General features: G+C 32.2%; 1 protein-coding gene across 1 annotated transcript; it reads right to left on the bottom strand.

The window, feature by feature from the left end:
• Positions 1 to 37,769: 37,769 nt before the first annotated feature.
• Positions 37,770 to 81,617, bottom strand: LOC130892887 (homeobox protein caupolican). The gene is made up of 5 exons (XM_057798571.1): positions 80,739 to 81,617; positions 61,089 to 61,406; positions 56,564 to 56,673; positions 41,039 to 41,343; positions 37,770 to 40,067 (listed from the first exon to the last, which is right to left on the bottom strand). Exons 1-5 carry the CDS (start codon positions 80,775 to 80,777, stop codon positions 39,367 to 39,369), a joined length of 1,473 nt encoding a protein of 490 aa, XP_057654554.1. The 5' UTR covers positions 80,778 to 81,617; the 3' UTR covers positions 37,770 to 39,366.
• Between the last annotated feature and the right edge of the window lie 27,738 nt (positions 81,618 to 109,355).

Here is a 109,355-nt window from a genome sequence, read left to right as displayed (position 1 = left end):
TTCTAGCTCCTCCATTTATTCTTTTGATGATTTTTCTCTCAAATATTCTTAATCTATTTTAGTCTCTTGGTGTCATTACCCAGCAATCACTGCCATAAATTTAGATTGGTCTTATTAAACCCTGTAAATTTTCAACTTAATTTTTCTTGTTAGTTTGTTTTTTGGGAAGCTTCAAGTTCGCGAATTGCTTAGTTTAGTTTCCTTCCTATAATCCTCTGATGAATTAATAATAAGGCAAGTTACTAATAGATATGCTTAGACGGCAGTATCATAGCATTTACCTGGGAGGTTCAAAAAGGCTACTTGATAGTTTCCTCTATTAACATAAGAAATTAAAAGCTTTTTATATGAAATCACTTAATATTTCACGAACATACGGGAGTTGTATCGCTAATCTCGACAAATTGTTTCGTTTGATCCAGTAACATGATTTTACAAGATCTTATTTCCTTCCACCGAGTTGGAACCAACGGAGATGTTGCCTAGCAGTTGATAGTCCGACTCAAGATTTCATAAAATATGAAATACTTTGTAGTAGATTAACGGAAAAGTTATTTTCCCCAAAAAAATTTAAAGAACTTGAGCTTAACTGAAATTGTTGTTATATAGCACGCAAGAAATGTTCAAAAATGGATGAAAAAGGGTCTGTCAGTCAATTTGTTTGCACAAGAAATAACAAAAGCACATCTGCAGATCCGAAATCCGTAGTAAATCACACGTACGACAAACATCCGAAAATATCATTTAGTGAAAATAAAGTACGTTGCGGTCGATTCGTTTAGTGTTTATTTAAGAATTTACTCGCATTAGTTTTATTGTTCTTAACCCCCAGAAAGAGCCGAACACATTATTAATGTTTCGTACTCATGTTTGCTTTAGAACTGGCATTTGCACCTTTTTAAATTTAACGCATAGTTTGAAGTTCACACTGTTTGAATTAGACATGTACCTTTTGTCGGATAGGTAAATGGGGTTGGTCTATAACAAGGGATATAATGTTTGAGTAGGTGCTTTTAAATTGTTTTTTTTGCTACAAGATATTTGAAACTTGTTAAAATGAACATCTACCCATGTTGTACAAAGGTACTGGGAATGATAATGAAAAAAGGAATGATGAATTGTAATCTATATATCTTGATTTTAGTCTCATCTAGAAAAGCTTATTGTTATAAAAAGTTGGGAAAAAAAATTCGATATACAGTTGAACCTCTCTGATTCGGCACTCCGTGCTACAATACACGACATACAGAAAAACAGGGAAACAATTAAATAATTTTGTAAAAACATTGATAATTAAAACACCTTAAGAAAAACATTGAAAACTGAAGAGTTTCCTCGCATTTAAGACGCCTTTATACCTGGTTCCTCCAAGAGAAAGCAGGTCTACTCAGGAGAAGTTCTCAAAGAAAAATCCAGATCCTTCTACGGTAAAATACTGGGGAAAGATGATTTTCAAGCCAGTGAAGGATAGCATGCTAAGTATGACGGACCAAAAACTCTCCGCAGCGGTCGACCCATATAAAGATAAGTTTGAGAAGATAGTTAAAGAACTAGACCTAACTCCTAACCAAATGCAAATAAGAGCGATTTATTTTGACGGCTTATGCCTAAAAAAACATTTATACATCATGCTAAAACAAATCCTCTTGACCGAAAACGTTTATAACATAACATAAATTGAAACTTTTGGTGATTGGAAATTCGAAAAACCCCGGGCCATTCAAAAATGTTAATCTACCTTTTGATTATAGATGGACGATGCAAGCTGTTTTTAAGGACTGGTTTTATGGAATATTCGTGCCATCAGTAAAAAAAATTGGCCCCGCTTATTTTGGATAACTGCTCTGTTCACCCAGAAGAATACGAGTTGAAATGAAATGAAAATGCAATACAAAAAAGCTTTGCTGTACAAGGTTTTGTCAAAGGAAGATAAAGCGCTGAATTTTTAAAAGAAAAGCGAACTTGAAAGATGTGGTTTTTTCATTTGCGAACGTTTGGGAAAATCTACCCGAAAAAGTCCTTGTTTGTACTTGGAGCAACTTATGACACTGTTAGAGCAATAAAAAAAAAGAAATGATGGTCAAGATGTCTCTTGCTACTAAAGAACCTAAGGAAAATGTTAATCGTGAATTGATAGAGCTAAGAAAAACGATCGCCGGAAAACTTGTTAATGAAAGCGAAAGTTTACCTTCAGATGAATTGAACCCGTGGCTAGCCGACGAGAAAGAAGAAAACGGCCATTTTATGACAGACGGCGAAATAATCGAAGATGTGTTGAATAAGGGAGAAGAAGAAGAAGATGGTGGTAATCGACATGAAACGTCTGCTGTTCATTTAGTTACAGAATATTTATATGTTTATCTTAATTTTATGAGATTCGGTAGAGTAGAGAAACTGATATCAATGAAAATATTTTGTATATGAATAAATTCGTGATTAATGTTATGATTGGTGATTGACGGGTAAATTTTTAATTCCCTTTACTATTATTGCCTATAAATGCTCTATTTATTTCTATTATTGGACGATTAGGTTATAACTATTGATATAAATTCAAGTCAGGAATCGTTACCAAGGCAATTATTCCACTGGATAATCTACAAACAGCGCAAGAACCATTTACTCGAATTTATAGTGCGATAAAACTCTCATAAATCACACTAATTGTATTGTTCTTGATATAATTTTTAACGGCCCCTCCTTTTTGCAATTTGGCCCTAGTAGAGTTTTTCCTCTTGGAAAGCAGCGTGTTTATCTCAGAAAGGGTTAATTGTCCAACCCATAATTCTCATTTCAGCCACTTACCGGCGTACAGTTAAAATCATCTCAATATTTTTCTCGTTTTATAGTACAGTTAATCACTTTCTTTTATCACTACATAATTAAGAAATAAAAATGAATGTCATATAGTGGAAAATACATGTGATTGATAAGAACCAAATAGGGCTGTATAAAAATGGAAATTATTAATGAAATATTGAAAAAATATGTAGCTTATTACGTTTACTAAATATAACTTGATCCATAAATTAAATTTATATAATAATTCTTATTTTGGTTTAGTTCATCTTCGTTAATTTTCAGGTGATACGATTATAAACTGATTTTCATTTGTAGCTAATCGATAATTAGTATAGATTTGACTGTACTATAATATATATTAATGTTAATAAATGCTCTTAGTTAATCGACATAATTCATTGTAAATTCCTGTCCTGGTCAGTTCTCTCGACGACGATCAACGTGTTCGCTGTGTTGTCAGAAGCAGCTATCATTTTTCAATGTTAGATTCTGAACAAGACCTTGCTGCTGCTTGTAGTCTACGACGCCCACCCTATTTGGTAATTTATTATTTGAATAACTTTTTATTTTATTGATAATATTTCCATTTAGTAAAGAATAGATATTCCATTCTGGATGAATCTCATTATAAAAGCTTAAAAAAGTAGAATAATTTGAGAGAGGTGCAAAAAAATTTATATTAACTGTACACATTGATACTTTGATGGATTATTTATATACTGTTTAAGCAAATGAATTGAATTTCAACATATGTAATGTATCCAACTCTTTGCAGCTCACCATATAAGAACACTCAAAGAAAAAATGAAAAAAATTGGCTGAAGGTGAAGAATTACGATTTAACCACATAAAAAATGAATTAATGGAATACCAGATCAAACGTATCAAACCTTTTTAACTTGTATGAAAAGTATTAGTTAAAACTAAACGTAAAAGTCAATTTCTTAAGTGGATTTAGGATAGTAAAATACTTGGTAGATTAATCAGTGAATAAAAATTAAAAAAATAAATAAAAAAACGTGATCCAAAATGCCTCAAAGGGTGTCAAAATTTTTTTGGACACAAGGTGTCGGTAACCCTTACGAGGGCACTGCTTATGGATCTCATAATACGGCTACTTAATCTTCAAAACATAAGGCTTTGAGCAGTCCAAACCTTTTTTAATGTTCTGTACAGTTTATGCTTATAAAAGACCAATTCTGTTATAAAATGAAAAATTTTACATAATACAAAACTATAGAAACGGGAAAATACCAAATTTAACAAAAGTTATATCTTAGAAATTCAACCAGATGTTAATGACCACCAGACTACAAAAGAATTTATTACGCAGTATCATTTTTTACACACGACTTCAGAAAGAATACAGAGTAAGCAACTGCTCTAGTACCGGCATGTGCTGAAGATGGAGCACGACAGATGGCTGAAGAAAGCGTTGATGTATCAACCGCAGAATAGAAGGAGACGACGAAGACCTTCAAGGTCCTGGGAAGGAAGGAATTGAACACAATATGAAAGACAGAGACATCCAGGAAAACTAGTGGATAGATAGAAAAGTGTGGCGCACGAAATTCGGGACCCCCGGGACTTTATACATATATAAACCTATATGAAACATAAATTTTATATATTCCTCTTATCGAGAAACCTTTGTGACTAAAGCCTATAAAAAGCAAATTTAAATTCCGCGTTAACAAAAACAAAACGTGTGCGAATTGATTGTGTGAATTCTTCTCACCTAAACTCATGACTAAAAATCTAGAGGCCATAAAGCACGTCCCGCGAAAGTTGTCTCCGACTAAAATTAACGAGCGATTGTTCTCGCTAATTTGATAACAAAATTAATTGCTTGTCAATCCCAGTATTTACAACGATGCTTGCTCAGAACTGGTTCCTTTTCCATAGATTTTCGTATCTTTTTATTTATTTATAAATTTAACTCGGAACATCAATGGAAAAAGTGTCTGTTTGGAATTTTGTCTTTTGTTTCTAAATTTGCATTTAAAGGTGGTACGAAACGGCTCGTTCCTGTTCGCCGAGATGAACGAAGTGATTTATCTATACTGAATCACCAATAACTAGCTTGATAGAAATATTTATACGAAGTGTGAATAGAAAATACCGTGACTAGAAGCATTTCTATAAAGTTTCTTTTGAAATAGACGTCATATCATTTGTATGAATAGTTTCAAAATGTTTCCTCATAAGTACATCTACTTTTTTCGTGTTTTTGATCACACCTGGTATATCTCATTGTCGATAAACTTTTTTGCACATGTATAAATTGTGAACTTTCCTCGCAGTCCAGTTCCTCACAGTCAAACTTTCTCTGCGGTTTTTGAGTTTGGTTGAACTGTTTCGGATCCTTGAAACATTACCTTAAACTTGGTTTATTTGTTCATTATTTCATGATTTTGTTGTTGTACCCTTCACAATCTCTTCTCACCTTGTAGCTTCGACTTTATTTCTTCACAAGGCAATGGTTTTTTTTTCTTTTGGCGTCTCTCGATAAGCAACAGACGTAGTTTCTTTCGTCAATTACTTCTTTGCTACACTGATCTGAGATTCAGTAATTGCTATATTCTTTTTTGTTTCTTCTATTTCTATACTGAATAACAGCTCAATAGCAACTTTCCTATACCATTTCAACGTTTTTCTCAAAGAAGTGTTTAAGCAAATGAATTTGATCAGACAGATCTATAGAAAATTTGCCTTTGTTATAATTGATCACGGCTTAAGGCTTTACACCATGGTCGTCTGTCAATGCTTACTGTCTCATCAGCTTGGTAGAAAGCATCAACACGTCACGCTTATCATTCCATTTTAGTATTGTTATTTCTTTCTCGTTTTCCTTGCTAGTAATTTCAGCTTCTTTTGCACAATGTCTATAAGTAGTTCTTTCCTATTTTTTCGTAGTTTTCCCAATAAATGGGCTTGGTTTCCTTGCAGATTCTGTGCTACCTCTAAACTATAATAATTGTCTGTTACAATTGTTCTTCCTCGACCAAGAATATTTTCCATCAGACCATTTGTGGGTACAAACACTCCCTCTTCTCTCTCTCCCAGCATATTCCATGTGTATCCAGGCTCCACGGCAAAGTTTGAAGACTTTTATGTCGTATTTGTTTATTTTGTTTGAAACTCATACTATTTCTCCGGAGACACACATTTATTGAGCATTTTCATCGACACATCTATTTTGAAAAGTATATCCCCTTCTAGGCATTCCCAATTGTATGAAAAAAATTTTTTAATCTTATATAATATTTTTTAAAATACATTACAATGTACAATTTACATAAAAGCATAAATCATTGTTCAAAGGATGAGAAAACAAACAAAATTTTATTGTTTTTTCATACTGCGAGTAAGGTGTAACTTTAGACAAATAAAAAGTGCAAAAAATGATGATGATAGGACCGCACTGACCACTGGTTTTGACGATAAACTTTCTCTCGAGCCAAGAGCGTGCTTATGGACCAAACACAAAAAACCAAACACAAAAAACAATCATTTATTGCACGTTTCATTATTTTATTTTGGATTCACACCCCTAAGAATCCAAAAAAATTTTCGGGCCTTGGAGAAAATTTATCAAATTTGGTTGGGGCTCAACGTGTTCGAAAATTTGGTAAATACTAGTATTTATGATACATAAAAATCAATTTCTACTACAAATTTCAAAGGACTGTTAGTTTTTTGTATACATACGTAGAACAGGAAAAATACTATTAGGACTTCATTAAAATATGATTAAAATAATATAGGCAAAAAATTTTCATGGACATTTTACCAAAAACAATCCTATCAACTAATTTAAAAAATGTTAATGTATCTAACAATACCTCATACAAATGCAATACAAAATATTTATTTTTTGTAACTAACATTATTTGTAAGTAACTGCTTTAATTGACATTTGTATGCAAATTGACGTTTATACTTAATTGTCATGAAACTTTGTATCTACAAACTTATCGAGGTAATTAGTGAGTTGAACATGCTAAGTCTGCTTGTTAGTATAAGTAGATTATCATGTTTCAGTTAGTCTGTAACAAAAAATTCATTTTCAAGACCAATTATTTTTAGGTAATGAGATAATGAATCCAAAAAAAATTGTTACTATTTCCTTATTCTTCGAGTCGTACCACAAACCTACTTAATGAACTGAAAGCGATCGTCGAAGGGAAAAACTTTATATAACGATATTACTATTTCAAATTAACTTTAAAAAAATATCAACACCTATGAGGGAGACTACCCAAATAACAAACTTCATTTAGTCGTGATTAACTTTATGCTTCCGTTTATTTGAAATTCTCTTACTTTGAACGAATAGCAGCAGTTTTTGAAACGGAATTCAGCTGGTAGAATTCTTATATTGATTTCAAACATTATTTTGGGATACATCCTTCAGAGAAACTAACAAACGTAAAGATCCATCATATCAGAAAGTAGAGAAAAAACCGGCAAAAGCAAAGACGGATACTCAGAAGGCAATGGATTGATTATTTGGAAAAGATAGAAAGAAATAATAAGAAAACTATGGTAACTAAGATAAATTCCAAAATCGCCACACGAGTCAAAGGTAAGACAAGAAAAAGAATATCAATTACTTCATACATATTTGAATTGGGGTCTTTACCTTTTTCACATATTTTCATTTCACACCCTAAGCCTAGTATCCTTTTAATTTCATGAAAGTGTTTCAAAAACCTTACTCCTTGCAAACTATACTTAGAAATAGTGTTGTTGGATACTTCTTTTCAATTGCTACTGTTTTTCTTTAACAGTTAATTTTCTCAGATGTATATTTTAAAGGAGGAAATTGAGATAAACTGCATTCCTCTTCAAGTTTCTTTGTTATATAGAAATATCGTGATTGAGTATGTTCTATTTTAACCACGTCGTATGCAATCATAGAAACCCACACCAAGTAAACTTATTTTTTTCTTCTCTAAGTGAAGAGCTTTCAGTATCGGTATTTCGTAACCATTTCGTAAAACAAACGACATTGTTGTCTATTGTTGTTGAAAGATTAATTTCCGTGAACTTCCTCAGGCTTCACCTTGTTATGTATATGATTAAACCTCATTTATATTGAATGTAAGCAAAATGTGAGATAAATGATTCATAATTAATTATTAAGCAAGTACTTGAGTGCTAATCTTACGTACAGAGTGCGACTAAAAATCTTTATTAGTTTGGGACGGTTTTTCCGGTGAATACGCTTCAAATAAAATCAAGGAGATATTAAGGGATTACAGAAACTGTGATTTTAATAAAAACTACTTTGTTTGTGACATCTGACAGGTACGCAAACGCACAAGACGCTCTTAATAATTCCCGGTGTTTGCTGTATCGTTTTTTTCACTATCATGATGTTTTTAATAAAAAACTAACTAATCATTATAATTGGAAGTAATCCCACGTATCTATTTCTACACAAAAACCCTACGTACAGCTCTGACTTAATTTTAATGGCCAAGGAAACATTCTGATTCCAGCGTGACGTTATGCGCGAGGCGTGTTTATAAATATGAGAGATATACAAATATATTTTAATATAAAACAAAAATGAATGTTATTCATTTACAGCAAAATATTTTCTAAATGAATATGTAATAGAAAACATAAGATATTGTGAAACAAAACCACGTAGATTCAAGTACGTGGGAGGAATGATGGAAAAGGCTATGTTAGGCTATTTGAAGAAAGGGAGGGGTACAAAAAGGTCTATAATATGACTACGTCTATTATGGACGTTCCCTAGCGTCTATTTAATGATGGCATTCATCTGAGGTATGAAGGCTTTTCTAAACAGGATGTTTTTCCGATTTCGACTTTATATTACGTCATATTAAAAACTTCAAATGGTGGTTTTACTAAATGACACTAGCTAAAATATTTTAGCGATTCACCGAGTATTTAATATTAACCAACCAACTGGAACCGTATCACATGCATTCTGGTACAAAGAAGTATGTTTTCTATATATATAATAAATTGCAGAGTTGCACATGTAATATTGAATAGAGGTAGCTATTCATTTTAAATAAAACGTATTACAACGTTGTTTGATATCAATGTTAGAGATTAAACCGGTAAATTTGATTATACAAGCAAAATAATTTGATAAATTGAAATTGAATGAATGTTGGATTATCGCAAAAATATTCATGCGAAAACTGAGAGATAATTATTATTTATTTATATTTAACAACGATTGAATATACTTAATCTTACTGGGCATGCATATTCTACGAGGATGATCCTAGAAGTATCTTGCCTAACAAATATATTTATTTTATTTTACGTAATCTAGCTCGATACACTTTTCCCAGTGATATTCAATACCCTTTATAATAAGAATCGTCAAGTTTCTCAAAAAAGACATTTACTGTCGACATCACCGCAAATTTTTTCGAGTCTGGGTACGGAAAAAAATGTTTTGTTTCCATTAAATACATCATTGATAGCATTGATATAATTTTCTTCAGTATATTGCTAAGATTTGATCATTTTTTTAAATATAATTTCTCACAATCGTATTTCTGAAAAAAAAATTACGAAAGCTTCAAAAATACGTTCACTATTTACCTCACATCATGTTTACAATTGACCCGTCTTCTATTTTACCGGTGAATTTGTAAACATTCGTATTTCTGTTCTCGTGAAACCTGACCTTATATTGCAAATACCATATCGAACACAACGCCTATATAAATGAACTTACCACATTAAAAATTTCAAATGTAATTTGTTTTATTTTTTTAAGCGAAGAAAAGAAGAGTGAATATATCAAGATCCGTGGCCAAATTCAAAAGATATGCAAGTTGTTTACAATTTTTCTTGTTAAAGATCATCCCAACTGATCCTATATTAAATACTTTGTTGCATATTATTAAATTAGGTCCAAAGGACAATTTGTGAAAGCTCCTTGACAAGATTTTCTCAAATTTCCTTCCTAAATTATCAGAAATTGAAGTGGAAAGTGACATTTTCGTCGGTCCAAAAGTAAAACTAATAATGGTGCTTATTCTCGAAACAATGGGGGTTTGGGCACTCTCGGCATTCGAGATCTAATCCCTTCGCTGTGTAGAGAATGAATTTCTCTTCGATTCCAAACGCCTCGCCTGGGTTCGTGTAAGTATGAACCAACAAGCAAGGTTTTTTTCCAAAAAATGTATATCCGAGAAGATTGGTTCAATTGTATGCTATTAGGACATTCAAAAAGTTACTTGGAATATCCTGGGCTCGTATCTTTTCAAGTATTTTTAAGTTTACGCCTCAGTTGTAGTTAGAAATGTACTAGTTCTGATATCAACTAGCTACATAAAGTTCACTGATGTTTCAGATTCATATTCCGAAGAGGAAACCAAAAGTTTTTATCAAGTTGTGAATCGAAACTTACACAAAAAGAATTTGAAGCAATTTTCATCAGTATGTTCATTTAAATTAGCAACTAAAACTGTATACAGAGGTTTCTTTGAAATTCTAAACATTGTAGTAGCAGCATTAGTTTTTGTTCTTCATTTAGATTAAACAGATTAACAAACTCCATGTCGTATAGTCTTATTATCATCAATCAACGTATGAAATGAATATATGAATCTTTATGTCACAGACGCTCGTTTCTAAGCCGTTTTCTTACTGTATTTACTTAAAAATGATGATCATTTTGTTTCTTTTTTATTTTTTTTTCTTCTACTTTAATTTCTTCATAAAAATTTTAATCTGTATCTGAACGCTTGATATGGTTTAGTTATTAAATGAAATTTTCTTTTCGTTTGTACGCCACTGTTTTAAGATATCAATAATTCTCACACCGCATTCCCAGTAAGCTTCAATGAATTCGAAATCTGCAATGTATGCACTCGAAGTAACAGTGAATAACATCGAGAGCATTGTTTTAGCAATGTGTAAACTACACTACCCACTCTACTCTGCAAGTCACTAGACACTTTCTGTTTGTGATCTTCGGCCGGATGTGAGTGTGACACTCTGCACTTCGCCTACGCTTTGCATCTTTAACTACCTTGTACTTTGAGTCTTATCTGTTGTATGAAACTCACCAAGTTTTTACTTCTTCGTTGTATGTTTCTTGCTTACACAAACAGAGATTTATTGTTTTTAAAATGTTTCGGACGACTTGTACAGCCATAATTTACTACCAGCGCTAGATTTATAAACATAATAATGTGGAAAATACGGTTACTATTATTTTTCTAATAATTATATACTTATCACATTCTTTTTACACGAATACAAACTTTGTTGGATTGAAATTAAGTCTTTGATTCTTGTATCATAGAATTAATTTCAATTTTTGGCGAAGGTAATTTATTTAGCAACGGTACGGAATGCACATGTTTAAATTTTTTTTGCAATAGAGACTTTTTTTTGAATTATGTAACTTTCATAATTATTCAAGTTGTTTGCATAGATATATCTTAGTACTAAGAGATCTTGAGTGATGATAATCCCTTTTTGTAAAGTTCAATTGCACGCAATCATCTTTAAGTAGTAAAAAATATAAATGCAACATTATAATGAATTTTTTTTTTATTATAAACGTATTTTCTGCTCTTTTCTATAAATAGATCGAAATTAGTCTGGGAAAAAGACGGCGGACTGGCTCCTGAAAAATATTTTACTCCAATTTCCATTTAGGTAAAAAAAGAGATCAATTCCTTATCTACAAAAGTTGTACCAACATCGATACTTTTTGCACAAACGTGAGTTAGAAAGGAAATTTGATTGTTTTATTTTTATGAAATTTAAGACCGAGGGGTGTGAGATCATGTTTTGGACCGTAAAGACGCTGCAAGTTCTCTTTTTTGCTATGAATAAGAAACCTTCAGCATAATTGATATCTTAACAATTATTGGTGTTACGAAGCTGATTTTTCACCTGGAGATAAGTGTTTGGAGTACCTCAATTAATTTAGCATATTTGATGAGGGGATAGTGCTAAAAAATTGATCGTCAACTTGCGAAAATCACTTTTTATTTGTCAACAACAGCTTTAAGTTCTTGGGATTTTAACTAAAGGAAATTATAATGTTTTAGGACGTCGCTACATCCCCCAGTCATTGTCAATTTGTTTTGCGAAAAAATAATTGGAATTGGGACAATACTGGCACGAACCACACAGAATATTTGAGCTCCGCTTTCTTACATTTTTTGCTACAGTCCACCTCAGATTGGAAAAAATAATTTTGATTTCCGGATACTTCGTCTTCTTTGTAGTCTTGGCTAACATGAATACATTTTCTGCACGTTTCCAATCTCCATTTTTCAGGTTAGACGTCGTTTGTGAGCTGGACTTGTAAATATGCTTTGCAGCTTCAGCGCTATGTCGAAAATTAGTTAATTTGATCGCGTTTTGCTTTGGAATCTGAGAGCTTTGTGATTTTCCACATAGTTGGCCATTTAAATAGATAGAAGAACAGTTTGGCGTTCCTGAAAGTTATCAATATTTTCTCATTTCATTTTATATTAGAAAAATAAATGTTTCTATACACGTCATCTGGAAAACTATGGAATTTTCTAGAATAATTCTTGTAGAAAATGACGGTAATTATACACTTTCACGGTCTCCTGGTTTTTTTGGCTCTAGAAAATCGAAAAATGGATGGATTTTAATGATCTTGGTCTCAAAATGTTCCATTTTACGGCGGATTTCTAAAAAAATTAGTAGAAATAGCTGCAATGAAAATTTCTCAAAGTTTTACTGTTTTAAATCGTAAAAAAAACGGTTTTGCAAAATAATCCTTTACAAAAAATTATGTCATTATCAGATAAAGATCTTATATTTTTTTCTGTATTCTACATAAATTAATAAACAATTTAAAAAAAAATCCAAAAAGAATGATTTTTTCAGTTTTTATAGCTTAAAATGAAATCGATGAAAAACAATCAATTTTCGTGAATAGTTTCGTACTATATTCTTCAATGTTAATAGTTTTTGGACCATTAAAAATCGAAAAATAGATAAATTTTATAATTTTGGTCTCAAAATGTTCCATTTTACGACGAATTTATGAAAAACACGGGGGTAGTGGCTGCGGTTTTTAATAGCTTTAAACCTTGAATAGTAGAAAAACTTTTTTTTTCAAAATATTCATTTTTTTATGTAAATTGCGAAAAAAAATATACGAACTTGATTACACGACGTCAGAAACAGTTACGAAAGATTATATGTAGAAAGTCATTTTTTTTGCATTTAAAGTCATGAAACTGTAAAAAATATTTATTTTTTTTAATTTTCGTATTTTTTTTATAAATCCGCCGTAAAATGGAACATTTTGAGACCAAGATTATTAAAATCCATCCATTTTTCGATTTTCTAGAGCCAAAAAACCAGGTGACCGTGAAAGTGTATACAGTCGAACTCCGATAATTCGAACACCGATAATTCGAATTCCTCGTTAATTCGAACTTTTGCGTCGGTCCCTTGACATTCCTATTACTAACACATGTAAAAAAACCTCGATAATTCGAACTTTTGAAGTTCGAATTATCAAAAAATTCGTATTTTCTGTGTTAATTACCGAAAAATTCGAATTTTTGGCGTTTAAATAATTGAAAAGTTCGAATTTTTGATGTTCGAATAATTGAAAAATTCGAATTTTTCTTGTATAAATTATGTATGTACAAAGGTATTAAAAAATTCGAACTGTTAGTGTTGAAAAAAATTGAAAAATTCGAATCTTCAGATTCTAGGTAAGACGACGATATTTTGTCGAATCACTCGATTTGCTTCAAAGGAAAAAATCGTCAGCATGAAGCAATCTAGCATAGCTGATTTCTTTACAAAAAAATAAATATATGTATTTTTTTTTATTTTAAGATAAATACATAATCGGTCCTTTTCAGGACCAAAAATTCTTCAAACGTATACAAATTATTATTTTAAATAAATAAATAAATAAATAAACATGTTACATACCCATAACATATTTATTTATTTATAAAATGGAAAGATGCATCGAAATGCATACATATATGTATGTAAATGTGCACAACTCTGATAATTCGAACACCTCGATAATTCGAACTTTTGCTATGGTCCCTTGCAGTTCGAATTATTGGAGTTCGACTGTAATTACCAAAATGACTTGGTTATTATTTATTTTTGGGGATATTGGTGAAAAATTCTAATTCTATTTTCTAAATTCACCCTCACCGCTCTCTTTCTCAAAATATTTTCAAATTTCAAAGTACTGGTCAAAATCTATAACTGTATACAGATTGTACCAATTTAGATTCTATAGCTGTATACTAACAGATATCGTTATAACAATATAATCAGTGCGACATAGTTGTTTCATTTTTGATGACGATGTAATTTCGTTGTTCATATATGAAACTAAATATTTCATGAAAGGTGAATTCAATGACAAAATTACAATTGATACTACACCTGTTGCAGAAATGAAATATTTAAATATGTCATTCATTGATATGGTTTCTTAATATCGTTGAGATCAGTGGTATTACTAGATGTCATACCAATTATTTTTTATCAATATCTGTTTCATTCACAAGATTTTAGTTAATTTTAATTGATAAAATCTTCAAGAAAACTACAAAGAGAATCAAAAAACATTTGGAACCAAGCAGATAATCTTTCCTTTATGCCAACACTACTTCGATGTTGATTATTTCAAAAATTTCTTGATTGAGTTCTTAGTTACGTTGTTATATCAGGAATTTTTATTCAGATTTGAATTTTATCCACAAAGAGAGGGTTTTTATTACCAGAAACTTGTAACACTCTGTGAACTATTGAAGCTATAGTATCTTTTATCAATTGGAATCACATTGAACCCTGTTGTTTTCTGATGCTAAAATACCAGTGTGAATAACTCATGTTTCTTTATTTATTCATTATAGATTAAAAAAATAATTCGCATGAACAATTCTCGATACCAATACCGATACCAAAATTTTCGGCTCAATGTCTTTAACGCCGTTTTCGCATTAACTGTTTTAGTAAAATTCAACAAAAAGGGTATCATTAGAAAGACAATTTTGTCTCTAAAACAAACTCGACATGTCCCAGCATTTTTGAATTCAATTACAAAAAAAGAGGAAAGCTAGGTGCAAACTTTTCGTTGGACCACCCTGTATACAAAGTATATGAAGATTATATGTTAAAATAATGATGCAGAAAAGGGTGAAAGTGAAAGAGTTAAGACAAATGGAAACAAATGATTTTGAAATTATAACTACTCGTAATGTAATTTTTTGTAATATAACCATTCTATTTCTTGACCTGCACGAACTATATAACATTAACTAAATGACGGTTTCTCATCAATATACATTAAAATTTCAATAATAAGAAACTGGAGAATTGTGGAAAGAACGAAAATTGATCACCTAGTAAAAATGACTACACATAAACTGGTATAAGTTTTAATAGAGAAACATAAAAGTTGAATAAAGACCTCGAAGGTTATGAAACAACCTTTTCTACTACTCCACAGACCTTCTAGACCCTTAAAATCAATCTTTATCATTATTCCTTGGGTGTTTTACAACTTCTCGCCTTCCTACTTCATTTATATCCCGATTGACTTCATGTAACCATTTTCCTTTGGGCGTTGTCTTTTTCAGTTTCTTCCTTTTCCTTTCCAAGCGAAAACTTGGAAGTGAAATCATAACTAATGACACAAATAGCTTCAATTATCATTAATGTATAAACTGTGGTTAGATGTATGGTTCAATTTTATTTTTTTATTTTATTTTTTCAAGTCTCATGATTTCAATCCCTGTTGTAACCATCGTTTTAGGGGTCTTGTATCTTTTCCACTATTCCTCTTAAGTTTCTCCTTTCTTGTCATCAGTTTCTGTATTAAGTCAATAAATTTCATGAATTTTCTTTATGATGATATGTCTCTTTACTATGAAAATGAAAAGAAACCTAAAATTAAAACAAATTATCCCGAAAAACATATACATATATCTGGATCTATATCTTCGTAGGAGAATCCCGTTTGGAAACAATTAAAAAGGGAAGAAATATTCCGAGATGAGACTTTTCTCAATTTGGATTCATTCGTTTGGAACGATTTATAAATTTTCATACTTTCAAAACGACCCTTGTAATAATCATTCTGTTTTAATTGTTCTCCAACCTATCATTATAAAATATACTGTTTGTTGATCTCGAAGATAACGAACTCCTTTATTTAGACATTAGCATTGAATACGAGATATACTGATCTTGTTTTTGACACGCAGATTAACACTGTTGCGGAATTAGAAAAAAAAGTAGAGCACATGGATATAAAACATTATTATCCTTTTATAGTTATGAGAAAACGAACGTTTCCGTTATTTGTTATGAAACCTAACGCGATCTAATTAGATGTAAGAAAACGAAGAAGAGAATTATAGTTTTAGAATTAATTATGTTTTTTCTTTATTTCTGTATAATATTTCATAGTGGAATTAATAATGTTATAGCGGAAATAGAAAGGGTATTTTGATCTTTGTAGTGAAAGTTATATGCATCTTTTCCATGATAATTCTTTAAAAAATAAGAACGAATTTATTCAAATATACGTTTCTATCAATAATATTTTGAGTTGAGTTTGAGTACTAGGTTATGGATTCCAACAATTTTGAGCGATATGTATCATATGATTTGGTGTGTGTTTGATCATTCCCACTTACTCAATTTTATCTGCTTGTCCCTCTATGTTTCTATTTATGTTCTTCTCCTATTCCTATAATTTTCACTCTTAATACAAATAGAACAAACGTAACAGAAAAATTTAAAAAAAGAAAACGTTTTGTGAGGCACATTCGAGATTATTTAGATTTTGAATTGATTCAAAATTCTAGTTATCTCAGTTTGATCTTCATTTAAAAAAAAAAACGTGAGTAGTTACGTAAATGCGATTCTTAACATATTTTTTCAATTGTGGGTTCTCACGAATTTTCATCGTTCTCATCATCATCATCATCATCATCAAAAATACCTTCAATATCCCCGGCATTTTTAGTAGTCAGTAGCGGAATCTCGGTACACCACTTTTAACTTATCTCGAGTGGTCATTAAGAATGATCTTGCTTGGAACCTTGTTAAAAGAGTGTTTCGATATCGTAAAATCGTTAGAGACCGGATTTTTCGTTAATGGATCAGGTGGGATGTTTTCGAATGAAATAACGCGTATTTCCAAGAATACCGCATGTCCAGAATTACTTCGAAACAGATTTATGTTTCCTCCGTTGTTTCTACAAACCTTAACCAGTGACTAGGGGATATCGAGTTGTTACCTATACGTCAATAAAGTATCCATCCCTCCGACGCGCGTTAATCAAGTCAAACTCGTTTTTAAAACTAACCAAGTATGCAAAATATTGGAATTGGTGGTATCAGCTATGTAAAAACAACTGGTTAAAAAAATCGAAACAAAATATTGACATATTTCTAAAGGAATTCTAACGACCGCCTTCGCAGAAGTGAAATAATACAAATAAATTAGAATATACAAGGTATGAACTATATGTTTTTATATTTTAATTATTTCTACTATTTCCGTCCAATATTCAGAATACCATCAAAAAGAAAATTTACCAAAGTAATCGAAGAAGATCGAAATACGTCGAATCCCCAATTGTTTGCATGTTTTAAAACCATATTTTTAATCAGAAGAGACTTGAAATCAAGACAGTTTAGCGACAAAAATATGAAATGATATAAGAAATGAGAAACTGAAGAAACATAAAAAAAAGATACACTAGGAAATATTAACGTTTTATTAAGAAATTTCACGAATTCAAAAGGGCGTATAGCTTATACCGATTCAGAATAAAATTTCGTGGGAGATTGCCCAAAGTAAGCATCTCTGTCTTTTTGAATTCATACTGGGTCTGCCCCACAGACCACTTCGGCGATATCAGATTAAGGTCCTCTAAGTTTTAAGCCCCAAGAAAGGTAACTACTTCTCTAATCGTCAAAATCTCAGTTGGAAATATCACGACTTCCGCAAATATAAAAAAATTTGGAGCCAAATTTGAAAATTTATGATCAAATCCATAGTGAAAAATTCCACATCGGTTGACAGTCAAAAGGAAAATATGAATGAAGTTAACAGCAAACTTCTTGAACAAAGTTACACATCATGAAGACAATCAGCCAGGCGCAACAATAGCTCAATTTCAAAAACACCAACTAACAAATCACTCCTCAAAACAACCTTTCAACGGACTGAACAACAAAAAATTAATATCCGAGTAATTCACAAAATACTGTATGAATAACATAATTCGTTAACAGTTAATGAGATGTGGCTCTAACCTTCTAAGGGGAAGCAACTTTGCTCTTACAAGCAACATAATTCTGCAACAAGTTATGCTTGCGTCCTGTAGGCCAAGACTTAACCTCAAAAGAAAATAAAACAAAGATTCGATTTGTTTGTGTAAAAATAGTTCAACAAAAGGACAAATTAAACTGTGCTAAATAACTTAAATTCCAGGAACCCAGTATGTCACCAACAAGTACATACAAAACTACAAAAGTGGTATGAAATATAATATGTAACTATTTCCACTCAAAGATAATATGACAAAATATCTTATCTTATATCGTGTATTGTTTATAACAAGAAAAGTATCACAAACTGTGAGCAGTGAAAACGTTACACTGTTCATATCATTCTTCTATTGTAGACCTTCATTTTCCTTTGCACCTCAATATCTCTATGTCCCAGTATAGTTTTATTCAGTGCGTTGTACAGTTTTGTTTTCTCTATTAGTTATTTCTGCCTTGTCTATCAATATAATTCCTAGATATTCCTATGTCTTTGCTCATTCCAATATCTGGTCTTTGCATTTTATTCCATTTGTACTTTAATTCTGTTGTTTAGAATTTATGATCATTCATTTGTCTTCAAGTGTATTATTTTCAGTTTCATGCTCTGTGTTTCTTTAGTGTATATTTCCCTTATTTCTAATATTATTTTATCCGTTTCTCCACGTTGGTTATGATTAATATGAATGAAAATTTTAATAATTTAGAAATTGCAAAATTTTGAAGATGTTCCGTTCAACTTGAAGGAATCTAATGTAACCGAATAAACTAATAATAAAATTTAAGTCTATTCAAATCAAATATATTTCGGAAGTGCATCGATAATAATTATAAATATCTACTTAAAATTCCCCAATCAATGAGATAAAGGTCTAAACGTTAGATCTAAGGAGCCATCCGACCATAAATAAGATAAGACTGGTGATTTGACTGAATGTGTCGAGATGGAAACGATTAGAAGCGCCACAATCAAGTGGCGGTGTTTTTATTTTTATTTTGATTAGACCAACCAACTTGACAACTTTTCGGAATATTCCCAGCCTCTATCTTGATATGTTTCGCTTATTAATTTATCAAAGGCACTAATGTTAATTCGAGATGATTATATGGCTTGTTGAAAACTAACTAAAAATTTAAATTAACTTCTTGATATAGATGAATAACAATCTAATAATATTTTTAATTTATGAATGAACTTATACATATTACTTCCATCTGTTTAACACAAACAACTACTTTTCTTCTTTCACTCATTTATGTGTGTTGATTATATGATACATTTGACATTACAATCTAGATTTTATTTTTTATAAGTTAATTTTAGTCTTTTAGCTAGTTCATAAGTTTCTTTGGATCTTCTTGAAGTAGCTTCTCTACTGAATGCTGTAGTTGACTCATTTTCCGTTCCTCCTTGTCATATTTTAAACAGTTTATTAATAGATGTTTCACAGTTAACTCACCATTGCATATTCCACGTTAAAAACTTCGATATCTTCATTACAGTCAATTACTTTTCAATTATTACATCCAGAGATTTTTGAATGTCTTCCCATGTGGAAACCTTTTTCATATTTACCCAATAAGAAAGACAAATATTCACTGCTTGTTTTATAAAATTCTGTAGCCGATCTTTCCACAAACTTTTAATCGATATCAGTATCAATATCTTTCAATTTCAACATCAATAAACGGACAATAAATGGAATGAAACTGATTGGTCTTTTTCTAAGTTGAATTGTCTTTTAATTTATTAATTTCATTTGCAGCTTCAATTGCCGATTGCCTTCAAGTTTCAAGACAGCTTGAAGAAAACTTGCTGACTGAGCATGTGAAAAATAAAGCCCTATCATAAAGCAAAACTATGGCAATTCAAATTTTCCCGCGGTTGCTGAAAGCGAGACAATTTTGCGTCTCAGAGTTCATTTCTTAGACACTGAGCCACTGGATGTCTGATCACGTTACTTGGCTCTAATTTCCCTAATTCTATTAATACTGATTTTAAATATTGCAGCTTACGAATTGAATTTACCTTTTTGCATATAGTTTCTAAAAGAAGAAAGAAATGTTATAGTCAAAGACAGTTGTTCAAATTGTCACTCATGTCCTGAAAGCCAAAGACTATGTATTTGTATGAAAATTTCGCTGTGGTACTAAAAATGAGACGTAATGTATTCTCCTTTCATTGTATTGCTATTTATTGTAAACTACTGGTCTATATTGCACATCAATATGTCTGCATCATCAAAAATAATTAAGGTAGCATTTGTCAGGCGTTTCCTGTGCATCATTTTCATCGATAACATTTTTAGGACAAGCTGAGATGTCGTCCTCTTTGATGACGCCATTTGTGATGATAAACGACGACGCGTTTGTCAATGCTGCGCGACATCCGGTTACGGGCGTCGCTACGTGCCCATCATCCAAACTTTACCAGTAGCGTATCCTTGAAAACTAGAAAAATAATTTCTCCAATTTCGCTTTTATTGAAGGAGAGAGAAATTTTTGGTTTCTTCTAATAAAAAATTAGATTTAAAAACAGAAGAGACCTAAAATCAAGTCAATTCAGCAACAAAAAGTTATAAAAGAGTGGAGCAGTCACAAAACCCTTTGTTTTTAATCTAAATTCTAATTCGAACCTATTTCAAGATAGAATTGATAATAATGAACCTGAACATTCACTAAAAACTCCCGATAGATGAAACTGGCAGTAAATTAACAAAATGATATAAAATTCAGCTTGGAAAACAACTCCAACAGTACAAACAGCATGTGGAGATGACGAAAATCTTGTAGTAATCAAAAACTAGATGAAAAAGATTGCGGGAAACCTAACAACAGACAAAATCGACAAGCTACAAACGAAAACTGAACAAAGTTAGCAGGGATTTAAAAAAATTATGATTAGGATACAAAAATGAAATAGTCCAGCAATTTCTTAAAAATCTAACACCGGCAGAAGCAAATTAATATTCACTGTGACGGGCAACAAGAGAACAAAACAAACCCCAATAACCTATGGAAAATAACTGATTCTTCAATTATTTGGCGACATTTGAGCTTCTCCAGGGTCCATGTCGTTTCAATTTGATCAAAATGGCGTCTGAAGAATAGCAGATGTTCGCCTGAAGCAGTGACCAGTGTTTAGTTCATAGTTTGTTAACTTCGGAAGAAATGAAAATGTAATTTTGAAATAGAATAATTTGAGTAAGTTTCGGTAACGGAAAAATTATTCGGACCCCACCAGAATGGGGATCGAACTCAGATCAATTGGTCACGAGCTAGAGAAGCTTCCACCGATAAACGCTACAGTCTATCTTACTGTAAAATGCCTTTTCTAGCTTAATAAGGAAATTTTCACTTGTCGAAAAAATCATTTGGACAATCCCTGGACTGGGAATCAGAGCATATAAAGCACCCCACGCTTTCTTAACAGTGATATTAATTTTATCATCAGTAATTCTATTTTTTATACCAAGAGTTGTTTTTCAATATTTAGTTTAATGATTACTGAAAGAGTTTTTTTCAGTTTTTCCTACTACAATTCATTAGACCGGATGTAGAGAATTTGCAAGTGAAATTTATGACTAAAATCCTACAAATCTCGTTACTAAGAATATTGTCAAGCATTGTTTATGTATCAGTTACGTCTATTTATATTAAATATGCATACTTGCAAAACCAACACTTTGTATAACACAGCCGCCTTCTTTGACTGTTTCAATACTCAGCGCTGTAGTACAAAGAACTATTTTTATTCAAATATCTACTCAGATTATTTTGACAAAAAACGAAGGTGTCAGCTAAATTGAACCCGATTTTCTACGCAGATGAATGATGAATGGCGTGCGGACACTTTGATACGCTGCACTGAACAAAACTTTTCCGCTAATAAAACCGCAGTTCAAGCAGATAAATATTTAGATTTTACAATTTATACATAGGAAAATATTTAAAATCAACACAGGTTCTGCTCTTAGAAATTTATTGATGTCACCATGAGCGTATCTTTAGATTTTTAAATCATAATAAAGAGATTAAATTTTCAAACTCTTAGCGTTTCTCTTAGTACAATTTGGTTGAAAATAAAGAGGGTTGATACTAGAGAGATTAGATATTCTATATTTACAACTTTACAACATTCGAGCTTGATGTGTGGGAGGCTTGAACACTTATACATACCTCCTAAATAACATTTATATTATAGTAAAGATAGAAAGGCTGCTTTGGTTTTTGATAATCATGTTTGTCCATGAAGCATTCACTTTTGCAGAAATAACGGCTTCTGTCTATATCTCCACACACAAGACGCTTTTATAGTTCAAAACCGAGGCTCAATCATAACTTTGGAAGATATTACAAAGCAATCTACCGTGAAATTCTAATTGCTTTTACACCTTTAAATATTACAAAGAAATTGCAAATTTTCTTTTAACGTCCATCTATTTTCTGACCAGGATAAAAAATACCCAGAATAGTGTAAACCTCAAGGCCACCACCAAGCAAACATCCATTGACGTTCCGACTTCACACCGACCCCAGAAGAAACGAAATTTTTACCACAGGCGCCTTCTAGGAAGAAACAAAATTCAGGGAAAATGTCTGCCAAAATTAAGTGAACATGGCTTTATGAAGGAGAAAAGGAACACAAAGAATGAAAGAAGAAAGAAATATACTATAGATTGAGTTGAACAAAAACAGAATGGATGAAATAAATGATGATAAGAAACTTAAGATAATTATGATGATGGCCTAACAAAAATTGAAGAGCAAATTGAAAATTAACGTGCGTAATAATCTATGTGATAGTCAAGTTTACCACCAAAATATCTCCTTATGTCGGAAAACTGATAGACATTTTTCTTCAAGAATAGTTGTCACTTTTAGTTGCAAACAACCTGCTTTTCGCTTTCTTTCACTTGAAGTAGGTGTCCAGTCAATGGTTCTAGCTGAAGATGTTAAATTAGACTACCTTCATCCAGCTTTGTGGATGGAGCTAGCAAAAAATTTGATTTTAGTAAGTATCTAAATGTGAATGAGGGCATTTCTAGTGTATTTTAAAATGTTAAATTCTTGTGACCTTAGTAGATCAATCCCCAATAAAAAGTAAAAGTTTACTATAGAATGTTATATCAAAGAATGACCAATCGTGTTCTTGAGACTTTTCTTTCGAATAGTACCATTATTTTTTGATTAGCAGTTTCCAAAAACGAGCGTACAGTAATTACAGTTTCAGTGATTCTATTTTTAATAAAAATGGTTGGAAGAATAGGTGGTACACTTCCAACCCTTTAAGACATAACAGAAATAAAATTTAGTTGTTTCTTCGTTGTCCTTTTCAGCTTGTTGTAAATGATTTGATAAACAAAAAACTTTCAATGGTTTAAAATTTATAGTATTCTAAAACAAAATTTTTCAAATAGAAAAAAAATTACAACGCACGTGTTAACTCTATCTTTATTACGTATGTTTGAAATGATGACTGGAGATTAAAGAATTGGGATGTTGATTGTTATTCCAACGGAAATTTACTGATGTTTTCTTTTAACTTCTGCCTAAATGTTTATACGTGGATGACACATTTATAATTGGATATGATCTTATTTATTTACGACTATATTTAGATAGTAAATTTTCAAACGACGAATGATATTTAAAAAGCGAGTATCTAATTTAACGATTACTGAAAATTGAATAAATAAATATTTGAATGCGATCTAAAACAGTCCTGCAGAATAATAAAAGCATACCATATTTTTTTTATTTCTATGCAGATACTCTAACTGTTAATGTTATAAGATGCTGCTAAAGATACGAACGTAAAGAAAATGCGAAACATTGAAGATCTGCAAGTATTTCTTGATCGAATGAGATATGAGACATTTACTAAAAACACTGCTGTTAAATTGTCATACCTTCTTCCAACAGTTGATGTATTGAAAAGATGCTACTATAAATTCAAAAAACTCCTACGCCACAAGAATTCTTTCAAATGATATTCCGAATTTCCAAAATAGGATGTGGCTTCCGGAAATTTGACTTTTTTGTGGTGACTGTTGACTGCTGTGGTGATGTTCTGGTGAAAATTCTCTGAACAGTCTTCCGATAACTGATGAAGAGGATAACGAAAATACAGATAGTGATAATGATGATTGTTAATTTATTAATTTTTTTTTAAATGATATGTAACACAAAATATATTACATTGATGATTTTTAAGGATTGAAATACATTGATTGGGGGTTGAAAAACATAAATCATCATGCGGTTTTTATTTTAATCCTACAAATGTTTTATTTTATTGTATTTCGACAAAAAAAGACTATTTTTCACCCCTTATAATAATGTAAACATATCGGCATAGGGTAGATTTTGAAGTGGAGGATATATATTCCAAAATTTCACGCAAATCTATGCGTATTGATGGAATTTTGAGTTGATAACAATTATTTACCGTTGTACCACTGGACTAATGCTGGAAAATTGTACCAATGCTACTTACAGTCAACTTAACTGTGACCTTAGCAAAAAAACCTTTACCTGAACTGGTTTGTACTAATTGGGATCGCAGTGCATTAATTTTGGGGGAAAACATTCAATGAATCATAGTAAAAGGGCTAAAGCAGCATTTTTAAGTGAATGTACAATAAATATTCTCACTATTTAATAAATAGCCCGTCGATAGGCTCCATATGTTTCCAAAATAGTAGCAAAATTAACTATTCTTCAAGTATCTCTCGATTTGAACTTTAAGAAATATTTTTGCTTGTGCCTTCAGAGATTCTCACTAAAATTGAAGCCATCATATACGACCGTAAAGTTATGGACATCTGACCTACGACAAGTGTTAGGGACATCCAAAAAGTAGAACAACCAGCGAAAAAATTTATCAAATGGTAATAAAGAATCGAGAGATTGGGGCTAGAGATATTAACGAGGCTTATCAAAAGAACGCATTTACGATATACTGGGTAAAGCGTTTGATTACTTTGGACCAAAAGCATATTCGAATGAACATTAATCGAGATATTCATACGCTTGTATTCATCCATTATATTCAAAAAATAACAGGAAAGTATTACGCATCATTGCTTGATAATGTAAAGGGATAAATTAAAAAAAAAATCGATCGCATTTTAATAAGAAGAAAGTGCTTCGACCACCCACCATATTCTCCAGATCTGATCCCAGCGACTTTTTCCTATTTCTTATCCTTAAAGTTTCACTTGCAGGGTAGCGCCCATTTTGGAAAACTTGATATCAAATTCAAATATAAGGAGTAGCTTTCCCACTCTGTATAAACCATGTATTATTGCTCATTGCTCATGAAAGTAATAGTACAACTATTTTATTTGAAATGGGATTTTTAACTATAAAATCTCATAACTGGCATTTCCCTTTCTTGCCTCTTCGATATTTTTTTAGAAAAATAAACTCGTCAACTCTTCAAGTTAAAATGTAATAATTAAAACCGATTGCGTCAATTCTCTTTTGATTAATTACGAACACGGTTGCTTCGAGGGGCCTGTAACACCATAGCCATGTTTATCTCCTGCGACCAGTCGTGGCAATTTCCATCTCAATCGTTACTTTTAATAGCACACGGAATTGTTTCCTTGATTGCAGTGACACGTTCAATCACTTTTCATTTAGTAAGATGAGTCGTTAATTGAGTTTTAGGAAAATCACTGTTCGTTTTGTCTCTGCCAAGTCGGTACCACTGCTATATTAGAGATAAGAGAGCTAGTTTTCATTTCATCGAATAGCTGCGCGGTTCGTTTCGTTCATTCTGACTCTCATTTGATTTCCCTATTGTTTGTGCTCGATTTTCCAATTTTCTTTTAAAGAAATTTTTCATTTGAAGCTGTATCTGTAGATACAAAACGGATGAAAGGGGATTTTATATAATAAATTGAGTGTATTGTGTCGTTTTGTGAGAAATCTATAAATAACCACGTTCAGAACGGAGCTATTAGAATGTATAAACTCATTTTTTTCAAATATTTTGTGAATTCGTTTTTATGCGGATTGTCGCCCGTTGAAAATAGTACCTGATCGGTTTAACGACATATTATTGGAAAAGTAGTATTCAAATAGTTACGTTAAGTTAGGTTAGGTTAGGTTAAATTAGGTTAGGTTAGGTTAAGTAAGGTCCCCGGCCAGTCACTTTAGTAGGCAACCATTTTCGAATTTGTTATATTTTGAACAGTTGCTTGGTTTATTATTCAAAGTATGATTTTAGAATCAAATGAAAGCTTGAGCTTTCTAGTTTAAAAAAAAAATGGTTGCCTAACCTCTGATCGCTAGAAATTTTTGAAGCTCATTTTAAAGACGAATAACCCGAGTGAATATTTGAATACTACTATTCCTAAATTAACCAAAATGAAAGGTAGTGGAACCAGAAATAGGGAACTACCAAAAAGGTTTTGGACAAGACGCCATACATACATACATAAGATTAGTATGCAAATGCTATTCATCGATTTTAAACAAGCATTTGACAGTCTGAAAAGGAGGACAATTATAGAGTATATGAGAAATTCCAAGTACCCCAAAAGTTGATGCGATTGGTGAAAATGACTATGCTAAATTCTAGGGCAGGACCATCTGAGGAATTTGAACTAAATACTGGGGTAAGACAAGGTGATGGACTCTCAGATGTATCGTTTAATATTGTAGTTGAAGGCATAATAAGGAAATCTAATATCAATGGAAGTATCATTAATAAATCAAAAGCAAATAATAGTATATGTTGATGATTTAATTCTAATAGCCAGGACCGAAAAAGTCTTGAAAACATAATAGAAAAAATGATAAGAGAGGCGAGGTAACAGAGGATTAGAATCCTTATCATATAAAGACAAAATATTTCAAAATTGGAAGAAAGTCCATAAACAAGACACACAGTAAATGTAAATGACTTCATCTTCGAAATAGTCAACAGATTAGTTGTAGTAAGGAACAATGATAAGCTGCAAAAATGACATGACAAAGAATGAGACAAAACATAGAATTCATGCAGAATATAGAGCACAAAATTATAAAGCACTACAAGGGGATAAACCGAGCAGCCAGTCAACAAGACTACGATAAAACCGCGGAAACTATGAGACTAACAAATATGGATTAAGAGCTACTGGGGATATATGAGAGAAAATTATTGATCTTATTGATAGTGAAAATTGCAAATAATGAGTATATAAACTCATGAGCTTCGAAGTTAAGAATATATTAGAAGATCTGGATATAGTAAACACAATAAAAGCCAAAAGAATACAATGCTGCGACCACATTAGAAGAATGGAAAAACGGCAGGAAACAAGAAAAATTACAGGTGAATATCAAATGAGAAAAGAATACCAAGAAGACCAAAAAATAGATGGGAAGATCAGATTGTACAAGATGTCTTCAACGACAGCGATTTAATACAAATGTTGCTCTTGTATAAATACTTTTAGTAGGCTTTGATTCTAGCATGATTCTTTGTCTTTTGAAACAAGGAATCATCATGAAAAACGTGCAAGGATAACAATGATTTATATTGATATATTTGTGGTGTTTATCGCTTTGCCAATGAACGTTTAGGGTTGCTATAGAAATTCTGGAATTACATACCGCAATTCCAATGACCTTGATAGGGCCATTTGGTATTAAAATAAACGAACCCGAACAACAATATTTATGGACAGAGAAGTTAGAATAATGTAATGTTTACACAATAATGGACGCTATTTTCGTAAATTTACGTTAATATAAACTTAATTCATATAATGAATGCTGAACTTTTTGAATTTAAAAACGATCACCCGGTATTTTCTTTGTCGGTATTTCCTGTATATATAGCAAAATCTTCCGGCAACAAAAACCATCCATGATCAAATCAAGAAGAAGAAATCCGTTGAGTTTTAGATGTAGTAATAAATGAAACTTTTTATGTTTGGAAATAAAAAGATGTTGACTTCAATAGCCACATAATTTACGTCTTCAGAATCTTGTGTGTACTTTCATAACAATAGAAAACATATGATTGATGACAATGTATTTTTCATAATGAAGTCATAATTCTTAGAACGATCTGCTTTTCTGTCGTATATTTCAAGTCATTGAGACGTTTACGGAATACTAAATCAAACAGTCAAGAGATAATTCCCCTTTGATATTTTTAATGAACAAATTATTATAAATAAATCTTATTGTATACCCACCAACATTAGAAATTCTTAATCATGATTTAAAGTGGGCTAACAATGTTTCTTTTTTTTTGGATAAATCAGTTAACCAAAGCTGAATGGTACAAAAAATTGGCGATAATGATACAATATTTCTTTGAACGTTTAAAAATCGAGTAGGAATACCGAACACAATATTTACACTACCAACAACACTGTCTGACGTTTCGATAACCAAGTTATCATCTTCAGATACTGAAGGTAAACATTTCCACTTGGTACGCGTCTGACAGTCTAATCGTGAGTGTTGATGTGTTCAGTATGAAGATAACCAACGGTTCCAGGAATTTCAACTCAATCGAATAGGAAAATGACAGTTTTGAGTCTTTTCTAATCAATCTTATCTAGATTTGTCGTAACCCACGTTGTATTCTCACTAAATACATCATCATCTAAAAGTGTTATTACGGATTTCAACAGCTACATCCACAGTCTGAGTAGTAACAATAGCGACGTACTTCACTTTAATTAGAATTCTCTCTCATATGGTAATGGTCCAATGAAAGTTAATTTCACGTCGTTTGCGGCCACGTAATTAGAAAGTCGCTGCAAACAGTGGGATATCAATGGCACGCCGTCGTCGTCCTGGCTCTTTGTGCCAGGATTCCAGTCCTTGCTAATTACCCCACGTGAGTGTTGAACATAAACGACAAGATTAAGTCTATTAGACGTTCTTACTCTTGCAATTTGCATGCGCTGTTATGAGTACAAAGTCGATGAATTTGTCATGTAATTCATTATAATATTATTTAAGAAACATTTCTAATTACGATACTAATATATAAAAAAAATATTTTTGATGAATTAGATAGAAAAATATATTTTGTTATTATATAATTCTATCGTTTATCATTTATTATATTGCCACAATTTCTATTTTAACTATAACTGAAGCTTTTGGAAACGATAAAAAATAAAAGAAAATAATAGGTTAATCATTGGAAAAGGAAGAGAATATTACAAAAATCAAAAGAGAACTAATTTACGGACGATATGAGGTCGAGAAGTGAACGGAAACGGTTTATCTCTATTTGCCCCAAAACTACATGCCCCATGAAAAATTTTTTGCTTTTCTTTAGAAAGCTTACTGTAGTAATTTTTATTTTTCACACTATCAGAACAAAAAACCCACCGATTTATTGAAAGAATGTCTATATTTTGACTTTTTAACAGATAAGAATAAAAAAAATAAATACTTGGCAATTGGAATTTTTCACATAAATTTTGTGTTTTAAATGGGATACAAAAATTGTATTTTACGTTTAAAAACTTGACTGATTGATTATTTTGAAATATTGATAGTGAATTTTGACATTATATGCAGAAAACTAAAAAACTACTTAAGCTCTAGCATGTATCTAAAAAAATATTACAGCGTGAAAAATGTCTGAATAATTCTGAACTAGTTTTAAAGATTCATTGCCTTTCTATTCTAAATGGTTGTCCTTTGGCGGTGGTCCTCATGGGAGACTTGTACACCGAACTTACATACCTACCCATTGTCATGGCATTCTCAATGTTGACGGTCGAGACCGCACTGGCGAAAAAGTCCTTGTGGTATATTTTAGTTGGCGGCGAAATTAAAGAAAACGACGACGATCAGAGGCAAAGCAGAATACCAAGCGACCACTCAATTTTACATTCAACAAGAAGTATTCGATTATGGTGAGCCGGTAGATATTAAAAAGTAATTGGTAGCTATATCAATGAAAATTTGGAATTCGATATTTTTTACCAGGATTGTTAATCAGAATGTATTTTATTAATTTAACATCGTGCAAGGAATATTTAATGTCAACACTTCGTTATTGTTAACATTTATACTGGTTTGAGCATTAGAAACAGAAAATACGTGATTTAGTCAGAAAAAAACGGTAAGTATTAAAAACAAATATATCTTCAACTTCAAGTACAATGAATATGCTTCGCTCGTAGATTTTCTGGACCTGATTCACATTTTTTTTTTAATTTTCATAAAAATGTGGAATTGAATGACGCTTTACTAGTATTGCCATACCGCTTCCAGTTTTTCTCTTCGTGTTAACCAGTTATCCACAAGCTATTCACTCAGAGGCCGGAGGCTCATTGTTTTCTCCTTCATTTTCCACAATTTTGAAAATTAGTTAACTAACTATCCATGCTCTCATCTTTATCTCTTCGTTTATTTACTTTAAAGCATTTCTAACCAAAAATAAAGTTTTTTACAATTTTCATCTATACTGTTCCATCTCCCAGTGTAGTCTTTTGCTAGCTATACATTTATCTTTTTGTTTCTTCTCATTGATCTAACCAAATCGTTCTGGATATCGTTCAATCACTTCACTTTTCATTTTTTTCTCTAATTCTGGCCTCAATAGCATCTTTTAACAATTCTATCAGTAGTAGCTCTGTAACTGTCTCTTCAACATCCTCTCCTCTCGTCCCATCTGCATTTTCACTTCATATTTTCCAGGTACTCAGCAGAGGCTTATTTTAGTGTCACGAATCTAGAGACTGATTTGCGACAGCTTATTACTTACCGAGCCATCCGTAAAGATCAAGATTTATTACTCATTAATGATGATGATTTATCAACCGATTCTTCTCTTGTAGGAATGATGCTTCCAAAAAGTTGCTCCTTCTAAACCGGAGAATATTTCTTGAGATTTTGTAAGCACTATTTAAATGAAGCAATAAAGTTAAGTGGAAGAATAGTAAAGGAAAACATTGGAAATGGTTAAAATAATTTGACGAAATCGACATCTCAAAATGTAACGTGAAAACACTAACCGAATTAACCAAAGAAATATTGAAAATGCAGCTACGTCACTATCAATTTACCACAAATCTTCACGTATTGAGTTCCTTGCAACTTCTAGAAAGTTTGATAACAAATTAACGAATTAAGCACTCATTCGAGGATTCCTAAATTGTTTTTGCCTCATTTTCTAAAACGAATACCAACCATTGTCTAATTCTAAAGTATTAACTTGAACCATTTGAAAAACAAACATTTTTTTTCATACTATAACATCCCGACTCAAAAACAAACAATTCCATAAATCATCACCGACATGTGAAGCATCCATCTTTCATCTGTTCCTTTTGTGGCTCCCTCAAATGATACGTATCTAATCAGATCTCAAAGAAAAGCCTTATTATGATCAGCGTTTGATAAATGATTCCAACATCAAACGCATTTCAGTAACAACAATTATAAAAAGTGACAAAACGTTTAAAATATTCTACTAATTACATGCATGTGCAACAACTTCGAAGTACCTAAGAACAGATGTTATTTTCATCGCTGGAAATCTTGAAGGATTTTATTTTGGGGCTACGGCAAATGACTCGTATAATTATGCGTGCCGAGATGTCATAAAAAAAACTGCACCGAATTTATTACTACAAGTGTTCGTGGGATCGCAATATGCGTTACGAATTTTTGTCGATTTATATAGATACTTGAAGATAGATATACTTGAGCGAATCAAGTAAATAGGACCGCTCGATAGAAAGGGGGAACTTCGCATTCCGAAGTTATGTTTTTGACGTTAATTAGTCAGCGGTGGCGCGTGCAAAGGAAGAATTATATTCAGAAATTGCACTCTAATCTCCTTCAATTCATGAAAATTCCCGTTTAGATAACGATTATCACATTCGCGAACTACCAGTGCACTAATTTCATGTGCACTGGAAATAGTATAAATTTTGAACGTCGCTGTAAACTGCGGTAATGAGGGAGCTCGGTATTGACAAATCAGATTTAATATTCTAAGATGCAATAAACGAAAATATCAGCTAGATTTCTCACGTTACACATAATCCTAGTCTTAGGAATTGAACTTTTGCATACGAACTAATTTATCGTTCTTCGATTAAAAAGTAAAGGAAGCATTGAATTATGAAGTGCACAAATACATGTGCACTTATTGAAGTGATGGTTTCTAATCGTCATTTTCGTATGATGTTGGTTTATTGTTCATTGTTCATCTAAAAACAGAAAACAATTCACCTCAGAAACCAAAAATAATGAATTTATGATAATTAAACTACCATTCGAACAGTAATAAGTTTATAAATCAACAATTATAAGAGGAAATGGCAACAGTAGCATGTTTTTCGTTCAAAGGCAAGCGCATTCGAAAGTACATTTCCTCCAAAATCGGTACCCAACTCAAGTTGTTTCGTTGATGTCAACACAAACGTTGTCGACCTTAGTTCACATTAAAATTGCCGTCCTCCTTTTGTTAAATATCCTTCAACAACTAGATTATTTTGAAAACTCTAGTGTAAACTGCATAAAAGTGGATATTTATACTGCCGATTCCTTGTGTGATATTTTTTTGTGATCTAAAATAGTCGTTGAAATAAAATAAGTGGCGTGGCGGTCGTTGTTTGACAGTCAGTCTGCCATGAAAACGATCTTCAATTAGGCCCGTGAGATATGCGCTCGGGAGATACTGCTTCATCTACTAAAAGAATTTGATGCACGTGTTTATCACACTTTTCTCGCTTATCTGGATTATAAGTGTTCCTTTCATTCTAATGAAAATATAAACATATAAATCATATATGTCGAGGTGAATTACGATGTTTTTTAATATTATGTGTTTAAGAACGTGATTAAGGATTTTAATATTCATCTGCTAGCTTAAACTACTACAGTGTGTCGCATTTAAGACGAAAAAGCTTCATTATCAGAGATTATTCAAATTTTAATAATCAATTTAAAACTAATCGATTGAAATTCAGAACGTTTTTCCAATGAGTTTGTATTCTGCTCAGCTAGGCCTCAGGGACGATGATATCTTAACATACTTATCTTTTTCTGGTCTTATTTTATAAATTCCAATTTTTACCACGCACCGAAACTAAGACACGAGTGGTGCAAGGCCTGGGAATTTCGAAGATTACTACAACAACAATAAATGAAAGTAAATCCATAGTAAGAGATGCCAAATCTAATGAAATCTAAGAAATTATCTAGTAATGGTAAAAGCAAAACTATACAAATCTGTAATAACACGCGTTACATAACATATAAGAAACAACAAAACACATAGGTACTTAGAAATGGATAGAATAAGACGTAGAAACGGGGAATAATAGCAAAAATAAATTATGAGGCAGGAAACGAAAAGAAAACAAAAACAGCTTCTCACGAAAAGAAAACATTTTGTCAAAATCAACCGAAATAAGGTACCAGCAGACTAAAGCAAGGAAGGAAATTGAATGATGACTTATAAGATACATCACACTTGAAAAAACTGTCTGATGGTGTACGAAAAACTAAATAGACTAGCTGACCTCTGGCTAGCCAGTCAGGACATATTTATAACATGTAGAAGGACGTTTGGGAAAACTCTTTGCCACAAAAAGGCCTTCACTACATGAAAATCTAGTGTAGGTAGGTGAGACCCAGTTAGTGAGATCCAGCATTAACTGGATTATACAGTAGATGAACCTAGAACACTAGGGGATCATCTAATTCCATCCGGATCCCATCCCGTGTGGATTAGGTTGCATCTAGTTCAATGAGAAATGTATAAAGCAGAAATTTTAACAATGCGGGAAAGCCAAGCAGCCATCACAAAGCTAAGCTGTTCTGTTTCCAGTTCCAAAATGGTTCAAAACAGTTACCCTGTTGTGGGTATTAGAACGTGAGAGGTGAGAAGATAACCTTAGAATCAGAATTTTCTATGGAATATTAGAAGTAAGAAAATAAAAAGAAACAAGAAACTACTGCAGATACTGTGAGCTAGCAAAATAAATATCCGTTTATATAGCTTCAAACTTCATGCAATGATCCTAGAGCTTAAATCTTATGGGCATATCGGATAGAGTAGAAAGATTTAACCAAATAGAAGCCAGTGGGTGTACTGAAATTTTTCAAAGGAGCAGGAATTAAAGTACAATCTTTCCTGATTGTTCTCAGAAATTTTTGGTGGCTGCAATAGCAGCAATGTTATTATTTGCGTGCTCTATTGTTTTTTTTTACTTCTTATCATTCTGATGTCTCCTTATTTTTCCTTCTTTACATTTCATTTATAATGACGGTTGTATATTATCGCAAAATTGTATAATAGAAACAGTATTCACATAAGTATTAGGTCTCTTAAGGAATTAAAAGTTGTAACTGAGCAGGTATTAATGATCAATTAATTTTATATTTTTGGATATTGTTTGTGGGAAACAGATAAGTGCAGGTATGCCTTAACAACACTTTATCGCGTAAAAATTATTAATTTCTCGTTTACGACAAATATTAAATTGAGATTTTATCATAAAGCAGGGTTAATTTCAACAATTTTTATAGTCGTAATAAAAAACGGAGTGGGTAATGTAGAAATAAGGTATTGACTGTTTAACCTTGGAAGATGCACACTTAGTCAATTAGCCGTGATCCGTAAGCGGGGGCGCTCGTAATAGACCTGCCGCAAAAACTGACTCCATAAATTGCTGCATATTGATCGATTTATAAGAAAGTTGGTATCTTCATTATGCTGTGGGTCGAATACCATATAGGGCTAAATTGGCCGAGTCTGACAACCGATGACGACATCATCAGCAGACTCCCCATTTGAGATATAGTTTTTAGGTGCATAAAAATGCATGAAACATGAAACATCCCAACCGATCGCATTGTGATGTATCATAATTATTATTCTCCAATAACAAATGCGATTCGCGGCATATTAAAGTTCGATGGTCTTTGTTTCAAATGTCACCAACAATAGACCACCTGTATTCGGTGACACAGAAAAAATAAAGCGCTGTTTCAGTTTTACTGGGAGTTTACATTAAGAAATTAATCGACGAAGAAATTAAACGAAGGTTGATAAACTCGTACAGACACTATCTAGAATATATGGACGTTGTTTTGCAGCATTCTTCTCACAAACAATTTATTTAAAAAAAAAAACATGTTAATGAACAGCTGTAACAACTACAGAATCATACAAGGCTGACTCAATATGTGCGCAGGAGGATGAAATAATAGGAAAGCTTACATTTGATTATCACAAAACTGTGTGGAGTCGCATATTACGAGGATATATTGAAAAATTCTTAGCCTACTATAGAACCAAACAAAATTTCAATGTCAAAATATTTTATTACTCAACATATTCTCCTCTTAATTGGATACATTCATTACAGCCAACTTGCAACGTTTCTAGACCTTCCAAAAAAAATGTTTTTTCTTGCTTTGCGAACCAGACCTCCAAAGCTTTTATTACCTCCTCGCTGGAAAAAAATTTACGACCTTTTAAACTTTTTTTCAGTTGAGGGAAGAGTGTTGTAGTAATTCAAACGCTAAATCACGAATTTTTTGCATGGCAACATGAGATTTGTGTGCAGGGGCGTTGTCCTGCAAAGACAAAACACCTTTGGGTAGCTCTCCGCGTCTTTTCTCTTTAATTTTTTCCCGTAGAGTGGTCAGTAATGTCGAATAGTAATCTCCATTTATTGTTCTACCCATATCCAATAATGATTACTCCATGGTAATCCCAAAAAACTGAAGCAAGATATTTTCCAGCAGATTTTTGGACATGAAACTTCTTAGGTATTGGAGAACCAGAGTGTCGCCATTCCATCGATTGTTACTTTGTTTATGGATCGTAGAAATGTACCCAACTCTCATCCATAGTAACAATTCGGCTTAAGAAGTCTACATCGTTTTTTCAAATCGAGCACAGATCGAACGCGATGCTTCTACCCTTGCACGCTTTTGGTCAACATTCAAACATTTGTGGATCCATTTTGCAGCAATTTTTCTCATGTCCAAATTGACGTGAACTATATGATGAACGCGTTCGTATGAAATAATGAGTGCTTCAGATATCCGGTTTAGCCCAATTCGATAAAATCATGTCTTGAACTGCATCGATATTTTCAGGGAATGACACAGAAACTGACCGTCCCGATAGGTCATCAACAATGGAAAATTCACCTCTTTTGAAGCTTACAGTCCAATTTTTCACCGTCGCATACGAAGGACATTGATCACCAAGGATATTAAGCATATCTTGAACAGGAGGCTGGTAAGAAAACCCAGGAAATTAAATCATTTTTATGTAAATATATTGGGGACAAAAACTAATTTTATAATTAACATACTTCAAAATCATTCTTCTCTTGAATCAATAAAATTTTTGCTCTCTGGGCATAACTTCCTATCTAATGACTCGCACACAAAAATCTGTAACAAATCGCAAAGCTCTACAATTTTCTACAGGGAGTATGGTTTTGCTATCTTTAGATTGTGCAGGTTGTCCCTATAACCATTGTGCATGAGCCGCCCCTGGGCTTCAGATAGTAGTGTAGAATAATTTATTCCGTCAAATACACTACATGGACAGACGTATCCATCCATAAAAACATAAAAATATACGCTCTGATTTCACAACTATATGAGAAAATTTTTTATGTCACAACTAAATATTGGGAAAGTAAGAAAAGAGAAAAAACTTGTTTTAAAACATTTCAACTTGTCTCTCTTATGACCAAATGGTAAGTTTCTTGTGTTGGGTGTTTGTTTTGCAATATTACGTTCTAAAAACAACACATGGCTTCATTTGTTCTATCTACTTGTCCTCTTACCTCATATTCTACGTCTCTATAACTGATTATGTTAATCCCAAATTTCATTTTTTGTTAGGGGGTCAAGCGAGCAGCCTACCCCCATAAAACAAATAACTAACGATAAATAAAAATCTATAAAATTCAACTAAACATTATTCGATCGTAGTTGAAAGAGCTGGGCTACAAGATGAAGATAATGTAGCAGTCATATGAATAGATCTGGACAATGGGAAGTACGGGAACGACTACGACTTGAAATTATGAAAACACGGACATATTTTCAATGTTAGATGAAACATCTTCCAGTTACACTATTTGACACTTAGTGTTAAAAGTAGACTCTTGAGCACTGGTGGTCAATATTTATTTGAAGTAGGAATTGACAAAATTTGTACTTTCTGTGAAAATGATAAAATGATGGGATTTTTGTCCACAATAATTTTCTTTCTTGTTCTGTTTTATCAAGATGAAATATCCATTTATTTGAATATTTGTTGCTAATTGAAGTAGGTTGTAGTTTTACTATCACCCATCATAATCTGTAGGATTTTTGGACGTGATATCTACATCTACCTCAATACTTACCTAGACGTAATGAACTCGTCGGTGTTAGAGATTTTCTGCCGTTTCTTTATAAACTCGTGGACTCGTTCTTCAGATAAATAGCCGACGATAGGGATTAATTTAGCAAAATCCGCTTCTCTTTTTTCGCTTAATTTTATACTGGAAATATCTGCAGACGAAACGAATACCATATCAGCGCAATCCATTTAAAAACCATTAACTAGTAAATTACTTTTATGAGTAATAATGGAGAAGGATATTGAAATGAAATAAAAGAACGTATTCAAATAATGAACGAATCACTTTATTGCAATGTCAATACACGATTCAATAGATGTTACTATTTCGAAGATATGTTTGACAGTATCACGTGTATCTGACGAAATTTAGTACAATCAATGCTAAACCTTCAAATATAGGATCCATCGATGCAATATGTATATTATTCTTATTAATTACATATCATAATAACAAATATTTAAATTACAATTCTATACTAAGTAAGGTACATACATAGATACAAGATTTATACTGCTGCGTAAACGCAGTCTGAGACTATTTACATATTTCCGAAACTAAGGCAAAAATTTTAGATGAAAGATGTTAAAAGAAACGTCGAATTTTTCGTTCATATATTTCATATAATAAAAAATTGTTACTACGGGAACCCAATAATAAACGAAATAGCAATACTATCGATGGAAATTTTGTAGTAAGCAAAACTTTGGATAGCACAACTCATTACCACTTCAGTACCGTTTGTGATATCGTCTACAGTGATTTTTTCGGTAGCGCTACTTTGTTATCATTTCGTATTTTATGATGCCAAGTTTATGTGCATAACTTATAGCGAAGAAATTTTGTAAAATTACTACCGGAATTATATTGACGCTATGAATGACAATAGATCATCTATCAATGAGTGGTAAGTCGCCCTGGAGCTCTGTTCAGAAAACTTCAATTTGGTATTAAAAAGTTTGCTGCGAACTTTGTTCCCCCGACTGAAAATCAGAAAGAAGATCTAGTTAATGGTTTGAAAGAACAGCTGATTTCCATGAAACATGATAAGTGATGGTGTCTCAGAATCAAAGCAACAGACAATTCAATTGAAGACGCAATCGTCACCTCATCCAATAAAATGTCGTCAACCAAAATCGTCAAAACAATGTCGCTTTTTAAATTTCAAGAAGGTAGGTCATAAAGAGTTTTTTCCCAAAGTCAAAATGTCATACAAACTTTTTTTAAGAAGTGTTCGTTTAAAAAGGCTTACGACAGACAGGAAAATGGTTTTTCTACCATTATAATTCTCCATCACACACAGCCATCTCCGTTCAAAAGTTTTTGGATAAAAATGGAACGGTTACGCTGTCCAACGTCCTAACTGGCCTCATGTGACATTTTTTATTATTGCAGTTATTTTTGAGTCCCCACTCGTAAAAAAGCGTAATATCTAATAAAAAATTCTAATTACCACTGCAGCTGCTAGCTCATCTCATTATATAAATAAACTTAATTAAGAATTGTCGAAAAATTCATTTCTCATTTTTAAATTTTTAAAGATTTAATTGATGTTAAGTCTGATTTGCTTATTTCGTATTTAAATTTGTATATTTCTGATTCAGTTGTTTTTGAATCGGCTCACACACTTTTTTCACAATAGCAAAAATTCAGTGAATGAAATATGTAGCAAAAAAAAAATAGAATTTGATTCTCGTAACATCTTTCATTAAGAGAAGTGCCGTTAACTAAGGAACCATAAGGTATATATCACATTTACTGTACAGCACACTACGGGTACGGGTGTCCGTTATTGTCCGCTCGGTTTTCGTACACTCGACGAGGTAGATCAAGGCCACAGACCGGCCGTAACTAAAGAAGGTCAAGCTTTATTCAACGCTACTGGTTTAATGGGGGTTTCCGATCCTGAAGATAAAGATGACGTGGACGACGGTGATAATCTTGATGAAGTCGTTAGACCGAGAGGAAGGCTGCTAGAACTAGAAGTAGCCGTGGCTACGCCTGCTTTGGTAAATATGGAAGGAGTCGATTGGGCAACAGCAGCGTTCGAAGCATTCTGCGCCGCTATTAAGTTAGCTCCTAAAGTTCTTTGGTACGTTTCCAAGAGTGAAGCATCGGGCGAACCTCCACTAGCAGCTGCTAGATGATGCGCGGCTGCCGGTGAATAAAGACTTCTATAGAAATCGTGAGGTCTGGGATAGGGTGACGTATGTAATCCCGGAGGAGGTAATCTTCCACCTAACGGTGGAACTAATCTTCCCGCTGCTGTCGAATATAGTGTAGAAGCCGCAGAATTAGGAGATCCATCACTTTCTTTACTTGCCATATCCGCCAAAGACCAAATTCTTGGTTTTGATGAGACTGTTGCTGAGAGTTGGGGTGGAGAACCGGATGATTGCGGCGTTAAAAAGGCAGGGTGAGGTGGTCGTTCGTAAATTTCGGGACTATCGGGCCCGCTATCGGGCCTCGACTCGCTCCATTCGCTTGCCGTATCTGCAACTAAACGGGAATGGGGAGGTCGATCGCCATCTTCGCTTGAAGCAGTACCCGAGTCTTTGGAATCTGGAACAAAGAAACCACTCGTTAATACATTACTTGATTATAGTATTAAACATGTTAATATGATACCGAAACTTTTTGGAAAATATTGAATATTTTGTTAAATTAGTTACATCTTTCCTTCTTAATTTAATCAGTGAAAATATGGGGCATGCTTTTTATGACGATCGTAAAACTCAAAACGGCTTCTCTTTGCCTTTAGGTGAGAAGTAGTGTTTACACCTAACGAATCTACATATAATGAAGGTGATAAAATGTTTTATTTTATATAAAAAAGCCAAGAAAAAAAAAAAGCCGAGCTAAGAATTTATATTAGAATTCTAATGGTACTTCATAAGAATGTAATGTAATGGACTGATTATGGTAATAAAATACGTAATAAAATCATAATTGTATATTATTTTTTTAATGTAAGATGGAGCATTGAGAACTTAATTTGTTACAGTGTTGTAGGAAATTATTCGAATTTCATCAGCATACAAATTAACACATCATATTAAATTAAAAAAACATCGTCTAATTAATATAATTTTATTCATTAATTTGGAAACTGTGACCTTGGCTTATTTTGAAAATGCAGCTTCCACTCAAATTTTGTGTAACTATTATTAGAATAAAAATTAACTAGAAATTTAACTTGCAATGGCATGATTGGATATTAAAAAAGTATTTAGCTGAATAAACTCACTAAAGTTGCAATATGAGTAGACAGAAAAAATAATAAGCGGAAAATTAAGTGCTAATTAAATGCTGAATAAAATTTCTCGCTCTACAAGCTTTTGAGAAATTGGCTGTTCTGCTAACTTTAGAGAAAAAGTTAGCAAAGCAATGCAAGTTGAATGTGCAAAATCGATAGATAATAAAAGTAATTGCTTACATAAACATGTTCCGTTGTTCAATGATAGAGAAAAATGTTTTGTAATCTATCTAATAGCCAAAATCAACACGTGCAGAATTACTAATAAACAACTCACCAATGATATCCTTTCCATCAGTACTTTTGTGGTCTTGGTCATCATCGTCGTTATTATTATCGTCATCTTCGACTCTGTTTCGAGGTTCCCACGTCATTTTGTTTTCTTTTTTCAGTCTTCTCCTCGCGTTAGCGAACCACGTCGATACTTGCGTTAAAGTCATTTTGGTGATAATAGCTAACATTATCTTTTCACCTTTAGTCGGATAAGGATTTTTTTTGTGATCGTTTAACCAGGCTTTAAGAGTACTGGTTGTTTCTCGAGTAGCGTTTTTTCGCCTAGCACCATTGAGATCCATACCATATCTGAAACAAAGAAAAATGTCTTTGTAGTATTACGAACAAATCCACCACATAGATTATAAAGCTGATCTTCTCCGGTTATAATGGAAGTGTAAAATTTGGCGAAGTCGCGACCCGTTTTATATACAGCAGAATTCGTTTGATATTTGTTTTTATATATGATTTTATCATAGCCGGCGATTTGTTTATATTGTCTATTTGTTTTTGTTTGTTTATTTTCTACAATTCTAGAAATCTTTGTTACTAGCTTCAAGATTTATGCCTCGGTACTTTGCGGGTATCTTTTTGTCTCCTTTTTTAAACAGTAAAATTGTGGTACTTGAGTGCCATTCATCCGGAACCTTTTGATATAATAGGAATTTGCGAGTTATAGCTGTAAGCTGGTGCTTCTCCCGCCGTATTCAAGAAGTTTATTTGGAATGCCGTCTGGACCTGGACTGTTTCTGTTCTTAAGTTTCATTAATGCGTTTTCTATATCTCTTTCTTTTATTTCAGCTACTTCGTTAATTGTGATATCTGGAGTGTTTTCTGTATCTTCTTTTTTATACAATATATTGGACCTAAGTTTCCTTTTTTATATGGTTTGATCTAATATATTCACTTGCATCTTTTCTCTGAGTTCTGATGAATCTCCACATCTGTTTTTGAAGGCCATAAAAGTCATTTTCAATTTTTTTTTAAATGCTTCCCAATACCACAAATTTCTTCTATATAAATTTTCTAATAACTCATTTTGTTTAACTATTAATTATTTAAATAAAAGCTACCAATGCTAGCTACTTGTTTATGCATTGATTCCAATGCGTTCATATCGTTCAAGCTTATGAAATTGATAAGGATCGAAAAATCAAATCTCGCTGTTAGACGTCAAAATCTCACTTCTGCGGAAACAGATGTGCCACAACGATATATATACACCCGAACACTTCGGGGATGGATGTATCCAACAGCCGGAATTAAAATGTGCTGTCAAGACATGTCAGTGGAAGAGAACAAAACGTTTGATTATTTTTTGAATGGAGATACATCAGTAGTCAAGGTCCATTCTATTTATTTACTATCTCGTATTACAATTAGTCGTGTCTTATTTGATTCATCAGGTTTTTATATAGATTTGGATTTAGGATTAGGAAATAAGTAACACGTACATTTGAAATGTGATCAGATCTAAAAAAAGAAACAAGAAATTTTTGTCATAATCGTCATATTTTTATTATTCTCTTTTTAAGTTTATACTCTTTCAGATTGTGAAATCAAGGAAAAGTCACTAAGGATCAGATCTGTTGAATACGGAGGGTAATTCCTAAAAAAAACGTCGCTATCATTTTTCCGGCCGGTAAAACTGTCATTATTTTTTGGGGGCAGATTCTCTCTCTCTCAATATATAGCAAATTCGACGTTTTGACATGCAGATTGCCTCTTTATCCATCTAACCTTCGTTGATTGTCGTAGTTTTTGGAGATCCCGAACGCTTGTTTTCGGTGGATCTGTTGGTCGTTCAAAAACGAATATTTAATTAAACAATTTTTCCATTTCCACGAAATTATTCACTACGACTCATGCGATTGTCACACAGAAACTAACAGTCCAAAATAGCTGAAATTTCAGTAATAATGTCTCAGCACATGCGCAAAAATATTATCTCAATGGATGAGTCCTGACATCTTCAGGTTGTAGTAGAACACTTTCCATACAATTCCCTCGGATGCTTGAATAATTAGACGTTTCGTACATTGTGGATATTGAAATAGAATGGGGAAAACTATTAAGGAGGATGTGCAGGACTATGTGATATATTTTGATGCATAAAAAGTCGTTGTGTTGGGATACGGTTCTATTAAACATTTTTATAACGTATCAGCATCAGCTACGATTGCTTCCAGTGAACATTAAGAATGAACGTGACTTGTAAACACATGTTTCAGCATGACTACCAAGTTTTCTGCGAAATTCGTAGAGGTTTTTTACGACGAGCGTTGCATTAACTACATTCCACTTGAAACCTAAAACACCATTATCAGCCATCGCTGAAATTTCTATTCCACCAACGTAAAATGTTCATGGGTGTTAAAACCGTACTGAAAATCACATTTTTTAAGCATCTTAGGTATATTGACGGTTTAGTGAGTAAATGAAGTTTGAAATAAATATTTGCCAAGCATTTCCACTACAACAATAGTTTCGGGATTGCAAAAAATGTTGACTTGTTTCGACGCTATTTGGAGTGCCAACATGTTTCGAGTAAAACCTGCTTTGATCCATCAATATTTTAGACACGGACTAGGCTTCTATGACTTCGAGAGTAAGTTTGCGGCTCAGATGTGGGACGATACAAGGGTGATGAAATTATTGTTGGCGTTACACGCATTGTAAATCTAAACAGACAACCGCAAGATTTTGAAATACAAAGTGGAAAAATAATCTAAAAGTCAATCAATTATTCAGGATGTACTGAGATAACTGGTGTCACAAATCTAACAATTTGGATGTAATTTCTGACAAGTCAAAAATTAAACAGAAATAAATCTCTAACAAACAAAACAAATTTTCAGAATTAGAATCTGATTGACCTAATATTTGAAAATACTTTCGTATCTACCCGTATCATAATTGAAATACGGTCATTTTCAAGGTCGTAGAATCCTTTTATCAAGGACCTAAATGTCGAAGATTGGTTCAACTTATTGAACTGGATTTTTGAATTACACAAAATGGCAGTTCGGTTTGATTATAGAAATATATGATATTTGATAGAAAAATATATTTTTTTCGAATTATAGACTAATTAAGATAACCTAACTTGTACTAAAATAAACCTAACCTAACCAGAAAAAGGTTCCTCTGTCTGTTCAATAATGCCAAGATACAGTCCTCAATCTAATGTAAATTTTGTAAGCCCCAATCTTTGGATGTTTGTTTCAAATAAATTTATTTTAAAAAGCCGTATTGGAGTAAACCAATTTTAGTAAAATCTGAAGTACTAATTTACGATAACTGGAACTTCGAGAAATGGATTCTAGGACTTGGAAAACGCCAACATTAGCTTAGTTTTATTACTACGTACTACGTTACGTACCAGATACTGCTCAATCAGATGATTTAAATTATTTATATTTTAGGAATTGCACCCCATATCTCAAGTCTTATTAATTTCAAAATCAGAAACATAATTTTTTGGTTGCACTCAATTCTGTATATAGTTGAACTTTTGTAAATGAAAGTTGTGTTATCATTTTGTGTGAATTTTTGTTTTTTATAGTATAATATCTAAACAAAAAACAAATTTTTTCACAAAAAAAATTCAATCCAATGTATTATGTTATATATCTAGCAAATATGGATTAAAATGAAGAAGAAAAACCATATTGTAGGTTTATAAAAAAAGGTTTAATTTGGTATTAATTTGGATAAATCGTTGAATCGTGTGTTGAATGCCCAAAGTGACCAATTTAAAAAAATTGTGTCCCAAATTTAGTGCACAAATTGTTGCAGAGGATCTTGATCTATATTATGCAAGGATACCTATAGTGCAGTCAAAGCAATTACGCGTTCCGTGTATCTGAGCTTCCAGAAGATAAGAAAAATATTAGCATTAAAACGGACTTTAAACAGATGCTTTATATTTATCTCTTATGAATTTAGCTACATATAACGGATTTGAAAAACATTGAACATAGAAAATTGATTCATTTTTGAAAGAAAAAGTATTTGATCGTAATCAAAAACTATTAAAGTGCCAATTTTTCCAGTGGATAAACATCGTCGTTATCGTGGTTATATAACTATCTATATTGTTTTTGAAAATGTTCATATCAGAATAAGTAATAGGTTTATTCTATACTGATTTTTTTGACGTGGGAAACAAGCGGCAAACACTACTGGATTGGTTAAACGAGAAAGGGAAAAGTTTATAGATGGGAAATTAATAAAGCTGACAGTTATCAGCGAAGCGACGCATCCGTGCAGAAACATTTCAATCTGATGAACCGCCGACGACCGTGGCGCGGTGATGGTTGCAGACGCAAATGGCGTTTCACTTTATAGTACAGTTAATTTATGAAAAAATATATTATTTCCGTCTCTAGTTTAAGAACATATATTCATAAAATAAATGGTTTGTGTTTCAAATATTTCTAACAGAATGAATTTATTGATCAATTTGCAATAAAAAAGAAAAAACAATTCAACGATTTTTGCTTTTGAGTGATTAGTGAAATTTGTCACGTAACTGTACTTTAGATATTGATTTCTAAATTTGAACGTGCTAGTGAGAACGTTAATCATACACATTTTATAAGTGAAGACTAAAAACAATTAGCAACTGTTTTATTATAATAAAAGCATTTATTCATCAATATGTGGATTTTTTGAGGAGCTATTTTGGCTTTTTAACCGCTCTGTACGTATACCTAACAATATTTTTTGAGTATAACGATGCATCTCATTTCCTCGCTTCCTTAATATGTAGATTCCTCGGAAAGAAAGCTATTTTTTTGGAGGTTCATGTTCCTCTTACCCAGATATTGGCAAGGTACAAAAGCCTTGATACAGTAGACATCATCATCATCATCATTCAGCCTTATCTCGTCCACTGCTGGACATAGGCCTCCTCCAAATACTTCCAGTTTTCTCTGCTTTGAGCGGTCGATATTCTTTTAATACCGTCAGTCCATCTCGTAGATAGATAATTAGATACTTTGCAGAATCTACATTTATCGTACTCTTCCAAGCCTATTGAACAGAACAGTGTCTGTCTTATCAGAAGACAGCAGTTTGATATCCCGATCCATATCGTGAGTCAAATCTACATTCAGTTTAGCTGCAGCTCCCCTAAGCGACTTAAATTAAAATTGATGGTGGTACGTAAACATATTTTCACAAAACAGAGAAAGAAAGTCAATTTTCACAATGAATCTTGTTAAAAGTTTATGCCTTGGTCAATCTCTTTTTTTTTTCAAATATGACTAGGTACAGAAATTTACAAGATATGCTTGACATGAATTTATTGAAACTTCACATAGAAAGTCGTAGTTCTTTGTTCAGGAACTTTGTATTCTGGAATGATATGATTCGAATTGCAAGAAGCTTTTTCTCTCTCCAGGGCCGGATTAAGATTTACAAGGCCCGGGGCTAAAATAATGACGAGGCCCACTTTTGTATGAAAAAATGAAAAAAATAATATCAAGACGTTGGATTTGTGGTATCAACACATCAAAAAATACAGAATGATTTCCAAATGATGGGGCACTCTTGGACCTGAGGCCCGGGGCTATAACCCCCCCAAACCACTAGCTTAATCCGGCTCTGTCTCTTTCATAAAAACAATTGGAAAATATCCACTTAACTTTCAACATAACCATTCTTGGAACTTAGAAACTGTTTGAGTACTTTGTGTATTTGATTTGATTTACTAATATAGATATTAGTTAACAAAAATTTCTACAAACTCTTTTTATGAATTAGGTTTATAAATATTTTCAGAGTGTAGGGTCGCTTTGACTGCAGTATTATGTTTAAAATGCAAAACAGAGAGTTAAAAAAAAAGACCGAAGCGGTTCGTCAGGTTTGTCGCCCCTGATCGTATTATCAGCTTGTTTCCATAGCAATTGCTAATCGTAGTGCGCCATGCGACGTATCGCTTCTGCACCGAAGACTGCCAATAAGCGTCGGGAATTGGCGGCGCGCGCGCTGATATTTTATTCGCCGTCATCGCGCGTCGTTTATTTGCGTCTTTTGTTTCGTCGTCTGGAGTCTCACTAAATTGAGAGGGATAGCGAAATGATTGAAAAAACTATACAGTTTAGTGGACAAACATGAAAATTAAATGTCGATAAAAAAATTTAACTCACTAAATGAATACATTTATCAACTTGTAAAGATAATAGAAGAACTATTTAAAATAGTGCTGCAGAAGGATTCTACAGTCTTCTCGAGGAGATCGAATTTCTTTCTATGAAAAATAAAGAAAAATCGGGAGCCGTGTAAAAATTGATGGTTTTTATTTGGTCCTTACAACTTTTAAAACTGTTTTCTTCGTTTTCTGTTATGCTGGTGGTGATCCAAGTAGTTGCTACGTCTACTTTGGATTGGTGGATAGGGGGTTGTTGATTTTTAATGAGGATGTTGTTGAATGGAGCTCAAAAAGTCCGTAGTTCTTTCTATTTCTTTATATTGGTTTCTTCTGGTGATGATAAGTGCCTGTAATAAGGCATAGACATCTCTGGTGAAGACGCTATTATATGGAAATAGTTTGAATGTGTTATTTTCGTTTGCTAGTTCTACTGCTGCTCCTAGGCTATTAGATGTTTTCTTTGAAGCTTGTTTTCGTATGATTACGGATGATTGTACTATTAAAAAGGTAGTGGGACTAAAAATTATTTACTAAAAACGCCCTCTGATTTATTTATAATATTAATATTAAAAATGTAAAATTCGTGTAAACCAATAAAGTAATTTCGTCATTTAATTTGGAATTTGACGAATCACAATTTTAAAAAACCGTATAACGTCTACAAGATACACCATAAATTGTCGATTAAAGTTTATAAAATACAATGGTACAAAGTAGCATTAAATATTTCAAGCGATGGTTCCGATAAGTACGATCGCTCACCGATAAGACTCGTCGTTGTTAACGACGGCGTAGATGCCCAATACCAGCTGCCATTGACCAGGCATTTCCACACGAATAACTTTTACTTTCAGGGCATCGCTCAAAACAGACGTAGCTATGTTAATTGGCAATTCTTCTAAAATATAACGACACGAAATCTAATGAATATTAATCAATTGAAAATTACGTAATACATAAGAAGATGATTAACCTCATTTATTTCAAATAAATAAGAAGTTTAAATTTCTAATTAATGATAATTTATTAAATGGAAATACGGAAATGACACATATATATGAAAAACTGGATAAAAAATCACTAAGCAAAAAAGAATAATAAACAGAATAGTTCGTAGTTGAACTTAAAACAAACAAAGACCGAATATACAATTCTCTATAGTGATGTACATCCAGCTTAAATGGTAATGATAGAAAAATTACATAAGGACCAAATAAAAAATAAATAAAGAAATGAAATAAAGATAAAGAAGGAATGATGTAATGAATAAGTCTTGGTATTTAGCATTGGCCAGGTCCTGGCAGTTAAGCTTGGCCAAGTCATGGCAGTTAAAGTTGGTCCAACCCTGGCATTTAAGCATGGCCCAGTCTTGGCCATCAAGCTTGGCCCATCGTTATCACTCCAGAGTCTTACCAAGACTAGGCCAAGCCTGGCTTACAAGCTTAGCCCAGAGTTCTACATAGTTAGGCCAAGCCTGTGCCCTTGGAACTTTCCTCTATGGGTAGGAGCACATAGGATTAAAATAGTGAGGATATCTAAATACCTTAGAACAGAAATATACAATACAAGCAATGAAGATGCAGAGATAGCCAAGAGTATTGAAAATACAGCATAAATAACTGCCTTATCAATAAAACATGTCTGAATAAATACGAAATTGAATGTTTAGTCCAATATTAACGTACAACTCTTACTAACAGATAAAAAAGTGCAATGCAAGCCGAAGAAATGAAATATCGTGTTACGATAAGATCTGGAAATCATGTCACCCGTGTAATTAATTTATCGGTTAAGTTAGTGGGATCATTAACAAAGAATAGAAAATTCTAGACCAGTGAAGAAAGTGAGGGAAGCAAAATTAGGTCAAAGTAAAAAAGACCTGAAGCGACACGTGACAAAGTAATTGAGGATAAACTTGGAGGGATGTCAAAAATACGTATATGCAGAAGACAGCGAATAAATTGATATAAAATAAAATTATTGAATAATTAAATTGAAATTCAGAATTTCATAATTTAAGATTAAATTCTAGCACGATTTTAAATCCTTCACCACTTATTATAATCAAATTCTGTCGCCGAGTTGTCTGTATATCCGATTAACTGAAATACGAATGGAATATTCAAACCGCGTCCACTGTCTTTTTGTAATATCACAATGAAGTTGACACTTGTATTAGCAATAAAATGTAATTAGTGATCCTTCCGTCCACGTGCAGGGGCATCGGCATCCAAGATACAGGATGGGAGGGAGCGAAGGTGTATATACAATAAGGAAGAGGACCGTGTACTTCGGACATACGTGGTAGACATATTGATTAATTGACAAAACGGACTAGCATCAGGAAATGATAAATGCCGTTTCCGAATCGACATATTGCATAATAATCATTAACAGTTCAAAGACACGTAGCTTTGATTTCTTTAGTTATTCAATTTATCTGTGGAAGTAGATCTAAATCGTCTTTAGAGAGCGATTCAGTTAAGTTAGTGCTTCCTATGTCATGGAAAACGATTAGCTTATACATTGAAACAAACTGTTCAGATTATTCAAGTCAAAACTCTTATCAGCTAGTTTTTTGGACCAGAAATAATGTCAAGTGAAATCCGCTCAATTTCGCCAACAGATGCAACCAAATTATTGCGTTTTTGGCTATTTTGGGCGAGATTCCATATGTTCTCTCTCATTTGACTTTGCCGTCAGTTGGAAAGATCATCCTACTCATATATTGTAATGTAAACAATTCTAAACAGCTAATCAATAACAATGGTACAATTTTTTGTACAGAATCCGTATAACTCATCAAATTTTCATCTTCAGCTTCAGGAAACTTCAGAAAAACGAACGCTATCTTTTTTTATGTAAAAAGCGAGCACGAAGATAAACACTATTGGACTCAACTTGATCTTGAACTTCTGTAAGTTGTAGTGCTCGGAAAAGACGTGCCTTGGTAGATGATTCCACGAGCTTGCACTCATTCAAAGGAACGATTCTCGATCAATCGACGTTCTAGGCATCTGCTAAATACCTCTGCCTGTCGAATAGGTCATGCAGATATTGCTCTAAGTAGGATTGGTAAACTCGGAAGAGCACCTGCCGTGGGAGTCAGCTCATCGACCTATGCTCGAAACTGTCCCAAGTCTGAATAGGCCTAAATCGAATTTCTCTATTTTGTATTTAGTCAAGTACCTTAAGGGTATGATTGGGAGCCAAGTTCCAAATGTGCGAGCAATTGCCCAAAGAAGGAAGTAATCTGGTCCTTGTAGAGGATTAGAAGCTGTTGCAAAGTATAAGCAATTTAGTCGGCCTCGTGACCACGCCAAAACAAATTTCTCTCAACCTCGACACCTAACAAGCGAATGGTGATATTTTTGGTCCAAATTCTGAGTTGCAGTGCCAGTGTACTTTCATCGGTGAAGCTATAGATCAGACTTGCAGTTTTGTCGAGTCGATCGTTGAGTTTTTGAGAAAGTGCGATCTTAATTCATTAAGAAGATCATACTAAACCCCATCGATATGTCTAGTGTGATTCCCCCATATTTGGGGCCAGATATGCCCCGGTTAATATGTTTACGATAGCCGAATTAATGGTTGCTGATGAAGTCAGCAAACCCAAGATTAACTGGTTAACCACTTTCTCCATGGCCTTAACCAATTTTGAAAGTTAGTTTGTCCTATTATGAAGGAAAAGACAGTAGTTTCTAGAGATGTAGTTTCTATTCTTTAATATATATTTTGAGATATAGAGAATTGACAAGTCTTCATTGCTTATGAAGGATTTTCATCACCAGAAGCACTTCACAATTAATCAAGAGTTTGTTGTTCACTTGAATTGACCTTGAAATCGTAGTAGATCGTAGGGTGCACAAAACTTATTTAATATTGTTCCGTTTCACCTTGTAAATGACTAAATAAATTCGTACCTTATGTCAATTTCCTCTTATAAATAGGAAACGGTTAAAGTCGTCCATTAAAAATAGTTTAATAACTGTAATAAGACCTGATGTTCGATGGAAGAAGTAGTTTTAAGGATGCATGTAGAATGTCTATTAGCATTGAGGCATGACTGCTAGCGGCATGAGGATCGGCATGCAGATTTAGTGTTATTGCACACGTGATTGATTTAACTTGAAGTGAGACGGCGAGTGAAAATAAGAAGATTAGGATTACTGTTGGTGTGGACATAAATTACAGATAAACTCAATTGACTTTAATCGTTTAATGCATTCCGCATCTACATACCTCTGATTCAAGTTTAGTTTGATTATCAACCGGCATTGAATAAAAAAAAATAATAAGGAATAAATATACGAGGTGTTTACATCACATATTTCAAGTATTATATCTCATAATCATCATGTTGGGATAACTCGCTCCGGCTTGGCAGGATGTTACTTAAGTAAATTCATGTTTTCTTTGTCTGTTGTGGAAATTATTAACGACATTATAAATTTCCACGAAGAAAACACTTTATTTGAAACAATATAGTTGAATCAAGTTTTTATTGTATGATTAGGAATTTTCCATATTGTTCAATGTTAACGACACAAATTGTTTGAAATTATTCGAAATGTAGAATTAATTAAAAATGTCGCCATTATTCTCTAAAATTACAATAATGATGACCTTTTCTTGACTCTAGACCTGATAACCTATCACTCTAAATTTTCAATTAGTACAAAATTTACAAAAAACAAATGAATAACTTGTTTTGTTTGAAAAATACCGGATGTCATAATTGCATAAATAAAACAATGAAGTGACAATGCGATTGACTTTGTAATAAACAGATCAGAATTAAAAAAAAAGAAAAATATGAAAATTATTCTCGATAAACTTTCTAAATGCTGAATACAATGAATAACAGGGTAGAAAATCAAAAATATTCTGACAGAATTACTACCAAGAAGTAGAATGAAAAAGGTATAGATGATACAAAATGAAAATAATATATGAAGTGAGTTTATTAGATGAAATTTAAATTGGAAATTTTGCCCTTTTCGTACAGGTTTTTTCCATGAAAACTTGGTATTATATCTAGAATAAAATAAATTTAAATTCCCCTAACTGAAGTCGACATTTTGGTTATTGAAACGCACGTTAGAAAATGTAATGTCGTATTAGTATTAAACAGTGTGTTCATTCAATTATCGATTATTTCAAAACTCTAAAGAGTTGAAATGTGTGATAATAATGATTGTAATAATTAAGTTTATTTGAAGAAATATTTGTCCATATTACTTCTGAAATAATTTATAAATATTGAAATATCAGATATTTCTGCTAATTTTTCTTATAACAAAACTACTATGAGGCGTACTGAAAGAAAAACGGTGAATTATTCTATTGAAAACAACGTGAAAATTTAATAAAAAATCAATTTAGGTTGCAATGCAGGTTGAATCTATTTTTGGATAGTTTCTTTCGGAAAGGCTTTGATTTGGTGATTTGGGACCAAAATACTACCAAAACTCTTTGGATATATTCTAAGGAAGAACCCAAAGTCGCATCGGTGAATAAGGAGGATGTAGACACAGATAAATCCGTGTTGTAATAGTTTATTACAAAGCCGTTGGCCCATTAATTTAATCTCTTTTTTCGCTCATCATTTCGAAAACGTTTCTCTAGAATAGTCATCGTTTGTTCAAATGAGTTTATCGACTATTTTCCCATTTGTATGCCTTTTCAAGATCGACGTACTTCCAGACCGTTCTAGACCTAAAATACTCATTTCTACTTTCAAATCACCAGTACCACATGAGCTTTAAAATTACCAATTAAACTGATTTCACAATTTATTTTTTGTTGACTTTTATCTACTTCAAAGAAAAAACTCAAATCGTTATATTAACAGAATTTAGGATATGAAAATCAATTAATTGAAGTAGATACATATACTTTATATTCTCGTGAACACTGTGTTTCCTTATTCTTTTTCTTTCTTCCACAATAGGACTACCACTATTTCTTCTTCGATATATTTCCTCATTCTGGGTCTAGTTTGAGTTTCCATCTCTTTCCAGTCATTCAACTTATATGTAGATTCTATCATTTTATTTATGTTGCATTGATTTTATCTACATCTTACTTCACGTCTGGTTTTTTAACTTCTTTCTCGTTCTTCCGCCTGAGAATTTTCTTTCCTATGATTTCCAGTTGTTTTATTTTTGATGTTTCTGGCCGTGTTTCTAATGTATAAATCATTCTGATTGTTGTTTTGTTAAATATTTTCTTGAGTGTGATTAATAATTTATTGAGACATCCTTTATATTTATTTATGTGAAATGTAACTTAAACACTTTGCGTATCTAGCTAGAGGCCACACAGCATTCAATATTGATTAATAACAATTATATTGTTACTTGTTTCCAGTAATTGATGGCTTGGAAATAAAAATATTTTTTTTGTAAGTGTACTAATTGAAATAATGCCGGAATGTGATAAGATAACTAAAAGCTAATTCTATAATTAATTATAACAATTTCTTGGAATTTGTCGCCACACACGGAGACATTTATAACATTCCCATTATCATCACTATTAAGAATGATCACGGCAATATTTCAATTCAATAATTATAAATTCGTCATTGATAGTTTCGTTCATAGAATGAATTAGATTTGAAAGTTGTTTTTGTTTTCGTAACACGAGAAGGTATTTTTACAAAGACATACATACGTCAGCATCCACCATGAAAGGTTTAGTGTTTCAAATTGTTTTAGGTACTCATAATTGAATTACTTTTATTCACAGTTCGTTTTAAAAGAAGTAAAGATTCAAAATTAGTTAGGTTACGTGATAAAGTTCTGATGAGTTCTTAGAACTAGAAATTTATGGATGTACATGGATTGTACCAATTTGTGGATTTATATCTTGAATTATCTTTGTTTCGCGTACAAGATAAATAATATGACTAATACCAGTTTTTTTATGAATTCCAAATACGTAGTAGCACACCGAACATCTGCTAATTACATAATCAAAGAGGGATTAAAACCAACAAGTTCAAAACTTGAAATATAGGGATTGAAATTATGAGAATAGCTCATTCGATTTGGAATTACCCCTAAAATGTTTTATCTACGACCACCATTGAAATTAAACATTTAAAAACTCACATAAATACGTGACATTACATATTCGACATATGTAAGTTTCATTACAACAGCCAAAACAAGTTACCTTAGATAATTTTGTGTTGTGTTCTGTAATTATTATAATTTTGTACTGTTATTAAGAAGTAATCGTCGTTTTGTAAAAATTTTTCTTTGATAAAACACTGAACGTTAAGCTAAATGAACATAAAAAACGAATCTCCTGAAATTACAGAAATTGCGTGCAATTTAACTCAAAACCTGCTTCCGGAAAAGTCATAAGGCGATTTTTTAGATTGGCGTAACACTAAAAAAATCAAAAATACCACAAAAAATGTTCTCATTGTTTATTTCTAATATTTTGTCACAAATATAGCTTACAATTCAGTTTCCAACTAAAGTATTTTTTAATGTGGTCGTAGATAAAATATTGTAAAGTACTCGTGCATGAAGTACTTGTACACTTCACGCACTTGTATTAAAAATAAATATTTTAAGGATTCTGACACAGGGAAAAAATTAAGTTTGTTTTTAAATAAGAGGAAAAAAAACATTTTTCATTGATAACTCAAGCAATATTTAGTCCAGTCAAATTAGTCCTTAAAATAGAAAGAAGGTTACAAAAATTCGCATGGAGCTAAAAATTGGTTCAGAATACTATTATAAATGAATTTTGGAGAGTCACCATAAATCCCGCTTGTGCAAAAAATTTTATTGATGGTGAAAGTTTACAAAAATATATTTTCCACGTTTTCAGCTAAACGGTGAGTTTTACAGCAAAAATAGTTTAGATAAAAATTGTAGATCATCCGATTCTCTACAAAAAATGTATCTACAGTTTTTTTATAAGTATTACCATTTCCGTGATAAAGCGGTTGAAAGAATTGAAAAAAATATTGTTTTCGTAATATGCACACGTTTTCACACCACCTATGAGGTAGTGTGTTTGACACTTTTTTTACGTGGTTTATAATTTTTATATTATATAAGACATAGGGACTCATATTTACTCGTATAACAGTTCAAAAATGTATATAAAAGTACATTAACGTGTTTATTATGAATAAAATATTTTTTTCAATTCTTTCAACCGCCTTATCACGGAAATGGTAGTACTTATGAAAAAAACTGTAGATAGATTTTTTGTAGAGAATCGGATGATCTACAAATTTTGTCAGAACTATTTTTGCTGTAAAACTAACTGTTTAGGTGAAAAACGCGAAAACCCTATTTTTGCAAACTTTCACCATCAATAAAATTTTTTTGCACAAGGGGGATTGTGTGGGATTTTTCACAATTCATTTGTAATAGTATTCTGAACATTTATACCAATTTTTGGCTCTATGGGAATTTTTGTAGCCTTCAAAACGTTATTTGACTGGAGTAATTTCGTAAAAAGTGAGGTTTAGTATATAAATAAATTGAATAAGTTGGCACACAGTTTATGAATAAATTGCGTAAGTGAGAAGATACGGTAAATAATAACGAACATTTGATAGAATATATTATTTAATGTGTAGATGTCCCCTAAGACAATCTTCAATAAACATTCTGACTAGATTATAGACCGATCGATAATAATTAAAATATTAAAATAATGAAAATGTAGGTCTACAAGGTAATAGGTTGAATAGATGAAGTTATCGAGGGAAAATAGGGAGACGGGGCAGACTAACGAGAAGTCATTTATAATGTAGGACGATAACTGGCTTAAAGTGCACCCCTGCCATTTAATGCCATCATGGATCTAAAATCCATGGGGAAACTGATAGTACATAACACTTTATTTATAGGGCACACAATCAGATATACAAATTTAATTGAAATAGCAGCTTATCAATAAAATCCTCTTTAAAAGTCCGTTCCCTACAACAACGTAGTTTTCATATGTTTTGTTTAGGTGGTAATATTAAAATATTGGACCACTATCATCAAAGTTTTTCGTAATGTACCACTTATCAATCATTTATATTCTGTTTTTATTACCTGTTATATAATTTGCAGTACTTGAAACATTTCCAGTTAAACATTCACCTTTCGTAATATTGGTTCACTTCCAAAAAATTATCCAAGATAATCAAACTATTGTAGAACATATAAATAATTCTATGGTGTTAAACAGAAAGTAAAAAATTTAAAGGTGAAGTAAAAAGATTATAAAATCAAACTAAATTTCGTCCATTAAGAAGGGTATTATAATGTTATTCTTATAAATCAAGATAATGTAATAAGTCGAGGGATAAACGATATTAACGACAAAATAACAAAGTGAACTTACCCATTAAATGGATATCCTGCGAATGCCGCGTCGTAGGGGTGATAAACAGAGGGATAGGGCCAGCCAGCGGCTCCAGCAGCTAAATTTTCTTTCAGTTCTAAGCCAGCAGCCTGAAAAACGAATAAAAACTAGAATTAGTAATCAAATAACCATTTTCTCTTGATTATAAAAGAAATAAGCACCAATAAACAAAAGATTTATCATTCTAATAATACAATAATTTATTACACTGTTATAAAAACAAAAAAAAGGTTTTGCAAATAAAGGTTAATGAATGAAGTATATGTATAAAAAAAGCTAACTTAAAACGGAATAAATTAGTAAGTATTTAAGCATATTGTGTGGTCAAGTCTGAACAAAATAGATTTTTATCTTTTCCCAACTGTTAAATTGTAGATGTTTTAACACCACATACTTCACTTCTTGATTAATAGCCTTTTTGCTATGCTGTCTAGGATACTCATTATCTTATAATCTGACATGAGATTTAATTTGTAGACGATAATATCACTCCACGGAGTATATGATGTTACAGTCTCTCTTACTGTTTCCATCGTAAAAATTCTGAAAGCGTATCAGAAATAGATAAGTTTTTCAATATATTTGAGAGTCTTCAAAACTTTTTTACATCTTGAATATAAAAAATTAACAATAAACGGTTGGAAGTGGAAGCAATCTGATTGAGTTTAATGCAGCAAAAACTCAGGTTGCTATTTTTATAAAGAATGTTGGTACTTCAGCTCAGGATCCTGTCTAGACAAAAAAATATCACCATCACCGCAAATTCGCTTGTTTAGTGTTGAAATTACAAGCAATATGACTTGGCAGCTTCACAAAAACAGCTTCTAATCCTCTACATGGTCCAGATTTATCTATCTTTGGAATATTGGAGCTCGGCTTCCAAGCATACCTTGAAGATGTTGGACTCAATACAGAAGAGAGCAGTTCGACTTATAGGCGATCTAGAGTTGACCAGAAACTTGGACAGCTTAGAGCATAGAAGAGGCATTGAAAATGTTCATTCGAATGCGAACTGAGCAAAATTTTGATTCGAGTAATCGTATAATTTGTTCGATCAGCAATAATTATGAATACTTATATCGACAATTAAAAAAATATTTTCGAGAAATTGAGACCACTTTTCAGTGCCCTTTTCCTTACCGATTAAAACTTGAGGGAACGTATTTTTCAAAGTTGGATTCTTTATTTACTGTACTGTATAATACTAAATATATCTCAAAAACATATTTTTAATTTTCACGTTTTATTTCTAAGTAACGATTTTAATCATATCGTAAAGTGAGAGCCAGAAAAAACGATCCCAAAGTTTGTTCACTACATTGATGGGACATTGTGGAACGTGAATTTTGAACAAGAACAAGCATACTCGTAATCTCCTGGTGAAATAAATAATCTCTCTGAATTGAAGGAAGTCCTAATTATCTATAGTCCTTATTTTTTCTTGTAAATTGGTTTGTATTAAACCCCTGTAGCTCTCGCAGTTTTTGGCCATCCCGAACGCTCGTCGACAGCCAAACTGATAAGGCCACGTTTGAAATCAGCTGCATGATTTTAGATTATAAATGATGTTGCAGAGTCTCTTTACACAATATCTAACTCAACTTTCAATTGAGTAAGCATATTTTTTTCCAAATACAAATATTTAATGACATTTTTTCCAATTTTAAAAGAATCTTCACCACGATTCACGTAAACGATTCTCAAGGAGAAACTAGGCGACGAAAATGACTGAAATTTTAATGACAACATCTCAACGTATGTGCAAACATATTTCTTGTGAATGTCATCTTCAGTTTGCGGTCGGAAACTTTTCAATCCTATACAAAATACTAAAAGTTAATAATGAATAAATTCGTTGTATATAAAACTTGCCATATCCTCTTGTAGTTTATTTTTATGTTTTTGTAACCGAATTTACTACGTATAAAAATGTTTGAATAATAAATCTTGTGGAACATTTGAACTTTTCGTCTATTGTATTAAAATTTACGACAAAACAATTTGTGTTCGATAATTTGAAGCATGAAAACTATTGTTATAAAACAAGTCCCTTTGTTACTTACAGTCAACATTTTAAGTGTACTTTTCGGTAGTATTAGTAGTATTTACAAAGGGCAATGTCACCTAGTATTAGTAGATTCTCAATTGTAATAAAAAATAACATTACTGAGCACAATAACTTTGAAGAAATTGGGGAAAATGATAAGATACGATAGGAACTGAAACCCTCTCATTCGACATATGGAAATAGAAAAGAAAATGTTTATCCAGTTTAAAAAATTGAATTTTTTTTTTATATAATGTTAGTGTAGATAATCATTTCGTAAATGATCTCAACATTTGATAAACCAAATCATTGGGGACAAATTTTTGTATTTTCAACTACACTTGAACGATGTAAACAAAATTTTTACGTGAAAATCATTTTTTAGACGACGCCATCTGAAAGTTGTTCTTTCTGTATTCATTTACATACCGAAAGCTGCGTTTTTAGTGTTCCATGTATTGAAAGTGACAGTTCCGTACTGCAAAACACTTTCGGAATGATTTGGAGTGACTCTGGAGTGCCTATAGCTATAGCCAATTCAATATTGACAATTGACAGTTTCACTTCGATGATTTTGCATAACCTTAAATTTTTAATTTTCCAAAATTATTTGTTTTCTCCGAAGTTTTGTCTAAATTAATGAATTACAATGAATGATGATGAAAAAGAAAATATCAACGATGAAGAGTTATTCGAATCCTCGCCAACGAAGAAAGCAATGCGGCCGTTCCTAATTCGTTGCCGTATAAATCTCCTGCAAGGTACGAAAAATAGTACGAGCTCTTTATGAAGAAGTGTATCCAGAGAAAATTATAAATAAAATGTTTATAATTCTCTATCATTTATTTTCTTTCCTCAGTGTAATTGAAAAAGGTTTGGATCTTATGTTGGGTACGCCGCGGCTGAAATACTACTTTGTTGCGATTTGTTTCTTGCGATCTTTACTACCCTATCATCTGTCATTCTACTTATATGGTCGTTCCATTCTTTTTTTCTATTCAATAACCACATTACTTGTTGTTCTAATGTACTTGCTAACCAGATTATGGAAACTAACTACTTAGGCATCATACTATCAAGCGTTGGAGACGTAGAATCAGAAGTAAAAGAACAAATACAAAAAGCCAATAGAGCAGCAGGATGCCTCTATAATACAATACGGAGAAACAAACATATTAGAACGGAAACTAAGACTAGAATTTACAAAGTTGTTATAAGACCAAAAATGACATACATAGCAGAAACGCGACCGGACACGTCCAAAACACAAAGAATGCTGGAAACAGCAGAGAATATGGTTGAGATAATTAATTATGTAAGTGACCACTGGTACTTACTAATGCCACTTGCACAGTTACAGTGAATTCATAGTACAGTGGACCGTGATGGCATTATCTGGAACATCTTGAAAGTTTGCTTTAGCATTGAGCTGCGATTTTCAAGCTGTAGGTATACCGTTGGCATTATTTGATAATATATTCGATACTCAAAGTTCAGTCAAAGGGTACGCAATATGGTCAGTTACTTGATAATAATTTTTTTGTTTATCATTTGGGGGATTTGAAGCTCGAAAATTTGGTTCAACGAAAATTGGATTTGTTAAAAGAATAGACACCAAATTTAGCTTTAACCTTCCTTTTCCATTACACCTATTTGTGATCCTATTGGAATGTTATGGAAGAAAGGAAGATGGTATCCATCATGGATATTTTAAACAAGAGTATGGCCACTGAAGATGTCTTCAATTTATTAGTACGTTCAGTTGTGGTTTAATCTTTCAAGGTATCAGTATACTGCACCGTATTCATTACTATATATTACATCCGAAATTTATTATTATGGAATATTTTTGGAATATTTAGGGGCTTAAAAAAAGTGGCAATGAAAAAATATCTATAGTACCTTCGACTACAACTTATGTATCACCTGTCGAAATATATTTATTAATTGATTTCTATATACTAAGTCTTTATTAATATTTTTTCATAATTTTAACAATTGTACAAGATGGCAATGAAGGGAATTGGAAAATATAGTAGCAGAGGCTTGGAAACAGATTTTTTTTTTAACAATTTTATGGGTTTTTAATATATCAAATTTTTAAAGAGAATTGTGAGATATAGCCGATTCGAAATTGTCAATTTACCAAATTATAAATTCAACAATCGTGTTTCCACATAATAGTTCTGAAGAAAACTGCAAAATAATGTTGGTTGGCTGCTGTAATCATCAATATCAAATTGCAGGCGTTAATTAAAAGTTCATGTCAATTTGGCTTAAATTGCGAATAGATTTTTCTTTTCTTCGCTTGATAAGGGATAGGATATCTTATCGAGATCGAGATTAAAATATAGAAAATTGAATATTAGTTGAACTTGAACCATTACCTTTGAAAGAAACATTCAAAAATTCATTAAAAATTTCAATAAATGCCCATTTTTGTTTGTACAAACTTACCGTTGACGTATAAAAAGGCGCCTGGTCTGCTCCTAGTGCGGGAAAGTACGCAGCCATTCCTTCGGGATAAGGAGCACTGTACATTGAAAGAGCAGGTAAACCAGGTACACCAGCTCCAGCTAACCTTTGATAACCTAATAGTTCATATTGACACGAACAAACACTTTGGCCCGTAATAGGATCCGTGAATAATGGTCTACCAGTATCACAACATCTTTGGGAGGGCGTAGGAGGACTACCAGTCGTAGGCGCTGAAGAAGTCACTGCCATTGTTGTAGGTGGAGAAGACGATTGACTTGGGCCTGTAGATACGGCACACTGGAACAAAAAAAAATATCTACTATGTTTGAATGATTATATATTTAGAAAACTCGTTTATTTGTGAATAAATTTAAATTATAAATCTTCGGGATATCAGTCAGTATGTCAGTGAGAAAATTAAATAGATCAATAATGTTCCGATTCCATGGAGGAATTTTTGTGGTTATACGTATATTTGATTCATTTTTTCTTCATAAAACGGAACTATAATGTTTCAAATTATGAATATATAATTGAATGGTTCCTCCGTAGAAACTTTGGCTCTATAAAACAATACAATAAAGTTTATATTTAAAGTAAATGACTACCGAGGGAATTGAGATTCTAACACCGGTCGAAAAACCCACCAACTACCAACGTAACGACATCATAAAAATGTTTCATTATACACAACCCTCCATTCTATATTATACGTATGCTCTTTTAATTAATTCTTGTATATAGCCCCGAAAATTTGCGTGAAGGGCGTGTAGGACAAAGTACAAAGTACATTCCCTGCTCGATTGCCGTTCCGTTGTTACACTCCCCCTTTACCACCTATCATTATCTACCCTCAAACATCTTACCCAACAGTAAAAGAGCAGAAGAGACGTAAAATTATCTCAAATTACGTTGATGCGTCTATATTGTATCTTTTCGCGAATTTGAACCGTATTCGGAGAGACGAGAGATATGAGAATCTTCTGAATATAACTAAGGTTAACAGTAGTTGCACTTTCGAGTGATACTCGTTGAACTGTAATAACAGCATTATTTATTTACCCCGAGGGATGTGCACTCATGCGATCGCATATTCGTTCGCCATTATTAAAAATAAATCTGCTTTTCGAGCTTGAGTTTCTTCTTCTCATCTCGCCATTTCTTAGTTTCTCCCTTCTTGAGCTGGTTTAAGCTGGAAGAAAAACTGTTTTCGAAGTGGTTTCTCTATACCGAACATTGTAATTGACAGTGGCGTACATATTTACATTAAATAAAACGTAGTCACTTCTACATCTGTTTATTATACCTTAGACTTTGAAGGAATAGAAGTTATATAATACCAAATCTCTAAAAACAGCATAAATTATTGATACTCTAGTAAATGTTCGAAATTTTCGATGTGGCATCGTTACAAGTTTTAAACTTTTTCGTTAATCACCTGCGGAGACGTATTTCGTTCAAGAAGTCATTTTTTTATGTAAAAACAGTTTATTACAAGTCCCAACTACATTGTAGACTATACATATCGCCATTTAGAAAGCCCTAAGCTATGAAAAAAATTTTGATAGATACGAGGTCTAGAAATAAGTACTGAAACTGCTTTCAAAGTAATTTCTTTAAGAAGCTACGCAGCGTTTAAGACGGTTTAAACTGTTTGAATGTTTTCTAATGTCCCGTAAGTAGAGTTTTCAATTTAGGAATGAGAAAAGTCACGAGGACTAAAGCCAGCTAGTTTTCGAAATATTTCCGTTGCACTATGCCCAAGCATGAAGCAAAATCTTCACACCTTTATTACCATTAAGAATACTAGAAATTTTCTGCAATTTAGAGGTTCGTTTTTATTCTACATAATTTGTAGGTATATTTAAAAAAACCTGTTATCTATAACTTATATAAAAATCCAAATGGTTGTTTCCCTCTCAGAATTTAACGTATTTGATACCAATCCGTTGATTGTAAATTCGATCGTACATTTCATGTTCCAATTCAACAAAAACTACATGACATTGTTTTCCCACTGCACTTTAATAAAAATTATTTCTACGTCTCCGAACTTACGTAAAAAGTTGTAGCTAAAAGCTGTAATAATTCATGATACACGTATAAATTTATTTCAGGAAAAGCGATCCAAATAGTAGATCAAACGGTAGAAATGACGGAGAATGATTTATGGAGGGATTATACGCTTCGAACTTATTTCGATTTCAAAAGAATTGCATTGGTTAAAAAAATACCCATTATTTCTAAGACATGCTAGAATTTTTAAATCACGTGTGTTATAATTTATAATGTAAAATTTTGTTGTAACATATTCGATAAAACCAGTATGTGACATTCCATTAAACACAGGTGTGACTTTAATAAGATTTTTTGAGTAGATTAAATAGTGGTATCCAATTATCAAAGACGCAAATAGATAATTTTGACTGTTCGTTTATACTATTATCATAAAATTGTAATGATAATCAAATGTGTGAGAGCAGTATTCAAAAAAATGTTATGTTAATGATCTCATTCAAAACCGACTTTTCAAAATGTAAAAAAAATATGTTCAAAGCCATATCGGTGAGTTTTTCACCAAAAATTCTTTCAGCTTTTCATATATAATCATACAAAGATGGTCCTAAAAGTACCTGGTGTACCAAAGAAAACGCAAAAAATTTATTTTCCAAGTTATGTGTTTTTTAGCTCTATAAATTTTTCCCAGCGATGTTCAATAAGTTCGAGGCCTTTTTTATAATAAGAATCGTCAAGATCCTCAAAATAGCCATTAACTGCTGAAAATCTTTGAGAACCGAACCATTTTTTTAAGTCCTGTAACAGAAAATAATATGAGGGAGCTAAATCTGGCGAATAGAGATTTTTTCGTAAATATGCTATGTAGCACAATTTTTGAAATGTCTACTAAGTCTGCTAGCTTTTTCAGTCGTAGATCATCCAGGAACGCTTTTTTGTTATTATGTGAGTCGTCACCTCATTTGGTCGACCGGGTGGTCTTCGGAGGTCGTACGGCCTCATTTGAACTCCGTTGTCCAATATTTTAATATTGATAATGAAGGAGCAGTCTCACTCAGAGTAGAATCTAGTTCAACTTTTATTTTGGTTGGGCTGAGACCTTTCAAATAAAAGTATTGTATCATTCCATGTTCCAAATTTACTGAAAACGTTCACTATTAAAAGCTGCTAAACAAATACTAAACAACGTGGTGTCTTCAAACTTAAAACTCTTCAAAATCGAAACTCCTCATTCGCTCTAACTGTTTTTCATCAGTTTTATTTTGGAGGTGCTCTCAATCTTTTCCCACGATCAATAATTAAGTCTACTTCATATTGATATTCAGTACTTCTAAAAAATAAACGAAAATTTCAATACTTTTCTATTTTATGACTAAATTTCAAAGTATTTAATGATCATCATTTAGTTGCAGTCACTTCTTACTATACCGAGACACCAAGATCCAATTTCTATTTTTCTTTTGGTGATCAGAAGGTTTTTTGCCGCAGCTTTCGGTATAAAAAATTATATAAAACTGCAAATCTAGTTCGATTCTGAAAGGCAAAACAACAAAAATATTTTTACCAGCTAGTGAAGGAATCGTGTAAAAATTTTGGATACAGATAGATGGATGGACTAAAAACCCATTATATGTTGTTAACCATGTATTTAAATCTATGCTACGGTTAATAATAGCTACAAAACTTGGAGTGTTATTCTAAAACCCAAGGCAGTCATCGATCAAAATCATGGAATTGATGGAGTCGACAGAAATAACTGGTAGTGGGTTTTCTTTCCACTAATGTGGATTCATAATCTTATATGAAACCCATGCGTAACATAAAAATCTACTGCGGAAAAAATATTATTGAATATTACACTAGCATCACACAAAGGGCAAGAAAGGGCAATCTGGAGGAACATGTAGGATTTCAGATTGTACAATAGCCGCAAATAATTAGACAAATACCTCAAATTGAAAAATAAAATAACCTGTAGATGCAGATTTTATTAGTGGTGGGTTGAAAGGATACGAGTTTCCTGCTTAAATACAAGCATTAATTTCTCATGTCCTAAATACCTAGTTATGCGTTTTAATATCTAAAACAGCAGTTGGAAGATCAGGAACTTAATTTTACATTATTACTCATTTGTTCGATATTTATCAACCAATAAAACAACTTCTTCTTGTTTTGTTATTCATAATCAACATAGTTTTCTATGTGATGTTATTAGGAAAAGATTCATGAGTTCATCTTACTGAAAAGTAAATGTTTATATTATGTAAATAGGATTAGTTATAACAGTAGAAAATAACCAGTATGTAATTTAATTTATACTATTTTCCACTCTAATTATTTTCTAAACAGTCGCAATAAGCGACCCGATAAAATCTCATAATTAAATATAAATTTATCAATTTAATCAAAAACATTTCACATCTCGAGCTATTCTTCGAATTACTATACTATTTGTTCCACAAGACGTATTAAAAAATTACGGTGGTTTACAAAACAAAGAGTTGTAACATAAATTTAGTATATTCACAAGCAATGTCTTCTAATTATATTTATCAGTTCCTTTCTCATTAGCATTTGAAACCAGTTAATTAAAAAAAATTTCAAAGTTACACATTTGAAATTTGAATAAATTAGAATAATTTTCCTGGTATGAAATATATTATTATAATAGACATAACGAAAATATTCTAATTTTTAGATATGTATTACTTTTTCTTTTTCATGATAAGCCTTTTCTATTCTAAGCAGATCGAGAGAGATAGAGAGAGAAGTGGAAAAAAATTCTGTGGAAAGACCAAACAATGAAGACTGGAAAACCACTGAAATAAGCAAAGAACTAAAAAGACGTTAAACTACGAATAGAATTTGATCTTAATCAGTTGTCCTAGAATAAATACTGCATCCATGCACGTATTCTTTCTAGAGTTTTTATCGAGTTAATTTTGTAGGTGATAATTCTTGTAACAAGCTTCACTGTTGTATCCAGCAGGTTTATCATTAGTATAATTTTACTGTTTCGCCATCTGTCTAGTAGTTTATATGAGCAGATCTATCAGGATAAAATTTATAAACTCCTGTCTAAAATTTTGGCCTATGTACTTTAGTATTCCATTATGAGTCCATCCTGTCCAGGAGATTTTCTATTTTTTCTTGGTCGACTTCTAGAATTGTGCCCTTCATGGACTATAGTGGTTTTCTATTAGGAATATTTCCGTGAAGCTTATGTAGAAAAACTGTAGTCTAGTTATAAACGGAAATGAGATCTACAAGCGCAAGAAAATTCAATTCTGCAGCTCTGACAACTGAACTTATCATTAAGAATGTGTGAAACTATAATGAAAACGGCTTACAAAGTTTGTAGAGCTCGGAGGGCGTGGAAACAAAACAAATGGTTAACATCGAACATATAATCCAAAAACCAACGTCCAGTGTGGCTGATACAGAAGATGAAAATCAAAATGATTCGATAGTTCTGCACTCCAAATCCGATTGGGAAGTATTCAGAAAATTTGTACTAAAATTGCTTCAACAAAACTTGGTAAATGAACGCTTTAGGCATGTAGAGTATTTTAGCTTTATACCAAAATGTCTTAATAACAAGTTGAAGATAACAATTCAGTAGAATCAGAGGGAACTAACTTTCAAGGTTATAAACGAAATGATACTTAATAATGGCCAACACATATTCAACTACTTCATTTGATTGTGTTTATTTTTCTTATTGACAAAATCAGTGATAGAAAGAGGTTCATTGGATTATTTCTGAATTGGGCAAGTACATTGTTCATGGATATTTTATAATTGGCACTTATGGAGGGAAATTTTTTTTCTGCAGAGCTGGAATTGGTACATTTAGAAGGGTAGTGTAGTATAGGCTGGAATGGACCAAGTTTTTATATAAGTAAGCGGAGGGGTAGACCTGCGGTTGTATTATTCCCTGTAGTCGGCCATTTGTCTGGTGAACGGAATCATGTTGCAGGAAAACCGCAGAAAACCTGCGGCAAATTAACAATCAGTTTATTATATTGGAAGTAATAATGTTTATTCTAATATCTCTCAACTTATGTTCAAAAACTATTTAAGCGCTTGAATCTCACCTACAACAACACTGTTTATCGTAGACTGTTTGTGGCAAGAAATTTTGTACATACGCCTTCGATCATTAAATGTGCATTTATATTTTATGTTTACGACTCGATGTTTTCATTGGTAAACAGTAGAAATGAAGAGTCCACGTGAATTGATTTTATACGGGGAGTAAACACAAGTAACAGACAAACATGTTGATTTGTACTTTTTCATGTAAAATTGTTTTGTGCCAAATTTGCAGTTTTATACTTCTAAAATAGTTTTAGATGTAGTTGATGAATTTGTGAATAAAATCGATACGAAGTGCTTGAGAAACCGTTGGATTGTAGAACATAAATAGATAAATCTGTTTACTTTAACGCGCCACCCATTGTCCATTAAAACTCTTAAATACTATAATAAATTGTTGTTCACACCCCACATATTAAATTAAGAAAAACCGTGAAGGTATATATTTTAGTGTCCCATAGAAAAGCACTAAAAATCCAATTCAGATGACAAAAGCTAAAACCCATATATACCTTATTCTATTCAAATGACTTAAATTTTTAGCCAATAACAGCCTTATACCGGATCGGTATAAGGGTGGTTTTCTTTGTTGAACAGAGGACGCTGTCGGCAGATGGCACAACCCTCTGCTAAGTGTTAGTAACGCTGAATTTCACCCATCAAAATAAATATTAAATCGTTATAAATCAAAGGGGCAGAGAACGGCGTTCCGGTTGGATACTTTGAGTTTGGGATATAGTTGGAAATGGAAAGCGGCAGGTTTGAACTCAGCTCGTTAGCACTAAATATTTTTGCTCCCTTCATTGTGGTTGAATGGATACATCAATTAGAGATATTGAAAAAAATCAATAGCTTTTGATATATCTGCACGTTATATTCCAATAAGTTTGTTTTGGAGATCATTTACTGTCAAATTGTTAATCTGTTTTATTGGTTCGTTCATATCAAGGTCAAAATGCTGACAAAAATCTAGCATCCGTTTTTGACCGAGGTATACGGTAAACCACGTAAATTGCCTTAGAAAAGTTAATTGTGAAGTTGTTTTATTGATTAAACCTTGAGACAATAAGTCAATAGAAAACTAGTGACTTAACTCGCTCTAAAAACGCTTGTGAATCAAAGTTGAACAGCAATCATCGCTTGTAGCAAGAAGAATAATTTTAAATGGTTACTTTTTGTTAATTTTTCTTCACTATGACAACGCACCCAAAAATCGCTTCTGATTTTTTATTTCTTTGCGTCAATGTCTTATAACTGCTATCTGAGAAAGAAAACGTTTTGACATTTGATATTGAGAGGATCACGATGAAATAAATCCAAACCTTTTGGCAAAGGAACCTCAAATCAACTCAGCTTTGGAATAAGTGCAAATTTAGCAACTACTCTATGAATGAAACTACAAATATTTTATTTCAACTTTTCACTTCTTAGAATCTTTATATGTTGGGATGATTTATGTTTATTTAAGGTCATTTTTGGAAGAAAATCAGTACATAGTAACAGGCTGAAGTTTCATGTTTCGGAATGAAGTAGATCAGAACGGATTTTTATACAAAATCAAAACAAATCATGATTCAAACCAAAATTTTACTTTGTTTTAATTAATTTATTATCTACCAGCAAAACCATTTTCTAGGTACTTATATAGAAAGTAATAAAACATATAAAAAGCATGAGAAAATAGTATATTAGTCCGCCCCTGTGTTTGCGTAGCAACAAAACGAAGAACGGCAATAGGGAAGCGATACATTGTTTTCGAATTGTGTCAGTAAATTCGATTTATGCTTATTTACAATCACATTATGGTAAATTAATTCTGTTTATAATTGTTTAACGTTATGACTGTGGGACACGGTCAATTGAATTCTTTTCTGAAGGGAAGCAAGATAGATGTATTGAGGTGCATTCATTTTTCCGACAACAATTTGGAAAGTACACGAAATTTTAGTAGACTTTACAATCTTTTTTTTTTTTTAAAAAGGAAGCTTCCACATAATGAGCATGATATCCACCCTCAAATGAAAACGAAATATACTTCCTCACAATACCTCCTCTTCTTCACTTTCATCTTCAGATGATGAGACTCTTCTTTTGCTGTTTTCGCTGATCGGCTCCTCTTCTTCTTAGTTTTTCCTGTTCAGCATATTTTTGTTCTTGACGATGACTTCTAATTCTTTCTTCTAGTGATAATTGCTGATTTTCCTCGCTTTTTAGCAACATGACAGGATTTGTTAGTTAGCAGAAGCGTTAAAGTTATTTTTGTGCAGTCAAAACAAAGTTCCTGTCGCTTTTATCACGTGTGAGCACATTAGCTGGTTGTGATGTCTCTGGTTCCTGACAAACAGAGTGTTCAGCTGGTTCTAATGAGTGCATCTCCTGGTTGGATTAATTTTGTTCTGCTTATGATATCTAGAGTTGATCTTTAACTTGATACAGTGCTAATTTGTGATTAACTAGCTTGGGGATCAAATTAAATCAATGTAGGGTCGTCTAATCATCGTTTGGTAATGATCATATCAAAACACAGGAATGGAATTAACATCTCACAGAATTGCATTTAAATTAAACATGAAAATTTCAGTATTTTCCTTATGCCTTCCTACCCTCACGGATCTAAGACTTTAGTTTCTCTTTTTTTCTTCAGTTCTTTTCTACAAACTTTTTGATAGCATCCTACTTTTCTCTAGTTCTTATTCTCCTTTCGGACTTAACATGCAGCAATGTCATACTCAATTATTAGTCTCAATGTTTCGTGTTGCGTTCTGTCTAATTTTTGTTACTGCAAATTTTGATTTAACCCTCTTTCTAATATCCTCCATAGATCTCCTTTATTTATTCTATAAAAGACTTCTGGTTCTCCACTGATTCGAAATCTCAATTGAGTTTTTTTTATAGTTTCTTCTAATTTTTCTATTCTAGCAAATAAATTTGCTACGTAACTCAATAAATTTATAAATCTGTAGTTGTTAAATTCTTAGCTGTCACCTTTTCTGTATTTTGGTGGAATGATTTCGGGGCTCTCCCAAATAAAAATTCCAGGTAAAAATATTACAAGAAGTTCACTAATTAATTAAGTTAAATATATATATATATATATATATATTTTCGATTTTTTTTCGAATATATGAGTAACGAAATCGAAAACTCTGTATAAATGATTATTCCGAAAAAAAACTACTTTTATTTACAACTGTGATGACTGGATCATTAAAATAAATGGTTCTGCTGCTGTCGCTACAAAACATATACATATTTTTTTGATTTTGTTACAATAATTCGAAAGAAAACCTGAGAAACCTGTACGAGTCTGCGGATAAACTGATTTGAATTTTTAATTTAACTAATACAAGAAACGCTGTAGTAATTGTTGTTACATTCGAGTTACCACTACGATACAAACGAGTCATCACGAGCATTACAAACAAATGAACTCATTGTTAGGCCAAGAAATTCTACACGTTAATTTAGTCCATGGATAAAATTGATTCTATAGCTAATCCATTAATACCTCAAATTGAGTGAAGAAGGAAGTTGGTTGAAGTAGCAAATTTTTTAGTAGTTTACTGGTCTAAATAACACCAAATATTAATAAAAATAAAAATGCAAAATACTCGTTATCGACATGAAAATTGAACTTTAGCAAGAATATATTAGAATTATTTGATGCTAGGAGATTAGATTACGAAAAGTGCAACAACTGATTCTAGTATCACCAGAAACGAAGTGTCCAAAATAATAAATTAAAAAAGCAGAAGGAGTCGATAAATTTTTTTATTCTTAGCTATTTTCATGAAATGTAATTGGCACCAAACCAATCTAATAGGTTCTTCTTCTTATTTCCAATTCCATGTTTATTTTTTATTTTGCGTCTAGGTTTTGAAATTTTTGAAAAAATTCAATAATTTTCCATAGAATTACGTAAAAGAGATTTTTCTCATTGGATATTCTTTTAAAGGAAATATAAATATTACAATGAAGCGGTTGAAATAAATGGCTCTAGCTCTAAGTAACCAAATAAATAGTGAAATTTACATGAAATATTAGAATAATTCGTAATATATCGTACTTATAATAGAACATCTTGAAAATCTAAAAAACACACATAGAAATACAATTACTTCTTGAATTTTCGCTCTAAAATGCAGTGAATTATTTCGACTGGCCTATCAAGAAACTCCAGAGGATTCGTATGTATTAAGAATCAATTAAAGCTCCAAAAAATTGCTACCATATATGATTAATATTAATGAATGAATATATATGTGATGCAGGAGACGTTTTTGCACATGACTTTGGTTGTACTGAACACATTTTAAATTCATCATTAGCTATTGTTGTTGCTTTTATAGACATATTAACTTTCTTAATTGCATTATTCATTTATATAAATCTAACAATCGACTGCTAGTTATTGACGTTGTTCAGTGAGGTTTTTTGAAGCAATTTCCACAACCCGACCATAATTTAATTTTGTCACATTTGATTTTGCCCACAAGGGTATTAAAGTTATTATTATTCATGTCACAGCAAAATTTTCAGTAATAATTCGGAGCGTATATTGTTCATTAGTAAAGGACACGTACCTCAACCGTACATCTTATTGCGAAAAGAATGAAATACAGAAGAAAAACTTATAGCTCGATCATCACTGACTATTTGTGGATAGCAAGTTTGTTCACGCTCTGTTGTTTTATTACTAAAACGTTCTAATACATATCGAGAATATTCCTGCTGCATAAGTCAAGGGTTTTCCAATAAGAGGTGTTATTTTGAACAGCCCGCTATTACGGTAAATGTCACTTTTGAAGCTGTCATTTTTTGACATTTGACAAGTAGAAACTACGCCATTAATGAAAATGGAACGATACACGCTTCAACAACGCATTCAAATTATTAAAATTCACTATAAAAATGGTGAAAGTTTGGCAAAGACGGTTCGTAAAACTAAAACATTTTTGGGTCGACGTGAAGCACCTTGTCGGACCACAATACAGAAATTGGTGGAAAAATTTGAGCTGTTGGGACAAGTTAGTGATGTGAAGAATAAAACCCGTGCACGTCGCTCAAGAACAACTGAGAATATTGGTGCTGTAGCCCAAAGTGTTGAAGAAAACCCAGGTTTGTCCATTCCTCGTCGTTCTTTGGAATTAGCCATTCCACAAACGTCATTACACCGTATTTTGCATAAAAGACTTGGGTCTTAAGGCCTATGAAGTTCAGTTAACACAAGAACTCAAGCCGGCCGATCATCAACAACGTCGTGTCTTTGCTGATTGGGTCCTTGAAATGCATGAAAATGATCCGGAATTTCATCAAAAATCATCTTAACTGATGAGGCCCATTTCCACCTTGGTGGTTACGTCAATAAACAAAATTGGCGAATCTGGGGCTCGGAAAACCCTCTCCATCCTCAACGCGTGACTGTTTGGTGCAGTTTATGGTCTGGCGGTGTCATTGGACCTTACTTTTTCGAAAATGAGGCTGGAGCAACAGTTACGGTGAATGGATTGCGCCATCGAGAGATGATTAATGATTTTCTATGGCCGGAATTGGATGGTATTGATTTGGACAACGTTTACTTTCAACAAGACGGCGCTACGTGCCACACAAGCAACGAAACCATCGATCTTTTACGGGAAAAATTTCCGGACCGTGTTATCTCTCGAAGAGGTGATCACAATTGGCCACCGAGATCTTGTGATTTAACACCTTGCGACTTTTTCCTTTGGGGCCACGTGAAAGATAAGGTCTACGCCAACAGTCCAGCATCGATTCAAGACCTCAAAGATGGAATTCGTGAGGCTATCGAGGACATAGGGCAGCCGCTTTGTAATTTGGTTACGGAAAATTTCATGAAAAGGATATGGTCCTGTAAGCGCAGTCGTGGCGGCCATTTGGCTGATGTTGTGTTCCATTATTAACGGCATTCCTTCCTCTTTATAATGAAATAAACATCCGATCATTTATCTCAAAAAATGTCATTTTTCTTTGAATATCAAAATAACACCTCTTATTGGAAAACCCCTTATTACGCTTTGCGCTTTTTTACATTATCAATCGGAAATCTATTGCTAGAAAAATCTGGCAATTTAAGCTTTTAACTGAATATCTTTTGCAATAGCATAGCCAGGGCAATTTTAATGGTTTGGTAAGAGAAAAATTGTATATTTAATAAACAACCCTTATAGAAATATTAATTTTTTATAATAATATCAAATTTAGTCTTCATTAGAACGAGTAAATCAATTACCTCCTCAGTGTCGATCTGTGTCGAGCTCTGCGGTGGATCGGCATTCTCTTTGTTTGCGGACGACTATTTCGAAAGTGCGCATGCGATCGGTCCCAAACTGATTCAGAATCAGACCCGCGAACAACGCTATTAACCTGAAGGTTTTCTTGAATGAATATTTAGGCATCTTCTCAACGGTACACAAAGAAACTGACAGTGTTGTTGTCAAAATTTGTATTCAGTTTTCACATATCCCAATCCAAGGTATCATTATATCAATTCTATCATAAAATCCATGATATTCTATTTTGCAGTATGTAATTTCATTCTTATGCCAAGAATTATTTTTTACTTTTGAGTTTAATTATTGCTAGTCTTAGTTTTTATAAACTATAATTTATTACGTTAGTATTTCGAATGAGTGGTATCCTGCAAGAATTTGTTGACTACTCGGTCTAAAATTTAGATTCTGAAAACCGGCAACACCCTTTTCATAATTAACATATAATTTTAAATTAAAAGCGACAAATTAACAACCTGCCAAAGTGTAGATAAAGAAAGAAACTTATTTATCGACCCACCTCGCTTAGCCTTGTCTTGCCTTTTGTTTATTGAAATTAAAACTAATTGCTTAGCGTAAATATTGATTATTCATATTTTATCATCAAACAACACGGGTGTTCTTGTATATCGTGTCAGTATTAGCGTGACAATAAGTTAAATAGACTTTTTATTGTTGGTAAAGGAAGTTCGATAACAAGTATTAATAGGATCGATTCGTTTTACTTCACTATCAAGCTACTTCATATGTTTTGTAAACACTCCATATTGTTTTGATTCAGCATTTTAAATCAATGAACTATTAATTGTTATGTTTTAACATGTTTATAGATACTTAAATATTAGATATAATAATAATAATAGAAAATATTAGATATAATAATAATAATAGAAAATATTACCGAGATTTACTTGAAACGTTTACAACAAACATTTTTCTTATTCTACAACTGTTTGTTAGTGAGATACAGGCTAATAAAATTAAATAAATAAAGTTATTATCGTATTTACAGGTTGTTTTTAAAATATAAATTGTAATTTTCCTTATGACGCTACGGTTTATCTTTTAACGAAATTTTCTGTCCTACAAGGTGGGAAATTTTATATTTAAGTTTTAAAATCCATAAAGTTTATTCCGATGTTATAGAAATCAAGGATGGAGTACCACAAGGAAGTAATCAACGACCTTTACTATACTAACTGTATACATGCGATACTCCAGAGTTGAAAGACAATTCATACAAACAAGATATAAAAAGCTGTGCATCAAATATATGACAACGAAGAAGATAGAAAATATAAGTATCAGAGTAAATAATAACCTCATTCCACATTCAAACAGGTTTCACCTTAGATGCCAAACTTCGATGGAAAATGCATGTTAAAAGAAAAGAAAAATTTGTACTGAAATATATGAAAATTTACTTTCTATTTAAAAGAAACTCCACTTGGTATCTATATAATAAGCTTAATAACCAGATACTTAAACATATATGGCTTTTGGTATCCAACTATGGAGATCCAAAATTAGCAGCTTAGCAATCATGCAAAAATTCCAAACAAAGCACTGCAGAACATAGTAGATGTCCCTGGGTGAATAGTGACCTTCATAGGGACCTGGAAATGAACACTGTTGACCAGACCATAGAGAAATTAGCCAGCTAGCTGCTTAACAATACTAGAGAAGGAAGAAGACTTAAGAGGATCAAACCCTCTATGCCAGTTTATTATTATAAGAGCTTGAGCAGGCACGTTTAACTTTAATGCAGAACGCTGATTGGTATACCTTAGTTTTAAATTTCAAACTGTATTAGTTTAAGTTGAAAATTAAATTGCCAATTGGTCACCGCTAACCAGATTGTAATAAACTAAATTTATGGCTAAAAAACTTTTTCTTACTTTCAATATAATATCCCTTATCTTTTAATTTTTGTGTACATTGTACAATGAATGAAAGTGTTTACCTCGAGTTCCTGAAGATGATAATCTGATTACAGAAACACGTGTATTGATGTAGTGGATATCGAAAATATAAATATTTTTTTGACTAAACGTTTCCCAAACTCTTGGTCAATAATTTTAGTTACTGAAAATAATTTTATGAGAAGTATTTCCTGTCTGATTCAAAACGAACGTGAAAAAAATATTTCTTTTATATCTCCTAATAAAAAGTCCCTAATATGGTCGCAATTAATAATAGAGCCGTCGTCATATTGTTACAACTAACCAATAAACTTAAAGTGTGCATAAAATCAATTATAAACACATTAAATTACATTTAGAATGCAATTAATTTTTCCAAAAGGTAAAATGTCGAGCAGCTGTTGTTTGTCTCAAGTTTCACCTGAAGTCGTTTTTTTTTTCTTCAAGTATCACTGAATACGTTTACGTAGTACTTCCTGTGTCTTAGATTTATGATAACTATTAATATTTATGTATTTATGCGTATGCATATTTAATATTCTTATTGTTAATTGAAGTGTTTGTTTTGTGAGAAAAATGAAAAAAAAAGACCGTGTTTTAATAATTCAAATACGTATAAATATTGATAATTAATTCTATTATTTTCTGTATAATTAAGATTTTCAGATAAGGACAAGTTTTAATTCTTATGTTATTTTTATTTATAAATAAAAAAAGTTATCACTTATTAACTCCCTAGAGCTCAAATTATTTCTTTAAATTTTTTCGAGGTCCAAATTTTTTCAGAAAATTTTGATGCCGTGGCTGAGGGAAAATTCGTTACCAAGAAATAATTTACAAACTTTTTTTAACAAATTAACAAGATTTTATTTTGGTTTGACAATTTTTTAACGACGTTTCAAAGCGTTTTATTTGTGGAAAGAAAATGTTAGGGCTTAGAAAAGATAGTTAGGAATAAATAATTGAGATAATTCAAGATGAAATACAATATTTGTGTCAATCTTATAGTAGCTGGGCATATTAATATTTATCGCAAAAATATTGAATACTCAACGGATTTGGTGAACCATTCTGACCTCACTGCCGAGTTTAAAAGAGACCGTACGTCTCGCGAAAACCAGAAGACGCAACAGAAATGTTGAAGAAAATACAAAAAGAGGTAGTGGATGATCATCGACCGAAAGTGCGCTGGTAGGCATTTCAAAAAGTGTGAAAAAACTCGTTTTAACTGAAAATCTGGAAAATCGAAAGCTGTGTGCAAGATGGATGCCGCGTTTGTTGACAATGAAATAAAAGCAGCTTCGTGAAGTTGTTTCTATCGAGTGTTTGGCAATTTCATAACTGTGGACGAAACGTGGGTCCATCAGTTCACATCCAAATCAAAAGAACAATCAAAACAACGGACTGAAAAGGGAGAACCGGCTCCAAAGAAAACAGAGATCGTTCCATCTGCAGGCAAGGTCATGGAGTTTGTTTTTTGAGATGCGCGTGGAATAATTGTCATTGACTATCTTGAAAAAGGGAAAACTATCAACAGCGAATATTATGGGAACTTATTGCAACGTTTGAGCGAAGAAATCAGTAATAAACGGAAGAATTTGGTTAAGAAAGTGCTGTTTCATCAAGACAACGCACCAGCTCACACAACCGTTATTGCAATGGTCAAAATTAATGAATTAAAGTTTGAGTTGCTACATCATACAGCCCATTCGCTAGATTCATCCTCCTCGGACTATTTTTTGTTCTAAAACTTGAAAAAATGGCTCGGTGGTCAAAAATTTTCCAACAATAACGAGGTGATGTTGGCACAGAATAAGACGCTGAAAAGTAAATATATTTTTTTCTAAAATTTTTTTGTTTTCTTTGTTGGGCCAGGACCATTTCCGTATGTACCTATAGTTCAGATAGAAATAAATTGGAAAAAAAACATTAATGCCTCTATTCCTTACATGACATTTGCTATAATCAATTCAAAAGAATCACTAAAATCTGTATTAACAGTAATTTCTTGTCTCCGAGATCTTAGGAAGTCGATGGCAAAGCAAAGTCTTAATGCGACTCCCTCTTGAGAATGTTTCATTTTAGTATTACTCAATGATGACGATGATAAAAGTTTATTGTTCAGTAAGACATGTTATAATACTGGAAATGTATTGAGACTCTAAAAAAATGTAATTCTCTCAAATAGTACAATCCAATAACAACAAAAACTTATGGAATGAAAAGTATCTATATGAATCAGTCCTTTAACAGACTACCTTGACCTAATTATTAACTAGGGATTAAATTTCCTGGTTTTCTTGGAAGCTGTTTTGTCAATAATTTCGATGAAATCATTTTTTCCATAGAAATCGATACAGATGATGACCAAATCTGTGAGCCTGCCTATTATTTACTAGTTTTTAATAGTTTTTAACTTTCAGCTGAACCCATACCAACTATTACAGAAATTCTCAATATCGTAAAGAAATAAGTAAAAGTTGTAAAACAGAGAATGATCATTATTGACTATAGTATCTAAGATTTTAGTTGGCTATTTCAGTCCATGCAGATTTTCATTAGGAATGTTATGAAATTCGTACAGAATTAGTAGGATATTGAAAGACACTCAGATAATAAGGTAAATATTTCTCAAGGAAGTCGCATGCTCAAGTAATCAAAAATAGAAAGCTGTTGGAAGGAATTTGAAACTGATTCATCACTGCCTTCGTATTCAAATATAATTCCCCATTATCTTAATTTTCGAGATGGAAAAATCAAAATCAATACCTACACCTCTTGTGAGTATTAAAATTATCATCAGATTTCCGGAATTTCAAATATTTTTTGAAATTTTACATTCGGATATTCGAATCTTGAATCATTTTACTTGAGACATCAATATTAAATCGTACCAGATTAGAACTAAATACAAAAATTTAAATGTTTCTAAAGTTCTAATTAGTAATTTTAGTCCGGCGCATGCTCCGTGGAAGAATTCAAGTTCTGAACATATTCTAAGCAAATCATGCGCATTTGAAAGATTCCGAATATATATTCTTCAAGTGCCATCTCCATTTAATGAAGGTTGGCGACAATTTCGGTTCTGAGTGGTGCGAATTAATGATGATGTATTCATATCGGTCCAAACACGTATGTTTTTTAACCATGAATGTTGTCTACAACCAGGTCCACGTTTTTCCTCGATTTTTCCTTCTATTATTTCATTATATCATACTTGTTGTTACTGTTTATGTATAATAAGATATAAACAATAAATCTCGATTTTTCAAATGTAAATATGTGTGTACAACAACGATCCATATTAGGTCCTCTATTATACGAGGTTCGTCTGAAAAAGTTTCAATCTCCACCTGCGAATTTCAGCACTTTATTTTCACTAAAATTTCATCCATTTTAAACGCTTAGTTTCTATTTGAAAATCATGGAAAGGAGTCTTAGAAAGATTCTTCTGTAAATGGGAAAATTTGGCATCGTGCTGTTGTTCTTAGATTAGTTAGAAATTGTACCATCATTGACAACAATAAAATTTTGGGTAGAAACGTGGTCGAATCAGCTTGACTGATTTAGAGTTCAAAAAATGATAAAGTACGACCGTCAGATTGAGGTTTAGGACATAGAAAAGCCTATCAGAATATTGAAAGAACGCATTTGCCATAAACTGATTGAAGAATTTTGCTTTTAGAGTAAATAGTTGAATGGATTCATATCGAACGACAAACATTATCATTATTGTTTCAAGAAGCTGAAGTATATTACTAAGAAAATCACAATCTACAACACCAGCTAAAGAACAAACTTTATATTTCACTTTATATACAGAGGTAACGAAAAATGGAAAGAAACGGTCATAAACAGGAAATTACTCAACATTTATGATAGCAACCGTTTTGTAGAAAAAGAATGGATCATGAATTAGGTCATAGGTGATTTGTTTTATGTTTTGATGACCCATTTTTCACTTTCACTATCGAGTGGGAAGAAAATAAATAAATCAACCCTGTAAGTTACTTACAAATTTGTAAACCACGAAGATTTATAATTGATTATGGTACTAATTTGAATAATTGATAATACTGTAAATCCAAGCCAAATTATTCATAGTAAATAGATAGATATTACGGAGGCGGCTTATTTCACTTGTATTGCGGTCCTCCAAATTTAAATGCAGACAAAATTCACTCCAAATCTAACTGATTTTCTTGTCGTAACTCATCAGAATTCTGGTGATTGTTCTAATACACGAAATGTTTTGAGAATAAAATTATTTTGTTTTGTAGTACTGAGTGTAGAACTTGGAAAATTTTAATTTATTATTGTAAAATGTATATAATAAATATTTTAATTTCGAAACAATTGAAGTTTGTTGTTTACAAAATTATTTATTAACATCAATAGCATAATTATGTCAATCTAATTGTCGTCCTCATTTAGATAATTTGACAGTGGAATTTTAATAAATTTTAATAAATTTATACAATGTTAAATTTCGTACCAAATGAAAAATAATAGTGAATATTTAACCTTTTGAGGTATCTACTTCAACTTAGATATTTTGGAAATAATTATATTGATAATTTTTATATGGAATACGCAAGTTGTATATAGCATAATTATTACCTGATATTTTAGTTTAGATAGGAGATGAATTCTTTGTACCAAAACCTGAATTGTTCTGTTCAATAATAATTAAGAAATTTTCTAACAATGTAAGAAGCGAATTTAATATATTTAACTGTCATATTAGAGGAGAATAATTTTCAAAAAGTCATTTTTATATGGTGACATTCACAATAAATTATCCATTTCATAGTTGGTTTCCATATTAGAAACAACCATTGATAGCTTTAAAGTATTTTGTTAGAAAAGTTGAAATGTAGGACTTCATGTTATAATATGATAGGTTTCTATTGATTGGTGGTATTTAATTCAATTCAGTAGATTTAATGAATAAAAAGGAAATTAGAAGCAGAAAAATTATCAACTAATACATCGAATATAAAAGTGAGGTTTCGTCAACGAAGAATTTTCATATATTGAAGAAGGTAAATGATATAAGGAAGTTGTTGATACCAACAAGAAAGTTATGTGACAACTTATTTTGTATATGTATCAAGTAAATAATGACGGTGGGGATTTCCGAAATAGCAGGAGAAACATGCAAGTGGTTAGATATAGGACACAAGGGGGTAGTAACATCTCGTAAGGACGTAGCGACGTAAAGGCGCAGGACCGTTATGGAATTATCCTTGTTTGTAAGTGATTCGGTACTGGGACAAAGTACAAGTGAAACTGTACAGTACCTGTGTATTCGGCGATGCTCGGAAACCAAACTGGGACATGGTGTGTCCCAGTCCCTGCTGCACTCACTGAGTCGTCGTCGTCGTCGAAGGAAGCATGGCTTCCAGCACACCCGCACGATTTCACTATGCGAATGTTTTTTATTTTTTTATTTTATCACTTTTCACTAGCCACGTGGCCGAGCGTAATGTAATGTAATTCGGTAGCGGCCGAAACTTGCGGTGCACCAGGTGATAATTGCGGTTGTTGTCGGCCGAGCACTTCTTTCTGGCTGCCCGCCGATTTTTGCGAATGTGCCCAGTGGGTGGAACGGAGTAGAGGGGAGGCGAGAGGGGGCCTCTTCTGTGGTCAGAGCGTTTCTAACGAGTCCTGTTTTTGCAACCGACAGAACGCGACTACTGATGTCACGGAATTCTTTTAACGGCGACAAATTGTCGCGATCACACAACACAAGCGCAGTAGTCGCGGCGATCCGTAAAAAAATAGTCGCGAGTGGCGGGGTTCGGGCAACTTTTCTCCGGGGACTGTGTCGCTCTTTCTGAGATACATTTTTGCGGCCTCCCCTCGACGGACCGATTGATCCACCACCACTAAAAATGCGCCCTACTTCTTTTTCCGTCCCCTCCCGCGCGGCATTTTTCCCCTCGGAGGGCGAGTCACCGGTACCGCCTCGCCCCGCCCCCTCGTCTCGCCCAATGGGGCCGCGTGATGGATCGGCCGCGTGTACACAGCTAACCGCGTACCCTGTTCGCACCTACAGACACGGTCCGACCACCGTAACGTTATTTTCCGCCTTTCCTTTTTCTTTTATACACACTTCTCTTACTATACTCGATGTGCTTTACACTCCGCGCTACTCGCCCGATGCGCTCTCTGTTTGTAGCTGTCAGATGATCAGACACGGGGTCCGATGTCGCTCCTTCCCTCTCCTCCCCTTTGCGATCCCCTTACCTAATACACTATTACCACTCTTGTGACTTTTGTTTCAACGTAATCTTCATTCAAATTGATAATAGCAAATTATTTAACAATAAAAGCCTCACGAATTAACATATCGAAGGACTAAAATAGTTTTATACTAGCAGGATCGTATTCAGGACAAACATACATTCCAACAACATATTAATATATTAAAATCCCACTTCTTATGACTCTATTTTTATTTTTCTTGTAAAATTTCTTTTATTTTAGGTCTCTTATGAAAAACAAAGAAAAAAATTTCAATTTTTATCAATACGGGGACTCGATAAAAAAAATTCGGGAGTATATAAAGTAATTTCCTCATACGACCCCTCGTTTCTGAGTTATAGATCTTTAAAGTTTCTAAATCAGAACTTATATTTAAGTATTATTATCTAAATTGTACATTCTAACAGTATGAATTTTTAATGGATGACATGAAATAATTCTACACTACTATCTGAAGGCCAGTGGCGGCTCATTCCAATGGTTAACTTTTAAAGGGACAACGTGTACAATGTAAAGACACCTAATAGATGTTTCAATCTATTTTTCAACAAAAAGTTATGGCTTAGGAAATATGTAGATTTTAAGATCGTTCTACATGTCAAGGAAACCGTTCGCCATAAAGAGACATTCTAATGAAAATCACCATAAATTATAATTATTTACTTACAGGATGTATTCAAACACAATCAAACATGACGTAAGACAAAAATTGAGATGTAGAAAAATTTAGTTGTAAATGTTTGAAGTGGATACCTTGAATTTCTACACACTACACCGGAGTCTTTCAGTGGTTTCAGGATTTTATTGTGGAATGACAAAAAACGAGGAAGAAATTCGTGACAAGGACGTTTTAAAACAATTAAATGTTCTCTTGTAGAGTAGAAACGCATGTTTCGCATGAGTTAATATGTGGCACTAGTTCAACATTGAGTCTTAATCGTTGGTCACTGGTATATTTCAAAATTTCTACGAAGAGTATATGTCAGATCATGAAAAGATAAAAAAGTTAACCTCCAAATCACCACCATAACTATCCTCCTTCCATTTCTACCGTTCGTAATGAAACTATGATAATCATCATACGTTCTAAAGTTACAAAGGGAACTTTTTATTTAAAAAAATGCACAACAAATATTCCAAAACTGCAAATTAATGTACACAAATCGAACTTAGTCTCAATTTTGCTAAGAAAGTTTACATTCAGCTTGTTTTATATAATTTAACAACATAGAATCCTATTAAATAAACGCTTTACTCAAAACTTAACATTCTAAAAATTGTATGCAGAAAACTAGTTATGTTGAACACATGTAGAAACTTTTCATTATGTGACTGCCCTTGCTAGCGTCAGGGTATTGGGCTTTTAGTTTCTATTCTCCTTTTATTCATGCTTTCCACACATTCCTTTACTTCATTCATTGGCTATATTGTTTTCTCCTTTCTTCCTCCTTCCTGTGCTGTTTGTTGTTGCCATATTTTCCCAGGTATTCCTTTTCTTCTTCTCTCAAGTCCTTCGCTCCTCTTGGTTTTCTTACTAGGCCTCTTTGCCTAGTACTTTTTTCTAGAAAATTATGTTGCTCTACCTCCATATCTATTTTTCGATCTTCTCTGAAAATTGATTCCCAGGTATCCAAATATGGTAAGTCCATTCTTTATCCTTTCATCATCAAATTTTTCACATTTTCTGTCTTTGATGTACTACCATCTCTTCCATTTTTAGGTCTTCTATTGTTTTTATCTTTTTCTCCTATTTTATTAAACGTATCTACTACGATTACTGTATCGTCTGCATATACTGATACGTCTCTTTTTAACGGCTTCAGGTTTCTGTAGCCAATTATTGTCTCCAGTTCATAATTCTTCTCTTTTTAGATTAAGAAATTGAAACTCTGAGCATTCTGTAAGCCAAAATTCTCGTTTGGACGAGAAATTAAACAGAAAATAAATATGGAAAATATTCCTACAGAAATTATCAATTTCAAGTTTTTAGTCGCTTGTGTTTTTATATTATTATCACTTTCGAAGTGGCTTAATTTTACATTGCGGTGAGAACCTAGTTTATTATTTGTTTATATTGTAATTTTTATATTCTATAATATTTTCCTCAATACCATATTTTTATGAACCTTCTTTATCAACTACATTCTATAATAAAATTGTAGGTTTTATTGTAAGTATAAATCATTTGTTTGGAGATTTATATACAATGTAGAACCGTTGAGTAATAAAGAATCCAAGAAATACTCGCGAAACCATTTGAAAATATCAAATTCAACATTTTTCGCAATTCTGATGATTGATTTCAGAGAGGGCTACGTCTACGAATCGCATATTCAATACGAGGTCTGGTTATTAAATAACAGACTGTGCGTCTAGAGGCCGCCCTAGACGGGTGGGGTAAAAAACAAGAACCAGACTTACTATTTGTCAGTTTTGGCAACACTGTGAGAACAACTCGTGGATTTTGTACCAGGCCAATACACCTACCCATAACGAACTATCTTTGAAGCGACTTTTTTTTGTTTCGGAAGATGAAATCTGCTTTGAAAGAGACCCGATTTGAGTCGGTGGAAGCGATAAAGCAAAAAACAGCAGACCTCCTAAAGGCTCTCACCAAAGAAGACTTCCAGAACTGCTTCCATCAACGGAAAAACCGTACGGAAAGGGGTGTGGTGAGGGTAGGGGAGTATATTGAAGGGGAGCATACGAATGTAGAATAATTTTTATTATAAAACCCTGTAATATTTGTAATGTTGCGAAAAAAAGTTATTTTTTTTAAAAATTCCTCATGGCCCATAACCTAAAACGCAAATGTCAGATGTCAATTTTTTAAATCGTATACGAGGTTTGTCAAAAAATATGATATTGATACAAGTTATTTTTTACAATATCGAAAACTTTAATTATAAAAACTATGTTTTAATATGCAATTAGATCATACTACTTAAAACAATTGTTATATTTACAAATTATTCTTCCGTATTGTACAAATATCGAATGTAATTTTAAGGTGTCGATAAGAATTAAGAATAACGTTAAAGTGCAATTACTGATTACTTCACTCATTATCTAATTGCAAAATTGATAAACTTTGACTTTATTTGTTAAGAATTATCTCAAATAAACCAATACGTAATTAGAATTATTTATTTCGGAAACATATCATCAAACTTTATGTGCACGAACAAGAAAAATCCGTTTTAACTTGTCCGTCGTTTATTTCTAAGCATTTAACAGTTCTTTTAGAAAATGCTTTTATTATATTTCTAATAAAAGCCGGAATAATTTCGTTACATGCGTCCTGAATTGTTCTTTCCAAATTATCAATATTGTCGAATGTTCTGTTATCCCCACAAAAAGAAGTCTAGTGGGTTCAGGTCTGGAAATCTTGCAAGCCAAGCAAATTCCACAAGTCTTCCAAATACTCGTCCATTAAAGGTTTGTAGTGGATATTATCGAACATTTCTATTACTATGACATGGTGCCTCATCATGTTGGTACCTACCATATACGTTGTCTTTCAATTATTAGTAGGTTATCAATAAAATCGGAAATTTTATCATTCAAAGTAACGTTCAGAATTCATAATATTCCTGAGAAAAAAAAGTCCAACTATTCTGTCTTTTAATATTCTACACCATACATTTGTTTTAATATTGGTCTCGACAGTTGGTCGGCAATGTTGTGAGCTAACTTTCCCATTAGAAGTAAACGTTGCTTCGTCCGAAAAAAGTATGCACCGTTCCATATATTGATTATCTTCTAGTTCCCCTTGGAACCAACCACAAAATCCAAACCTTTCATTAAAATCTTCGGGTCTTAGAGTATGAATGAACTGGGGTTTGTAGTGTTTAATATCTTCGAAACTAGATGTTATTTACTTGTTAAATAAGATAAAAGTTGACGTGTTTCTCAACTAAAATTCCTAAAAAGTAAGTTGAAAATAAATTGGTCAAAATATTCCTATTAATCTTTTGCAATTTGTGCACACCCTGTAGATTTAATGTCAAATGTAAATACATGATTATTACCTTCAAAAGTAGAGATTAGAGAATAAAAAAAAAATAATAAAATTTGACGAATTTTATAAAGGATAGTATAAACTTTAAAATAATTAATATAATACTCAAATAAATTCGCAAAATTCGAAATCTTTCAAACAATTAGAATGAAATTCAAGAAAAGAATATTGCCAATCAATAATGGTGAAATAGTTGGTGATATAAAACTGATTACAAATGGTAGTAACAACCGTTACCCTATACTATATGAACCTCGATTTTTCAATCTGTTTACCCATTAATAAATAAGTTCCTGAAGCATCCGTTAAAATGAGTGGCAGCACGATACAGTCACCGATAATTCCGTCAGTGCAAAGTAGATGGTGGGGAAAAAGGAGCATTGAAGAGGGGATATCGTTCTCTCTTATTATTATTTACATTTGAAGAGGATCATAGATAGACAGTGTTGTCAGATGAAAACGATTTTTTGTATTTCTTTTAAGTAACAACAGGGCCGGATTAAGATTTACAAGGCCCGGAGCTAAGATAATGACGGGGCCCACTTTTGTGTGAAAAAATTAAAAAAATAATATCAATACGTTAGATTTGTGGTACCAACACATCAAAACATACTGAATAATTTCCAAATGGTGGGGCACTCTTGGACCTCCCCAAGCCCCTAGCTTAATCCGGCCCTGAGTAACAATGAAATGGGAGGAAATAGTATTTGATTATCATTTATGTATTGATGAAAGGTAGGGTAAACTGATGAAAATGTGTTCATTCAATAATTTGTAAAAAGATTGTTTGTAGTCGCATGAGTTTAAGCTGTGTCCACACTATTTGGAGTTCCAAATCGAACCGAATCCGATTTAAGTCGGATATCGAATCGAAATCAACAGTGTGGACGATTCGCTTCGACCTCAATTCGACTTTTGCTAAAAATAAGAGCACTTGATCAAACTATGAGATTAATATACATGGATAGGAGGCCGAAAGTCTCTACAACAAAATTAAAATTTATTAATAGCCATTTTTGATCATTTTTGTGCGACAGATCATATAGGAGTTTTCAATGTCATCTTCACTATTACTTTCTTCTACGTTATTATCATCATCTGTAGCAATTATGACACAAATAGTCATCTCTATAGTTTTTTACACGATCTTTATGTGCAGGAGGGACACAGAAATTATGAAACATTTTATTGACAGTTAGTGAGCAGCAAAACATTTTTCTTATGAATTTTGGAACATATTTCACACAAAAACTGTTGCATTTTCTTTATTTTTTGCTTCTTGTAGATCCTTCTTACGTAAATAATTTCCTTAAGTTAGTTTTTTGTTTTCTCCTTCTTTTTTTGCATACTTTGCATCTTTTTCAGAAGTTAAAGCAAATGGTGTTTTTACACAAAGGTACCAAAAGTGCTAAGCGCGGGCCTGATATAAATTATACAGGGTAGGCCTTGAATTTATTACACACCATTTGTACAGGCGATTAGGAATAATTATCGCGTTTTGACGTAACTAATTAAACTTAAGACAAAATCAAAATTCAATAACGACCAGGGAGTGACTTATTATTTAACAATTCTTGGGGACGAGTTTGAAATTACTACTGTTAATTATTAATTTATTATATTACTTCCCACAAAATTCGGACACGAAAAATACCAAGGTTAATGGAACCGGACCATGCTATGACATAATCAATGTTCTATTGACTTTTGTTGAAGTATCTAGACAAAGTATGTACAATTCAACTTTTTAATATTGAAAATTATGTTAAATAGGGTGCATAAGAAGTTTAGAAGGGCTTCGGTAAGACATGGTGCAAAAAAGGCTGGGAAATTATATTCTGAAAGACCGAAATAAGTCGTAGCGTCAATTTTTAACTTGCATGGAAATATAATTTTCAATTAGAATAATCCTTAAATCAAAATAGGTAATTCAGCAACGAAGAAACTATTGAATTAACCAAATTAAAGAGTTTTTCTTCTCCTTCAACATAAAATTTAATTATTCTCAATATTCAATGGATAAACTTAAAAAAGTGAAAAATCATCTTTACTGTTTTCATACCTCATGAACGCTAAAAAATTTCAAATAACTGAATTAAATGATACCTTCAAAGCCAATGGACCGCATCACAAGTAATTGAAAGAAATAATCCGAAGATGGTATGAGCCGTGCACGAAGTATTTTTTTCATAGTTACTCAGCTTATCTCGCTGGACCAATAGCGACGAAACCGAGGCTACGTAAAGGCGTTTCCTCATTAAGATGCTTTCAGGGATACGCCTCTTCGTGATTACACGTCAACTTTGAGTGATAACCTGGTTCCCAGAGCACGCGCCGCCGGAATTTAACACTTTTCTCGAACTCAACCCTGTATATAATCAAGTGTAGAAGATTGCCTACCCATAACAGGTTATATTAAATCTACTCGATATTACTTTAACAAAATAAAGAAATCAAATGCGCGGAAAATACAATAAATGATATATACATTACCCAAATATAATAGAAGTAAACAACGGCCAAAACTAGAATGTGAACAATTGAGTAGGGTTATGGATAGTCCAATTGTTTTCTTATACTAAGTTATCAGCACTACTTGATACCATTTTTTTAATTAATTGTTATAATCTTTTAATGGTTTATAAACCTCTCGTTCCATGCATAAGTTTAACTGAAATTGAGAAATTATAACCTCACTTTTTATTTCACATCTGTTGTCAAAACAATTTTAACTGTTGCTGTCTACATATCATACGATACGGTAATTTAATATCAGTTCTAAGCTGTTATTTTCAGCTACTATAAAAGAGAAAAGAAACATGAATTTATTAAGAATAACTTTGCTAGAAACCTTATAATTGAGTTCTAAAAAACTTTGTTTTAATGCTCTTTTCTGATGTGTATCTCGGAAACCTTGATAGCATTCCTGTATGATGCATACGCTCTACCTGCTCTTGGCTCATATCTCCTAAATTTTCCACAAACCTGTCCAAAATTTTGAATCAAAGAGACGAAAGCCTAGCAAGATATTTAAGTTCTAGTTCAGTCTTTCGTAAGTTCTCTAATTCGGCGGGTGTAATTTGGGCGCTAACCATCCTTCTTTACCTGTCTGACCAAGAAGGGTAGATAATCCGACATGTATTTTCGGCGCCTAGAAGTGCAGGTAGGTCGAGTCAAAGAATAACCCAATAGAGGGAAAGTTGATAGATTTTTAAGTAAGTTAGGTTAGGTTAGGTTAGGTTATGTAAATCTCTTATTTTATATGTAATATCTACTTAAGTACTAAATAAAAATATAAAGAAATATAAAATTTACTTTATTCTGTAGAGTGTTGCGAGGAAACTTTATTAAGGGCAGATTTTTCATTTGAAAAAAGTGTAAAGTAGCCCCCTCTAACATTAAATTTTTTCAGACTTTAAGTGATAATAGGTCATTTCTCTTATAGGAAAATCTAAAAATAACTGTATTTCATAAATCATGTACTTCAGTCGGTTAGCGCCCAAAATACCCATAGGATTAAAATGACCCTTCGGTCTTGGCGCCTAGTTTACATGCTGTAAAAAGTACATTAATCCTTTAGCGCCCAAATTACATCCGCCCCTCTAATTTGGGGGCAATCAAAAATAATTTTCCATAATGAGCTGAAGCAAAACTTTGGCGGAAACACAGTCTAACAAAATCTGGACTATATTTTCCTTTCCAGGCTCCATATTTTCTCTCAACGGCCAATTTCTTCTTACCCAATACCCAAAGCTCTTATTTAATACTGTTCCAAAAGAAATATCAATCATTGTACTGTGGGCAATAGGTACCCCAGAGTATCAATTACCATTATGTAATAAAATACATTTTAGGCTACATTTTGAGCCAGTCGTGTAGTTCGTGTTGTTTGTTATTAACAAGTCTTTCATATCTGAGCAAAATATGATATCTTGGCTTCTAGAATTTCGTCGTTGATAAAAGGAATATTCAAGTCGATCGTAACAATTTTGAATAAATTCTTTGGATGATATTCAGCAAGATAATTGTTTTACACATCCCCATAATACCCAAATAACTTTCAGTATGGTTTCCATATCCAATATGCAACTTTGATTTTCGCTCTAAATACATTTGCAGGTATTTTAAGTCAAGATTTCAGTCTGAATATGCTTCTTGCAGGTAAGATATAGATCTAAATATCTTACATCTGTTACTGTGAGTAAGAGTACGTTATCCATTGTTGTAATCGTATTCTTTACTTTGATTTGCAATCGTGTAAACTATTTATTTATCTAAAAGATCTTCGTTTACAGCAAGCACCGTTTCGTCATCAGCAAATGAGACAATTGTTGTGTCATTGAGTTTCAGCTAAATCAACAAGGGCCAAAGAACGCTACCTTGGGGAGCACCGAAGTTAATGGGGCAGATATCATTTACGATACGATGGACTTGAAGGATAGTGAAGTGGTGTAGGAGAAATCAAAACTGCTGGAAGTAGGCCGATGGGTCGGTGAGATGTAACTTCATTGGGCTGTTCACCTGGTTTAGGAATCTTATGATTTGGGTTCTATATACTATATCCAAAGGGACAATAACATCAATCAATTTAATGACAATGCCATTTGTAATATCGTGTATCTTTTTAACTGAAATAAATAACATTAATTAGCATAAGCGATAAGTATCAGCATTTTCCCCGGTGTATATATATATATATATATATTTTGTATGACCTCAGGTGTTACAACTGATATAATTGTTCAGTAATAAGAAACAAGGGTCACGAAAAAAAAAAACGGAAACGACAATGTACAGATGTAAACACGATGACAATGTTACTTTTTAGCCGGATGTCACATAAGTTTTAAGGACCGGAAATAGGCACCTTCATAAAAGATTTGCACAAATGATAATCAATTCATGGTTAGTTCATTAAACCTTATGTTTAGTGTGTTTTTTTTACTGTTATGCAACAACAAATATGATGAATATTAAATAAGATTGTGTTAATGAAAATAATAATGACATAGTAATTATAGCAAACTCGACATGTCAAAAAATCGATTGAATCAGACTTCCGTGACAAATTACTTACCAGTAATTGTTAGAGTTGATAAATCTCACATACTAGATCAAGTTGTTTTTATTATTATTAAAAATATAAAATAAAATGATTCGTTTGTTGTTTATTGAATTCACGATAAATGAACAAACATAATTTGCTGCAAAATACGCAGACTGTATAAATGTATTCTGAATATACGATTCAATCTAAAGGCAACACTTGCTTCAATAATTATCTACTCTGTTTTAATTAATGCATTTATGCGTTGATTTATATTAATTACTATAACTTATTGCGTGGGGGGTTGCCTCCATCTCAGTCTCGGTCCCCGTTCCCTTACATCATTCTGGAAAGTTCGTCGACTCTCGCTACGCCGTCTTGATTTCCAACAAGCAAATGTAAAGTTGTAGTAAGTTTTACTTCTCACACTATAGCAATACGTCTCAAGGAAAGTTCCCAACACTCGACGTTTTGAATTAACAAGTTGTTTTAATAAAATTCCAACCCTTCCCTTGTGTGCACGAGTGGGTGCAAAATTGTCGCGCCCAGGAAATATCCAGGCATAAATCAAAACTTGGCCTCTATGCCGTCTGTTTCTTGTTTTGCTTATGAATTTGTTTAACTTTATGGAATATTAAATTTAATAAGTTTGTTGTTGGCGCTGTTACGCTTCGAATCAGGAAGTTTTATTAACTTTTCTTCAAAGTAGATGTAGTTAACAGAATAGGATATTCACTTGTATTCCCAACAAACTGTAGATTCGAAGTGTGTTTATGAAAGTTTGTCGATAAATTTGTATTAACAACAATAGTTCACAAAATTTAACTTTTCGTTAGTTCCTGCCAATTGTGTGGTTGATTGATTTATTAACATGGAAAAACTACTCAAACCAGAACAACTCGATATAGGGTAAGACTCCGAAAATGCTTACCCCTTTGGGTCCACTGGATACGAATTTTCGAAAATTTCTTGGAGACTACCGGAGTGAAAAACTCTCTAAACAACCTTAAAATCCTTCTCAATTACGTATTTGGACGATGCTAATAAGACTTTAAAGAACATGTATATCGATACTGAAAACGAGCTGAGTCGATAGATCAGTACGTACAGATTTCAACACAGATAAGCAATGATTACAATTTCCAAGCTGTTTCTGTTGATAAAAGATGAAAACAGAGACGATTCTATAAGATATTCTTTTATAGCAGGTCTGAGTTCATCGTACATACGGCAAAGACTGTCACAAGCTTTTGACACTGCTTTGTCGCTAGAAACGGAGCAACAACATTCGAAAGCATATCATAACTCACCTAGTTTTCAAATCAACGCTGTTATTTGTGACCCACTAATTCTACGTTACGTTCTACCAAAACTGATATACTAAAATACGAGATCGTAGCTTCCACTGCCGTGTTATTACCATGGAAGATCAGCAATACGGAAAAAAGCAGCTTTAACCTTTCGAAAGCTGTAACTAACGTACATGTTAACCATATATTTGCTGAAAGACTAGTTGACCCAGGCAGCTCCGACAGTTACATATCAACCTCCTTTGTTATCAAAAATCAAATATAAACATTTCCACCCGTCAGTGGATTCTGTTTAGTTGATCTAAAGATATCTGACTAGATTTGAATGAATACACTAAATTCTACGTCCGAAAAGAATCATGTCCTGAATAAGCCGGCGATTTCTATTTGCAGTTTGGCCGTGGCAAAAGTAAAGCCATATCCTTTATTTACACAACTAACTGAAAATTGCAAGCCAATCGCCATAAAATCTTTGATATGAATTTGATCGAGTCAGGAATAGAAAGGATGCTAAAAGAAAACATTATTGAATCTAGAATCATAAAAAGAGAATTCTTGTAGACTATTCATTGACGATTAACAAATTTATGTTATTTGATGCGTATCCGTTACCTCGTATTGAAGATATGATGCATTCAATTTCCCAGTATGAATATTTTAGTATTATAGATCTTCGTAGCACTTTCCACCAAATTCCCATTCAAGAAGAAAAGCGAATTTATACAGCTTTTGAAGCTTGCGGAAATTTGTGGCAACTCCTTTCTACAGAAATTTTTGGATACTACGAGAAAGTGTAAATTTTGGATGTCTACTATAAATACCCCTGGCTACACCATGGAAAGAAAAACAATAAAAGCAGATAACAATTAACTAAAATACAAGATATTTTGTGCGAACGTTCATTGTTCAACAATTCTTATAAACTTTAAGAAGTAATAATTTTTAAAAAGAATATATCTGTGTCAAAATTGCAAAGGAAGTATGTCACGAAGTTATTCGGTTTCCCCATATTATTTATTTTAAATCCGATCGAGTTGATATGGCGTAACACACTTTAAACAGTAGCGTGATCTTATTTTATGGACAACCCTCGTATATTGTTTTTTTCACTGTGCTTCGTTGAGCGAATCCGCGATACAATTTTGATTCGAATTTTAATTATGTTTAATCCATTTTTGAGAATATAAATTCCGTTATAACGATTTGTTTTTCGAAAAATTCGTTATGATGATGAACTCTTTAAATAAGTAGCAGAACGTTTTCTCGTTTCTCTATTAAAAAACGCCCTTCGCTCCCTTCACAGGCCTTCATAAATATGTATGATCTCTGGAAATTATACGTGTAGATGTGCGAGAGATATCAATATGCATGTAAACATTCCACACCCCATGTTTCTCGTGAATTATTGGCCTCCTAGATCGGTATGTAACATTCTGGAATTGTGACCATCTACCTAGATTTTTCTATTACTGGTTTTATTTTATAAGGGGACTGGTAAATAAGTATCGGAAATAAATGGTGAAAAAATATTAGATATTTTGTGTGAAGCAATTAATCTGTGCCATATCAAAAGGAAGCATAAAATTATCTTGAAGTATTTCCATGATATTTCAATTATGGTTAAAAATGAGACTTGAAAAAGGGCACTTAAAGATGAGCCAATGTTTTCATCGCCAACTTTGGTTTTGCCCTATTTATTTGGCATTTTTATAAACGATGGCCTTGAAAACATTAGTTTATATCAAATTACCTCCTTTCAAGTTTCATTTTTAACCATAACTGGAATACTATGGAAATGCTTGGCAATTAAAACCTTCCTTTCTTTAATTATCATATTTCTTATTATTAGTTTGGAGACATTATTTTTGTCAATGTCAACAAACAAGTTGGTTGCAATTGCAGGAAGACTCAAATTCTCTGTCGTCTTTACCTTTCCTAAATTTATTCAACACATATTCTCCAGCTATACATATGTAGCAGCAATCAAATTATTCGTAGCTGCATCAAAATTTATAAACTCAAATTATATATTTTACTCAAATTGTTCAAGTGTTTTCTATCATCGTTTTTATGTACCTATGTGACCATTTCAGTTTTTCTTGTATTTGATTCCGTTTCAAGAATTCTTATAAGTGAATATATGTCTCGATATTTCATAGTTTGGTGGTATTGATGATCTTTGAACCTCTTTTCTAAATCCTGAAATGTCTGTCTTATGTAAACAGCATCACAATCATTACATACTACTTGATATATAAAATTACTCCTTTTGTTTTTGGGTGTTTTTTTTGTTCCGTAATTTATTATAGTGAATGTTTGTCTTTTTCTTAAATTGTTTTTTCAGGATAATTATTTTCTTTTAATGAAATTTTTGCTTTTTAAATAGCTAAACCTCGTAATTCGGGATCTGATAGTTGGATAGCTCTATAAGCCAAACTGATCATTCTCTTGATCTTTTTTGTTACATACCATACACAAAGATCGAAATAGTTGGAAACGACAATTTTTTCCTGATTTTTGACACTAACTTTTTACCAAATTGATAAATCAAAACGATATAAAAACTTGAAGAAATTCTGTAGATATTTATATTGTATTGAAATATTGTATTGGGTTGAAGACAAAATAATTTTTTTAATAACGAATAGTTTTTAATCAATTATATATTTTCCATTTTGCTCGATGACCTTTTGTCATTTTTCTTTCGGCTTCATGATTCCGCGCTCACAAAATTTCTGGTCATTATCAGCAAAAAACTGAACCAGGTGCGATTGAAGGTCATTGTGAAAGTTTGACCATTTAAAGAATTCTGCAAACTTCGAAGTAAATAGAAATTAGATGGTTCTAGATCAGGGCAGTATGAGGGATGTCGGGTTACTACCCAGCTCCAATAGTTTCCCACGAGTTGCTAAAGATGTGTGAGGTGTTTCATTATCATGATAAAACACCAAACCTTCCAGATTTGACAATTCTGGCCGTTTTTCTTTGATTGCTCCATCCACTTTCATCAAGTCTTGACAGTAACATCAGAATTAATCGTTTGGTTCCTTCGAAGCAGCTCAAAAAACACAACATCTTTGCAATCCCACCAAACTAATAGCATGAGCTTTTTTGTTGTTTTTCAGCTTTCGATATGTTTTTTGCTGGTTCATCGTGTTTATTCCATGATCGTTTTCGAACTATGTTTCTGTACACTACCCATTTTTCATCACCAGTGATGAATCTTTTTAAGGAAGGGGCAATTTCATTCCGTCCATATCGCAAATGTTGATTCTTTGACTTTTTATTTCGTGAGGTACCCAAATATCAAGCTTCTTAACTAGTCCAAGACATTTTAAGTGTTTTTCGATTGTTATGTGCGATACATCGACACCTCTCGAACAGTTATATGATAATCCTCTTCAATTATGACTTTGATTTGATCATCATCATCTTCAGTAAGCCGACCAGAACGTTGCTCATATTTGATAAAAAATTTTGTATACCAATTCTGACGCGTGAGCTCTTCTAAGCAATCAGTATCATAACTTTGACATATTTCTTTGTGAGCTGCATCAGCTTAAGGAAATAAAAAAGTAAAATAAGCCGAAAATGTTCGTTACTGCACTACTAAATTAATTAGTTGCTAATAGTTAGTAGTTGCTAACCTTATATTAGGACGCCACTGTCCATGTCTTTACAGGCGTGGATAATAATTTTGTCACCACGCGCAGTTACTAGCTTGTTCATGTATGAATGTTTCAGAAAGTAACAAAAAAATCTTCAGGAATTCTAAAGTATTCAGTCGCTAGAAAATGATACATTGTCAAGACACATGTTCCGAAACAAAAAAAGTCTTAAAATTGTTTCGACTACTCAACTACAAGAAAATTCTAATAAATTTTGTGGCGCAGCTGAATTTTCGTCTCTTTAATTTATTGAGATGTGAATAAAAAATTTTGAATTCATGTTTTACTAGGAAACGAGGGATATTTCATTTATCAGCTGAGTCTTAATGTTAGTTTCTATTTATACGTTCCTAATGAATACCGTCCCTATTTAAAATGTAGTCTTGTTGATATTTTGTTTTTGAAAAACATTTACATTTATCATTTGAAAGAAATACAAACGATTATGTTGAATGGAATAAAATCATTAGTATTCATCTAAAGTAAAAACAATTAACGTCATTCTAAATTTTTTGATATCGTAGGTCAAGTAGAGTGTAAGCAGGTGTCCAAAATCTGTGTAGTTACTTAACAGCTGCTCATATATATATCATAAAAATCTTCAAGAAGTTTGATCTCATGCTGTTAACATGAATATTAAATATCAAAATTTCAGCTTAAGCTCATAAAGAAAACAAATTTTTTCAACTTAATCCATCAAATGGAATTCTGTTTACAAATATCTCTTCCCGACTGTGAAGAAAAATTACTACCCGACGAATCTTCGCGGATGTCTTATGTCATTGTGAAAATGTGAAAAAATTACAAAAACTACGGGTAATAAAACATTAATCAAAACCACTTATTGTTAGTGAATATTACTATGAGGTGTGGCTATTAAATAACAAGACAAGTGATTTAAAATAGTTATTATCTCCGTCAATATATACCCCACCTCTATACATACATCGTTCCACGCAAATCTGTCTGTTTTTGTAACTTCAATACACTCAGATCTTCTTCTTTTTAATGCAGGTTTGAGCTCAGGAAAGAGGTAGAAGTCGCACGGTGCAAGATCGCGCGAATGAGGGGGTCTAACATTGGAATAGTGCCTTTTTTCGATATTTTCATCCGTTTTGGTCGTGGAAAGGCAACCCGAATCATCTTCATCAATTCCTCGACCATATTAAAAAGTTTTAAACCATTCAAAAAGACGCGGACGTGGCAAATATTCACTTGTTTCAATAACTTATAAGTTTCAGTTGTCTTTTTTATTGATGTTACTTAATCGAGGGCTAAAATTAATGATATTCCACCACAGATATATTATAAACTAAAACGAGAATTCGTAAAGCTATATCACTAGGTATTTTGAAAATATAAGGGACAGATTTCGAGAATACCGGCGATGTAATGGCGATATGATTTATAAAAAATGCTACTCCTTTTTGTTTTTGATTTCAAATATATATTATTTGTTTGTTTTGAAATCTTTGAATTTATTCGGTTAACTACATTTCCTCACTTGAGTTTTGTATAGTAGTTTTATTAACTTAAGTTTTACTTTTCTATTAATTGTGTGTCATAGGTCTGCTCGTTTTGGATTAATTCATTTCGTTGATGAAACATAATATTTTCATAAATTTCGTCCCTAGAAATTTGCATTTTATTAAAAAACATCTGTTTCCAACCGAGTCGGTCATCAATTACAAAAATAAAAACGAATGGATCTCGATATATTAACATTAACATGAAAACAACTATTTATCGAGAACAAATTAATGAATATTATTTATAGCAGCTATTTCCATTTTAGTATGAGCCATATATTTTTATAGTAGTAGAGAAAATGGCATTGAAATTTCATACCAATTCCAATTTCGGTATTTTATTTTAGTTTGAATGAAAAGCCAAACAAAAATAATGATAATTTCGGATTATTTATTGAATGGCAAAAATAGGTTTCGATCAATCGTCATGTATAATCGCTGAAAATATTCTATTTTTAATACATTCGTTTTAATTTGTTACATTATATGAAATGTCGGATCTTTTCATCAATCATTTGTATCAAATGAATTAAATTACCATTTATAATCAATTTTATATAAATTTGAAATAATTTCATTTTCAAATCATTGTAATATAACACGAAGTTTTATGTATTTCATATAATTTTCACAATATGTTGTATATTTTCTTGAATTTAGGCTTTTTTCAGAACCCTCGTTCTTATAATACCAAATTATGGGGTATTAAAAAAATATTATACATTTTTATATCGAAATCGCTATGCAATAACCAGTAAATGGATGTTTGAATAATATTGCCCAGTTTTCGAATTAATTGGATTAAAAATTATCGACTGAGGAACTTTTTTTAATATTTTTACGTATATGTAATTTTTTCATTACATTTGGTATGTCTTTTCATTGGTTTGAACCGTTATTTATACATATATTCATTATTTATTGAAATATCTTCAAAGATTATTGTTGTAAGTCACCCCACTATTAAGGTTTGCATGGGACAAATTTTTAACATTAACTGTACGAGGATGGTTCCAAGAGTACCTGGCCTGTCCTAAAGATGGCGGCAGTTGCTTGAAAAATACCAATGTATTAAAAAGTACACAATCTATACAGCATATATTGTAAGTTTGAAGACGCCTCGTTGTTTAGTATTTGTTGGGCAACTTGGGCAATAACTTTATTGGGAACTATGGAAATTCCATATTATAAATTGAATTCAGGAGAATTTTTTATCTACATGAATTTAATGGAAACTTATCATTCGTGTAAAAGAAGTTAGACGGGGAGTTCTTAATTAGAGGCCATCTTTTTAAACAGAATTATAGGACTAATTTTGTTAGTTTTTTGGATGGACTACGTTTTCAAAGCTGCATATTTGTAGGCTATTCTCGTAAAGATTTAAGAGTTTGGTCATAAAATCCATCATCCATATAATTGCAATATTGTATCAGGAAATGCGCTATTTCTGAAGGAAAAATTAAGTTCGGATATTTCTAAACTTTCAGGCACCATGTTCTTGTAGTTTTTTACGCAAAGTTGATTCGTGTACACGAAACGTATCATCATCATCATCATCATCAGGATCATCTCGTATAAGATCTCTGTCCGCATCCTAAATCTCATTAGTGCAAATCTTTTTCTTTGATTTTTTTTTTATAGTTTCTTGAAACAAAAATAAATATTTGAAGACTATGTAACTGAGTCTCAGAATAGAAATTGCCAACATGTATTTGCCGCTAATGACATTTGCCTTCATTCTAATTCAGAAAAATTCACCAACAATATGAAAAAAGGAAACATCTGCCAAAGAAGTTATGAAGTTTTCTTTATTAATAAGTACCTCAAAATAATTACCTGCAGCTCTACGATAAAGCATCTATAAAGAAGACAATTTTTATGTTAAAATAAGTCATTGAACATTTACAGTATTTGCTTGATTTTCCCGTATATGATTATGGTTATTTTTTAACCTGAAAAACCATTTACGTGAGTGATGTTTCACAATACAAGATGAAGAAATTTTTTTAAAAATATTCCTTCAAGCTTTCAAGTTGTGGAGACTTCAGATCGAAAAGTGCATGGTGATTACTTTGAACGTAAATATCTCAAAATATAAAGCATCAACTTTATATAAAAGACCATTAATAAATTCATTAAAATAGACAGCGTCTACCATAATTCAAAATTTATAAAAAGTACTAAAAACAATAAATTCCGACCCTATTTCATATTTATATTCAAAAAGGGCATATATGTACATCAACTGACTTCGATTAGGTAATGGATCATCCATTATAGGCACTAGTATTCAACAAAACAGTTTAGTAATATGTCCCAATGACAAAGTAGTTGCGAATTGCGACATAGAGAGTACAACTGTCAGTAGATGGAATCAACACGTTGTGATTTGTATTAACGGTTAATTTCCGTTTGCAGACATATGCTTGACACGTGTTACACCTGTACACAGGTTTGGACTTTACGTATTTACATAAAACATTTTTGACAAATTCCTCCTTAGCCTCCTTGTCTTTACTGAAGTATATCCTCATCGAAGTGGATATCAATATAAATCTGGTACCATCTGTGGTGAGTATATTTTATTTTAAAATTTTGTCTGTTTACTAAAAAGAAAAGGAGATTTTAGAAAACAATGGATCGTCATAAAAGCCCCTATCGAACTCTAGATTCTTTTATGTATAGAACTTTGTTAATTTTACATTGTTAATGAAATCTATGGTTCAAGTAACTAGCGGTGGTTTAAAAATTTCGCTTTTCGCATATTAATCAATCCCAATATTCGTAGATTGTTCGAAAATTCGTATTTGTAGTACTAAAAAAGAGGTCACAAGACAAAATTATGTCTCACACTATATCATTGTCGTTTAAAGTTAAATTTCTATCGCTATCGATATAATAATTTTTTCAAGAATTTCATTATGCAATTTAGTTGCTTTAGGGAGCGGTATAACGAATAGCAGTCATACAATTCGTCTTTAGCCTTAAAATAAGCACCAGTATTGGCTTCAACTCCTTCATCATCACACAATTTCTGTCCAAAGCACATTCTTTTGAAGTCCAAGAACAAGAAAAGTCAATAAAGGCCAGATCTTGATGATACAGTGGATGCGGAAGCAATTTTAAGCCCAGTTCATGCAATTAAGCTATTAGTTTCATTGATTTGTGACGCATTATCTTTATGAAACTGCATTTTCTTCTTCAAATTTTCTAGATTTCGCCTTTTAAACGTTTTAATAACTATACGTAATAGTGGTTGCCATATCCTTACTAGCCTTACCAGCCGCCTTTTGTGTCTTTCCACAGTTTTGAATCGTCTCATCACGTACAGTTGACTGTTGATTGGAATCCGGTGTGGATTGGTACAACCAAGTTTTATCAATTTTCACATACCAACGCCAAAAATTCGGGTTGGGTAACCAAATATTTATTCACCGTATGTCCAACACGTTTCTTCGTCATCTTTAGGGTCTCCGCCATCTCAATCAGCTTCACAGTCATGTTTACATGGATGTCAGTCTCTTTGGGGCATCAACTACGAGGCGTGTATCTTTGGTGTTGCCTCGTTTATATTTTGCACTCCACTTTTCAACGGTTTATTTTACTGGGTTGAAGTCCAAATTATGTTTATCAAGTCGAGCTTTGGGTTCAATAATATTTTTTTGTCCAAAAGCAATTTATCAACACAAGAAATAGTAGAACATCGGTCAAATTTATACACGTCTCTTCTGAAAATCACTCAAATATTATTATGCACTAACTTGTTTTCTTGATTTCTGCTGAACAAACCACGAATCACAGCTGGTAGTAGCTTTTCAATAGATTCATTGTTATGATTATCACAATTTTAAGGCTATAACAATCAAATATGTGTAGCTAGTACAAATTTCTGATAGCAGATCACCATTACGGTTGACAAAGCCGTAATCAACGTCGATGGACCGGCGGTAAGAGGCGGTTGCTGATGAGCAGAGTCTAGTCGAAACTTTTATATGGAGCAGAGGTGTGGGCCGAAATTTTTCTAACATAGGTGCTAGCAGCAAGCAGAGAAGAAAGGCTTCGAGAGTCGCGAAAGCTTTTCGGAAGGTCTCGGAACCAGTGGTGATTGCCGGAGTTATTTCGGTGAAACTTTTTGTTTTGGAAAGAAAGTAATATACTTTGAAAAGGGGAGAAGAATGGCAAAGTCTTGGGAGCAAGATCAAAAAGGAAGGTGGACGAAGCAACTCATACCATGCAGCCTTGGATAGAAAGGCACCATGGGGTAGTTAGGACATGAGTATTTTGCAAATTACTTGCAAACGATTGCGAATAGGAATTGATGAACTTCCAAATCCGACACTCTATGAGTAAATGCATTTTTTCCGCCCAAAGATGAGTTGAGAGCTGATCTTGTCTTCTCTTAGGAATTGTAGCGATGTTGATGAATTAATAAAAATAGTTTAGGGACATTTTATGGACAATTATGACTTAATACACGACTTCTGATGTTTGAATTTTCTGAAAAACTTATTTTATATCATATAATTGAAAATTATGAACGACGAAAATGATTAAATCAGGTACTGCGTTTATAGTTAAACTTAGACCGGACATACAGGGTCAACACTTCCGTTCTTATTAATATTTCTGTATTGTTCCACGGATATACTGTTACTACCTCTAAGACTTATGATTAAAATGAGGTAACGAATAATGAGTTAGACAAAGTTTAAATACTAACTAACATAACGGCATATATCAATATCAATGAGTTTTAATTTAGAAATAAATTGATGTAGAACATAACAACACTAATATGGTTCGTAGCGTGAAATTTGCTATTTGATAAAGTAATTACTTTTATACCTTATATATTTCTCAAATAAAAAAATAATGGGTGTCCTATATGCAAGATTTGAGTTTCGAATAAAACATACCGAAGAAGTTACGGCAAAATACTGAAAACTAAAATGAAGAGAGAATATAAGGACGTTAAGGTAGAAAATCAGGCGACTAGTCTTTCACAAGTGATCGAAAAGAAACAGATAAATAAATCCATTTATTATGTGTGGATCTTCAAAAGCGTACCTACCACAATCATCACAATTTGGTTAATAAAAGCAGCGACAAAAACATACGAAAATAATATAATGAAAATTGTATATGGCAAAATATAATACAAAAATTTCTACGCTTAGGTTTTCGAAAACGATCTTTTTAACTAAAATATTTTCAAAGATGACCGACTTTCGACTGTAACTTTATTATATATTAATACATTTTTGAAATCTACGTAAAATTTTAGTATACTTTTGTCTAAAAACTTTTTTCGATAAATATATACTTTTTGTGTTTTTAATTTTTTTGTAAAAAAATTTATCGTTGTAGACCTTTATAAATTATTTTTTTACGAGGACACCCTTAACGATATGAAAATGGTTTCTGTTCGGTTGGTTTTAGCAATGTAGACGTATTTGATTCTATGTTGAAAACTTTTTCATTTTATACAGGGTGTGTATAAAAAGTGTTCAAAGTTTAACGTTATAAATATCAAATTTCTTCATATTTTTACATAGAACCACCCAGTTTTTTCAATTTTAATGCATTCAAGGGTAAAAAATAAGGAAAATTCATGTATACTTTCCTATACCTAAATCCTATACCGTTATCCAGATATTAAATGTTTTCTGTAAATTTTTAGAGATGCAGATGCAGATCAACAACTGGTTTAATTCGATTATTTTTTGCTTCAAATGAACCGTATAGCTTCAAATTATTGAGGAACAGTATACGAGTTTGGTCGTGTTCCATCTGGATATATTACAGCAAATAAAGTATTTGATTTTTTAACAGATCTTGACAAGATAAAGAAAATACTTTTTTATTTCTTAGTGCTTGTATCAACGGGTCAAAATGAAATTTAGACCACACCTACATGCAATATTTTAGTTGAAAAGATCGTATCTGAAAACCCAAACGTAGAAATTTTCATGATTTTGTCATATTCAGATAGTTTTAACTCGTTGTGGGACATCTTGTATATGATATATATGGCACAATTTCAAAAGCCAACAAACAACTCACAAAAGTGGCAGATCAAACAGTTTACTGAAAAAATGCTAATGAAAAATGATAGAATAATGGGAGGGAAAGAATGGGAGTCAGACAGACATTAATTTGTGACATACAAACAACTGATTGTCCTAAAAAAGACTGAAAGAGGAAGCTGGAGAGTGGTCGTAGATAAGGAAATACAAAAAAGAGTATATATATTAAAATATCGTGTTTTCTTTCAAAAATCAACAAAGTTTGCCGATTGTAAATTAAAAATTTTATACCCATATGCATAAACTAGATCAGTTAGAGATATTAAGAAAACTTAATCAAATATTAAAATGACAATAAGAAAAGTATTACTGTGCAGACTCGATAATCCGAATTTTTAAAAACCAAGGCGATTCGGATTAACAAATAATTCGGATTACCGAAGCAGTTGTTTTTTATCGAAATCTTTATAATGAAACGCAAAAACTAAACAGTACTTACGAATAAGTAACACTGAAAAATATATGTATAAAAAAGTAAGAATATGATATGTATTAATTTCTAAAGTAATTTGTAATTTTCGCTTGCTTTACACATCTTTGAGCAATGTATTTTAGGGCAACTAATATCTTCGTATTATATTTTATAATAAAATATTGGTCAAATGTTGATTTAGTGGCCATATCAATGATTATTCTTGTCAATCTGACATAAAATTGATTTAAATTTGTCAAATTGATTATGTGTTTAGGCTGCTCAAAACAATAAAATTCATTTTTAGATCGTATGCAAATTTTTAGGAACCAGTTGTACAAAGAAAAGCACTAAAATTGTTTTAAAATTAATCCTACCTGGCGATTTTAGACTTTTTCTGTTTTATGTTACAGATTATAGATCCTCCAACCCCATACTAAGCGGCCAACACTTTTCCACTTTCTCGCTTGTTAAGTATTTCAATAGTTTTACTTTTCTGTTTTATGGGACATTTTTATTTAAGCAAGTACTATGCAATTCGGATTAGAGAGTATCCAATGTATTTAAAATGCTTGTACGGACTACTGAACAATACGGATTATCGAGTCTGCACTACTATATGGGTGATTCCGTTCTAACTGTGATTTTTTGTATTCAAAATTTCAAGATTTTAAAATTTAACTTTTCTAACTTTTTTATGCATATTATTCATCTATTTTACTGTAAAAATAAAACTCTAAGAGGAATTTACTACAACTTCAAAGTATCACGAGCAAGACACAAATGTCGGATTTTGAGTTCCACGGTACTGACTCATTTATCCACGGTACTGACATGGTAACTTAAGATATTAAACAACAAGTGCATCAATTTTCCTCAGTTTGATCATAAACATTAGAATTTATAAGGTAATTAGTTTAAATCATTTGTTACGACAAAAAAAAAATTAATAATTTATCGGTAAATTCTAGGAATGGACATGATACGGTACTGACATTCAAGTGATGTAGTATAAGTTTTCTTTAAGTGGCAAGTTATATTGTATAAAAATAATGTTTAAATATCTTAAGAATTATTCAATTAACACAAAATTTTTATTAATTGATTATTAATTAATGACTAGTACAAAAAAACAATACAGGACATTGAATATCACAGTTATAATGGAATCACCCATATATCATTTTAATGAAATTTTTGAATTTCGAAAATATAATCACAAAAGTTCAGTATTGCCATGCTTACAAATCCCATTTATAACAATATACTGCGAATAGATTTTGAAAAACTTAACCTGAACATTAAAAATGCTAATTTTTGATCTAAATCATCCATAAAAATGGCCAAAATGGATCTGGTGGAGTTCGCAAAACCCAAATGTGATTGTAGAAAAACAAATGCATACACGTGCGGATTTTGTGATGAAGACATCAACGAGGCATATATTTTTATGAAATGAAGACTGTTAAAGTAATAATTGAAATTAAATGACAGTAATCAAATACTACCTCAAAATTAGTAATGTTCAAAGTGATTCAAAATTCTTGATAGGGTATTGGGATTTAATATGAAGACTGGTTTTAAAAAAGTTGTACCATACAGTACGTTGAACTTCAAGAAGCATTTCCTAGTAGTGTATTCTTTTATCTCCAAGTTTGGAGTTGACTCCAGGATTATTGAACATTAAAAAACTGGTACACAAAAGTAAATTATTCCTGATAAGTATGATTTGGCTCAATAATATTATAATGCGCAAATAGTCATCATGAATGACAATTACGATGAAATTTTAATAAGATAGAATAGTTTATTATATATTAAAGTGTCGTTTGGTCAAATAATGAATACCTAATACAGTTGAAAATGAATTAGTAATAAACGAGAGTTAATAAGGTTTCATATGAAAGGCTGATTGTTAGAATTCTTATAAAATCATGCAGAGTTGTAGCTTTCGTCGAAAAAGGTGCGTTATTCCTTAAGGTTACAACAAAATCCAATAGATTGTTGAAAATGTCCTGTATTACATATATCTATCTTTTAAGTTAACATATAGCATTAGTTTTACGTATATTACTTTAGTTTCACACCTTATAATTCAAATATTTCAGAAGTTAACACAATCAGTTGAAATGTGCGAAAATAACTTCAAGCGTCTTTCACGCGCCGATGATTGAATTCTTAATGTGTGACGTGATTTTCTTCAATCTTTCTCCGCCTAATATATGCTTTAAACCTTTTTTTCGTCATTAAAAATCATGCCATTTTGTTGATTACCTGGTTAAATTGGTAGAAATTCTGTGATAATTAATGCAACTATTGCCTGAGATTTTGGAGTCAAGGATTTCTGTCTGTAAATATGTGTGTCACCTACGTGTTTTATATTTGATAAGTAGGTTTTCAAAATCCTTCTTTAACCATTTGGAACAATTATAACTAGGTGTACAAACTGTTGAAACAATCGGTCCCAGGTTTGGAAATTTTTGGAAGGCAATAGAACTTTTAACAATTTTTTAATATTTCTGTCACATTTGTGAACATTTTATTGAGTGGATTCTTGAGATTTTGGTGTATGGTCCCGATATCTGTTTTCAAATAAAAACAGTCTTTCCTCCTCAGACACCTGACAGTAATAAAATCTCTTACACTTCTGCACGCTTTCCGGACGAAATTCCTAGATTCATGAGGAAAATACTGAATGGAACTTTCAATATATCCAATCAATTCGCCAAGATCGCAATAACAGCAAAATCCAAACCCTTATTCAACAAATCTCTTATCTGTCAAACGTCTGGGAAGAAAGGTTTTCGATAATGTTGATTTGCTTCAAAAAAATTTTCTTGTGCTGTGGTTTCAATTTCTTATTCAAAATCTTCTTAAATTTTGGATCAATAACCTTGAACATTCTCTGAAACTCACACCAGTTTTCAAATTCTAAATCGCTTTATTTAGTTGTTGATTTTTTGTAAATTTCTATTTCAAAAATACTTCGTTTAATGTAGAGATTAATTTCTAGAACCAGCCATTTCCTTCGTGTAAACTCACAAACTCTGAAACCACAAGTCAACTTTGTTTAAAACTGGAAAAAAATGATTTAAGAAAGCAAATATCAGCACTAACCAATCTTATTGTAATACTTAGTCATCAAAACTAAGTTTCTATAACCAAGTTATCGTCTTCAGAGACTGAAGGTGAAATATGAAGTATGTCTTATGTTGTTACCGTTTCCTAAAGCTGTTTCTATAACTTGTTTTCAACGAAAAGTTGAAGAATTAGGGAAAGAAGTGCAGTTTTTGTCTCATCCCACATCGAATTGTTATTTTTTCTTTTAGTTTAGTGCCCACTTTAATATTAGCTCGATTTTTATTCATTATTTCTAAAATTTGTAGGAATTATATTTTGATTCAATAAAAAATAATGGATCAACTGACATAACCGCAGTCTTTATACGTATTAAATAGACACGAGATTATAATTTCTGGTCTATCATGTCATGTAATAACTTCATATATAATGGATGATATATTTTGTTCCATGGTAGATTCGAGGGAATTCGATTAAAGTTAGAAGCATTAGTAAGAGTTAACAATTAAACTCATTATTAAAACATTTATGCTGTCAGATTCGTGGCGATTTCGATTACATATTTAATAATCACAATCAAAGCTACATCATAAATGTATTAGTTTCAATTTATTCCATGCGTTTATTACGATATTAGAAAGTGCATTACATGTAACGTTTTAATACTACTATTCATCTTATAAATGTTGAATAGTTTCAGTTTTATTATCAATATTATCGTTTGAGTAAAATCAACTTAGTATCCAATGAAGATACTTTTTCTTAATTATGACATATTATGTGAAAACCCTCATTTTATAATAATGTACTTTCTTTAGAATGGGATTAGAAATTCATAAATACGAAAGATGGTTCTCTAAGTTCAGATCTGATAATTTTTATCATTATATTTGTTAACGACGTACTGAAGGCAAAAGTGGAAACAAAACCATGCCCGACGATCGATAAATCCTTGAAATCCCTTGAACAACTTTTTATTATTATAAGCAAATTGGAATAATGAACAAAACATATGATTGGGTCTACTGTAATCTGTGTAAGAGAACAAAGCCAATTATCAGCAATGGGATCGATTGAATCGGTTTTTGTTGGAAAAAATATGACGATTATTAATAGAAATAGCAAGACGAACCTTGGTAAAAATGATAAAACAGACTAACTCACCAATATCCATTTATTCCGAACTCCACAATAATTTCTCAGTGGTAACAAAATTTGAAATGACATCTCGAGATATTTAACTCGATAAACCATTTGATTTATATCGGTTCGGAATTGAAAATTTGCACACTAGATGGTAAAATGTTGTTCTGACGATTATTTCAGAAATTCTTCGACTTGTACACCCATTTTCAAGAATACTATTTGTAAAAACCACCATAAACATTTAGTGGGAAATTTAACAGCGTTATGTATAGAAATCTTTGATTTTGGGACACTGTGTGTATATTTAAAATAACCGGTTCGATTTTTCTATCTGAAATCGAATAATCGAACCACCTAGTACGTGGAGCCACCTACAGAGAATGACTTTAAGCGAAAGGTGCCATAATAAACTACTAAGCATCAATGGCTGTTGCAATTGTTTCAACTTATGTGGCTTAGGACGTACTTATCGACAGGTATTCTCCAATACCTTTCGATTATCGAAGATCATGTGACTTAATGTGGGAACGGCTTTGATTACTGACGAACTTGATTTATACTGAACAACTTTTAATTCAGAGGAAAAGTTTTGTTGTTTTAAAAACTATTCATTAATCAATAAAAGCCTATTTAATCGGTGTTATAGATAATAGTTATTTGATATTAATTAAGATAGAGCTCATTTTAGAGCAATTATCTATTATTGGTAGGATCTTGCAGGAATGAAGAGTTATTTAGTTAACGAATTAATTAAAATTGTGTGAAAATATAATTGTATATTATAAGTTTATACGTTAATACGTCAACAAAACTTTATAAATAAAAAAATGTTTACAACGAACGCTGCCTCACTCGCTGTTGTCTCGAGATGGAATGAATTTCTCCTCGATTCCAAACGCCTCGCCTGGGTTCGTGTAAGTATGGACAATGAGCAGGTAGCAGGTATTAGTTTTTTCCAAAAAATATTTCAGATATATTTCAATTTGTTTGTTCTGAGAAATGTGCTCATTTGTTAAATATTTCCAAATGTCAGAGCACATGGCGTAGTTGCCACAGTTCAATATAAATCGTGAGAATAGTTGAGAAATTTGTCTTAGTTAGATCTCTTGGAAAAACTACTGACTTCAATCATTCAATTCCACATAAAAATAAGTTTACATCTAACAGGAATTAGACACCTTGTTACATCTAATTTGAAGACACAAACCTTAAAGGGTGGTATTATAAGTTTGGGACACTTTTGCTATAACTTCTTGTACGATCTATTTAATTTTATTGGTGAATTGGTTTGGTTATTTCCTAATCCAAATAAATATTTTAAATTTCAATAATTTCAAATATACATAATAA

This window comes from Diorhabda carinulata, chromosome 4, assembly GCF_026250575.1.
Source record: "Diorhabda carinulata isolate Delta chromosome 4, icDioCari1.1, whole genome shotgun sequence".
NCBI lineage: Eukaryota > Metazoa > Arthropoda > Insecta > Coleoptera > Chrysomelidae > Diorhabda > Diorhabda carinulata.
This window is presented reverse-complemented; position numbering and strand designations above follow the sequence as displayed.

Bases quoted from the DNA above. Each gene is read 5' to 3' on its own strand.
- LOC130892887 (XM_057798571.1), bottom strand. From the start codon at position 80,777: ATGTCCCAGTTTGGTTTCCGAGCATCGCCGAATACACAG. The intron at 56,674-61,088 runs GTAAGTTTGTAC...TTCGTTTTTCAG, and splicing joins CGCCTTTTTATACGTCAACG to GCTGCTGGCTTAGAACTGAA. The intron at 40,068-41,038 runs GTGAGTTGTTTA...TCTTTGTTCCAG, and splicing joins TGATGGAAAGGATATCATTG to ATTCCAAAGACTCGGGTACT.